The sequence below is a fragment of the Peromyscus eremicus genome, chromosome 19, assembly GCF_949786415.1.
Source record: "Peromyscus eremicus chromosome 19, PerEre_H2_v1, whole genome shotgun sequence".
NCBI classification, from domain to species: Eukaryota; Metazoa; Chordata; class Mammalia; order Rodentia; family Cricetidae; genus Peromyscus; species Peromyscus eremicus.
Window position 1 is genome coordinate 35,365,196 of NC_081435.1, and position 121,896 is coordinate 35,487,091.

At 42.7% G+C, this 121,896-nt stretch overlaps 1 protein-coding gene and 1 pseudogene across 1 annotated transcript; one reads left to right on the forward strand and one right to left on the reverse strand.

The window, feature by feature from the left end:
* The first annotated feature begins 57,690 nt into the window (after positions 1 to 57,690).
* Lvrn (laeverin) lies at positions 57,691 to 117,021 on the forward strand. The gene is made up of 20 exons (XM_059246489.1): positions 57,691 to 58,391; positions 69,501 to 69,643; positions 71,227 to 71,366; positions 77,103 to 77,229; positions 80,351 to 80,505; positions 81,718 to 81,831; positions 86,182 to 86,325; positions 90,285 to 90,350; positions 90,442 to 90,507; positions 91,196 to 91,368; positions 92,948 to 93,024; positions 93,387 to 93,526; positions 95,448 to 95,503; positions 97,759 to 97,912; positions 99,156 to 99,250; positions 101,824 to 101,931; positions 102,929 to 103,096; positions 103,296 to 103,433; positions 110,772 to 110,847; positions 116,603 to 117,021. The coding sequence occupies exons 1-20, from the start codon at positions 57,691 to 57,693 to the stop codon at positions 116,741 to 116,743; spliced, it is 2,982 nt and encodes a 993-aa protein (XP_059102472.1). The 3' UTR covers positions 116,744 to 117,021.
* A 2,864-nt stretch (positions 117,022 to 119,885) lies between these two features.
* On the reverse strand, positions 119,886 to 120,279 carry LOC131896110 (galectin-1-like; annotated as a pseudogene).
* Between the last annotated feature and the right edge of the window lie 1,617 nt (positions 120,280 to 121,896).

Genomic DNA, 121,896 nt, shown 5'->3' on the forward strand with positions numbered 1-121,896 from the left:
AGCAAAGGGAAGTGGGTACAAAGTCCCACCCCCTAACCAAGACGATATCTGCAGTTGATAACCCACTGTTAAAGGGAAAAGAAGTTCTGTCCAGTGGCGTGTCACTGGGAGTATCAGGCGCACTCCAGGGCAGGCCCTGTGCTGGGGCCATGCAGATGCAATGGATTCTTGTGTACTCCCTGAGCACCCAGTGGTATCAGAGATGGGAGAAGGTACTGTGTTGTGTTTGTGGGCATGCCCCAGTGGGAGAATCCCATTTAGGATTTTGTAACCATATCATGCAATTGACAGAGGGAAATGGCATGTCCTGTGGAAAACCATTCTTTGGGCATCTGGGCCCTGACTGGCAAGTACTGTGTATCCAGAACAGCTGGATTTTGTCAAGCTGACAGATCATGAAGATAGGCAGACCTGGCAATAGTCAGTAGTAAGATGGAAATGGTGCATGTGGGAAATGATGGGGCAGAGGGTTAAATCAATAGCTAAATCAGTAGCCATTATATGATCCCGTGTCCCCAGTAAGTAGACTGCACAGGTCCCAGGTACCACAGGGTAGAAGAATGAGTGGCCCCACTTCTACCCCAGTTAGAAGAATGAGTGGCTGACTTAACAGCTCATTGGTTAAGACTTCAAAGCCAGGCTTTAAGATCAGTCCCTCTCTCTCTCTTGAACAAGGATTGGGCATAAACCTGACGACATGTTGATGAGGAAGAGTAAAGGTGTCTACTAGGTTACTACCCATGTAACACCACAGGATTTAGGAGATAAATATTCTGTGTCAGAATTAGCTTCTATCACAGATGACACCGTAAGTTTGATAGAGTTCACATAAGTCAAAACCTCATTGATCTCTTCCGTTTCAACCACCCACCTTTCCACTCCCTTCACATTGTAAAGTGAGCCAAGGCAAAGCTCAAAAAGAACATGATGCACCTTGCCTCCTGAGGTATATGGTCTCAAGACTCAAATGCCCTACTGTGGTGATTTGAATAGGAATGGACCACACAGGCTCAGATTTGAATGCTTGGTCATTAGGGAGTGGTATCGGTGGTGTGGTCTTGTTGGAGTAGGTGTGACCTTGGAGGAAGTGTGTCACTGAGGGTGGGCTTTGGGGTTTCAAATGCTCAAGCCAGGCCCAGTGGCTCTCTCTTCCTGCTGCCAGCGGATTCAGATGTAGAACTCAGGCTAGTTCCCTAGTACCATGTCTGCCTGCATGCTGCCATGCCTTCCCATCATGACGACCATGGACTAAACCTCTGAACTGTAAGCCAGCCCCAATTAAATGCTTTGCTTTATAAGAGTTGCCGTAGTCATGGTGTCTCTTCACAGCAGTAGAACATTGTCTACTTTCTAATCCTAGCATGAGTCCTTTGTAAAACAATCCTCCTAAGCCTGGACTTTCTTGTCTGAAGTGAGAATGTCAGTGGTGTGTGTTTACCTCCATCACTGGGATGGCTGCACACACTAATCCACATAAAGTGCTCAGTGCAGTGCCAAGCATGTCAGCAGTGTACAGGGAAGTGGGGTTTTTGGTGATTCATTTTGTCTTTAAGGTGTGTACCGCTGCTTCAGCAATTCCATACAAGGGCTAGGAAAGACTATTTTTCATTTTGAAGGGTTTGTTCTGCCTGAAACATTCTCTTCAAATGCCTTCCTTACCTTACTAATAATGCTCCTGAATTTTTGAGGTTGCTAAGACCACTCTTTACCTCTTTCCAGCCCTCCACAAGGCTGGGGAGGGCTGCCTACCACCACACAGTAATTAAGATCACACTGTTTTCCCAGTAAAGCTATTTTTGTTTCAGGAGGCAGGGATTTAAGAGCTTATGTCTGAGGCCTTCTTCTTTGTAGTGCACCCTCCACTTCCTGGCGGTTTTTGTTGGTGCTTTCATGTTCACATGGAACTCTCCTTCCCAGACTTCAAAACAGTTGACTGAGGAATTATTAGTGATACATGTGAGACAGTTTCCCTAAGTGGAGGCTAAAGAATAGTGTTTCTATATTGGAGGCTTTGGCATCATCTGCCACCCCCCACCCCAACCCTCCACTCTTCACTCCACCCACCTCAGCTCCAAGGAACTGGCCCTATGCTCATGGCTGGGGCCTGCCCCTAGAAAGCTACCCACAGAGGCTCTCATTAGATGTCATTTCCTAAACATATGGTGTGTTTATACTGGTTTCTTGTAGAAACAGCAGTTGTCAGATACTCACCAATCCTTTCACCCCTAAGCACTGTCTAGTGCCCTAAACAAAGCATGGAAGGTTCAAGACGCAAAGTTATTTTTAGAGTGTAGACAGCCAGATTGCATTAGAAAGCAGAAGTCACTCTTAATTATATTTGCAGTGAGCCCACGCTGCCCGTGTCCTTTTCAGAAGATCAAGAATACATTACATCCGGTTGCAGTAGACTTGAAGCTCAAGCAGATTTGGAGATGGCAGGGATCTCCTGCTTTGCATTTTGTCAAGTTTGACACACGTAGCAGATGTGATTGTTTAGCCGAGACAGCAACAGTCTGGCATGGTTGTGGGTGGTGGGATCTCGTACATATCATCCCATCACCATTTCCAGAGTCACTTGAGAAATTCGTTTATTCATTGATTCATTTAGTTAGCTAGAGATAGGTTTCCCAAGTGGCCAGGTCGGCCTTGAGTGGCTAATTCTGCCTTCGCCTCCTAAATTCTCAGATCACAGGCATGCAGCCGCTCACACGGCTCAATTCCACTTTTAAAGTGCTGCTGTCGCTTGCTACAAGCTTAAAGATGAGCAGGATGATAAGAAGTCAAACAGGAATTTTGCTGTAGTCATTCCTAAGAGCTAAGTCACGGTAATCATGAGTGGTTCTTTGAAGATACAATGAGAAAACTGCAGGAACTGGAATCTGTTTGTCAAGGAAGCTGATGTTTGTCAAGGAAGCTGAATATTCAGTGCTTAGCCATGACCTATAAAGAAATAGAATAGACTCTCTGACATATTGCCAGAATTTTTGATCTAGCACAGTATGCTGGCTTTATCTACCCCATTTCTCTTAAAATTAATTTTACATGATTATGCAAACCTTAGAATGCTTTCCGAAGCTTGTCTGCCTCAAAGGTTCCTTTGTGACTTTCCAGTTTCAGTAAATACAAATGGAGTTCTTGATGTGAAACCTCGAAGTGTATTCATGGCTCACTGCTCCAAGCAAATGCTATTACATTTTCTGTTAAAATTTCTGAGGAGTGTACACACGGGTCCATTGCTCAATAAAGAATAACATTGTCGAATGAAAGTGGAGTGGTCTGTTATACTCTGTGGCTGCTTAGGTGAGGATGAAAATACTCTCGAAAGGGCGTTTGCTAACTCACAAGCCGTGCTGGCTGTCCACAGAATTAGCTCACAGAGCAAGAGCATGGGGAATACAAACTTCATGTGCAGGTTTGTAATCCCAGCACTTACTGGGTGGAGGCAGGAGGATCAGTAGTTCAAGAGTAGCTTTGGCTACCTAGACAGCTCAAGGGCAGCCTGAGCCTCTAAGACCCTGTCTCAAAAAAAGCAAAAATAAACAACAAAGTTGGGCATTCGGTTTCCATGCACAACACAAGCAGGATGCTGCCCTACTCATCTCTGGTCTGATAATCATTTTTCAACCCCGGAATCAGTATTTGCTGTCAAACAGAAACAGTTCGATAGTGGCTTTTATAAACAGCCATTTCCCCTGTTACAGATTTAGTTTTAGTTATTTTAAGTGTGTGTGTGTGTGTGTGTGTGTGTGTGTGTGTGTGTGTGTGTGTGTGTTCATAATGTATGCATTCAGGTGCCCTTGGGGGCTAGAAGAGTCAGATTCCCTGGAGCTTGATCTGCTCCCGTAGGAGGTTGTGAGCTGCCTGATATGGGTGCTGGGAACTGAGCTCGGGTCACCCGGAAGAGCAGAAAGCATTGGAACCACTGAGTCATCTTTCCATCCTCCATTCCCCTTGTTTAAGCCACTTTAATGAAGTGAAGTTTATATAATATCAAAAAGCAAAATCACCCACCTACTTCAAGGCTACACATACATTAGCTCACCTGGACAGAAGAGAGGAGATGGGTGAACAGGGCTATAGAGAGGGAGGGATAGGTAGAAGGTTGTAATGCAAACTAGACCCTGAAAAGGGGCCTGGTGTTGGGTGTTTTGAGCACAGGGACACTCTAATGCTGACTACTTGACAAACGACACTCCTCAGTGTTGAGTTGTCTGACTTTGCCAGTTTGTAGAAGGGGTCAGGGAAGAAAGACTTAGAAAGCCCTTGGCTGTTCCAGTGAAATATAATCCAATAAAGCATTTTATAGCACAGTCCTTAAAACTCCCAGAAATCTATATATCATAGAACAGAGAGACCCTGCTCCCTCCCTCCCCCCAAAAAAATCTGAAAAAAACAAAAACAAATAACCTTTCCATCTTCTGTAACATAAAGACGTGGCCAACAGCCCAGACTACAAACTCCAAAGGGTACTTGAAATACTGTGAAATCAAAGTTGGGAAAACGAAAGCTAACCCTGTTTTCTAAGATATTTGACAGCAAACATTTCTGTGAAACGAACTTTTACATTATGAAGAGGCCTATCTAGGAAGATTTCTGCTTATTGTGGTCAGTCCTAAGAACCTGGCTTGCGAAGGGGAGAAGCAGAGAATGTTCCTAGGCAAAGCTCCCCATTGTATAGGAAAGCGAAGCTGCCTGTGGGCTCTGCTGCCAGTCACCATCATCAGCTAGCCTAATGAGACCAGGGGAATCTGAGAGCTCTCCTCTTACCAAGAGCCCCTTAAACCCCAGCAACAGTAATCACCCCCTCATTTCCTTAGTCTTGATGCTATTAACCTGAAACAATGCTGAGGACTACTTTATGACCTCCCCACCCCTCTTAACCCATGACCGTGGCCGACAATAAAGGACTATTAGGATAGAGCAGAGAGCTTGTGGATTCTACCACCAAAGGGAAGAGAGCAGAGAAGAGCAAAATGCACTGAAAGACACACACACAAATGAACTCAGAAACTGCGAAAATTATCTATCTGTCATTTCAAAGGGAGTTTAAGATACGTTGATTTCTCTAAGAACTTAAAGAATTGACAGTGATAGTTAAACTGTAAGACAAAGGGATAAAAGGACCTGTAGAAAGAGATGAGTGAGAAAAACATACCATAGCAGAGCCACAAAAGAGAAGAGGGGAGGAGAAAGAAGGCAGGAAAGGGAAAAGAGAGGTGATGAGAAACCCGGAAAAATCTAGCCTTGAGAAGAATACAGCATGGGGCAGGAAGAAACAGAGCCTGAAAATTAATTCAAGAGCGTCTGATAGTGTCGTGAGATGGCTTAGCAGGCAAGGGCGCTCGCTGCCAAGCCTGACCACCTGAATTCAAATCTAGGGGTCCTGTAAGTGTCTCCTGACTTCCACACGTGTCCCAAGGCATGTGTCTCACCCCCGACACAATCAATCAATCAATCAATCAATCAATCAATCAATCAATGTAGAGGAGAAGGCAGGGAGTGGGGATGAGAATCAGTGATGGCTGATAGCTATGTTATAGGAGTTGCCTCTGCCTCAGCCCTGTCAGGCCCCTGAAAAGCAGGCTCAGTCACTCCCCTTATCTGAACAAGCAATAGTGAGAAGCAGGTAAAGGACATTATGTCAATGTCACCTCAGGAAGGGAACAAAGAAGTCTCTCCACTGCTCCGATTTTCCCGAGTCTATCTTTAGGCTCCTGACGTGCACTTTAAATAGAAGGCAAGAGTTCAACTGAGTGGGTCCTGGTCAAGGTGTGGCCCTGGCCACCATTACTTGGTTGCCCGTCCCTCCTGCAAGGTGACCTGAGCAGTTATAAACCACCTTCTGCACACAAGCTCTACTTTTGGCTGGCTCTAGGCTTCAACCTTTCCCTTCCAGTGTGTCATGTCTGGGGAAACTCGGACTTCCTGGAGTCCACTGTTCTGATGGTCTGTTGGTCAAAGGAAAGGATGCAGTGTCTCCTTAGAATATCTTTATTCCTGCCAGGATGGTCACAGCGACAGAAGACAGATAAAGGTTCTCTAAGGACCACATAATTGGTATGGCTATAGTAGATAACAATTTAAATGCAAAACATAGTTAAAAGTTTGATTTTAAAAGATGTTGGGGGCATAAACAGACAAGAGTTTACAAGTTGAAAGGGGAAGCTAGATGTCACAAAAATGTATGTGAGTATATAAATAAAAATTTATAAAAATAGAACTGATAATAAATAGTACAACTTGTTTTTTTTGGTTTTTTTTTTTGTTGTTGTTGTTGTTGTTTTTTGAGACAGGGTTTCTCTGTATAGCTTTGCGCCTTTCCTGGATCTCGCCCTGTAGACCAGGCTGGCCTCGAACTCACAAAGATCCACCTGCCTCTGCCTCCCGAGTGCTGGGATTAAAGGCATGCGCCACCACCGCCCGGCAGTACAACTTGTATTTCACTTAATATAGATACAGCCAGAACCAAGGAGATATTTTATAGATATGTGTGTATACACAAATTAGTATACACCCATGTATTTTACTCCATTGTCTCAGAAGGCTTAAAGGAAGAAAGTGCCACACCCCAGGGCCATGGGGCCATTCCACACTCAGTTTCTAAATCCCAGTAGCAAGTAAAAGGGTGGAGGGCTCCTTGGGGGAATGACAGACTCTAGGATTGGGACAGGGATATACAGGATGACCCTGGAGCATCTTCTGCTTCCAGAAAGTAAGGATATGCTCAGATTACAAAGCAATGGGTGTGTTTCTAAGGGACTCAAGTGCCAATGCCAAGAGCTCCCCTTGGCAGATATTGAAACAATAAAACAATAAAGCAGTAAAATAAATAATGAAGTATTGGACTCTACCCCAAAGTACGAAATTAATATTCTCAAGTCCATACTGACAAGTGACTCATAAATGAGAATTGGCAAATCTGTAAAAAGAATTCCATGTAGAATTGTGTAGATACTGCCCCGTCCCCTCCTCAAGTAAATGAAGCATTATTTTTCTGTCCCTTCAGTTCAGGCTGCATAATGTGACTTCCTTCCAAAGGACACACGTGGAGAAGGACATGAGTGGAAACATGTGACAAGCACTGCTCAGCTGTGTAGTCTAGACCAGGAGCTGCTCAGCTGTGTAGTCTAGGCCAGGAGCTGCTCAGCTGTGTAGTCTAGGTCAGGAGCTCAGGGGCTGTTGATGGCCAGGGCCCCGAGTATGATATGCTGATGAAGCGGTTGGTGGAGATTGTCTTCAGTCTCCAGGTAAGTTGTTGTCCCACCCTCCCCAAGAATGGAGTGCACAGAAAACAAAGACAAGACAGAAAGTTCTCTATTTGTCATTTCAGGATCAACCTTTCAACAAAACAACTTAAAACAGATTGCCATACAGGATCTAAACGAAACAGGTTTGAACTCTTTATTAGCAGTAGGGTGCTAGCCAGAGCCCTTAGCTCTGGGAAATATTGTAACTCAAAAGCTCTAGGAGAAAGCAAGGCATGGTGGCACATGTGTTTAATCCCAGCACTCCAGACACAGAGGCAGGCAGATCTCCTTGAGTTCAAGGCCAGGCTGGTCTACATATGAGTTGAAGGCCAGCTAGAGATACTGGTGAGAGTCAACAAACAAACAAACAACAAAACCCAACGAAAAGCAGCCTTTTGCAGAGCAGGTCTGAACCCCAAGCTTCCAAATCTTCAGGCCTGAAGTCTGCAGCCACGAGTCTCAGAGGCAGTGGAGGCCGGAAGTAGCTGCAGGGAAGGACTTGTTTCTGCAGCCCTGCCTAATGCACAATCTTAGAGACCAAAGCAGGAGTGAGTCCTCCCTGACAGCTACTGCTGGAATACTGAAGGCTGGCTCCAGTGAGCTCTCTGCCTGGTGCAGGAGCCCAGGGAGCAAGGACTTCCCATAAGTCTATACCCAGTAAGTCTTCCCTCTGCAGGCTTCCTTGTCCTTAAGCCTTCAGCCTGCCAGCTTTCAGAAAGCTTCATGTGGAGGTTCAGTTACCCCAACAATGAGATTAAGTTTTTCCTGTTATTCCTTCCAAAAACCTCAATCCCCCCAGTCCAATCATGAGGTGGGAAAGGGAAGCTCAATTTGAGAACATCCTACCTTGAACTCAAAATCTTGTCAAGACTATATATGACAAGGAAGATCAGAGAAGCAGCCACAGTCTAGTCTAAGGAGTCACAGTGGTTTAATGGGCTGTAGGGTCATACAGGGATCCTGGGTTAGTAAGAACATCTAGTCAAAATCAAACAAAATGTGGCCTTTCTAATGCGAGTGCACTGTAGTGTGTTTGTAATTTAGATGATTATAAAATACTATAATAGCAATAGGGGTAGCTGGGTGCTGGGTGCAAGAGACTATGTACTTCTGCAAAGCCACAGTTACCTTGAAATTTATGAATGTTTACAATTAACCTTTATGAGCCCGCTAAGGCATATATACTATGACTTTTCTTCCTTCCTTTGTTACCATTCATCTATAATTCCATCTCTCCTCTTTATTCTTCTCTATATATACCCAGAAACATGCCTGTAATGCTCCTTACCCCATTTTAATGTATCTGCAGAGGGCAATTTATAAAGATTCTCTGAATTTTTTAAAATTATTTTTAAACCAAAAAAAAAAAAAAAAAAAAAGCCGGGTGGCAGTGGTGGTGTACACCTTTAATCCCAGCACTTGAGAGGCAAAGCCAGGCGGATCTCTGTGAATTCGAGGCCAGCTTGGTCTACAGAGCAAGATACAGGACAGGCACTGAAACTACACTGAGAAAACTTGTCTCGAAAAAAAACAAAAATAAATAAATAAATAATAAAATAATCATGTGACTTCTATCCAAGTATTAAAGCCACGATGTTATTTAAATGAGGTGCTTGAGAGATGGAAATCACCAGAAACATAACAACAACCTAGCACTGTTCTGGTACCAGCATAGGAACCAGCAGACTGTTTGATCTTACAACGGTATGAGGATCCAAGAAATTACCATAATCCATCAGAGTATTTGAATGCAGCTGTGTTTTTATAAAGCCTATTTTAAATTGTTTATTTATTTATTTATTTATTTATTTATTTATTTATTTATTTATTTGCATGAGCCTGTGTGAGTTCATGCATACCATGTATGTGCCTGTGGAGGCCAGAAGAGGGAGTCAGATCCTTTGGAACTGGAATTACACAGTTGTGAGCCACTGTCTTAGTTAGAGTTTCTATTACTGTGAAGAGACACCATGACCATGGCAACTCTTATAAAGAAAAGCATTTAATTGGGTTCACTTACAATTCAGAGGTTTAGTCCATTATCACGACAGGAAGCAAGGCAGCATGCAGGCAGACATGGTGCTGGAGAGGAAGCTGAGAGTTCTTCCATCTTGACTCACAGGCGACAGGAAGTGGTCTGTCTCACTGGGTGTGGATTGAGCATATATGAGACCTCAAAGCCCACCTCTCCAGTGACACACTTCCTCCAATAAGACCACACCTACTCCAACAAGGTCACATCTCCTAATAGTGTCACTCCTTTTGGGGGCCATTTTCTTTCAAATCACCACAGTCACCATAACCATGTGGGTTCTGGGATCCAGACCCAGATCCACTGCAAGAGCAATAAATGCTCTTAACCGCTGAGCTCTCTCTCTAAGCCCAGGATGCAGTTGCTTTATAATGAAAAATAAAAACTAAAGAACTCAAGTATTTTCTCGCACGGAGTGCACTGATTTTGTGATTCTTCTGTTGAACACAGCATCTGTTTTACCATCAGCTCCCACAGGAGGGAGAGATACTCAAGTACCTTTGTCTTCAAACAGCAGAGTGCACTCAATTTATAGTAAAGAAGTAGACATATTTAAAAGCAAACAGCCAAGTGATTCCCAGTAGAGCTTTGCTTATGTGAGAGGTGAATTTGACTGGGTATAAATAATTGTTCCAGACTAATGCAGTCACTGTAGAGGGCTGGTTAGGAATAAACAAAGATGAAACCCAAGAAGAACCACTGTACTTCCTATGGTTGGGAGACTGGAATGTTCTACTTGAAGGTGCAGAGACTGTTGTGTTGGAAGGACTTAGGAAGCAGACACAGGAAAGCCTTTAGCCTGCTGTTGCCGCAGGGCACCCCCCAACAAGACCACAATGCCTGTGTGTCAGGAAATGGTGAAGAGTTGAACCACTCTGGAGATGGCTTCAGGGAGCAGGATCGGCTCTATCGCACGTGAGCAACCACTTATATAGTAGAAGCCCATGGACTGTGATTGCTTAGCACATCACCTCGGACTACACATCCCTTTTAAAAAAAAATTTTATTTTACGTACATTGATGTTCTGCCTGTGTGTATGTCCATGTGAGGATGGCTGTGTGAGAAAGTCAGATTCCCTGGAACTGGAGTTACAGACAGTTGTGAGCTGCCATGTGGTTGCTGGGAATTGAACCTGGGTTCTTTGGAAGAGCAGCCAGTGCTCTTAAGTGCTGAGCCATCTCTCCAGCATCAGCATATCATATCACCTTGGATTGGACAGTGAGCACACACCACCAGGGTCTCTAAGCACATAGAAGGAGATGTGAAAGAATGTCGACTCCTCAGCAGGCCAGCCACCAGCTACTTCAGAGTTCTGTGTTCTGACTCCTGGGAATATTCAGGAGCATGGTGAGCCATGCTTCTTATTTAGAAGTGCAGTGAACTGGGTAGGCTAGCCACTAGGTCATACCTGCATTTTCTCCTACATTAGTCTTCTATGTGATGGCCTGTAGTCAAGGGGCAGATTCACAAAAACAAAAGAGGCCTGGGCTACTTTCTACCATTTATCTGCCATTTATTCGCCTTCCCACAAATTACCACAACTAGAGATTCAAAATCTTTTGTCTTGTTTATTTTTTTTTTTAAAAAAAAAAGCCCTGTTCTCAATTGAAGACACTGTAAAAAGACAACTTCCTTTCATCTGTTTTTTTTCCCCTGCATGTTTTGCTTGCAAACAATGATATATAGGTTAATAATAAATCTATTTGCTTTCTGTTATCAGTCTGTCTTCTGATACAGGGGTCCAATGCATGCACATGAGAAACTTGAAGGCTGAAGAAAGCATTCTTTTCCCTCATCTGTACATCAAAGCAGAGACAGTGGCCGAATTTCAGGTACTAAAATCTAAGGTTAATTGACCTCGGCATCTTAGTCCTGGACTAAGCCTCTTCATGTATCAGGTAAGGAGTGGAGGAGGGCCTTCATACTCAGCTTTAAAGAAGCCTGACAAACCAGGCTCTAACTGCAAAACAAATAAATCAGGAAGTATTCCTTTTGGAGGATTGATTCCATACTGTATTCTTTTAAATGTGCTCTCCATATGTTTTCTTTGAAATGATGGCTTAGCTTATTAAAATTGAATTCACATGCAGCTTTTCAGAATTCATCTAAATTTAGCAAACACACATTCCTGAAATGCCTGTATACAGGGCTCTGTGCAGGACACCACTGAGCTTGCAAAAGTGGCCCCCAGCTCCACTGTCAGGTAACGACTGTATATAAAGTGTCACTAATCCTGCAAACTGAATCTCCTCAGTAAGCATAGGGTGCAACAGTATTTGGAAAACACTAGTCCACAGGAAACAGCAAAGGCCGTCGGGAGAGCCTAGTTCCTCCCTGTAGTCCCTTTACCCTCCTCCTCCTCCTCATTGCTTGTCTTGGGTACCAGTCTGGAAGCCCACAGACCACGGACTAGAACCAATCAAAAATCCTTAACAACCTAAACAGAAATCAGCTAGCAGGGGGAAAGTACTCAAATGCTTCTATATCCTTTGGATTTCATTTAGATTTCTGTTATTGGTGGGCATGTGTACCCATGTTATAATTGACCTATGTGACTGGCCCAAGTTTTCAGGAAATCGTGCCCTTGGGAATGAAATGAGACCTGCACCATTTGCCCTCTTCACAGAAGCCCACTGAGAACATTGAATTAGTAGGGGCAGCGTGAAAGCTCACCCGAGTCAGCACACTCCTTGGAAGGCTCCGCACTGAGGGCTGTTGTTTGTCATAGACAATCACAAACAGTCAAAATCCTTAGAGAAGTTGTAAAACTCCACTTCTAAGACTAGGAACGAAACAAGAAGGGAACATATATAGGTCTTAGTTTATGGAAGCAAAGCACCCGTCTGAAAGTCAAGGTCCCCAGCGTTGGTGAAGGACTTTGAGCTGAGGCTGAGGCAGAGGCAGAGGGCTGGAGCTGAGGTGGAGGGGATTAGCATTGCTCCCACCACATCAGTGGTACCTTGAGACACCCGTGGTCAGGGGAAGATCCTGGCCTTTTCACAACCAAGAAGGACTTTGAGAAACCAAGTGGGAAAAGGAGGAAGCGTCATCTCCATGAAATTCAAGTGTAGCCAGGTGTGGTGGCAGGCTGAGGTGCAAGGATTGGGTGTTTGAAGCCAACCTGGGCTAAGTAGGAGGTTCCAGGATAGTCTGGGCTATGAGGCGAGACTTCCTTCTGAAAAGAACCCTCATTTCTCCAACAGCAGACAGATACCCAGCAAAGCGAAAACACTGAATCTGGTCATAAATAACAACATAGCATCCCTATTTCTATTCCATACACCCCCAAACTCTGACATCCAGTCACAAGACTACAGTGTCAGCATTTTTCTTTGAAAGTACTTATCTAAATTCAAGCTTTAAAGTAATTAGGAAAAAAGCTCAAGTAGAAGGAAAACAAAACTCAGTAAGACAAACAACTGCCCCCTAGCCCTGGGCCAGGACACAGCAAGAGCAACAGCTCGCCGCCATGCCATGTGGCTGGCAGGGGCAGGACCCAACTAGGAGCCACCTGGGGACTCTAGCCCCGGGCTGTGACACAGCAATAGCTCCGTGCCATGTCATGCGGCAGGTGGGGGCAGGACACAACTAGGAGTGAGTGAATGCAGGAGAGAGAGAGAGAGAGACAGACAGACAGACAGACAGACAGACAGACAAAATGAGTCATGTGCATAGGAGAGAGGCAGATTTCAAGAGGCAAGGGAGGTGAGGAATTGGATGACACAGATCCCCTACTGCCACCCAGGGCCAATGTCTGGGTCTGGGCTGGTGCCAAGGGCCATGACTTGATCCTCGACCCTAATGAAGGCAGAGAGGATAGGGCCCCGCCCCTCACTGGCTGAAGCACTCAGGAGAGAGGGACCTACACCTCACCAGTATAATAGAGCTGACCCTGTTTGCAGGGACATAGGCGAGCTGGCCCCGAGGGGGTGAGAATGGGAGAGGAGGTCAGTCCCCTCTCCTCTGCCATGTGGTGGCATGGGTGAGGGAAAGATGCCCTCCTCCCTTCACCCCTCAACACCTGCAGCAGGTGGGAGCCCTGACCCAACCCCTCACCACCTGTAGCACTTGGGAGAACAGGCCCTCTGCCTCACCCAGCAGCACAGTAGAGTTGACCCTGTAGACAGGGGCACGGATGAGCCAGCCCTGAGGATGTGAGAGGGGCATAGCTGATACCGCCTCCCTCATCTGTGGTGTGGTGTGGTGTGGTGGGGATGAGGGAAAGATGCCCCCCGCCCCCGGCCCCTACCACCTCCAGCTGGCCAGGGAGCTGACCTTCGCCAGCTGCAATATTCAGGAAAGTGGGCTCTGCACCTTGTCTGGGCAGCACAGTGGAGCTGGCCCTGTTGAGAGGTGAGCCAACCCTGAGAATGTGAGAGTGGGAGACCTAGCCCCACCCCTCATCTGCCGTATGGCGGCACCCCAACCACCCCCAACAACACCTCAGGCAGGTGGGAGAGCTGACCCTTCCCCTCCACCAGCTGCAACGCTCGGGAGAACAGGTCCTGCACCTCACCTGGACAGCATAAGAGTCAACTCTGTTAGTGGAGGTGTGGGTGAGTGAGCCCCAAAGTTGTGAGCGTGGGAGAGCTGTCCCCATTACTCATCTGTCTTGTGGTGGCATGGGAGGGGGAGAGATTCCCTCCCCCCACCCCCTGCCCATCAACACTCGAGGCAGGTGGAAGAGCCGACCCTGAGGTCATAAGATCCGGAATGCTGTCCCTGCCTCTCATCCGCTGCAGTACTCAGGAGAGTGGCCCCTACACCTCACCTGGACAACACAGTAGAGCTGGCCCTGAAGGTGTAGATGTGGATAGGAGAGACGCTGAGGACAGGAAAGCCAGAGAACTGACCCTGTCCCTTGCTCCTGGCTACAAGGTGTGAACTAGCTGAGGCAATGCTGGAGAGCTCCCCCTGGTGGCCAAGACAGGGATAGCTGGCAGGCTGACCAACCCTGCAACTACCTAGGCCCAGAACCAGGGTTATGTGTTGGCCCACCCCAACATCCACCCCATCTGTAATCTGCTGGAGCATGGAGGTGGAGGGTGAGGGTGGGGTCCATCCTGTGAACCCAAGGCTGCAGGATCTCCACCATATGGGGCAGCAACAGGATATCCAGGGAGAATCCCAGTGAGGGCCCAGCATCGGGGTAGCAGAGACCAGGGGTCTTGAACCAGACCAATGATTCTTTACGATGAACACCTGCATGTAAAAATGTATGGCTAAAGGGATTTGCTGTGTGACCCACTCTGCCACACTCCAGCTTCCATGATGAGATCCCCCCCTTTCTTTTTTCACGTAAATTTTATTTTTATTTTATTCTGGGGGTGGGGGAGAGATGGGTGGGATCGGGAGGCATGATGTGAAAGGCACAAAGAACAAATAAAAAGAAAAACAACTTCCCAAAGGAGGACAGAATTCAAGGTGAATTTGGATTTGTACGATTCATGTAACTGGCTGGGAGAAGACCGATTCTTGGCCAGGTGGCTTGGCACAACTTCATTCTGGACCCAGGAACACATGCAACAGATGTCGGAGCTGCTTCCCAGAACTGCATGGCCATATTTCCATCCCTCAGGATTCCCCAGCTTAATCATCTGTGAGACTGGAACCTGTCCTGGCCCCTGGAGCCACGAACATTCTCACTCACAAGTGACCGTTTGGAGCATGCCTTCTCCTAAGGGGCTCAAAAGTGCATCATGTTCCTGGCAGGCCTCATGTCCCGATGTGTCCCTGTCAGATTCTGCTCCTTTGGGGAAGACCTGTTATTGCTATGTTTTAGTCTCACCCTTTCCTTCTCTTCCTATCAGTTAGACATGCTCTCCTCACCATGCAGAGTTCCCTTTGGATTTTTCTAGAAATGCACCACTAACATTTATGGGCCTGGTCTACATATATCCACATGCCCTCAGCAGGCAAGAAAACTCAGTGGGCTTCAGAGAGGTTAATGAAACATAGCCTGGCCACTCTAGTGTTCACAAACAAGTTCTTAATGAAACCAAATGGAAATGGGTAAAATTGTCAAGGTTGAGATCTTAAAAAGCACACGTGGGAAGGGGTGGGGCAAAATTCCAGTTCTTTGAGAAAGAATCAGTTCTCAGCTCACATCTGAAAACCATGCTCACTGCAGTTAGGCCATGGACTTGAACCTTTAGGCCAGATCCTAAAGTCACAGTCTGGGCAGCTCTCTCTGGGGCAGAGAGTTAAGAAGCCAGCTACGTTCCAACTTGAGAGTCTCGAGTATGATGCCTTGCTCTTCCAGGCTCTTCCAGACTCTTTCAGGCTCTTTGGCATGTAAGTACACTGAACTAAATCACTTGATATGAAACTCCCCACCACCCCTAAAAGGCTGTGAAAGTCAGATCCTCTTGTTGATGTTGCCATTGTTAAAGGGATGGGTCGAAGATTCCTCGGGAGGACTCCTGGAACATTGCTCTAAGGCTGGCCTTTAAAGGGTCTTTTCTGCTCTCCCCACCATCATGGCAACTCTCTCTCATTCTCACTTTTTTCTTAATCTTCAAATTTACATTTACTAAGACATTCAGCTATGTCTGTCAGTCTACATCCAAGGTTGCTGCTAAAAATAAAATGAAATCATATCCCATGATAGGGATACCAAATCTGAAAACCCCTGTGAGTCCAGCCTATTGTAGAAATAAATGATTGATTTCTTTTCGTATCAAAATTTTCATAAAAATTACATTCTTCCCTCTCCAGTTTTACCTGTAGAGATGATACATGTAAAAATTTAAATATGATACAGCCTTATCAAAGAAAAGGTGCATTGCAAAGTCTGTGAGCAGCTTTCAAAGTGGCATTTGCAGGGTGGGATCATACAGTTAGGTACTCATTCCCAATGTGCAAATGTTGCCATAATTTTTTTTTTTTTTTTTGAGACAGGGTTTCTCTGTGTGGTTTTGGTGCCTGTCCTGGATCTCGCACTGTAGACCAGGCTGGCCTTGAACTCACAGAGATCCACCTGGCTCTGCCTCCCGAGTGCTGGGATTAAAGGCGTGCGCCACCACCGCCTGGCCAAATGTTGCCATAATTTAACACTGCTTTTGATTCAGCTGCAAAAATTAAACATTATACAAGATTGAAAAGTACACCCAGGGCCTTTATCCATGTCCTTCTAATGTTAAAGTGGACTACAAAGTGTTCCTTAGAGTTTTAATTTACTTCACACAGTCAGCAAAGTAAACATCAAGAGAAGTTCCATGTACAACCTGATAATGAAGACTGTGTCATAAATTCTGAGAGTCCCAGGTGACATGAATCCTCCCGCAGGCCCCGGTGTTTACCACCCCCTTCTCCAACACACATATGACATATGTGTGCCTCCATCTTGAAACCCCAGGCTTCTACACCTTTGATTTCACTGTGGTTCTGTAGAGAACTCCAGGATCATCCGACAGTTCCAATCAAGTGAGGGGAAGGGAGCAGAGAAGAGGGCTGGTTGCTGCTCATACTTTATAACCAGAAGGATCCTGTCCTGGGAAAGGCACCTCTGTCTGCTTCTTCCCATGCCACTTCACTCTTTGTGATGCTCCTCTCCAGACTCTCAAAAGAACCGCTCCCTTTAAGGCCCCATTGTGTTTATCTCTCCATTTATTGTACTGTTTCTCTCTGCTGCTCTCCCCCAACCTTGAGGCCCCATGATTCCTTGAGTCCCTCATATCTGAGAGGAATTAAGTGAGCCTCCTTTCTAGACTGACTACTGCTGTTTATTTATTATGTTTATTTATTACATTTAACAACTCCCAAGCATTCTGAGCACTTGGGGCAACTAGTTGACAGAGGAGATGCAAACTGTTGGTCCCAGCATTTCAGGACCATGTGTCTTTGTTTGTTTGTTTGTTTGTTTGTTTTTCAAGACAGGGTTTCTCTGTGTAGCTTTGGAGCCTGTCCTGGATCTCACTCTGTAGCCCAGACTGGCCTCGAACTCACAGAGATCCGCCTGCCTCTGCCTCCTGAGTGCTGGGATTAAAGGCGTGCGCCACCACCGCCCGGCAGGACCATGTGTCTTACGGCAGAATTCCTGTACTGTTAGGAGCCTTTCCTTCAGGCCTAGTCATCTAAGCTGCTACTTAAATTTAATGACAGTAATAGTTTATATTTGGTTATCTTACCAAAGTTCTGGTTCCTTTATTTAATTGGTTTCTCTTCAAGTGACTCAATCTTATTCCAACAAACAATCTGTAAATTCCTCTAAATATAGTATTGGGTGTCTGTTCCCAATGTCATGGTCTAGGCTAGATAAGCAACTTGTAAGTGGTAGGTGTCCAATCAAACAGTATAGAACCCCAAATAAAATTCCTGTCCTCTGATCCCAGTTTAAGGTAGATGGAGTCTTTAACTCTATGGGGAGTGATTTCTTGCTTCCCTCCTTTTGTTTCCTTTTAAGTAAGAGGCTGTGACTTCCCTGTTATGGAATAATTTTTTAATTAATTTATTTTTATTTCATGTACATTCATGTTTTGCCTGCATGAAGCTGTTGGATCCCCTAAAACATACAGACGGTTATGTACTGCTATGTGGGTGCTGGGAATTGAACCCAGGTCCTCTGGAAGAGCAGCCAGTGCTCTTAACAACTGAGCCATCTCTCCAGCCCTGGAATAATCTTTTTGTACACTGTGAAGATATGCCTTTGCCAAGGTGCCTTCTGATTGGTTTAATAAAAGAGCTGACTGGCCAGTAGTTAGGCAGGAGGTATAGGCAGGGCAGCAAGACACAAAAGATGTTGGGAAGAGAAAGGGCAGAGTCTGAGGAGTCAAAAGCAGACACAGAGAGAAGCAAGATGAATGTACTATGTTGAAAGAAGGTACCAACATGTGGCAAAGGGTAGATAAAAAAATATGGGTTAATTTAAAATTTAAGAGTTAGCTAGTAACAAGCCTGAGCTATGGGCCAAGCATTTATAATTAATATTAAGTCCCTGTGAGTTTATTTAGGAGCAGCAGCTGGGAAATAGAGAAACTCTGCCTAAGCTTCCCCAGGATTCCCCCCTACTCCATACTTAATATACCATTTGTAAGAACTTGTATTGATGGTAAAAAAGATGGGTAAAAGTCTGAGTAGATTTATACTCACTGGTGCCATTCCAGCTACTAAGTGTTCTCCTCCCTGCTGGGTCCACCCCCAAACTGACTGCCCTCCTGGTTTGGTCACTAGAGACAAAGTAACAAAGTGCCACACACAAGCTGATTCAGCAATAGACATTGTCCTACAGTTCTGGAGAATACTTAGAAGCTCAGCATCCAATTACTGGCTGGGCCATACCCCCTGGTCCTGTTCTAGAACTCTCCATACTGTCTACTTGTTTGTTGGCTTGTGTATTCATTGCTCAATCCATTTTCAGGTTCATTTGGTGTTCTAGTCTATACTACCCCTTGAGGTACTGTATTTTAATATTTTTAAATTATGTATATGGTGGGAGGGGTCTGGAGATGGGTGGATGGGTTTGTGCATATGAAAGCAGTGCCTACTGTGGCCAGGAGAAGGCTTCAGAGCCTCTTGAGCTGGAGTTACAGGCAGTTCTGAGCTAGTCGAAGTGGGTGCTGGGAATTGAACTCAGGTCCTCTGGAAGAGCAGTAGATGCTCTAACCTGCTCAGCCTTCTCTCCAGCTCCATACTTCCCCTTTTTAATAAGTACCAGTTATGTTGGCTTGGGGGCCTACTTTACTCCAAGATGACCCCCTTTTAACTGATTACATCTGCAACAACCTTATTTCCAAATATAATTAAGTTGTGAGGTACTGGGGTTTGGGACTTCAAGCTTTTAGAGAGACGAAATGATGTCATCTCCCAATTACAACTGAACAGTTCATACAACAGGAGGCATCCAGGATTCACTCATAAACATTCTGATTTGCCAGTGTGCATGATATAGCTGTCTGTCAGTATTCTGTCATCTTGTTCCCAACAAGTTAATTCAGTGACTCTACATTGACTACTTCACAGAGGCATGTAGAAATCTTTTTGTTCCATAGTTGAATAATACCAGCAATGTTAACTGAGCTAGGCTCTGAGCCAGAGGCATGCTCAAAATTCTACTTTAATATATTACCAGCTAACAAGTCACAGAATACCAAACGGGTCTCACTACCATCCTTCCCAGGCCTTCAGTAGCTAACTGTGGTATACTGGAGGCCTCTGAACTCTTGCTCTGTTGTTGTGAGCTGAAGTAGATTGAAAGTGGCCTCACTAGGGTATGGAGACCCATCTTTTGTGGGCTTTCTGTAAGACCAGTACCCTGAATCCCACACTACTCTGTTTTTAACTCAACCAGTGATGTTTAATTCAAACAGAGCTATGTGAGAGTCTGTGGGAGACCAGCTCTGACCTGCTCTGACCTTTTGAAGGGTTCTTGGGTGGAGGAGAGAGGAATGAGGAAATATTAGGTAGAAAGATAGAAAGAGATGATAAGAAAGACAGAGATACAGGATAGCTTCAGGAGGGCCTTGGGTCAATACCCAGCCTTCCCTAGAGCTTTATTCAAAAGGGCTTTTTTATAATATGCCAAGGGAAAAGGCAAAAGACCTCCCCCTTGCAAGATCAAAGCACACTGTACAGCCAAGTGTAGACCCTTCCAAACACTTGGTAAACACGCCCATGGCAAAATCATCTCATTATGCAGCCCTGCTGGGTATTCTCTGACCCTGAGTAAGGTCTCACTAGATAGCCTCTGTGAGCCTCCACAGAGCTAGTTTTCTCGATTTCTTTCTTTCTGGTTAAGAAGAGACATCCTTTCAAAGGAAGGACTCTGTTCACAGAACCCTGAAAAGGAGCTATGGCTTCAGAAGGAGAAGAAATATGGTAAAGGAGACTTTGAATTGTAAACATCTGAACGGCTGTCTCGGGCCTGTGCCTTGGTATACCAACAGCCTGATGTTTTGATGAATGCTCTTGATCTCTTACTACTTCCTCTGTGCTGAAAACTTTAGTAAGGCTTCCATTTCTGTAACGTAGGAGTGGGAGGAACAAGAGAAAGAGACGAGAAAGTAACAGAGCCGAAAGCTTCCACAATATTCAGCAGCACTGTAAGACCTACCCACTGCCCCTTGGGTTTTGTTCATACATCAAGAATGGACTCCTCCCCTTATGGATGAGGGTAGTGGCAGATGCTAAATGATTTCCAGGGTCCAGTGACTCATGGATAATGATATTTCAGAGTGTTCCAGGAGTAACAACAATGGACATCAAAGAGTTATCCTGTTTTCCTGTTCAAATATGAGGCCCTGGTCCTGTTTCAAGGATAACTACCCCAGCACTTTCTTCTTCTGAGGGAAGGAAAGTACTCAGCCTCTGGCAGGTGAGCCAGACCCATAATGTGTTTGGGTGTAAAGCAATTGCAGTGCTGGGAGTGACATTTGAACACAGGCCTCATTGCAAAGGGCTCTGTGAGTGTGTCACATCGGTCTGGTAACAATCGACTTGTAAACTGCCACACTTGCTATAATAGATTCACTTAAGTTTCCTTCTGGCTCAGTGCCACTATGCCCCCAAAGCTCTATTCATAAAGCCACATCTGAAAGTGTTCTGGTAGGTGTTCAGAGGCCGGATGCTCGACTGCACAAATGTTTCCACAGCAGATACCAGATGCCAGATGAGGGTTCAAGGCTTCGAACCATTCCTTGCTCTGTCCCTTATGAGAAAAAAACGCAGACACACTTAACAGTCCCAGCATTGTGAGTTGGGAACAAAATGACCTGAGGACTCCCCTCCACTTTGAGTTTCTTGGTCTGAGTGAAAGGCAAGAGATAAATCCACGTGCTTTAAAGATCAGCTTCTAAGGGGAAGTGGCAAGATGCAAGATCAATCTAGATTTTTCCCTTTGAAGGGGGAGGGTTGGCTGAACAGATTCTGCCCACACAGCAAAGTCCCTGAGGTCCTAGCCCCACTACAACGTTTGGATATGACTGCTTGCTTTGTTCGGTGGGAACTTTTGTTCTTACTTAAGAAATCTTGAGTCTGGATTTCGCAGAGTGGACTCTTGGAAGGAGTTAGCGGAAGCCTTACTAGACAATGTAATCATGTTGTGTGACACTATTCATGGGGAGACATGAATGAAGGTCTACTCACCCCTAAAAGGGAACCGATGACAAACCAGAGCATGAAAACTACTGAAGTCCAATTTAGTGAATCAGTGAGTTTTATTGGGGTTACTTACAGAAATGTGGGTGAGGAGCTATAGGACTCAAATAGACTCAAATAGACAGCTGCATCACCAAATCCCACCCCAGCAGGGGTGACAGCTCACAAAAATTAGGAACCTGGAGCTCACTGTACAGCCTGCAGGCAACTCAATGGGCCAGAGTTTGCCTTTGGCAGGTGGTTCAGTTGACTTGAGCTTCTTCCAGGCAACTCAGCTGCTCTCTGCTTCTTTCAGCCGGCTTGGCTGACCTCTCTTGCTTTCAGGTGGCTTGGCTGGTCTGAACCAGCCAAGTGCAGAGTCCTTCAGCAAATCTGGGAGACGTGTGGTCCTTGGAGTCCAATGTTCTTATTGTGGGATTGGCCGTGACAGTGAAGCCAGAAGAGTACAATAGGCACCACAAGGGAATTCAAGGTTGGGAAGAGCTGGGACTTCAAGGTTGGGAAGAGCTGAGACTTAGGCCCATGTTCTGTATACAGCTGAAAATCTGCTTTTGGGCTCTGAGGCTGTTTCTTCAAATGTCACATGTAGAGGCTCTTTTTGTTGTTTGTTTTTTACTCTTTTGGGGGGTCTGCTACCCAGCTCCCAAATAAATCACACACAGAAGCTTATTCTTATTTATAAATGCCTGGCCTTAGCTTGGCTTGTTTCTTGCCAGTTTTCCTTAACTTTAACTTGTCTGTCCTTTGCCTCTGGGCTTTTCCTGTTCTCTTACTTCTGTAAATTTTACTCTTACTCTGTGGCTTGCTTTATAGCTAGGTAGCTGGCCTCTGGAGTCCTCCTCCTTCTCTGGCTACTTTTTCTTTTATATATTCTCCCTGCCTACAGTCCTGCCTATCCTTTCTCCTGCCTTGCTATTGGCCATTCAGTTCTTTATTAGACCATCAGGTGTTTTAGACAGGCACAGTAACACAGCTTCACAGAGTTAAACAAATGTAACATAAACAAAAGTAACACACCTTAAAATAATATCCTACAACAGGCTCTACTTCTAGGTACAGCAAAATCTCAGTCTGGGCTACAGGGGAAAGAATATAGAAAGCTGACTTGTCCACAGTCAAAGAATCCTGCTTTGATGTGACATATATTATGTATCATTCTATATGCTCATTTTGACTTTGAGTTGGAGAGGACTGAGAATTTTCTTATTTGTCACAAACATCTCAAAATAAAAACAAAATTTTATTAGCTTGAAAATAAACTAAATTATTTCTTAAATTATTGAAATGTAAATACATTCTACTATTAGTTATGGGAAGTAGAGAATATAATCTAAGTATGTATGAAATCCAACCGAGTAGGCATTCCCTTGGATAAAAGCTAAACTATATAAATCTTTGTATTGGTCATTTTTCTCATTTCTGTGACAGAATGCATAAAAGAAGCACCTGAAGAGAAGAATTTATTCTGGATTACAGTTCAAAGGTAACAATAACATGGTAACAAAGAGACCTTGGACCAGAAGCTGGGTTGGACTATGACTCTCAAGACCTGCCCTAGTCACTTACTTTCTCAGCTAGGCACTACTTCCTAAGGGCTCACAATCCCCTCCCCACCCCTGCAAAAAAAAAAAAAGTACCATAAGCTGGGGATCAACTGTTTAAACACATGACCCTGTGGGGAATGTTTCACATTCAAACTTTAACAGCTCTAACTAAATAATTATAATTAAAATTAAATTAATTGTAGAAGTAACAAAAAACACATGATGGACTTTACCTATGACCTCATGGGCCACAGAAGAGGACAACGTAGGTGAGCGTGAAACCACTGTCCCATTGACAAGTTCCATGATGGTTGGTGTTAGCATTCAGAATCACTTCTCAGAGTCCTGGCCAAAACCTAGTGTCCTGACATCATCTTACATAAAGCCCACTTTAAGAGAAAACTCCTCCTCCCCGCCTCTCTTTTCTCTCTATTCCCACGAGGTGTGCACCTCTTCTCTCTCTCTCTCTCTCTCTCTCTCTCTCTCTCTCTCTCTCTCTCTCTCTCTCCCTCTCTCCCTCCATTCCCAATAAACTTTCCATGTGGACATGCGTCTGCATGGTGGGAGTAACTTTCTGCCAAGCCCCTTCGTCGCCACCGGCATGGCATGTCTCCTCGGCTCAAACCCGCCAAGGCCAGTCACACACCATTTCACAACAGTTGGTATATCTTAAGGGAAACTCCTATCTCCGTCGAATGCTACTTCTAGTGAGCATGGACCGCATGACTCGATGAAGTACTGCTTGAGAAAGTTTCAGCATTTCAACATTGCAGTCCACAGTTCTCCAGCACCCTTTTACTTTCATTTTTAATGATTCTCACAAGTGTTATGGGAATTCCCTTATGCCTTGCCTTTGGGGAATTTTGTGTGGGCTTCAGTGGAGGCTGTGCATGTATACACCAGGAGCCTCTTCAAACAAAGTAATTCTTTGAGGAAAATCCCCACCACTGTGGAACCATAAAGCATGATAACTCTACCTGCTCCCACACAAGTGAGCACCATGTTGCTAGAAAATTTAGATAAGCAATGTATGCTTGATAAATAAGGTCTATTTGATAATCAGTATTTATAAATTCTGCTCAGGTAGGAGGCACTGGTCTTCACAGTAATATTTGTCTAGCTTCCTCTTCGCTCACTTTAAGCTTTAGCTATTTGGATAAATGAAGCCATACAAAGAAAACTGCAATATTCTATAAATGGAGTGTCTGGCCCCCTGAGAAACTCCTTTTCCCGAGGTCAGGCATTTAGACAAAAGCCCCCATTTCCCAGGGGCTTGAAGGAAGTTCCTGCTTGCTACAAAAAGAGTCCTTCTCCTTATCTCTGGCAAAAGGAACTTGTGGCCCTTCGTTAACTTGTGACTGTGATGCCTACTAACTTGTCAAGGTCAATGCTAGCTTCCTCAACCCCGATCACAAACCACACCCCAGTTAACAGGCCCGCTTTCTCCCATTCCATTTAATTCTTTGTGTAATTACGGAGTAGAAAAGGTGTAGCCTTTTTTCAGCAAAACAGCAGCCATCCTGGTAATGTCAGTCTCCTTCCCTCGCTGACTCCACACCTTCCCTTTGGGAGCTGAGCCCTGCTGGAGCTGGACTCCAGCACCTAGCCTCTTTCCTGAGAGTGTCCCCACAGGTCATTAGCCTCTCCTCTTAGTTTACCTCCACCCTGTTTTTCCAGATGATCACTTATTAGTACTTGCCAATTTCTTAACTATTATTGCTCCTTGAGGGCCTTTCATAATAAGGAGTAGGCCAAGTGAGCAGTTCAAGTCATATGAGTTTGAATTTTTCAGGTTGTGAACTTAAGCCATTTAGTGATTACTCTCATCCAAATGGTGCTTCTTTCCTTCATTGGAGAGCAGAGACTCCAGAGGGCTGGTGATGGTCCAGCAGCTAAAGGTATCTGCCACCAAGCCTGTCAGTGGAGTTCAATCCCCAGGTACCCACACAGTAGAAAGAGAGTACTTTAATTTTCTTTTTGAGTGCCATTAATTATCAGCTTTCCTTAGATTTGTGTCATAACTGAAAGCTGAGAGAAGGAAATTCCAGAAGAAAATTGTGATATTGATCCACAAATATAAATATCTTAGAATCAAAAAGAACAGTGTTATAAAGCATTTGAAACCCCCAAAAGGCAGTTTGGATGGGTGGCTAGACATACAGAGGGGTATGGACCAAGCTGTGTGTTAGCATTCAGACCCACTTCTTGGCGGCCAATAAGCAGGTAATACCCTGGCCCACCCAGGATCCTGATGATGTCATTCTATGTAAAGCCCCCTTTAAGAGGGAAACACCCCTTCCCCCTCTCTTCTCTCTCTGTCTATTCTCATGAGGTAGCACCTCCATGCTTCTCTCTCTATCTTTCTTCTTCTTCTTCTTCTTCTTCTTCTTCTTCTTCTTCTTCTTCTTCTTCTTCTTCTTCTTCTTCTTCTTCTTCTCCTTCCCTCCCTTCCCTTCTCCCTTCCTCCTTTACTAATAAAACTCACGTGAGTGACACCTGCATGATATGTCTTTCCTGAGGCTTCCACCTGCCGTGACCACCACACCCACCATGCCTGCATGGCATTTCTCCCTCACCCACTGTGGGGCTCCTGGGCTCCAATCCACCAAGGTCTCTCTTCCGCTGTTTTACACTGTGTCTAGTTGGGTTCATGTTGTGGATCTTCCTAGTATTTCAAACACTTGATAAATTAGTGAAAGAGAACATGTAAATTTGAAATCACTCTGAGAAGTATCAGGCAGAGCTGACAGGCAGGATAGTGAGTTTGAGTTAGCTGAAGTGGGTCGGGAGTGCAGACACTGTTAAGAGCCAGCCAGGACCACAGACAGAATTCCTGTGGGGTCAGGGACTTGGAGTAACGGCAATATGTCGTGAATGAACTGCCATCCAGCCTTCTAAGGAAAACGAAAACTTTTCTTCTGCTCTGAAGTTGGGTGGAATTGGCAGCCCCTTGGATCTGGTCCCAAAGTAGTTTTTCTGCCACTTTTCAAACAAACCACCGTTCACGCTGGCTGCCTGTGAGAAGGGCATTCTCATATTCCTTGTTACCTGGTCACTTCACTAATTCACATGGATTCTTCAGTGACAGCAGAGTCCACATGTGTGACAGCTGGTACACTATTTCAGCCAGCATCCTTTCCCTGGCTTCCTTCTCTGTCATTATACCGCCCTTTCCTGCTGACCCAGCAGATTGCCTTGGCATAGTCTTGGACCCATTCCTCCACTTCATCCCCCATTACAATAAGCTAGCACATTCTGTTGATTTAACAAACAACAAAAACACAACTTTATTTAGATAAACCTACTTAAGACGTACAATTTTAGGAACTGGGAAGATGGCTCAGTGGTTAAGCATGCTGATTGTTCTTCCAGAGGACCTGAGTTCAACTCCTAGCACTCACGTTGGGCAGCTATCTGTAACTCACAACTATCTGTACCTTGAGCTCCAGGGAATCTGACACTGTCTTCCGGCCTCCCTGGGAATTTGCACATGTGTCCACACTCCCACCCGTGTGTGTGTGTGTGTGTGTGTGTGTGTGTGTGTGTGTGTGTGTGTATACCTCATATATATCCCTCGTATATATAATATATATAATTAAGAATAAAATAAGTCTTTAAAAATATAATTTGATTTTTTTCTGTAAATTTACCAATATGTAGAACAGTCACCACTGTCAACTTTAAAATATTTTTGTCATCTTGAGGGTACATTCTGTACCCTTTAGTTCCATATTTTGTCACCCCCTACTCTACTCATCCCTAAGAACTACTGCTCTATGCTCTGGCTCTCTGTATTTGGCTATTATGGATTTTCATGTGAATATAATTATGCAATATGTGGCCTTTTGTGGCTGGTTTCTTATCTGGATGTTTTCCTTGTTGTAGCATGTAACAATACTTTATTCCTTTTTATGGCCAAGTAATATTTTGTGATATGGATATATCACATTTAAAAAAATACATCCACCCAATTGATGGACCTTTGATAATTTTATATAAATAATGTTTTCTAATTCGTAATGTTATGTAAACATTGACTTATTTTAATTTTTCTTGTACGTGTAGCTAGGTCATATGACAATTGAGAGGCTAATCATTTCAGGAATGCTAGACCACTTTCTAAAGCAGCAGCATGACTCTGCTTGACTCAGGGCTTCAAGTTCCCCACATCGTCTCCAACACTTGTGGTTGTCTGACATTCTGATTTTTACCTTACTAAAGTGTGAGGCACTATTTTCCTCTAACACATACTACTTCCCTTACCTAGACATTTTGCTCTTCTCTGGTGTAAATGTTAACATTCTGAACTGCCCCTTGGGGACCCACCCAGCATCCTGATGTCATCTTACGTAAAGTCCCCTTTAAGAAAAAACCCTTCTTTCTTCTTCCTCCTTCCTTCCTCCCTTTCACACCATGAGGTAGTGCACACCTCCGCTTTCCCTCTTTCCTTCTCTTTATCTCTCTCTCCCCCTTCTCTCTATTCCCTCTCCCCTACCCCTTTAATAATAAAACTTTCCGCTGGGCAGTGGTGGCGCACGCCTTTAATCTCAGCACTTGGGAGGCAGAGCCAGGTGGATCTCTGTGAGTTCGAGGCCAGCCTGGGCTACAGAGTGAGTTCCAGGAAAGGCTCAAAGCTACACAGAGAAACCCTGTCTCAAAAAAACAAAAAACAAACAAACAAACAAAAAAAACTTTCCACGTGGATGCCATGTCTGCATTGTTGTTGTTTGTTTTTTAGCTCTTTACTTTTTTTTTTTGGGGGGGGCTGCCACCCAGCTCCCAAATAAATCAAACATGGAGGCTTATTCTTTTTTTTTTTGGTTTTTTGAGACAGGGTTTCTCTGTGTAGCTTTGCGCCTTTCCTGGAACTCACTTGGTAGCCCAGGCTGGCCTCAAACTCACAGAGATCCGACTGGCTCTGCCTCCTGAGTGCTGGGATTAAAGGCGTGTGCTGCCACCGCCCGGCGAGGCTTATTCTTACTTCTGAATGCCCAGCCTTAGCTTGGCTTAGTTTCTAGCCAGCTTGCCTTAACTTTAAATTATCCCATCTACCTTTTGCCTCTGGGATTTTCCTGTTCTTTTACTTCTGTAAATCTTACTCTTACTCTGTAGCTTGCTTTATAGCTGGGTGGCTGGGTGGAGGCCCCCCAAAAGAGTAAAGAGCAAAAAACAACAACAACTTGGCATACCATCTTGGGGCTCAAATATCCATCTAGAGCCTGAGAAAGCTGAACAACAACAACAAAAAAGGGATACACCTCGTTTAAGAGTTTCGGCCAGACAGTTAAGATAAAGAAAGCTGGCAAGAAACAAGCCAAGCTAAGGCCGGACATTCATAAGTAAAAATAAGCCTTCATGTGTGATTTATTTGAGAGCTGGGTAGTGGGCCTCCTAAAAGAGCCAAAAAACAAAAAACAAAAACAAAAACAGCCCCCCAAACCAACAACACTATAAGGCTTGAGTAACTTTCCACTGCTCCATGCTGCTGCGTGCCTCTTCTGCCACAGGATACCTTGGCCCAAACCCACCAAGGCCTCTCACGTGCACTGTTTAACAATAGTAAGTGCCCCAGTCTAGTACTTCACCTCATGTTGAACTCTGGGTCCTAGCTGTTAGAATTCCTAGCCACTCCCCCAACTATATGACTGCACATGTGCTGTCCAGCAGCCAGGCAAGATGCTTAGTCATCCCAGGGCCTTACGTCCTATGTAATCCATGTGCTGCGTGATCAGGTAATCTTGGCGCAGCGTGGTCTATGTGCATGTGTGGCATTGCTACTTAAGCCCATATGCACATGTGCAGGGGGAACCTATAAAAGTGGGTTCCACCTATTCCTCCCCTCTCTTCCTGCATGGTCATTCCATAGACCTATGCATACCCCTTCTGTTCCCTTCCCTTAATAAACTCATATGGTGGGTTTTGTTGTACGTTGTGGCTTTTCTCGCATGGTAAACAGTGCTGCTTAATGAATAACATTGTGCCGCTTAATAAATAACACTAACCTGCTTTTTATTTTCAAGCCTCTCATTTTCTGCTGCTCCCCATGGACTAAGGTTGTAACCTAGGAAGAGTGCCATGGCTTCTAGGGGAAATCAGATGAATAAACCTGTCAGGACAGTAAGATCATTTTATATAGACTGTATTCGAGGTCTATTAAGTGCTATGTCAATAGGTCCTGTCTGTGACAGTGTAGGACCAGAGTCATTGCTTTTCTGACAGGGGCAAGTGCTGCAGTTTGACCCTTAAGTGCCCCTCCAAGCCCATTTGTTAATGATTTGCTTCCCGGGGGGGGGGGTGCTGCTGAGAGGCAGTGTCCTTCTTTAAGAGGTGGGCCCTAGTCAGAGGCCTTTAGGCCATGGGGTCATTCATTAGAAGGGGCTAAAGAAAGACCCCCTTCTGTCTTCCACTTCCTGGAGAGTGGTTTTGCTTGGTTATGTGTGGCACTTACGATGTACCACTACCCATGATATGCCAGAACCAGCCCAAGGCAATAGGACAAACCGGTCATGGGCTGAGACTATGAGCCCAGCTGGACCTTCCTTTGTTTATAAGTTTATCTTGGGTGTCACAGTGACAGACTCTGACTACACAGAAAGTCACATGGTTTCCCTGTCAGCATTCCCTTCTGTGATCTGAGGTCTTCATGATGTCTACTAGTGATAACTGTGATGCAGGTAGACCACGTCACACCGTGATGCAGGTAGACCACGTGATACTGTGATGCAGGTAGACCATGTGATACTGTGATGCAGGTAGACCATGTGACACTGTGATGCAGGTAGACCACGTGACACTGTGATGTAGGTAGACTATGTGACACTTTGTAGCATGTTTCTTGGCTTTTGGATTTGGGGCTGAGATAAAGGCGTGTTTGTTTGAGATGAGAGACTAGTTGATAGGAATTTTTTTTAAAAAAAATCTGTGTTCCTCGATTTGTTTCATTAAAGATTTATGAGGTAGGTGTGGCTTGTGTTAAGAAGCGGGATGGGGACTGAATGTAGGAAAAGCGTGCTTAGTAACTGTAAGTGAAGCGTCAGCTAAGACAGCCCTTATCCTTACTGTCATAGCGTGAACAGTCCAGTACATGAGGGTGGGGTTGAACACTGTTATCATATCAGATCAAAGAGCCCTTCCCAATGCTCTGGGGCAGGGATGATACCAGCCTGGCACGGGGCTGGGGAGTTAAAGGCACAGCAAAGAACTTTAGAAATAGATGTTGGAGGCCAGGCTGATAAAACTTGGCAATTGATCCAATATAAACAGTGAGAAGAGGGAGGCAACCGGGCTAACTCCTTTGCTTTTGGATTTGGGGCTGAGGTAAAGGTGTGTTTGTTTGAGATGAGAGACTAGTTGATATGAATTTTTTTAAAAAAAAAAATTAAATACGGGGTTTGAGCATTTGGGTGGAAACGGAGATGCTTTTTTCCAAGGTGGGGAACACTTGATACAGCAGCAGACACCCTGGGGCAAGAGGTCAGGAGAGAGAATCCACGCAGCTCAGGCTAAAGGGCCTGGGAGACAGTCAGGATGCTGAGGTGTAGGGTCCGCACGTGTGCGTGCGTGCGTGTGCGTGTGCGTGTGCGTGTGCGTGTATGTGTGTGTGTGTGTGTGTGTGTGTTTGGCTAGCAGGCCAAGTACAGATACCTGCAAAGAAACACCAGAGAGGAACAAAGGAACTAAGGGGAGCTGGGTCCAGAGGTCAAACAGAAAACAGCGGTCTGCTGTCGAGGAGGCTGCAGGGACACCAAGCAGCGTGAGGACTTGACTCAGAAGCACTCTGCCTCGTGGTTTTTTCAAGACGTGAGCTCTCAGCTGTTACTCTGAGTAACATGTCTCCCTGCCACGCTCCCCACCATGGTGGTCACGGACTCCACCCCTCTGGAACTGTGAGCTCCAAATTGAACCTTTTATTTTGTAAATTCGCCTTGGTCCTGGTGTTTTGTCAAAGCAATTAAAAAGTAACTAAGTGTTGTAATATGTGGTTGATTTTTTAAAGAAAGTTCCATAGACTGTTGAGAATAATGTGTATTCTATAGTGTGTAAGGGGGATGTCCTGCGGGCATTTGTTAGGTCCATTTGATTCAGGATATCGTTTAACTCCAGAGTTTCTCTGTTTGGTTTTGGCCCGCCTGTTGGTAAAAATAGGGTGTTGAAATCACCCCTATCATTGTATTGTGGTTAATCTGTGGCTTTCATGCTAAGTGAACTCAGAGTTCTTTGACTGAGAGGCCAAACTCTGGCTGGGTGTTTGAAAACAATGCATGGCATGGTTAAGAGGGCAGCTACTAAGTGAAGATCTAGGAAGCCATTTTTCAGAACTGCTAACATAAAACAAAAATCCTCAAACGTATTCCATTCCTATAAAAGCAGCTAACCCCGAACCCCGTATTCCTGAGCATCGGGGCATAACGAATGAGTCATCGAAAACAAAATATCGTCCTGTTTCTTGTTCCCCTGCCCGCCCCCATCCATTAAATTATTATGAAAATATGTCTGTGCAATACTTGTGGCTTTTCTCTTCCTCCCTTAGGATGTATTACTTAATTTCTCTGGTCAGTTAATACAAGTCTCTGTCAGTTCTATCCACAAAGAATTTATTTTGAACACTTTGGAGGACTGCTTGCTTTATCCTAGTTTGCCAAAGTAAACAAAATCTCTAGTTCTTCTAGAATGATTTAATCTACAAAAAAAAAAAAAAAAAGCAGTCATAACCTCATGTGACAAATTTGCAGGCAAAACTATCCTCTATATTAGTGGTTATTTTTTTTCAGTTGGAAGAGGGTGGTATTTTTAAAGTAAATAAATTTGTTCTTTGACAATTCCATCATGCTAATATAACGCATTCTAGTTATTTTCATCAACAACCCTTTCTTAGGTCCCTCCTACCCCTGCCAACCTCCCTCTTCTTCCCCACAAACTCCTTTCCCACATTCACATTTTTGTTTGCTTTGTTTTCTTTTGTGACCCATAGGCTTGGAGCTACCCATTAGAGCCTGGTGCCCCCACCAAGGGTACACAGCTAAAGATAATGAATCCCTCTAGTAGAGCCTGTCAGTAGCCAACAGTTCAGGAAGGAGGGAGAGGGCCATAGGAAGCCCTATCCCATCCATGATGGGCGTTGATAGAGCTGGTCCCGTGTAGGTCCAGTGCAGGTGACTCTTGCTGGTGTGAGTTCATGATAATAATGACCATACCATGCCCAGAGGAGAGCATGTCACAGCAACTTCCCCTTTTTTTCCTGCTCTTCCATTGTTTCCAGCCCCTTCTTTCTGTGATGTTCCACAAGTTAAAAGGGCACTATAGACGTGTTATTCAACAGTCACTTCTCTCCCCAGTTTAGGCAGCCATAAGTGTCTGTACCCACTGCCATTTCCTGCAGAGATGCTCTCTGAATCAGACTGAGAGTAGCAAGTTCCTGTGGATATCAGCATAGCTGTTTAGAAGACATTTTGATGCCGGGTCTATTTAACTAAATAACAGTAGTAAGTTCCTCTCAGGGCCTGTGGTTTCCCTAAACACGTATTTTTGGCTGGATTGGCAGTATTCCCTAAACATGTATTGAGACGTGGGTTCTCTCTGAGGAACAGCAGCCTTCAAATGCAGAACATAGCTGGTTACCCCCACAATAGGCATGCCACTCATGCGCAAGTTGGCTCATCATGCCTGGTGGGTTGCTATAGAAGTTCATATAGTTCACAGCTGTTTAGGAACGAACGGTGGTGCATTTTCCCCTTCAGCAGCCTGTGCAGCACATTCTGCAGCACCTTCTGGTAATATGAAAGCTCGCCGGCCAGCTGAAGTTTTCAGCTTAGTTCCAGCTTGACTTCTCTAAATCTTAAAAACAAGGTATGTGGTTTTTCACTCAGTTTTTTGTTTCTACTTAGCATGAAAAAAGCCGTTTAAATGCTCTGCTGACTCGGCTGAAATTTTGTTTTGTTTTGTTTGTTTTGTTTTGTTTTTCGAGACAGGGTTTCTCTGTAGTTTTGCGCCTTTCCTGGAACTCACAGATATCCGCCTGCCTCTGCCTCCCGAGTGCTGGGATTAAAGGCGTGCGCCACCACCGCCCGGCGAAACTTTTTCTTTTTAAGATCTCTTGGGACCTATATGGAAATTTGGGCCACATGCTAGGTGCCAAAATGTAGTTAGGTTTTTTTTAATTACTCTTTTGGGGGCCCTTCACCCAGCTGCCAAATAAATACACAGAAACATACTCTTACTTATGAATGTCTGACCTTAGATTGACTTCTTTCGAGCCAGCTTTTCTTAACTTGAATTATTGCGTTTCTCTTTAACTATGTTTTGCCTCTGGGAGATATATATATATCTATCTTCTTACTCCATGGCTGGCTGTGTGGCTGAGTGGCTGACTCCAGCATCCTCCTCTCCTTCTCCTTTTCTTGCTCCTCCTTTCTCTCTCTTCCCTAGATTTCTCCTCCTCTTTATCCTCTGCATTCCAGCCCTGCCTATTTCTCTCTCCTGCCTAGCTGTTGGCCATTCAGCTCTTTTAGACCAATCAGGTGTTTTAGGCAGGCAAAGTAACACAGCTTTACAGAGTTAAACAAATGCAACATAAAAGAATGCAACACATCTTTGCATCATTAAACAAGTATTCTGCAGCAAAAATGAATGTAACACATCTTAAACTAATATTCCACAACAATGTACTCTCTCTCTTTCCTGTTAAGTCTTTTCTCAAACGTCTGCTGGCCCTTGGTCTGAGCTTCCACCTGGTGTCTTTCGCTGCTGGGGGACACACAGAGATAAATTGTTCTTTTTGGAAACTGGGTCTTTATGACTCAATTGCTGGAGGTTTATTCCCTGTAGCCATTTGGTTTCTTGAGAAATTTCCTTTCCTCATGTTTCTATATGAGACAAACATGTCTAAAAGAATAGTCTAACCTTGCAGCTGTGTCCCGCCTGTGGCTCATGGGCTGAACACATCCCAGAATAGTTATGAATGCAGTCCAACACAAAATAATAAGCTTACTTAAAACATTATGAGATATTCCCCCCCCCAAAAAAAAATATTTTGGTAACTCAATTGCATGAACTTTGACAACATGGTGTTGCAACACCAAAGAGTTGAATACAATTAATTTGCAGGCTGAGATTGTTTGGTGGGGATGGGGGGATAGAAGTGGGGGAAAGAGGGTAGGCAGAGGACTGGGTAAAGTGGATAAGTGTATGTGGGGGGGCACTTTCTCTTTGAATACCTATGTGTTGACCTAACTACTAACCAGTCCCACCTCACTGAGCCTTAGCCTTCAGCTTTGCTCCTATGATTTTATTCCAGAAAGAAGCAGCTTGTTTAGTGTCCGTACACTAAACACCTAGCGTCCCGCACAGAGAGGACAGAACCAGCATCTGTTATTTGCTGTGCACCATTGTTAAGGCTTCTCTAGTGTTATCTTAATGATCCTATTTTCAAAGACCTTCGAGTTATGTTTTCTTTATGTCTCCACTTTATAGATGATGTCTCAGAGGCCCTGAGAGGCGGGCTTATCTGCACACTTAGCTAGAGAACTCTTGCCTGAGGGTTGGAATTCCAGTTGCCTGATTTCAGATCCTCCTTCATTACCTTGCAATACAGCCTCTTTGCTAGCCAACTAAAGCCTTGGATTCTTAGGAACAAATGTGCAATGGGGTGGAATGCAGTTACAAAAGAATTTGGTGGGTGTGAAAAAAACATCTTAAGCCTACCAATAAGGGTAAACACTACATAGTAAAACACTAGGAATAAAAAGGAGTGGTTTCTCCTCTTTCAATTAGAGAGATTTGCTACTTTTAAACAGTAATTCCCAGCACTGTTATGAATACAGATTGGTAGCCCAGTAAATTAGCATGATCAGTGAGGCATTCTGCTGGTGTGTCCTTGTGCTAGCTGCTGTCTACAAGCATCAGCTCTCACTGCCTGGTCCATACTAGGTGTTGGACATTTTTAATTCTATCCCTATTGGTAGGATGCTTGCCTACTGTGCTCAAGGCCCTCAGTTTGATTCCCAGTACCACAGTACACTTAAAAAATGCACATTTTCTTCATATTAGAATTGTTTCTATTGTTGGTTGGACTTTTTTTCCCCAATGGATAGCTAGAATGATAATTCAAAGGGAATTCCCAGTGTTCACAATTATTTATGCTAATGTATAATCTAGGTTCTCTAGAGCAGTGATTCTCAACCTTCCTAAAGTTGTGACCCTTTAATATAGTTCCTCATGTTGTAGTGATCTTCAACTACAAAATTATTTTTTTGCTGCATCATATCTGTAATTTTGCTACTGTTAAACATTGTAATGTAAATATCTGATATGCAACCCTGTGAAAGGTTAGTTTGACCTGTAAGATAAATCTTAAAAGGTCTTATTAAGTAAAAAACTCAGAGCCAGATGTTGGGGTTAAAACCTGAGAGGTCAGAGGCATAGGAAAAGCCACAAGCCAACCTCACCTTACTGACCCTCATCTTCCAAAGTGACCTACTTTCTGTACACCCACATCTATATGCCTTTCTCTTCTGCTATTTCATTTGCTTCTTCTGTCCAGCTACATCACTTCCTCTTCCTGCCCAGTTCTGTCACTTCCTGTCTGTCTGTCCAGACCTCCAGACCTTTATGGTTAACTAGTGCTGGAATTTAAGGCATGTACCACCATGCCTGGCTCTGTTCCCAGTGTGGCCTTGAACTCACAGAGATTCAGACAGATCCCTGCTTTCTGAATGATAGGATTAAAGGCATGTGCTACCACTGCCTGACTTCTACATTTAATGTAATGGCTGGCTTTTTCTTCTGATCCTTAGATAAACTTTATTGTGTTGCACAAATAAAATACCATCACACTGACCCCCAAAGGGTTGCAACACACAGGTTGAGAACTGCTTCTCTAGAGTAACAGAGTTTATAGAATGAATTGCTGTTTGTATATAGAAAGGGGACTTATTAAAATGACTTACAAGATATGGTCCAGCTAATCCAACAAGGGCTGCCTATGAATGGAAGGTCCAAGAATCTAATAGTTGTTCAGTCCACAAGGCTGGAAGTCTGAGCTCATCTTCAGTATATGCCATAATCCCAAAGAAGTGGGCTCTAATGCCAGTGAAGGAATGGACTTTGCTAGAGAGGTGAAAGCAAGCAGGCAAACAGCAAAAGCTTTTTTCTTTCATATCCTTATGTAGGCTTCCAGCAGAAAGTGTGGCCCAGATTAAAAGTGTGTCTTCCCACCTCAAAAGGTCTGGATTAAAGGTGTGTCTTCCTACCTCAAAGATACAGATTAGAATTGGTTCTTTCTACTTCAAATTAAGCAAAACTCCCTCACAGGAGTACCCCTCCATTTTGGGTGTTTTAGTTAATTCTAGATACAGTTAAGTTGATAACCAAGAATAACCATTGCAGTTAATATTATAAATGTATTTTTATGTTTTTTGTTTGGATATATTTTTAAAGATTTATTTATTTTAAAGAGATTTTAAACTTAATTAAGTATAATTACATTATTTCCTCTGCCTTCATGAACTCTTCCCGTGCCTCTCCCCCTATCTTACTCCCTTTAAAATTCATGGTCTCTTATTTTTTGTTATATATGCAAATAAATGTATAAATGCAACTACTGAATCTGTTTAGTGTTGCTCACATGTATATGTGTTTAGGGCTAATCACTTGGGATTTGAGTAATCATTTAGCAGACTCATTCCTGCTAGTCTCTCTCTCTCTTTCTCTCTCTCTCTCTCATAGCAGTATTTAATGGCCTATAGCTCTTCATCTAAGGGCAGGCACTACACACACACACACTCACACAAACACACACACACACACACACACACACACACACACACACACACATCTGTGTAATTTCCCCATCCACATTGGGATGTCAACTGGTGCTATCATTGTTCAGGTCCCCTTTAAGCAGACATATTGTTGAGATTTCATGGGTGTAGGTTCTCTGTTATATCTAAAAGACACAATCTTGCAACAGATTTCTTGGCCCTCTGGCACTGACAATCAAAATGTATTTATTTTTATTTTATGTGTATGAGTACTTTCTCTGCATGTATATAAATGCACTACATGTGTACCTGGTACCATTGGAGGCCAGAAGAGGGGACTGCTCTCACAGAGGACCTGGGTTTGGTTTCCAGCACCCACATGGCAGCTCACATTGTCTATAACTCCAGTTCCAGGAGATCCAACAGCCTCTTCTGGCCTCTGAGGGCACCAAGTACTAATTTGGTGCACAGACATACATGACAGCAAACATGCATAAAGTAAAAAATGGAAAGACGCCATCGTAGAGATAGACAGTACACACAAGGACTGCTTCTTACCCGAAGGTCCATATGACAGTGTCAGAGATAGACTGCTCTTCTATTTCTAGTCAGGTTGGAGCCTCTTCATCTATCTTCCTTTATTTCAAATTTTCATAAAAAAGTGGCTAGAGGTAGGGTCATTTGAAGCAGAGTTTTAAAAACCAAGGATAAATTCTAGCAGAGTTATGTTCTTTAGGGATGGAAGACAGTTTGAGAGCGGCAGATAGAAGAAATATTTATTGTGGAAGCAGGGGAGGAGTTCTGTCTTCAGACAGGCCTTAACTGGGAGAGGAGAGGTTCAAGGCCAGACTGTGAACATCCTTTTTACACCGTCTTGCCTTCCCTCCCTGCCCTGCTGGAAAATAGAACGGTTTCAAATCAGGTGCATCTGTGCTTTCTGTCCACACGGTGAGCTTCCATAAGTGCTTTTAGGGCTGAGGCCATTCAAAGAGAATTTTAGAAAAGGCTTAGCAGTACCCTAGCAGAGAGTCTCATTAATTTATGAGGATGTAAATGGGGCTGTTGGCCCTGTTTGATGCTTGTTACCTTGAAGAGCCTTCATCTAACTTAGCTGAGCCAGAATATCAGGGTGTTTAATGCTGAGATGGAAAGGTCAGTAGTTTCAAAGAAAATTAAGCTGTGGGCAAGTGGTTTAATCGATAAGAGTTTGTCCTGTTGTAATATTTCCTTCAATTCTCAGAAAAGTCTATCTGTGACGTAGTATTGAGCTACTTCAATATCATTTGCAAATACTGCTGCACAGCATGAAGTAACTGCCATGGCTGAGGGCAATATTGCTTTTCCAATAGAAATATTTAAATTCCCAGTTTCTAAATGAGGTCAGCCCATTGACTTTAGCATTTGAACAAACTCTGAAAGCCTCTTCAATGAAACCCCTGCCACAATATCTACCTTTGAACTTACTGTCTGAACTATGCCAGGATCTACAATCTTGCTGTTGCTCCCAACAATCTGTAGTTAGGCATGACAGTCCTCTAACTTAGGAACAAAGATGAGAATTTGACCTTCAGGTCACAGGGATACAAATAGGAAAGAAGTGAAAGTATCCTTATTTGAAGATGATATGATTCTATGAATAAAAGACTCTAAAGAGTCCATCAGGAACCTCATACAGCTGATAAACACATTCAGAAAAGTAGCAGGATATAAAATAAATGCACAAAAAATAGTAGCTTTCTAATATGCAAACAATCAACACACTAAGAAAAAATCATGGAGATAATATCCTCAAAAAAACTTGGAATAAATCAGACCAAGGAAGTAAAAGACTTGTAAAATGAAAATTTAAAGGCATTTAAAAAGAAATTAAATAACATACCAGAAAATGGAAAGATGTTGCTGTGGAACAATCCTTTTCTACACTATGAGTATGTATTACTCTTATTGGTTAGTAAAAAGCTGACAAGCTGGTAGCTGGGCAAGAATTTAGGTGGGAAAGCCAAACTGAGGATGATGGGAAGAAGGAGGGTGGAGTCAGGAGAGATCCCAGACAGCCACTGAGCAAGCAGGATGTATAAAAATGAGGTAACAAGCCATGGGACACGTGGCAACGCATAAATAGAAATATGTGTTAATTTAAGTGTAAGAGCTAGCTAGTAACAAGCCTGAGCTATGAGGAAAGCATTTATAATTCATATTCAGCCTTTGAGTTGGTTATTTGGGACTGAGCGGTTGGGACAGGAAACATCCAACTACAAAATATCGCATGCTCATGGATTATATGATTACTATTGTTGAAGTGGCTGTCATACCAACAGCAACCTACAGATTCAGTGCAATCCCCATCAAAATTCCAACACAATTCTTCAAAGATATTGAAAAAGTCTTAGATTTCACAAGGAAAATTCAGAAAACCCAGGATAGCCAAAACATACTGAACAATAAAAACAAAACACAAGAAAACTGCCATAGGATCACCACCCCACATTTGAAGTTCTTCTACAGCACTATTTTTAGTAAAAATAGCATGGTGCTGGCATAGAAAACAAAACAAAACCAGGCATGGTGATCAATGGGATAGACTTGAAGAACCTGTACAGAAGTCCACTCACTAGCATTTGTGGTGTTGGAAGGTACTTTGCACATAACTGGAGGAGAAATATAGACACTGATGCCATCCAGATACAGTTTCTGCAAGCTACACCAGCTGTCCGACTCCAAGATACACTGACACAATGGTGGCACAAATGTTATGGAATTAATCAACCACCTTTTAAAAATTGTATTTAAGGCCCACTCCATGCGATGGGACCATGTCTGACATGGCTAACGTGGCCAAGAACCTGAGACTGGATAGGTCATAGGCCCTAGGGAAAACCTACTACTGTTATCTGCTGAAGGAACATAAACAGAACAGGACTCCTAATAACATATTGCTCTACCCACAGATCAGTGCATCACTCAACGGTCATCAGAGAAGCTTCTTCTTCCAGTAGACAGTAATTAATACAGGGATTCACAACAGGACAATGTGAAGAGAGTGAGAGATGATGGAACACTGAGCCTTCAATGGGATGTCCCTAGACGACACCCCTCCCCCACAACTCAGAGATCTGTGTGGAAGAGAAGGTGGAAAAATTAAAAGGGCCAGAAGTGATGGATGACTAAAATACAGAATCTTCCAGACACAACAGGATCGATACACATAACACATATAAATTCAAAGAAATGGTGAAACCTTGACCAGGACCTGTACAAGTTCAAACCAGACAAAATCCTAACAGAGAAGAGGAAGTAGCCATAAAGTCCCATGTCTAGCCAATAAGCTGTTTCAATTGATACCTACTGGGAAAGGTAAAATCTGTTTTCTCCAATGAGTGTCACTGGGTGTATCAATCACATTCCATGGCAGGCCCCATTCAACACAAAATAGAATCCATGGCTGTTGTTTTTGTTGTTGGTGGTATGTATGTGTGTGTGTTTTGTTTTAGTATTTTTTGTCTTACTGGTTTTTGCTTTTTTAATATTGTTTTGTTTTGATTTTGACTTTTTGTTTTTGTTTTGAGAGAGAAAAAGAGAGGAAGAATATGAAGTTTGGTAGGGAGGGAGATGGGGAGGATCTTTGAGGAGCTGGGGGAAAGAAAAAATATGATCAAAATATACTGCATGAAAAGATACCTTTAAGTCTACTGACCTATAGCCACCTGGGTTTTTTTTTTTTTTTTTTTTTTAACAAAGAAACCAATAATACAAAACAAAATAATAAAATAATACAAAAAAGCACCTTCAACAATTGGTGCTGGTCAAACAGGAAAGCAACATGCAGGAAACTAAAACCATGTAACTCTTCCTCATCCTGAACAAAACTCAAAGGAACTCAATATAAGACTTCACACCCTGAATCTAATGGAGGACAAAGTATGGCAGTCTTTCACAGGGAAAGGACTTTTTGAACATGGCCCCAGTGGCATAGGCATTAAGACCAAAATTGTCAAATGTGATCACAGGAAACTAAAAGACTTCTGTGTAGCAAAAGACACCATCAAAAGAGACAGCTTACAGAATGGGGAAAATGCTTATCAGCTATACATACGACACAAAGTGAGTAGACTATACAAAGACCAAGAACAACAAACCCCCAAAAAATCTAGGCATCAAGAAAACAAACAAATGAACTTTAAAATGGAATAAGAAACTAAACAGAGTTCTCAAAAAGATGAATGTAAATGAATAATAAATGTTTTTTTAATGTCCAGCATTCTTAGTCAAGAGGGACATGCCAACCAAAACTACTTTGAGTTTTCATTTTACCCTAGTCAAAACGGCTAAGATCAAAACAATAGCTGATAACAAATTCTGGTGTGGATGTGGGGAGAGGGGAATACTCCTCCACTGCTGGTGGGAGTACAAACTGGAGTACAAAGCTACTATTGAAATCAGTGTGAATGTTTTAAAACAATCTAGAAACAAATCTTTAACATGGTCCAGCTACACCACTCCTGGGCAAACAACCAAAAGATTCTGTGGTACCACAGAGATACTTGCTTACCCATGTTCATTACTACTCTACTCACAATCGCCAGGAAATGAAAAAAGCCTAGATGTCCCTCAACTAATGAATGGATAATGAAAACGTAGTAACTTATACTCTTGAGTATTATTTAGTTGTTAATAAAAATGAAATTCACAGGTAAGTTGATAGAAAAATGTAGTTGGACTTTCTTTGGGCTACCAGCTCCCAAATGGAGATTTCTTATTGAGTATGAAAGCTTGGTCTTAAGTTAGACGTATTTCCAACTAGCTCTTATAACTTAAATTAACCTGTTTATATTACTCTGTGTTCTGCCACGTGGCTTGTTACCTTTCCTTCATACTGTATGTCCAACTTCTTCCACATCTGGCTGCCAAATCCCCTGCTTCTCAAATTCCTCCCAGAGAGGAATTCCCAGAATTCCCACCTATTCTATTCTGCCTAGACATTGGCCATTCAGCTCCTTATTAAATCAACCAGAAGGTGCCTTAGGCAGGTGAGGAAGGACCACATCTTCAGACAGTGTGATCAAATATTCTACAACAGAAAGAATCATCCTGCGTGAGATAACCCAGATCCAGAAAGACAAATGTTGCATGTTTTATCTCATTTGAAAATGCTATCTTTGATCTTTAGATACATATGTTTCATTTAGGACACACATTGAGATCAGGAAACTAGTAAGGGTCCATGGAGGGGGGACTTCAGGGGAAGGAAGATAAAATGTAGTGATATAAAGGGGGAAAGGGAAGAAGGAAACAGAAAGGGAGTTAAGTAGGAGGAAGGAACGAGAGGGTGGAGTAGAGGAGGGAGTATAGTGAGGGATAACTTATACTAAAGACCTTTTGAAAAACCTCATCTGGAAATGTACTACTGAAGAGGCTTCCTAAGATATATACATAAATATATATAAAGAGTTTAAATGGAGTTACCCAATAATGCCGGGGGTAGGGGGTGGGGGTGGGGGAGGGGACGGGGGTGGGGACACTCCCCTAGTAGAAAGCACAGACTAGCAAATAAAAAGCCCAGTGCCAGTCAAATCACAAGCTTTGAGCCGCCATTGCCCTAGCCTATCTTGCTAGCAGAACTCTATTGTAGATCAAAGGGTTTGTGGCTAGGTTGATGTATACGTTTCTCCATTGGTAGCATGAAGAGTACCTTCCTATACCAAAGACACTAGCACATAGGGGTGAAGGCTCTGTGTAGTCACCAGCTCAACTTCTCCATGTTCAATGAGTTGTGGAGGTGTTGTCTTTAGCAATGGGCACTTACCATCAGTTTGTGGAGGGCAGCCTATCAGTCTCAGCAACCGTCTGGGTTGTTTGGGAATTCCCAATATCTGATTTGATTTAAGGTCCACTCTATGAGATGGAACTCACACCCAACACTGCTTGGATGGCCAAGAACCTGAGACTAGAAAGCTTATAAACATAGATTAAAACCAAATATAAAACAAACAAACAAAACAAACAAAAAAGATAGCAGTAAAATGACTTCTAATGACATTCTGCTATGTGTTGGACCCCAAAGTTTAGGGTCTCAAGTGGGTGCCCCAAGAACCCAGACTCCAGCCTAGTTGATGTAACAGCACGAGGATTTATTAAGCTTCTATATAGAAGGGCTCCTCTGCTCCCAAGAGCAAGAGTCGCAACTTACTGCAGCCCCATAAGGGCTTTTAAAGGAAAACCCCACAAAACTCACAAGATTACAATTCCCATACAATGTCATTTCGATTGATTTATGTCTAGAAGCTAATTTCATAAAATCATTGTCTGGTTACAGAGTAATCACAGAGTGGGTACAGTCACGTCCGCATGCACATTTTTCTTGAAACCTCAAGGGGGTTATCAGGACGGAAGTGGAGCTTACACAAAGGTCACAGTGGTCCTTCCTGGAACACCTGCAACTAAACCAGTCACAGTTGAACACATCTCTTAACAGAAATCTTTTTACATTGTTATATTGTTACAGGGGTGAATGAGTAGTGGCTGAGTCAGGTGGCCCTTGGAACTAGATTTTTAGTTTCTCATTTCCTGGTGCTTGAAGTTCCTCTCTTCCTGAGGCTTGGGGGTGTAAGCCTGAAGGGCTAGGGTCTTTCACTATGTTCATAGATCAATGCCTTTCTCGCCATTATCAGAGAAGCTTCCTCCTGCAGAGACCCAGAGCCAGACATAATGTAGAGTGAGACCTTGGGACACTCATCCCTAAATGGAATGTCTCCATCACGTCCTTCTCCTCAGGGCTCAAAACCCTTTGGAAGAGGAGAAAGAAAGAGAGTAAGAGTTGGAGGGGGTGGAGGACACCAAGGAGACAAGGCCCTCTAAATCCACAGGATCGATGCACACGTGACCTCACAGAGACAGAGGCAGCATGCAGCAGACGGGGTCCTAGAGGTGAAAGAGAAGTGGACATACACTCCCATTGCTAACCCAGAAGCTATCTCCAATTGATAACAACTTGCAAATGAAAATTTAGTTTCACCAGGGAGTCTCATAGGGGAAACACACTACTCTTAATGGTGGGCTCATGCCCAGCGGTAGATGGCCAACAGAGATCACACTCAATGGCGTCTTTGGAGGTTCCTTGTCTCATAATGTCATCTCAGGGCTTTCCCTTTGTTTTTTGTTTGTTTTGTTTTTTGTTTTTTTAATTTATATTTTACTTTATTTTTTAATTTTAATTTAATTTTATTTATATTTTTTCTCTAGTTTTACCCTACAGGTCCTTTGTGTATGTATTATGGCTTCCAGTTCAGTGTTTTTATGGAATTCCTGAGTGTAAACGTATGGGTCTCTGCATCTGTTTCTTGTGCCTTTTCTTGGGTTCTATTTCTTCATTTTGTTTGTTTTGTCCGATTCTGCTGTGTTAGTTTTTGTTTCATCTTACTATATTTTATTTTATTATTATCCTTAGAAATCCATTTGTTTTCTAATGAGAGACAGAAAGGGGCTGGATCCAAATGGGACAAGAGGTGGAGAGGAGCTGGGAGAAGTAGAAAGAGGAGAAACTATAATCAGGATATATTATGTGAGAAAAAAATATCTATTTGAAAAACAGGAAAAAAAATCAAAAAGGAAATAATGAAAACCCCAAATGAACAGTACTACTGACTGAGTCAAGGGATGTAATTTCCCATACCAAAAGCACAGCAGAAAGGAAGGAACGTTCCCTGTGGGCATAAATACTGTATTCCACAACACCTACTGCCTTGTCACACTCCACGTTTGCCATTCTATCAAAAACTATGAGATTGGGGGGGGGGGAAAGACCATATCAAGAGACATGATCACAGACCCAGTCGCAGCCGTGACACAAGCGTCGCAATTCTGTCTTCAACTGTGGTTAATATGTTGAGGTACTCAGTCAAGTCAGAGAACAGGCACGAAGAACCTTGCCCTGTTAGCAGAAATGGCAAATGCAGAAGAGAGCCAAGTAACGTTACTAAAGATGCTAAGAAAGCTAACACTGTCAGAGATACGAGCTTCTGCAATGGGGAGTAGTGTGGCAGTAAAACAGAGGGGAAAGCCAGTGAATCCAAACATATGTCAGCAGAAACTACTGGAAAACTCCAAAAGGAAAAGTATACCTGCCTTCTCTCCTTCCTTCCTTTACTCGAGGCCAGATTTACAGCGAATTTTGATGGCTTTCCCCTTTTTTCCCCCAGCTCTGCACCTATTCCCCCCACCACAGTCATTTCCTTTAATAAAATTCTTGTGTGTTTAATCTCCTCATGGTGTTACTCCTGGGAGAATTCACCTTTACACAGGGCTGTGACTTCTCTCAGGCAGACAAGTAGCGTCTTTGTGAATCAGCTTGGCACTTTGGGATACATTTCTAGTAGGCCAGGTCTAAAATTCCCTTTAAGGTTTGTTCAGCCATGAAACTGAAGTCTTATTCTCCCATGGCTCTTCCTCTGTGTCCTGAGGTTTATGACGCTTCACTCTGGCTGGCTGGAATTCACTTTTACCTCTCAGCTGTCTCTGGGTTCTGTTGCCAGCTTCCTAGCTGGGCCTGGCTGGATTTGTGGCATTTTATGCTATGTGTGAGAAGCTAAGTATGCAGTAATTGAATCAGTGGACCTATGCATGTTTCTCTGTGTATTCTGCTCTTCTCTGATAACTGTAAATTCCAGGCACAGCCATCTTTTCACATTCTAGTCCAGAAGCCAAAGGGATCATAAATATTGCTTCATTTACATTTGTCACTGTTATTAAGCAACACTGTTTACTGTGCGAGAAAAGCCACAAGGTACAACAAAGCCCACTCTAAGACTTTATTAAGGGAAGAGAATAGAGGGGGGTGCTTAGGCCTAAGGAAAGATCATGCAGGAAGAGAAGGCAGAGGGATGAGTGGGACTCGCTTTTATAGATTCTCCCGCACATGCGCATATGGGCTTACGTAGCTACATCACTTGTGTGCATGGATTGCATGATCACACTGCGTGCAAATTGCGTGATTACGCAGCACATGGATTATGTAGGATGTAAGGCCCTGGGATGACTAAGCATCTTGCTTGGCTACTGGACAGCGCATGTGCGGTCATGTAGCTGGGGGAGTGACTAGGAATTCTAACAGTCACAGTCCTGTATCAACTATTGTTTAATATCTGAAAACAATTATTGCTTACATTTTTTTCTATTCATATGGTTGATTACCTTAAGAGGAAAAGTTTGGCTCCAGTTGCTTTATCATGTCTAGAAGCAGAATTCCAGGGCCGGCCGGTGGAATTTTTATATGTGGGCCAGCTTGTATCTCAGTGGGATGTCCTTCAGAACATCTTTTTTATTTTTTTATTTTTTTATTTTTTTTGGTTTTTTGAGACAGGGTTTCTCTGTGTAGCTTTGCGCCTTTCCTGGAACTCGCTTTGGAGACCAGGCTGGCCTTGAACTCACAGAGATCCGCCTGGCTCTGCCTCCCGAGTGCTGGGATTAAAGGCGTGCGCCACCACCGCCCGGCCAGAACATCTTTTTTAAAATTTTCAAGTCCCCTCTGTCTTTGATAGCTGATATCATTTGGAGAACTAGGTTCATTTTGTTGGGGTGTCCCAAGTCTGACTGAGGCCACATGCTCTCTCTCCCTAACCTTTGTGCTGCGTGTGGGCTCACTCGGATGTCAAAATGGCACTGCACCAGGAGTGTGGCTTAGTTGCCTCCTGTGGTGGATATGGTGTTTCTTCTACACATTGATGTGAGGTTGCACTTCCTGGAAGATGCTAACATGCTGATTTAATGTAATACTCACATGAGACACCCTGTTCTCTGATCTCTCATTGCTCTACATCAACACACCTCCTTCTGCAGGCATAGAGCCTGGGTATGAATGTTCACACTCGTACTCCCAATTGTTCTACAATGTCAAAGCCCCGAGTCAGAGTGGTGGGGCAGATCCTTTATGTGGAGGGCGCCCAGAGCTCTGCTCATCCCCTCCACAGGCTCTGTTCCTACAAAAGAGGCCTGTTTCAGGAGGAACAGAGCTGTGTCCACTGGTAAAGAATGCTCAGGAGAATATGATGGTTTAAAGTTCTCATCTTTGTCTGTGTGGAGCATCCCCTGTCCCAGTGTCCCAATCCTTCTGAAGCACCCTTTGCCTCAGCATTGAAGGCCTGCTTAGTCTCACATTTACTTTGTACTGCAACTCTAGGCCTAATCCATACTGTTTTGCCTTGGAACTTCAGTAAGGTGACCACACCAATTTCCTGACTGTTCACTTGTACTCCAAGTTAAGAGTTGAAATCCTTGAGTTTGGCTTTTTCTTTCTAGACTCTCTCCATACTAATCAAAAGTCATGATGCTTTACAATTTAATAATCACCATATGTACCATGATAGCCAAATTCTACAACCACCCAACCTTCCAGTGTTGCCTTTATATCTGTTGTTCATCCTCTGCCACCATTTGGTGAGAATTTGAGCAAGCACCCACGGCCTCACAGAGGAGTTTATAAACTCTTAAAATGGTTGAGATATCTGAGTGACAATAAGGACATGACCACTCCGAGGTATGGTTGAGCAGAAAGTTTTATTGTGCATATGAGGGAGAGAACAGCCAGAGGCATCTGCAAGAGTCCAGACAGCATGATCAGCAGTCTGAACTGGGCCATGAGAGGAGAGAGATGGGGAGAGCAAGAGAAGAAGAGAAGAGAGAGGGAGACAAAAGAATACCAAGAGGACAAAGAAAAACAAGAGAGAACCAAGAACCAAGAGAGCATGCAGCCAAAATGGCTGGGTTTCATAGAAAAGAGAAGCTGGGGAAGGAAGGGAAGCTCAGGGGCTAGAGACGGTTAGGGTAGGGGCAGGGCAGGGATGAGAAGAACCACGACTCTAACAGGTATCTCCAGATAGCCTGGCCAGTTAAATGATATGTCAAATAGGCACCTAGGTCAGCCATTTGTCCCGGGTTTCTTGGAGACCTAACGCTATCCACACCCATAGTCATATCTCAGAGTCTATTTCCTGGAACTATATCTGATGAAACTACTGTGTCAGGTCCCAACAAAAAGATGAACGACAGAGTCGTGGCTTAATTGAGGAAAATTTAATAAACGGACTAATCCTGAAAGTATGACCAGAATTAAGGGAACAGGAAGAAAACATTACACAAGAAGGGACTAGCAGCATTGAGAAATCATTGTCACACTCAGACCTTAAGGAGCAAGAAGAAACAGGATTGCCAGAGCCTGGAGGAGGCTGCAGAAGTCCGCTGCTCAGTCGGGGCTGCAGCCACAGGAGGGTGCTGCATTCATAGACTCACAGTGGGGGACCTCCAGGAGCCAGGAAGAGGGCTTCAGTTGGCTTCTCCTCGGCCCTTTGTGGTCTCACAATGGTACCTTCTACCAGCCAAATCCAACTGGAGGCCAAGTTCTCACAGCCTAGCTAGAGCCTTTTGAATTTCTCAGGTTCAGCCTCCCAGCTGGAGAGTAAGAGTGGGGTTCAGGGGAGATTTGGTGGGGAACACAAAGAAGAGAATGGATTAAGTGGTTAGGATGGGAGCTAGAATAATTAGCCCAACTCCCAAAAAAGGTGCTTGGAGCAGGCAGGAAAACCTACCTGAAGCCACTGGTTTTTTGCTTTGTTTTGTTTTGTTTTTAGCTTGTATCTATTTACGGCAGCTGGTGGGATGCCAGGGATTATGAGAATTAAAATACAAAAACACTAGAACAACCCTTTTTCATTATTCTTGATCTTGTGTTGATTCTCTTAAGTCACAGAAAAGCTCATTAGTGAAGGAATAATAAAACCACATCCACTTCTTGGCCAGCCTTTCCATTCTGTACTTGGATGTGAGAATCTTCCACTTTTATTTTTTGCATTGTTGTCTTGATTTACAGAAATATTGAAATGTCCCTTGATGTAGACTAAAGACATCTGGACTATAGGCAGACTGGGTGTGGTGCCACCCACCTTAAACTATTGGGAGCTGGGTTGAGTGGTGACCTCAGAGCAAGAGCTGAAAGTGCACCCGGCAATATGGTACATATCCTGTGTGGCAAATGATAATGGCCGAGTCTCCTCTCTCTCTCTCTCTCTCTCTCTCTCTCTCTCTCTCTCTCTCTCTCTCTCTCTCTCTCTGTCTCTGTCTCTTTCTCTCTCTCTGTCTCTCTGTGTCTCTCTCTCTCTCTGTCTCTCTCTCTGTCTCTCTCTTTCTAATTCCAAGACAAGCAGGATGGTATCACTATTCCTTCAAGGATGGCAAAGAGTATAATTTCTTCCGGTGCCCACCTTTTCCTTTCTTCATTCACTGACATGCCTTCCACCCACCACTGGAGATATGTAGGCATGCAGCTTTCCCCAGGGTTTCCTTAGAGCCACAGTTCCTTACCTTTGGAATAGGAGCAAGAAGGACTTGTGCAATAACGTCACTTCCCGAATGGTTCCCTAATGGAGAATATGCACCCCACACTTTCTTTTTCTTCCTTTTCTGGGACCAAGTTGCAGGTGTGACACTGGTGTGTGCAGGTTGAGCATGATAGCTTGATAATGGCTATGGAAGGGCCTGCCTACTCATCTTACATATACTACCTACCTCTGGATTGTTGTTTAAAAAATGTTCTGTCTAGTTTGAGCCATTGCTTACTAGGGTTCTTTATGACTAAACTTTAACCACAAGTCAAGATTCATTTGGCAGCAAGAGCAGATCAAGCAGTTTTGTCTGAGGTGTTCTCCTGCTGCACTAATCTTCCATCTAAATAATCAGGTGGTCACACGAGATATTAATTGAAAATAAAATTTTACTTGATCTTATATAGTAACATGGACAGCTAAAAGAAATGAGTGCATATTTAATATGTGACTCATTGGTTAGTATTGTTACCTAAGATGTTTACTTTTTCATGTGTTTTCTTTTTCTGGTTTTAGAGGGTTTTTCATATTTGTGGTTATCATACCAGATTGTGTGCAAGATGTTGCAGAGAAGAAAACAATCATGATTGTGTCCTCTTTTTGGAAATAGTTTTATTTTAATTGTATTTGAGTTTCCAAAGCCAGACTGTATATTTTCCAGTTTAGTAAACAGTATTGATTTACACAGAGTCCATCTTCACTTTAAGTATATTAATTGAGTAATACTAATTAAAATATCATATCCATGTTATGTTGTGGGAGAAGTAAGCTCCTCGATCACTTGAATTCCACTGTTCTTTCTGTGAATAGTTATTCGACTTGTTTTGCTGCTGTAGTGTTGTTATGTATGGTGCTGTGTCAACACTCAGGCCGTGGTTTCTGTGATAAATGCCTTTAAATACGGAAGAGAAGATGAACTGTATGCATGTTCTGTGAAACACCTTTAAATATGGAAGAGAAGATGAACTGTATGCATGTTCTGTGAAACCCAAGACCTTCAAGTACAACTTCCTTCAGTTAGTCACTGAAATATCAAATCAGCTTAGGAAAAAATAAAAATAATACCACCAGGAGCCGGGGAAGATGGGTCTGTGAGTAAATTCATTTTCTATAAAAGCCTGATGCTACCACAGCCAGATGTGGTAGCACACATCTGTAATCCCAACACTTATGGTGAGATGGGAAGAGTAGACAAGAGAATCACTCAAAAGCTAATGGGCCAGTTAGAGTAGAGTTTGAAACAAAGAGATTAAATAAGGGAGATCCTACCTCAAAACAAATTAAAGTCAAGAACCAACTTTCCAAATCTGATCTCCACATTCACATACATCTGCTGGAGGCCCTGCTGGTCAGAGGTTGCTGTCTACCATGCCCTGACAGCTCACTCAGAGCTAGAGGCAATATGGAGGACTCCATCCCCCACAGTGAAGGCTTCCTGCTCTCTACCTAACCTTATTTGGAGAATGTCTCTAAGCCCGGATGCCTGACTTACCTTGTGGGGTCCTTGATATAGTTCCCTGCAGAAGCTTGCCCCTGCTGCCCGTATGGTAATCATACATTGTGGTAGGAGCCTTAGGATAGGACCATGTTGTCACATATGATAACTAGACATTGTACTAGGAGCTTTATGATAGGAGCGTGCTGCCTAATGCAAGTTAGGTGATGCCCCAGCTACTGTTCCTGTCCTATATATCTCCCTCACTCTGGAGTCAAGGTGAGCTGTAACACTGAAGCAATCTCCTAGAAGGCTATTCCTATCACTCTCACAGGCCAGACTAAGCCCTGCTTGCTGCTTCTGCCCCTTCTGTCCGTGTGGTCCAGTGGCCAACAGATCACAGAGAAGGAAGAAAGAGATGATCAAAATTTATAACATCAGAGATGAAAAGTGAGAAATCACAGGAGACATTTAGGAAAAAAACTCAACTCCAAATGGATCAAGGACCTCAACCTAAGATCAGACACCCTGAATCTGATAGGCTTGAACTCACTAGCACAGGAAAGGACTTTCTGAACAGGATCCCTATAGTGCAGGCATTAAGAACAACAATTAGTAACAATTAATAAAATAATAAAATGGGACCTCATGAAACTAAAAAGCTTCCCCTTCCTTCTCTCCTTCCAGTCACATCCCCCCTCCACTCCTCTGTTTCTGTTCAGAAAAGTGCAGGCCTCCCATGATTATCAACGAAACATGGCATATCAAGTTGCAGTAAGACTAAGCACCTCCCTCATATTAAGGCTGAACAAGGCAACCTCGTCTGAGGAATAGGGTCCCAAAAGCTGGTAAAAGAGTCAGAGACACCCCCGCTCCCACTGTTAGGAGTCTCACAAGAAGACCAAGCTACACAACTGTAACATATGTGCAGAGGGCTTATGTCAGTCCCATGCAGGCTCCCTGGTTGTTGGTTCAGTCTCTGTGATTCCCTATTATCCCAGGATGGTCGATTCTGTGGGTTTTATTGTAGTATTCTTGATTCCTCTGGCTCCTCTCCTCTTCTGCCTAATGTTTGGCTGTGGTTTTCTGCATCTGTTTCCTTCGGTTGCTGGATGAAGCCTCTCTGATAACAAATGGGCTAGGTACCAAGCTATGAGTATAGCAGAATATTGTTAGGCATCATTACATTGACTTTTTCCCCCAGTCGTGTTTGGTTCTATCCTAGGTCTCTGGGCCATCTAGCCTCTGGTTCCTGGTACTCCAGATAGTGTCAGAGTGAGCTCTGTTTTGTGGCACGGCTCTTAGGTTGGCCACTCCCAGAATTTCTGTGTTACCTTTACCCCAGCACATCTTGTAGGCTAGACAAATTGTAGGTGGAAGGTTATGTAGCTGGGTGAAAAACATTTTAAAATGTTTTCTTTTAAAGGTTTCTTCTAGTCTTTTATTCCAATGTATTTCTTTCAGAAAGTTCATTATTTTTCCTTAGTATTTCAAATGTTATTTTCCAAAGCCCCAGATACAGTTACCCATAGACATTCCTGAGACTAAACAATGTGAGTCTAATGTAACCTGAAGCCTATGTGTCTGTATATCCTTGGGCCTTAGTAAGTAATGGTTCCTGAGATTAAAGTCCTTTTTGTGGGGAAGTGAGACTCGATTATTCCAGTCATTGCTAGGTGAACAATTTGGTGCCATTAAATATATCCATGCTCCTGTGGATCCAAAATCTGCCCCTAAAACTTCTCATCATCTCTGTGAAAACTTCTGTATATGTTAACAGTAGAGGTCCCTTTCTGCTCCTTCAAGTCCCTGGTAATTTCTATTCTACACTTTGCCTGTGTGAGACTGCCTTCTCAAATTTATGTAATTATAACTAGTACTTGTGTCTGGCCTTTTTTTTTTTTTTTTTTTTTTTTTTTTACATCTGATTATTTTATTGTGGTATATAGAACAGGTCTTTTTCTTTTATCCCTATTCCCACCTCTCCAACCGAATCCTGTTTAACTCGTTCTTTCTTTATGACTTAGGGAGTTTAGTCTGGATCCCTGGCATGAGCAGGGGTGGAGTTGTGAGGGCATGTATAATGTGCCAGAGGCTACATCACTGAAGAAAGACGTGTCCTTCTTCCTCAGCAGCCACTAACTGCCCACAGCTCCACAGAGATAGTGGGGCCTCAGGAGTCTTTGTCCTGAGGTTTTGTGCAGGTAATCACAGCTACTTTTGAATTCAGGAGTGCAATGGCCACACCATGTCAAAAGACAGCATCTACAGAACTCCTTCCCATTCTGCATTTCTCGTATTCTTCCTGTCCCCTCTTCTGCAATATTCTCTGAGTCGCACGTGTGCATGCGTGTGCATGTGCGTGTGCGTGTGCGTGTGTGTGTGTGTTTGTGTGTGTTTGTAAGAGAGAGGAGGGAGGTGAGGGAGGGAGGGAGGGAGGGAGGGAGGGAGGGAGAGAGGGAGAGAGAGAGAGAGAGAGAGAGAGAGAGAGAGAGAGAGAGAGAACCTGTTTGGGGCTGAGCGCTCAGCAGTCACTGTCATCATTTTGATGTGTCTCTGTATTAATCACGGCCCCCACTGCAAAAAGAATTTACTTCGGCAAAGATTGAGAGCAGCGTGTATCTGGGTATAAACATAAATATTTAGAAATGATCTTGACAATATGTCCATTTAGCAAATAACAATAGTAAATTCCTCCCTAGGGCTTATGAATTCCCCACTCATGGATGTTTTGATTAGGCTTGCAGTCCAGGTTCCCTCCTGTGGAGCAAGCCTCAAATCCAACCATAAAGACGTTGGTTACCCACATAACAGCCGTTCGAGTACTGCACCAGCGGCCACACCTTGCCTGGTAGATCTGTATTGTAGCATGCAAGGTCCACCACTGTGTAAGACTGCTGATGATGTTTCTCCCCCAGCGGTCTTCATGGCACCTCCAGGCTCTATGAAAGATACCTGAGTCCCAGCTCAATTTCTCTATGTCCTGTAAAGTGCATGATATTTTCTGCAGTGGGATCTTACCATCGAGTTCTGACGGGCAAACCTAGAGCAAAGGTAATAGCCTGTATTGTTTTGGGGGGAGTTTCTGGAATTCCCTTGCCCAATAATTCACAAGGAGGAACAGCAGATTCTTTTTAAAGTATCTAATATCCCCAATAGAGTCTTTAAGGAACTCTCAAACTTCCCTCTGGAAACTTCACAAGCCAACCTCCATCATCTGCACTGCTTTCAGCATTAATTTTCCAAGTTTCCACAGTCATCCCCCAAACGTGGGTAGGCAATATCCCACAGCAATACCCCACAAATCTGGTACCAGTATCTGTCTTAGGGTTTCTATCACTCTGATAAACACCATGACAAAAAGCAACTTGGAGAGGGAAGGGTTTATTTCATCTTATAACCCTCTGGTCACTCTTTATCACCGAGGGAAGCCATGGCTGGAACTCCAGCGGGAACCTGATGGCAGGAATTGAAGCAGAAGCCATGGAGGGGTGCTGCTTATTGGTTTGCTCCCCATGGCTTGCTCAGCATGCTTTTTTATAGTACCCGGGCCCAGCTGCCCAAGGGTGACTCCATCCACAGTGAGCTGGATTTTCCCATATCATCATCAGTCCAGAAGGTGCCCGCCCACAGGTCGATCTGGTGGGGAAGTCTCCTCAGTTGAGGTTCCTTTCCCCCACATGACTCTGGCTGTGTCAGGTTGACAGAAACGAACCAAGACAGATGGGTAACTAGCCATTTCTCTCTCCCATTCTTTAGGTTGTTTCTTTACTCAACAGCATCCCCTGCCATAATAGAAGAGTGGCAATTTCCTGAAGTCCCATTTGTTGATTATTGGTCTTGTTTGCTGAGCAACCTGAGTCCTGTTTAGAGAGTCCTTGTTTATACCTGTGTGCTGAAATGTACTCTTTACTTTTTCCTAAAGTGGTTTCAAATCTTCAGATCCTCTACTGAAGTTCTTAATCTATTTTGAGTAGATTTCTGTCCAGTGTGAGAGAGAAGGGTGGAGTTTCATTGTTGTGCACACAGATATTCATTTCCCCCCAGAACAATTTGTTGAGGTGGCTATTTTTTTTTTCAATGTATATTGTTGGCATCTGTGTCAAAACCTCAGATGACTTTAGTTGTGTGGTCGCATGTCTCAGTCCTCTGTTCAACTCTCTCCATCTACATGTCTGTTTTTGTTCCAGTACAATGCTGTTTTTATTGCTACGGTTGATAGTAGAACTTGAAGTTGGGTATGGTGACATTCTTTTTGCGCAAGATTGCTTTATCTACCCAGATTTTTTGTGTTTCAGGATTGATTTTCAGATTTTTCTATTTCTTTGAAGAATTTTCTTTACAATTACATTGAATCTGTATCTTGAGTCCACTTACATGATTTGTAACATTTATTGATCTATACATATCTGACTTTCTTCGAACCTCTGAAATAGAGCGAACTTGATCATGGTCAATGTTCTTTTTATGTGTTCTTGAGTTCAGATTGTGAATATTTCGTTGAGAACTTTTGCGTCTACGTTGGTCAGGGAGGTTGGACTGCAATTAACTTTCTCTTGTTGCTGTCCTTTTGTCTGGTTTTGGTGCCGGGGTAACTAACTTCACAAAAGGGTTCTGGGAATGTTCTTCCTTTTCTTAAGTTATAGGGTAGTTTGAGATAGTCTGCTGTTAGTTCTTCTTTGAGATTCTGGTCAAATCCCCCAGTGAATCCATATGGAACAGAACATTTTCAGTTAGGAGATTTTAAAAGATTGCTTCAATTTCACTGATTTTTTATGAAATTTTGAATTATTTTACACCCATAAAGGTGCACTCTATGACATTAATAGAAGGGGCAGGCAGATCTAACTAGGACCAGAATCTTTGTAGTCTCTGAATTTAAGTTAATATAAGTTGAAAACATTGATATCAGTTAGAAACATCAAATAAATGTCCATAATCACCTCAAAGAAAATATCTGTAAAATACACGTATACTCACGAGAACTGACCATTGTGTCTATGTCTGTAATCCCAGGATTCTCTCTCTCTCTCTCTCTCTCTCTCTCTCTCTCTCTCTCTCTCTCTCTGTGTGTGTGTGTGTCTCTGTGTCTCTGTCTCTGTCTCTGTCTCTGTCTCTGTCTCTCTCTCTCTCTTTCTTAGGTATCTATCTATATATCTATCTATCTATCTTACCTATCTATCCATCCATCCATCCATCTATCTACCATATCTATCTATCTATCTATCTATCTATCTATCTATCTATCTGTCTGTCTATCTATCTATCTATCATCTACCTATCTATTTAAACAACTTCTCAAACTTTACCCAGGCACTTGGCATTTTTGCCTTAGCTACCACATTAAGCAGAAGTGCCTTGAGATCAGTCACAAGTGAGAGCTCAGGGCACACCCGTGTGTCACAGCTCCACACATTTGAGTGTCCCAGGAACACACATTTTCCAGTGGTTTTCTACACACACAATTGGAGGGGGCTCCCTCCGCTGTTTTTGACTCCTCCCCTTACCTTTTTTCTTTTACCTTTCCTTGGGGAGTCTGGACTCCCGACAAAATATCCTGGGGGTGTAGCTCAGTGGTGTAGTCCTCGTGTTCAACCCAGGAGTCGGGGTGGGAGAGAGAAATGGGGAAGGTAATGCCGGTGTAATTAATTAATTAGCTTAGTCACAATTTCCGTCTGGTGACTTAAACCCAGAAAGCCTGCTGTGACCTCAGATCCCAATCCCAGCAGCATAACTGTGACGGTATAGGGGATCTTTCTCCTCATCATCACCCAGGGTCTTCTGAGACTCAAGCACGTGGTGGCAATTATTTTTAAACACGACTTTTCCTTTTGCTGAAGAAGCAAACCCAACCAAGGACAGGGAGCCTGGTCCACAGATGACAGGTCATCCCTCTGAGCTCCCTGTCAAACTGGCTTCCACCTCCCTCATTTAGAGGTGTTGATGTGATTGATTTCCATCGGAGAGAGGAAACACACATTTCCCCCTAGGTTCACCCTCGTCCACCCTCGGCTGAAAGGATTTCATCACTGGAAGAATTAAGGGCAAGACAGGAATGCTAATCCCCTCTTACAGCTACCAGGCAAAAGATCCCCCAACGTCTCTGGATGGGTAAAGAAGACTTTAAAAACTGGATGCTCTGAAATGAATCTTCAGCCTTCCACAGATCTTAATCGTGGTTTTTTGTTTGTTTGTTTTTTTCTTTTTCTTCCAATTCTCCCACCAGCTTTGTGCTCGCGTGCCTGCAGACCCAGGACAGGACACCGCAGAGAGGCGGAGAACCCGCCCAGGCACTCAGGCTAAATAGCGAACAGATGCCTGGCGTGCCAAAGAACTCACTAGTCTGGGCACCGCCAGTAAACAGCTCAGCCCCTTGGTTTCTAGATGGAGAGACCGCTTTATCTTCTTTGCTTGAAATGATCGGATTTTATAAGCAGGAGTTCCTTTTCCCTTGTGCGGAAGTGGAGAGCCAAATCCTGTTCCAAAGTTGCGGACCTAAGCGGACACTATCGTCCACTACTCTTCCTCCTTTCCACACTCTAGCTATCGCTCCCTGCTCCCTAGTTTTGTTTGTTTGATTTGCTTTGATTTTGGTCCCCCGATCCAGCAAAACTTCCAAGCTTACGCTTGCTGTCTGAGCCGGGCGCGTGCGTTGCTGAAGCTAGTAGCGACTTGGGGACATCAGCCTTGGTTCAGATGACGGCGTGGTCGCTCTTCGCAGTTTAGAGAATGTCATCAAAACCCCCGACAACCCCCTCACTCAGAACCTGATTTTTTCCTTCACCTGCTAGTCACAGCTCACACATACTCCAGCCTGTTCCCTAATCAAAAAAAAAAAAAAAAAAAAAAAACAAAACAAAAAACAAAAAAAAAACAACAAAAAAAAAACCCCCACAACCCATCGATGACGTCCAGATGGGTTGGTTTGATGGTGCCTCCCCGCAAGGACCAAAGGGGGGCGCGCCCTGGGGTGAGGGGTCCGCCCTTCCTCCTCGTCTCTGGTGAGGCGGGGGTAGGTAGGCAGGGATCTGGATCTGGTTAGGGGAGGGGAAAATCATGGTCCCAGATGCCTTCTTCCCAGGCTCCTGGAGGAGGAGAGACAGTACAAGAGAGGAGGGACTGGGCAGGGGTCCCACCGCTACGCATCCCGTCCTGGGTTTGACCCGCTTCCACGGTCTCTAGTCTCCCATCTCGCCCACCCCAGACTCCTACCATGAGCTCCCCTTCTATCTCCGGCATCTATGTGAGCCGCAGGGTGGCCCTCCTGCTGGCCGGGCTGACGGCCGCGCTCTTGATGGTGCTGGTGGCTCTGGCTGCCCTGTATGGCAACTGCGCGCGCGTCCAGCCTTCAGAGCAGCATAGCCCGGGGGTGAAGGGCACCGCGTTATCCCTTCCTGGCGGACAGGAGCAGGGGCCACCAACCCGGACACCAGAGACTGCACCTGAGCCAGCGTTGGCCACCACCTCGCAAGACTGGCGCCCCCCGTCGGGGCCCTGGGACCATCTGCGCCTGCCGCCCTGGCTTGTCCCGCTTCACTATGATCTGGAGCTGTGGCCCCGGCTACGGCCGGATGACCTGTCCACGCCGAGTTTGACCTTCACGGGTCGCGTGAACATCACTGTACGCTGCACAGTGGCTACCTCGAGATTACTGCTGCACAGCTTCTTTCTGAATTACAAGCAAGTGGAAGTCTGGGGTCCCCTGGCCCTGGACACTAGGAACGCCACTGTAGGCCGTGTGCCAGTGGACAATGTGTGGTTCGCGCTGGACATGCACTACATGGTGCTGGATCTGGGCCAGGCCTTGCATCCAGGTAGCAGATATGAGCTGAACCTCGGCTTCTCTGGCCAAGTGCTTCAGGACACCTCAGAGGGGCTCTTCCTGAACTTCTACACCGACCAGGGTGAGCACAGGTAAGGGCTTGTAGCCCAGTCCGCATGCATCCCCACCCAGCAGTGTTCATCTGTGTGATGCATCTTCTGCCCCAAAGAAAGACATTTTCTCCTCTCTTAGAGCCAAAGGCGAAGGCTTCCTTCTTTCCCCTCCTCTGGAACTCTGCTAGGAGGAAAGATGTTGAGATCCAGGTTCCTCCTCTTGTTACTTTTCAGCCCTACTTCTGCCCATCCAACTTGTCCGCTTTGAGGTTGTTTTCACCTCCCGAGTTTATCGTTTTTTCTTGTTGTTTTAAAAGAGCCTTTCTCTACTCAGAAAATTCCAGCTCACTAAACAAATTCTTCTCTTCTTCAGGATTAGTATTTTGACCAACAACAACTGCTAATACTTAAGAACTCCCTAGAAACACAGCTGCTTGAACCCACGCCCCACCGAAGGGATCAGAACCTGCCAGTGCTTCTGGCCTTAGAGCTGAAGAAGCTAGAAGCATCCTTCTTTGGTCTAAGATTCTCTGCTTGCAGAGAGCTGGGCGCTAAGCTCTGCTCTGCCTTGCTCCATCTAACCAGGATAGCTGTGGCTCCACAAATAGAGACAGCAGGGATATTTGTTCCCATATCCTTTTCTGTTTGTTTGCTTGTTGTTGTTTTACTAAGGTTTTGTAAAAAAACAAAACAAAACAAAACAAAACAAAACAAGACAAAAAAAAACCCTTCAGAATAGCAATTCATTTATCTGCCCCACTGCTACCATCTCCTTTTTGCTGGCAATCTGTGGCATCTGGCACGTTCTGCCGAGCTTCGGAGCCTGGCACTTCTGGAATTCTTCTGCTGGGATTTGTGAGCCACATAACTGTCCATATGTTCTTCTTACACTTGCTTGCGACAACGTCTCTGACAGGGGGCGTTGTCTCCACTCCTCAAGAATCTTCTCTCACGGTGCTTTGAGGTCACACTCCTGAAACCCTGCCAATGTTGTGAACACTGGATGATAACTTCCTCCATCAATCCATTGGAGGATCACTTGCAACACAACTTTGTGCACTTTGCCCATTACTAGAGAAAATGTTCTTAGATGGTGGGGGCGGGAACTATGCCAAAGTACCTCCTCTCACACTTTTCCCCCCAAAGTTTCAAAGGTCGTAAATAAGTTTAATGAGTTGCCTCAGTGGATATGCGGTTTTAACTTTGAAAGGGAGATGTGTTTGGTTTTCCATTTTCAGTGCATTAATTCTTGAAAAATGACTTGAAATTGTCTCTTAAGAATGATGTGTGAACTAAGCTCTACTGGACTGAAAACGGCTTGACACAACTATGCCTTAGTCCTGCAGAGGAAAGAGGTGAACCGCAGGGCACACCTGGCAGAGGTTTCTACTGTCCACAAATCTTGGCTTGTGTCCCGGCTCCTTCTCTGTCCTGTGGGGCTATGTCCAGATAAGCTAACCTGGAAGACAAGAGTCCCTGCCCATTTTCCTATTGAACCAGTCAAGGGGAGCCAGGTTTTCAGAACATCAAAGCCCAGAAAGAGTTCTAGAATCGGGGTTTCTGAAGAGCTATCACCAACAAGTTGTTCTTCTTCTGCTTCTAGACAAAAAGATGCTTAAAGTCAGGGTCACAAAGAACCTGGAAACAGTGATGGCTGGTGGCACACAGTGAACTGTGGGAGCTGACCAGGCCCTGGGGTTGAAAACGAGCTGTGTTGACGGAGCAGGTCACTGCACCTCCCTGAGTCTGTTCCTCGATTCCTGGAATAGACACAATTAGCAGTCAGCTTTAGAACATTGTGACTATGAGAGGTGACAGGCGAGACCTGTCAGTGATTGGCATATAACATGAGCTGTGGTGCCTGCTGGAAGTGGGTCAGCTCAATCCTTTTTAGGGGTAGGCGCCTTGTGATCCAGACATGGAAACTGCCAAGTTCTGCTACATAGGAGTCTAGGATGGCTGCCGGGTAGGAGAACACAAGAGCTGGAGAGCGGGGAGTTTTCAGGGAGTAGGGGTGGAGTTTTAGTTTCACCAGATGGTATAGATACTTATATAAGTTATTAAGTTGAGGACATTCGGTTCTGTTCCGATTTTTGTGTGATAATTTTTTGTATGAATGGTTGTTGAATTTTTGAAATGCTTTTTCTACTTAATTTTTTGTGATCATATGATTTTTCTTCTTTAGCCTTTTAATATATCATATTATATTGGTTGATTTTGAATAATGATCCAGCCTTAATGTCTTAACTTTTGTGTTAAGAGGTTACTGAACAGTGAGGTTGGTGAGTGCCTTTACTGTAGGGAGGAAGGCTTGGAGCCTTGATTATTGTGAAGGAATGGAACACACATCACACCGGTCCAGAAAATCCAGTCACATCAATCTGGTCAGTATGAGAACTCTTCTCTTGTGGAGAATTCTCCTCTTTCTTCTCCTTTTCCACCATGACATCTGGGAGCAGAAAGATGCAGCTTAGATTTCTTATCCTAAAGGACTGGTAAGTCCTTGAAAAGAAGTTTGGGTTTGGGGTTGACTTTTCCCCGGAACAAGATTGATTTACACAGTAACAACGAAGATCTAATTGATGAGCTTGCACTCCCCCCCCCCCCCCCCCCCCCCCGTGTCTCGAGTGAAAATATAGATTCAATTGGTTTCAGACAGTTTGTTTTACAACTGAGTTCTGGAAAGTAAATTTTGGTGACAGCCTACCAGCATCTCACCACCCAGCACAAACGACTGAGTTACAGCATTCTGTTTCATCATAGCTTATAAGCAGTTATTGAGAACTCCATAAAACAACCGTGCTCCCAACTCTGCCTTGTCCACGTGCTGCTGACCTTCAGAACCCATCACAGAGGACCTCTATTATGTTCCTGTATGCAAGGACATTGGTTCAGTTGGCAATGGTTGCTTCATCATAAAAAGTCTGTTTTTTTTTTTGTTTGTTTTTGTTTGGTATGTACTACATGAGTCAACCAAACATTCTAACCTACAGAATAGGTACAACTTGACTCTGGCCATTTAAAGAAGTAAAACGCTTTATGACGTAAGTTTCTGCAGGTTAAGTTAGTCCCTCTAGTAGAATAGCACTGGGAATCCATTTCTGCTCCTTGAAGATGACATTGCCCCACCCTCTAAACCCTTATTTGTATCACTAACCCCTCCTGTAGTGTAGCTAGAGTTTTCCTGCCCGGCCCACAGTCAGGATAAATCTCTCACCTGCCAGTCCCACAACCACTCAGACCCGATCAAGTAAACACAGAAACTTATATTGGTTACAAACTGTATGGCCGTGGCAGGCTTCTTACTAACTGTTCTTACAGCTTAAATTAATCCATTTCCATTAATCTATACCTTGCCACATGGCTCGTGGCTTACCGGCATCTTCACATGCTGTTTGTCATCATGGCGGCTGGCAGTGTCTCTCTGACTCAGCCTTCCACTTCCCAGCTTTATTCTCCTCCTTGTCCCACCTATACTTCCTGCCTAGCCAATGGCCAATCAGTGTTTTATTGACCAATCAGCAACACATTTGCCATACAGAACATCCCACAGCACTGTAGATAAGCAGAAGCCCCTGAAGTAACTTCAGTAGGGGGATACTGTGACAATATTTGTTATGACAGTCTTTGTAGCTACGTCTGCATTGACCGTTTGCAAGATCCGTGTAAGGCAAGGATGGATGCCAAAAGGTCATGTCTAACTGTGAAATATACATATATTTCTAGTTTTGTTTTGAGACAGGCTCTTGCTGTCCAATCCAGGCTGGCCTCCAAATCACTATCCTCCCGCATCACCTTTCTAAGCGCTGGGATTACAGGCACGCACCGAGGAAAATAGTGTTTAAAACAATACCAACTGCTTGTGGTCACCTCCTTCTGTTGCAGCATAAACAACAGAAATGTCCGCTCTGCTTTTAATCCCAACACTCAGGAGGCAAAGGCAGGTGGATCTCTGTGAGTTAGAGGCTAGCCTGGTCTACAAAGCAAGTTCCAGGATAGCCAGAGTTGTTACACAGAGAAACTCTGTCTTGAAAAACAAACAAACACACAAACGAACATGTCAGCACCTTCTTGAACTGCCCACAGCAGTGTCTGAAAGTCTGTCCAGGGCAGGGCACATTCTACACCAGTCTTCTCCAGTTCATCCTACCCCAACTTTACAATGCCTGATGTTTCCACGATGTATTTTTACTGTCCTTTTACTTTTAACCTGCATATCATAATATTAAAAAACGAGTTTCCATTTGTTCTCAAACACACTTATAGTTGCATTATTTCCAGTGTGTGGCTATTATAAAGAAATCTTCCAGAAATATCCACATACAAATCTTTATGTAAGTTCACTTCTTCTGAGTAAATACTATATCAAGGGTAGAATGGCTGGATTACATGGTAGGCGGATGTTTGAAGAATCTAAGAAGTTATTATCCAAGGCATTTGAAAACTTGCCATTTTCATCAATAGTATCCGAGAATTCTAGTGTTCCATATCTTTGCCAACACTTGGTATTGGCAGGCCTTTCTCTCTTAGCTGTTCAAATAGGGGTGCTGGCTTTTTGCTGTATTTATCTCACTCAGATAGACCTTGGAGTTACTTTATGGTCCCTCTGGACTTCTTGAGCCTTGTTTTTAAGCTGGCTGAGATCAACTCTACAACTTTTTTTACACTAGGGCCCCTTTAGTTCACTACCCAGACACTGTCTTCCTAAATGTTCCATTTATTTAAGCCTTCCTCAATTAGCTTTCAGAGCTAGGTATGATGGTACATCCTTTAATCCCAGCACTCGGGAGGCCTAGAGGCAGGCAGATCTCGGTGGTTTTGAGGCCAGCCAGGGCTACATAATAAGACCCTGTCCCAAAAAAATTAATTGCCTTTAGAAATGTTTTATTCATAAACATTCTTTACTATACTTAGTCCCAATTATTTCTTATTTTTAGAATATGGAAGCAGAATTATCAATTCTGGTGTCACTTAACTTGTTTCAAGTTCCCAGAGAACGAGAGTCATATCTGTAAATTAAGATGTCTGGCTTTTGCTAGTTCTTTTGTACTTTAAAGCTGTTTAAAGTTTTAAAAAATTACATTTATCTACTCCATGCATGTGATTGTGTGTATGATGCTCAGGAGACAACTTTTGGGAGTTGGCTTTCTCCTTCCACGTATGGGTCCTGGGGACCAAACGAACATCATTTGGCTCGGCAGCCGGTGTCTTAACCTACAGAGCCACCTCCCTGGCCCCCAATTTTTAATTTAATTAGAACAAACATACAACCATACTCTGGAATTCTTAGGAATAGTATTGATTTGGATCGTGGTATTCACCTGATAAAAGATAAGAAGTAGCTGGGAGGAAATTAGAGAGAGGAAATGAGAAAGCTCCAGGGAAGGAAGTACAGAGGAGTCACAGAAAATTCCGATCTTTATTGAGAACAAATAAAGGAGACAGGTATCATGATCAGAATCAGGCAGCGGAAACAGGGTTTTAGAAAACTTCCTTGAAGCTGCTTTTTTACACTAAGAAATTTGACACAGTATGACACACCCTCAAAATAGAAAACCAAGCAATGGTGGGAAAGAATTTGCATGTCCCAAAACAAGGTCAGTGGCCTGTAATGCCAGGCACATGGTGTTGATGTGGAGGGAAGAGGTAATTTCATTGCTGGGGTGTTGAACTCATATTTTGTGTGACAAACGGTTTCTCTGGGAGGTGATTTTGCTATATATCCCATATCCTTTGAAAAGAAATGTGACAAGCATATCATGAACACATACCTCCATGCAGTAAAAACAGCTTTGATTTCTCCACTGTTCTTTACAGTCTAACGTGTGGAGTTACGTTTCTAACTTTTCCCCTCATGAAGCTCATATAGTTCTGTTTATTCTTTTTTAAATTATTTATTCTTTTCTCATATATTGCATCCTGACTGCAGTTCCCCCCCCAACCTCCTTTCTCCTCCATATCCACTCTCACTTCATTTCCCTTCAGAAAAGAGCAGTCATCCCAGGGATATCAACCAAATACGGCATGATAAGTTACAATAAATCTAGGCACAAACCCTCATATCAAGGCTGGATGAGGCAACCTCGTAGGAGGAAGAGGGTCCCAAGGGTAGGCAGAGTCATAGACACCCCCACTTTCACTATTAGGAGTCCCATAAGAACACCAAGCTACACAACCATAATGTATATGCAGAGGACCTAGCTCAGACCCATACAGGTACCGTGATTGTCACTTCAGTCTCTGTGAGCCCCTGTGAGCCTGAGTTAGTCGATTCTCTGGGCCCTGTCCTTGTGGTATCCTCCACCCCTCTGGCTCCAAGTGGCAGATGATTGACAATCACTAAGTCATAAATATAATGAGAGGCAAAACCAAGAAAACCTTACTACAATAATAAACATATTTGCTGTTGATGCTCCCCTCTGACCCTGCATCCTTCCTCCCAGCTCCAGGACCTGATTCGTGGTTGATGCCTGCAGTAGGGCAGGTGCAATTGTCATCTCTTGATTTTACGCTTCCATTCCTCCTTGCCCATCTCAATAGCTGCTGGCCCAACGTCACAGGGCTCTGGTGAGACAGGCACCGGAAGAAGAGGTCACATAGTATGTGCTGTGAATATCGCTCTATATGCTGTGAATGTGTTGCTCTGATTGGTTAATAAATAAAGTGCTGATTGGCCAGTAGCCAGGCAGGAAGTATAGGCGGGACAAGCAGAGATGAGAATTCTAGGAAGAGTAAGGAGTCGCCAGCCAGACACACAGAAAGCAAGATGTAAAGGCAGAACTGAAAAAAGGTAACAAGCCACGTGGCTAAACATAAATAAGAATTATGGTTTAATTTAAGTGTAAGAGCTAGTCAGTGGTAGGCCTGAGCTAATGGCCGAGCAGTTTTAATTAATATAAGCCTCTGTGTGTTTACTTGGGTCCAAGCATCTGCAGGGCTGCAGGAGCTGGGCAGGACCAGGAAAACTTCAGCTACAAGTATGTACATCTTACTGGAATTAGTCTTCTTGTTGTTCGCTCACTCTAGCCTAACAGATGCCTCATTTTCCTAGCACATGTGTCTCCTTTGACACTTCCTAGATTTCTTGTCATTTGTCTTTCTCCTATCCATCCCTTGGCTCAGCCAGAGGCTACCCGATTGCTCTGCTTGAGCGATCACTTCACTGGTTCCTCGGTCCAGGAATCGAGTAATGTGTCTTTAAGCTGCTTTATCCTTTTCCAGGTGGCTCTCCTGGGCAGGATCCGAGGAAGTACCCTCTATGGTTCACAGTGTCTTGGGCTCCGAAGTTCTACTGAGGGCACTCATCCTTCCCTTGCCTAGGATTGCCATGGATCTGGAGGCAGCAGCGTTCTTCCAGCTCTGCCTCCAAAGCCGGCAGCTGTGCAGTCGCCTCTTAGGTCCCCAGTGGGTAGGAGCAGAGCCCAGGCTCTGGGTCAGTTTCAGCTACATTCAGGGTGAATGAGCATCAGTCTTTCAGCTTTAAGGAATATTCATGCTGCTTTCTGAGACTCTCCTCTCCCCTAGCCCAACAGTAGAGCCAGGTGCCTCCTTCTAGTTCCCCTAACAGCAAATGAGGCTTGGTTAAAAAAAAAAAAAAAAAAACCACCCACTGCCTGCTAAGACTTCTCTTCTCTGTCTTGTCTTTACTCCCTGGCTCTCCTGAGCCCTCTTACATCTGAGCTGCCCAGAGAGGAGCCTTCTGAATCCCAAGGCCATTTGCTTTGAAGAACTTCCTAACCTAATTTGGAATCTTTCTTTGGAATTTTGCAGCTATTATATTTTGTTGCCTGGTAAAAACTATAGTTTTCAGATCCCCTTACAACAAGTAATAAACAAACATGATTCATGGGACAATCCTTGAACCACAGTCCAGTGGTTGAACATCTGGCTCTACTAAACATTTTGATTTCTGGGTGTGTGTTGTATGAAAATATTTAAGGAGTAGAGTATCATAACTCTTGAAGAATTTTACTTAACCTCTGACCAGCTCTGTTATTTAGCACTTATTAAAGGAGATGTAGACATATGGAGTTTATAAAATAATTTGGAATGAAATGATTTAGAGTGCATGTAATTGGTATCTTTTCAATGGAAATAGACTTACTCCCCAATGCATGATGTGGGTCTTGGCCATGAAGATCCCTTCTAGTTCCAGAGAGTGGTGAGGCCATGATTCTAGAACAAGACAAGAGGATGATGGGGAAGACATTCTACAGTACTGAACCACTAGGAGGCAAATTCCCTTATAGTGATTCCTTCACCAGCTGATGTAAACGGACACCATAATAGCATGTTCCAGTGAAACTTGAAAGAAAGAGAGAATGGTAGATCATCCTGTGTTCAGAAGGCTAGACAGCTTCTCTCTCTACAGGCAGAGTGAGAAGGCAAAGACACTTGCTGTGAGATTCCCAGATGTGGCATAGCAATATCGTGTGGCTGCTGCTTGCCTCTGGCCTTTGCAGCCAAGCTAAAGAGCCAAAAAGGCTGGGGGTTGTAGCGACTTTTCCCCGGGTAGGGAAATAGTTACAGAAAACACGGGACAAGACCTTTTCTTTCACTTCTCAGGAGACTTGAATCATCGACTTGGAAGCGTTTACTGTGTTTGGTTTGCTAAAGTGGTGATGTTCTTCCTGTTGCCCATCTTGCAGCCAACTTGAGATTCATAAATTTTGTGAAGTTATGTCAGAGGGAGGAGATGCTGTCAAACTTCTCTTTCTGTGGTTTGTGTTCAGCATTTGGCTCCCTGGGTATCTGAAGATGTTCTCTGTAGTGAGATGTGCCCTTTCACTTTATAGCATGCTCTTTGGTAGTACTAAGTCACCATATGTTCAGAGTGTTCTGCAGTTTCAGGGGGTATGGACTTCCCAAGCGGCATGGATGAACCCTTGAGGGGTTGCCTCCTACCAACTCCAGGTGACTTAATCAGGGCCCCCTCATAGGCTTTGTCTACATTTTGCTAAGTGTGTTTAGCCCTCTTTTTTACCCCCTCACTCAGAATCATGGTTTTAGAGGTCTCAGTGGCCATTCAGATCATCTCACTCCGTCCACACATTCTACAGAAAAAGGTGTCTAAAGACATTAAACACCTTTCTTAAAGTTACATGACTTTAATTTTTTTAAAAACTCTGCTCATCTTAGTGGAGAACTCAGGTGACTGAAAACGAACATGCAATATTGGTTTATTGTGTCTCCTCTCAGACACAGCGACCCCAGTCATAAAACAGGCCATTTTGACTGACTGTAATGCACACTGCATATATACATATATATATACACATATATATGTACATGTATATGTATATCACTAATACATTGTATATATTAGTAAAGCTGCCTATACTTTATAGCAGCCCCAATGCTGAACAAATGCTTATTCAACTGCTGCGAAGACGTGTTCTATTGTAAATGACCATAAATAAAATGAAGAAAAAAACTAGCTGCTGGTAGTTTGTAATTGGGGAAAGATGATTTTGTATTCATTTGTGGTCAGGTGTAATTTTGGCAACTTTGGAACTGAGTTTACCACTAATGATGATCAACCCACCTGTTAACTCACCTATTAATGTGTTGTCTGTTGATGATGATCAACCCACCTGTTAACTTAGGACTCCTGGGTCTCTCCTAAGCTTCGTTAGGATTGCGCGTGGCTGGTCAGGTTGGAAGAGGTAGGGCTCACGGGTGATTTGTCATTTAGTTGTTCACTAACAACACATGAAAGACTGTGTGTGTGCTCAAGTAGCAACACAGAGAAGAGTGTCACGTTTTCCACACGGAGAACGGAAGCTCAGACTGTGACTTTTCCAGAATGGCTCAGTTGGTAGCAGAATAACCAGGTCTTGTAGCCGAATTGGCTACTGTGGGACCACAGGCTTCCTTCCAGCCTGCACAAGCGAGGCGATAATAGAATGAGGGAAATGAGCAAAACAGGCTGGTGGCAAATTACAGCTTTGTCACAGCAAAGTTTGGACACCTCCGACGGGCTGTCTGAGAGACGGCTCTTTCTTATTTTTCGCAAGAGGTTTCTGAATGTCTCAACTACTTGAGTGTCCCTCCTAGAGATGAGCAATTTTTTTTTTTTTAATGTAGGCAAAGGGGCCCTTTCGCAGTGTAAGGGATTTGCAGAGGTGAAAAAACAGGTGTGACAGGTCCTCTCAAGATGTTTGTGTTGGTTTTGATTTTATTCATCCATGAATTGGGCCTGAAGCAAGAGTCAACAGATGACGGACGGTAAGCCCAGGACCTCAGTGGAAAGAGAAGTTCACACTCACTATTGTCCTCTGCAGCCAGGTTCCCAGGTCACCTCGTGTTGGCAAATGGAATGACAAGATTAAGTAGAAAGCTGGTGGCTGAAAGTCATGCTCTTCAGGACACTCAGGCAGGATGTGCTGGGGCTGGGGGTGGGGACCCGATGTCATGGGGTTTGTCCCTAAGCTTTCGCTATAAATCTCCAGCACATGGTGGCAGTGTGTTAGTCTGTGTGTTTTTCCACGGAAGCAGGAGAAGCCGCAGCAGGGATGTGGCGAATCTATCCGTAACTGAAGGACGTCATGTTCAGTTGGCATGTACCCATACGGTTTACCCGCAGCGGGGTCCAAAATAGAGCTGTAAGTTTTCAATTAGAAAGAAGAGGAAACATTTGAGAAAGAGGGGGAAAAAAGAAAAAACAAAACAAAACAGACATTCTTCAGACTGGCGCGCCCTTTGGTGTCGGTGAAAGCAGCAGACGATTCTCAAAGAAGCCATCCCCTGTTTCCAAAGACTGGCGTTCTGACATTCCGTGTTTATGTTTGTTCCTGTTCGGCTTATAAATGGTTTAAAGGTTTATGATGCAATGAGACAAAAATTATTTTGTGGTTGAAAGTTAAAGAGACCTTTTTCATTTTAGGTCTTACAGGAACCCTAAGATGCTGTAGGAATTGCACTGTGTGTGTGTGTGTGTGTGTGTGTGTGTGTGTGTGTGTGTGTGTTTTAGAGAGGGCAGTGAGAAAGACAATACAGTGTAAGCTCTTTCACATACCAGGCTTAGTTATACCCCACCCCTCTTCTCTCTCTCTCTCTCTCTCTCTCTCTCTCTCTCTCTCTCTCTCTCTCTCTCTGTGTATTTGTTTCCATTGATCTAAGAAAAAAATTCCCCCAAATGTATTTCAGAGCCCTGATTGCATCCCAAATGGAACCAACATTTGCCAGGAACGTTTTCCCCTGTTTTGATGAGCCAGCTCTGAAGGCAACTTTTAATATTACAATTATTCACCATCCTGGGTATGTGGCTCTTTCCAATATGCCCCAGCTAGGTAAGTGATGCTTCCTGCCATTGTATAAACATGAAAATATTAGCTCTCATGTCTGCTTCTCTAGGCAGTGTGTTAGTAGCCTTGGTCTGTTGTAACTGTGGAGAGCAGTCACATGAGACTAGTATCGGCCCTCACACTTACCCTGTTCTTTCTGTATGGGGATCTGAGGACACAGACTGTCAGCTCTACACACTGACAGTCTGCCTGCCTGTTAGTGCTTCAGCTATGGGCGGGCCCTTACTGATAACAGTTGGATGCAGCTGGTCTCAGCTGACACGGAGATGTGTTTTTTCACCTTGGGGGACTTTCTTATCTTGACTGCATTGGTTTCTAACTTTTAAAGGTCTAGAGATATCAAATAAAAACCTAGATTTTTTTTGTTCCCTCAGTAACTCTAACCTTCAATTAACACCGGACCTACAGCATGTCTATGACTTTAGTAAATGGAAGCTGAGAATGGGTAGCCTCTTTAGGGTAACCTGAGCCACCGTAAACCGCCTCAGTCCCCCTGTTCCTGTGTCCTACCCCATGTCAGATGTCCAGCCCTCAGCAACATTTGAGTTTGTGGTCTCAGCTTCAGGCTCCGGACTGCGGCTGCTGCTGAAGAGTCCTCTGAAACCCACTAAAGGTGGACTTGCCGTTTCTGATTCTCTTTGGACTCGGGCCGCTCTAGAGCAAATGCTGTGCTAAACTAGGAAATGGAAGTAGGTGGAAAGAGAGGGTATCGGTTGGGGAGAAAACTCACAGTGCCCATGGGTTTGACGTTCAGTTAATCCCCCGTCACTGAGGATGCTGATTCAGGCCTAAGATCCCATTATCGGGTCCTTCAGATGTACTTTTTATTCATTTAAAAATCATCATAACAATTGTATAGATCTGTGGGATAAAGTGTGATGATTTTATACATAGATGTAGTAGGTAACGATAATAGCAGAATAGTTATCATTATAATAGAAAATACTATAAAATAGTTCTGGGGACTGGGGAAATGGCCTGGTCAGTAAATGCTTGCCACACAAGCAGTGGGATTTGAGTTGGATCTCTGGCGCCCATGTGAAAAGCCAGGCATGGTGGAGTACAGCTGTAATCTCAGGACTGGGGAGACAGAGGCAGGGGGTTCCCTGGGGTCTTGCTGGCCAGCCAGTCTAGCTGAACTGGGGAGCTCCAGGTTTAGAGTCTCTATCTCAAAAGACAAGATGGAGAACAATTGAGCAAGATGTTCAGTGCTGACCTCTGTCAACATGCACACACATACACACACATACACACACACACTCAACATGTACACACATGAATACTTTTGAACAGCATACTAATTTTGTATGTTTTTGAGTTATAGTGTGATATTTCAGAGTAATTAACATTTTTTTATCTCCTTATTGCTAACTTTGTGTTTGGATCCTGGATGACAATGGTTCGTAGCAATCTGATCTAGCGTTGATGGCTTACATAGAGGAACCCAATCTCCTAGACCACAGGAAGTACGTAGGAAGGAGTGACTGGTGGGCATCCGTCTTGACAAATTGTTTTGAGGTTGCACATTATCTAGGTTTATAGTGATTTGGACTAAAATATTCCTTCAGGTCAGTCTGAAAGAATCGATGTGAATGGGAGCAGATGGACGGTCACCACCTTCCATACCACACCCCGCATGCCAACGTACCTGGTCGCACTTGCTATATGTGATTTTGACCATGTCAGCAGAACTGAGAGAGGCAAGGAGGTGAGTAGGGAAGAGCCTGCAGATAAGGAGCAATGTGCTGGCTGCATGTTGTTCACCTACCGTACCTGTATAACCCACTGTCGCTTCCTCTTCCCCCTGCCAAGTCCCATGGAAATGTAGCTTTGCAGAATGTGATGTAACCATCCGGATGTTGTAGCATACACTTGTAATCCCAGCACCTAAGAGATCACGGATCATGGGTTTGAGGCCATCCTGGGCTACATAGTGAGATCCTGTTTCTGCACATTAAGCCCAGCCCTCAAGGCAGGTTCTAGGCACCCACTTCCTGTTTCTGCTTTCCGAGAGGGCAGGAGACTACAGACCATGGCTAAACTAGCCCTGGGAGATATGTTGCTTACTGGATCAGATTCAAAGTGTTTAGCAACCAGGATGGTCCCAGTCCTGAACAATAAAAGCAGACACTAGCCAGCAGCACCTGTAAGTCACTGGAGAGGCATGTGCAGGCTGACATTCCGATTAAGGGGCTAGGCCCTGTGGGTGTCCCATAGCTCTGGGTGTACAAGACTCTTGCAGAGTCATATAAAGGGAGATGAGCAGGCTTTGTCCTGAAATTCTTAGCTTTCATCTAGTGTATTCTCATAACAGCATAAGATTTTCAGAAAGTATCATGGTTGTTGTACAGTGTTTTCCACACTTGCTTATTCCCTATTATGGAATACAGAGTTAACTAAGGCCAGTGCCGCATGCCCAGTTCCTTCTGATTTTCTTGGCTTCATGGGGTGAGAAAGGTCAAGCTGTGCAGCTAAGCTGAGCATCCCTGGAGCTGGCCTGAGATCTTCCAGGCTCCTACTCCTGACGTATGGAGACAGGAAGGCTGGTGGTGAGCCAAACTCATCACTACTCCAGTCCTCCCAGGCTAATGAGTCACTCTCACAGTATTGGATGCAAGCAGCAGCTTATCATCCTCCTGAGCGGCTGACTTCTAGCCCTGTTCCTCTTGCTGAATAATTACCAGGAGGTCTTCGACTTTCACGGATATAACACTGGCCTAGTCAGAAATCGTGGCATAGATCAGTGAATCTGCATAGGCATGGTTTAGAAGCATGGTTTGAGCCTGGCAAGAAGTAGCAGATCTCTCATATCCCATAGCTAATGAGAGACCCAGGGGTGGTCCCTCACACCCACACCCAACAGCTTGCGGTCAGTCCTCTTCTCAATCAGCAATTCTTGCCAAAGGATAAAATCAGTCTCTTCCCCAAAGATCGCTCTACTATAAAGAACGCCAGCTGCCGTAGAAACAAAAAGGAACAAGAGAAAGTTAATGTTCTTGGCCAGAGAGGGAGACTTGGGTTGAGCTTATCAGCGGGATGCTGTGCTTGGCCATGGCTGAGCACTACAAAGTGAGTCAATTTACTGTGTGTTCAGTGAGGTAAACCAAATGCAAGCCTGGAATAGTGTTCGGCTTATCTCAGAGTTCCACAGTCAGTAAGAGAGGGTGGTTATGTAAAGCATGAGGATAAACAGAGAACACGCTGTAGGGGTGGAAATGGCTAACCTGGTAGACTTGGGCAGCATGGGTATTTGTAAAACAATACTCTCTGAAGTCTAGATCTGCCATGTCCAGTGAGGGCTATCAGAACTCACAGGTGGGGCAGGTGTGATTTTGAAGAACTCTATAGCTACATCTAAAATGGCCCTTACTAACCTGGGTTTCTTGCTTCCTCCTAAGGGCTACACACCCTCCCAGTCCAATATGAAATTCCCATCATTTGTCTTGCTTTGGGTGTGCAGAATGGTCATTTGTGGGAGGGATTCATAAACTGAAAATTAATGAGCAAGTATTCATTGATGATGCTGTTACTTTACAATAGACTACAGCTAAAACACAGATTTTATCCACTATCTCCATCTGCAGAATGGTTTTTCCGAAACTAGTGGGCTTCCCAACTTTGGTCTCAGAAGTCATAAATTTAGTGGAAAAGCAGATCCCAGGCCTGAAGGCATCTTTCTAGACTAGATGAGGCCTCTGTAGTACACAGGAGGAAGACATCCGTGGAGGCTGGAGTCTCAAAACAGGTGGTTGCATTTGGTGAACAAGGAACATTCCCAAACTCTCACATAATTAAAAAAAAAAACAACTCATATAATTCAAGACAAACTTTCCAGAGAAATAAAAGCATAGAGAGATGAATCTGTTCCTGGAAAGCATGTGCCTGTGTTATGCTGTTTTTCATTTTTCTTAGCCTTTTTGGATAAGGTTCTGCAGAGAGAATTTTTCTTTTTTAAAGTTAACAGAACTCACGTAAGGACACACTTTGTAATTCCCATACTTCTAACTTTAGTCCTTAAGACTTCCATTTTCATATGTCATCATTGGCATCAGCACTGACAATTCCCAATTCTATTAAAAATTACTTACAGAGAAAAGCATTGTAGAGCATAAGGCGATTCTGCATGACTATAGCCCTGCAGGTTGAGAAAAAAGCCACACGGATTCATTCTCAGGTACCAAACAACAGCGTGTTTGTATGAACAGAGTATTAAATGGCAGAAGTGCCTTTTACCAGCAAACATGGAAACATGATTACAAAAGAGTGGAGCCTATAACTCGCTAGCTTCAACGGGTTTAAAATCAGAAGACTTCTCAAGGGCTTTTTAAAATATGGGGACTTAGTCTGATTTTCAATTTTGAAAATGCAATAGGACTAATAATTCTTTCATTATTAAACCATTCTAATTTTGCAAGGTTCAAATTTGGTTTTACAATATGTCATCACTCTTAACAACACAATTCTGTTTTGGATCATTGGAATGATTTGAGAAGGGAAGGAAGGATTTGAGGTATTCTTTTACATGGAATCTACAACGATTATTCTGCAATTACAGAATTAACACATTTTTAAAGATTTATTTTTATTATCTTTTATTATTTAAGTTCTTTTCATACAATATATTTTGACTATATTTTTTCTCCTCTCCCAACTCTTTCTAAATCCTCCCCACCTCCCTATCTACCCAAACTTCATGTTCCTTCTCTCTCTCTCAAACACACCAACCAACCGTGGAAACAAAACAAAACAAAAACCAAAAAGGCAAAAAACCCTACCAAACCACAACAAAAGAAAACCACACATAAAAATGTGGAATCCCATTTGTATTGGTCACCTATTCTTGAGCATGAGACCTACCCTAGAGTGTGATTGATATTCCTACTCTCACTGTTGTGAAAACTGACTTTCCCTCTCCCTGCAGGTATCAGTTGAAATTAGCTTCTTGTTTAGGGGTGGGACTTTGTGCTGGGAGTTTGTCTGGCTTGAACCTGTGCAGGTTTGTGTGACTGTCACAGTTTTCTGTGAGTGCATGGATGACCCTCCCCATTTCCACATAGAGCCCTAAGCCTTCCATAGAGGAGTGTGATGTAGACATCTCACTCAAGGTTGATTACTCTAAGTCTCTCACTATCTGCATGTTATCCAGTTGTCTGTCTCTGTGATAATTACCATCTACTGGAGAAAGAAGCTTCTCTCATAAGAGTTCAGTGATACATTGATCTATGGGCATAACAATATGTGTTAGCAGTTGTTTTAGTGCTATGGTCCTTCAGCAGAATAATAGTAGAAGGTTTTCCCATAGGGTCCATGACTGATCTAGTCCCAGGTTCCATCAATAGTGACAGGTATGGGTTCCTGACATGGAGCAGACCTTAAAGCCAACCAAAAGGTGGTTGGTTACTTCCATAACATTTGTACCACTGTTGCGTTAATGTAGCTTACTGGGTTCATAACTGGGTGAGATTGATGACTACTTTTCTCCTCTGATAGTCTAGTCTGTACAGTAACTTCCAGAACTGTGAACATTAGTCAATAGGGGTGAAACTTCTAGTTGGGCATTAGCTCGAGTTCTTTATGTTCAATGACATAAGCATGCATTGTTCTGAGCAATAAAGTTTTACTTTATTGGCTTATAGGTTATGGAGGGTAACCAATACAATTAGCAATAGCATGTAATGTTTGAGGGTAATCTATGGGACCCTCTTGACTAGCAACTCAAAGATGTAGCTGATTCCTGGAGGTCTTTCAAAAGGCCTTTACTTTGAGTTGTCTGTCCTCATATCTCTCCTTTGCCCTGTTCTTCCAGTACCCTTTCCATTTAGTCCTCCTATTCTAGTTTCTTCTTTATCTGTTTATAACACTGTATTCTATTTCTCCTTCTTTGGAGGATCCCCTCCACTCCCTGGTCACTTACTAGCTACCTAATCTCTGTGAATATTCTGAATAAAACACACATCTGAATTTTAAAAGCTAACACCCACATGTAAGAAAAACTGGGCAACGTTTGTCTTTTGGGGTCTGTGTTACCTTACTTAGGATGGTTGACTCTAGCTCTACCCATTTACCTGCAAATTTCATTTTTCTTAACAGTTGAATAATATTTCATTGTGTAAATGTATTACATTTTCATTATCTATTCATTAGTTGATGGACATATACGCTAATTCCAGCTTCTGGCTTTATGAACATGTCTGAGCAAGGATCTCTGAAGTAAGATACAGAGTCCTTTTAGTGTAGTGTCAAGAATGGTATAGCTGGATCTTGTAGATCTATTTTTATCTTTTTGAGTAAACTCTATGCTGATTTCCATAGCGATTTACAAGTTTGCACTCCCGCCAGCAATGAAGTAATCTCCTTCCCCCACATCCTCATCATCATGTGCTGTCATTTGTCTTATTGACCTTGTTCATTCTGACTGGGGTAAGATGAAATCTCAAAGTAGTTTTTATTTGAATTTTCCTTGGACTGAAGATATTAAACATTAAAAAAATATTTCCCAGACAAAATGTGTTTCATCTTTTGAGAACTTTCTTATTCTATACCCCATTCTAAAATTGGGTTCTTTGTTTTCTTGATGCTCAGTTTTCTCAGTTCTTTGCATAGTGTAGATACTAACTCCATGTTAGATGTATAATTGGAAAATATTTTGCCTATTATGTATGCTGATGCTTTGTTCAAAGGGAATGATTATGTCCTTTTCTAATCAGAAGCTTTATGAGGTCCTGTTTTTTAAGTATTGGTCTCAATGTCTATGCTGTTAGTGTTCTGTTCAGAAGTCTCTTCCTGTGCCAATAAGTTCAAACATATTCTTTACTTTCTTTACAATCAGAGTCATGGTGTCTGGTCTCATGTTGATCTCTTTGATCCATTTGGAATTGAGTTTTGTGCAGGGTTATGGATAGGGGCCTTATTTTCATTCTTCTACATGCAGCTTCCAGTTTGACCAGCAATTATAGATTTTTAAAGTAAGAGTTAATGTGACATGCCTCTGGAGGGATCGTTGTAAGTGCTTTGCCTTCTGGGATATTCACAGCATGTATATTAGCTTAAATATTATAAGCACTGTCTTAGTTGTTTTCTTTTACTGTGGAAAAACACCATAACCAATAGAACAGCTGGAGGTTCACATCTTGATCCATACGCAGGAGGCAGAGAGAATACTGGGCATGTTGCAAGTCGGTTGACACATTGAAGTCCATCCCACAGTGACACACCTCAACAAGTCACACCTCCTAATCCTTCCTAAACAGTTCTACCAACTGGGGACCAAGTATTCAAATATAGGAGACTGTAGAGACCATTTTCAAACCACCACAGGCATATTGCTTCTTCTGAAGTTATAATACTTCAGTTCCAAAGTAGCAGGGTGTTGAAATGGGCAAGGCAACAGTTTTCAAAGACTAATACCTCTCTACCTAATTATTGTTTAATTGTTCTAATTTAGATACGTGTCTGGGCCCGGAAAGATGACATTGCAGATGGAAATGTAGACTTTGCTGTGAACATCACAGGTCCCATCTTTTCGTTTCTGGAGGATTTGTTTAATATCAGTTATCCACTTCCAAAAACAGGTGAAACATTTAAAAAATTTCAGTGCGCAACGTTTCTGTTCTGCAGGCCCTGATTCAAGATCACATGATCTGTCAATGAACCTTCAAGGGTGTATTGCAACCATTTAGCTTTTATCTTGGAGTTAGCCTCATGACCATTCACCGTGGCATTTGATACCTTCCAAAACACACAGAGATCTGACTGTGCTTTCTCTGTCTGGTGCTATGTGTCTAGTGGGTCAAGATCATTTTTATTTCAGCTCCCTTGTGAGTATCTGGTGGCTCCTTCTCTAGATGGGGCTTTCAAAACTCTCTTACACTTACATATAGCACTGTGCAGTGCTGGGATCTGGCTTCTTTCAGCTAGTGAGCTTGCAAGATTTTAGATATTCTTTAGCTATGACTCAGTGGCTTAGTGCTTGCTGTTATCTATAGATGTCATCATAAAAATTAGAATCATGTGTGACTATAATATGATCCTCGAGGATTTGTGTAAATATTTTATCTTTCATAGATCTGTATGGTATGCCTGTAAAGTTTTGCGAGCCGCTCAGTTTGGAAAGTTGCTCAATATGTTTTTTTTCCTGTGTTTAAATTATGTGTGTTGTGTAAATTTATTTTGTTCCTCCATGTTTCTGAAGTCTTGGGAACATGATGCCCTGCCTACACAGGCAGATGGCAGGAGAGGGTGGGGAGAAAATATTTGGGATGTGAGGCTCTGCAGAGACTCTGCTGCTCAGGCATTTTAGTTTAGGGGGAATAAAGGGTGAAGGGGTGAGGAGCAGCTTGAACCTGGTCAGAAACCCCAGCTTGCATGTCACATAAAGAACTGGTGATAGCAGGCATCTGTGCTTGCAAACCAAGTTCTTCCATGCTAGAGGAGTTCAAGGTAGCTAGTCCTTGCCAGCAAAACAATACAACAAAACAATGCTCAGTAAGTAAGACTCCAGAGAAACTCTTATTCTTGCATGGCATCCTGTCTGTTCAACGAGACACTTTATTTTTTCTCCCATCCCCCAAGCTGCTTACTGCCTTCCTACTCCTACTTGCTGCTAGTATACATCACCATCATTTCTAGCAGACCAGTCTTTATGTGATGTCATCCTTCAACCCATCCTCCTATGTGAAACCGGAATCTTTGCAGAGAAATTGTAGGCAGACTTTTCTTCCACCCCCAACCAGTTCCCAAATAACCACATGGAGAATTTAATTATAAATTCTCAGCCAATAGCTCAGGCCTATTACTAGCTAACTCTTACATTTTAAATTGAGCCATATTTCTTATCTGTGCTCTGCCACATGGCTTGGTGCCTTTTCTCAGTAAGGCAAGTTCATCTCTTTTCTCTGTGTCTCCTTATGACTCCCAAGATTCCTCCTCCTTCCTTTGCCTGCCAGTCCCACCTAACCTCTACCTGTCCAGCTATTGGCCGGTCAGCTTCTTTCTTAAACCAACCCCAGTGACATATATTCACACAGTGCAAAGGAATATTCCACAAGAAATAACTGATCATGTTAAAGTCCTCTTTAAAAATCTATCTGCAGCTTCCCATTATCACAAGGATGAAGTTTGAACCCCAACCATGTCTTTACAATGGTGGACCAACCTATTCCAGGTGGACCAACCTATTCCATGAGTTGGGCAATGCCCAACTATGATTGGTACCCTTGCACAGTTTCTACACTCTCCTGGGTCCTCAAGTCTCTTCATACTACATACAATTTGTGCATTCTGGAATGTCTTTTACTTCACTGGATAATTCATCTTTCCTACTTGTTAACTCAGACAAAAAAAGGTCTTTGTTAGAAGGAGTGATGAATAGTGAGGCATGCACACAATAGAAGACTAGACAGCAATGGAAATGAAGCACCTTTTCTAAAGTTTAAAACACAGAAGTGATTCTACATAATGAAGTAAAATAGAATATACAATCTATTTAAAGCAAGGGAAGAGTAAACACAAAATGTGACAGAAAACAGTGTATAAAGTTGAAAATTTTATCATCTGGCCTTGTATAGAAAAAGTTGGCCAACCCCAGTCAGTTCTAAAGGGTGAAGTGTTAGACCCATGACTGCTTCTATTGTTATTTTGAAATAATTAGTTAAATGTTTGTATAAAATAATACAGGATCATATGGGAATCAATGGTGATAATTTATTTTTAAAAAACTCAATGATTTTGCTTAATTAAATTATATTCATTTGAAATTTTAAAATGTGTAAAAAATAGTCATTAGAAAGGGCCTAGCAAGGTGGCTCAGTGAGTAAAGGCACTTGCTGCCAAGCTTGACAACCGAGGTTCAGTCTTAGGGATCGACAGTGTGAAGGAGAGAAATGACTCCCATATGTGTGCCATGACACTGCACACACACACACACACACACACACACACACACACACACACACCATGTACTCACGTATACACACATACATTCGCACACACATATGCATGCAATTACACAGACACCCACCCAGACACGCACCCAGACACATGTGCATGCATGTAAAAAGATGCAATTTCAGGAAATTTTAAAAGTAGTCAACCAGTATCTATAAGAAATGATTTCTTTTAGCTGTCAGGGCCAGACTCCAAGAGCTGATCACATTCCCTCCTTTGAGTAGAGGGTTTCCTGGCATAGCAACCAGGATTAGTTAGCAGAGGAAATCTAGGGTCAACAAAAGGAACTGAGTGGGCAGGACAGCATAGTCTTTTGCAAGGGAAGTATATGGGTTTGAGATGGAAGGAGGGTTTGTGGGGGGAGGAGTTTAGAGGGATGGGCAATGTCACTAAGTCTGATGCATGTTCTGAGGCACATTGACCTATGGGCCTGGGAGAGGACCAGGATTTAGCCCATCTTGTCTTCTTATTGTTGAGTTTGGAGATCTTTGTAGATTTGGAGTATGAGTCTCTTAACATAAGTATTTGCTCTTTATATGATTTTCATATAGCTGTGATAACTTATTTTCTGTTTTCTATCTTCAGTGTTAGGTTTTTTAAAAACAACCTTCTCTTTACTAAGGTTACAATTTCCTCTGGTCTTTATTTTTCTGTAACCTTATGACTTTATTTGGACATAATTTATAGCTAAACAACACTTTATTAGAAAAGATGATTTAATTTTTTTCCTTACTTAAACCCACTTAGATATAATTGCCTTGCCTAATTTTGACAATCGTGCAATGGAAAATTGGGGACTGTTGATATTTGACGAAGTATCCTTGTTGCTGGAACCAGATGATGAACTGACCGAGAAAAGGGCTATGATCTTGGCCGTCATCTCCCACGAGGTTGGGCACCAGGTACATGGTGAAATGTTTTCTTATTTCACAGGGAGGTATTTTCTAGCTGTTTTCCTCAAAGCAGCAAAACCAAGAAATACCAGCCACATACCCAATTTGGGGCAGCAGGGAGTACTTCTTGAAATGTAAAACTGTGAAGGAAACAAAGAAGGGTCTATGTGCTGTCAGTCAAGCTGAGTCCGACCCATTGGGGTATTGTGAACCTGTTTAATTTTATTCTGGGAAGATGTTCAGTGGAGGCAGCCAGTGTTAGCGAGGGGCATACGAGGGCTCAAGCTGAATCCACAAAGGGTGTAACCAGGATGCACATCATCAGCTCTGTGTGCCTCATATTGGGATCTTAAAAGTCTAGGCACTTGACCTGATGGAGAGTCTCACACCTACATTCTAGTCTCTATTCCATTAACACAAATGTGTCAAGCAAGAAACAACCGTGTGTATGACAGTGGCATTTTCTTACTTGTATGACTGCACAAATTTTAGAAAAGACCAAATAACACCCTGGTTATACAGTTCACATACACCCATGAATTTTGATCAGTTGACCCAAGTGTTATTTCTTATTGTCACCTGAGTGACATTTTCAAAAAGAAACATAAGCTGCTAACAAATGCTGTAAGAATTTGGTTAGATACCAGGGTTTGAGGAGTTTCATTTTTCTTTCCAAAGACATTTATACTTTTTCCTGCCTGGTTCAGCTTGAATAGAAAATAACAGCAGCTGTAACACATTGCAAAGTATACACGTGCTTGAGTGACTCATGTGCTGTGTGGATGAAATCACAATCTGAAACACAAATCACAATCTAAATAGTATCTACTTGCAGCGAAGTCCTAGTTACACTATAAGGTGTGAGAATAGCAGGGGTAAGTGAGAGCCTAGGACTTCAACTTCATTGAACTAAACACAACTCGTGGGCAAAGCCAACTGTTTATATTCAGCCAGCCAGCCTAGTGCTTACATATCATTTTAAAGCAAAGACTGCTTCCAGTGACCCGAACTAACGCAGTCATTTCTGAGAGATGCAGATGCATGGCTGATATCTCCTCGTGTGAATACATCAAGGCATGTTTGGGAGTCCTGTTCTCAGGCTTTGTTACTGATGACAAATGACATGTATGTCTTTTTGGCATCATACCTCCTTAGTGTGTATTCATAGTAAGGAGAGCTTAAATTTCAGAAATACCTTCTTCTCTCTCACACCTGCAAAAGTGGTTCGGGAACCTGGTGACCATGAGTTGGTGGAGCAATATCTGGCTCAACGAGGGCTTTGCATCTTATTTCGAACTTGGAATAATTAGCTACTTCTATCCTAAGCTTCCGAGGGTAAGTAATTTAAATGTTTACCCCCATTATAAAAATAATGTGTATCACTGTTGAAAAGTCTGTAAAACACAGACAAATCCAGTAACTATTAAGTTACTAAAACTCTTATCAAAGGTGAGTTATGCTGCCTTTTTATGTTTTCTTTTTTCTTACAAGCTTTTTACTTATTAATTTGTTTAAGTGACACTCATACTGAGACTTCTTTTGGCTTAAAAATTTTGATATTTAGCCGGGTGGTAGTGGTGCATGCCTTTAATCCCAGCACTTGGGAGGCAGAGGCAGGCAGATCTCTCTGTGAGTTCGAGGCCAGCTTGGTCTACAGAGCTAGTCCCAGGACAGCCAGGGCTAGACAAAGAAATCCTGTCTCATAAAACGGAAGAAAAATTTTAATGTTTATTTACTTATTATTGTGTGCAGCAGGCTGCCTGTGCCATAGCATACATGAGGAGGTCAGAGGACAATTAGTGCAAGTCCATTCTCTCTGTCCAACATGTGGTGTGAGGGGTCAAACTCTGGCTGTTAGGTTTGGGGGCAAGTGTCCTTCCCCGCTGAACCATCCCATCAGCCTTCAGAGAGTTCTAGTGCTGGTGTGGTAGGGTGGCTCAGTGGGTAAAGCCACTTGTTGTGAAAATCTGACAACCTAGTTTTGATTCTCGGAACCTATGTAAAGGTGGAAGAAAAGACCCAATTCTGTGCACTCCCATATACATTGTGCACAATAGAATAATTTTTAAAAGTTTCTTATGTGTCTTCACTCCATATACCATCATGAACACTTCTATATATCATTAAATCCACTTGGAGATTTTTTTTTCTGTGATGTGAACCCACAGTGTCTGGGAAGTGCTGAGATGGAGCACTCACTTAACACCCCAGTCCCACACCACCCCCTCTGCTCTCCCCAGATCACCTAGATCATCCTCCCTTCCATCGCCTGTCACTCTGCAGTGTCTCCCCCTTCCTTCCCTGCACTGAGCACAGGGCCTGTTGTCCTGGAAGGGAGTCTGGACATCATTCTATAGATCAGGAGAATGAAGTGTTAAAAGCTTTAGTGATTTACCTGAGATAATTTCCTGTCTGGGACAGAGTTGGCTTTGAAACGTAGTTGTCTAGTGCTAGTCTGATGGCCAAGATGATGATGATGGAGACTGCTGGATTTGCCATTCACCACCTCTTCAAGACCCAGGGTCTCGAGGACTCCCTATCTCCCGTTCTGGTATTTGTTACCCAGTGACTTCTCTGTCTTTCTTCTCCCGCCTTGTTCAGAAAAGTAGCAGGCTAGTTGATGGACCAGACAGCAACCTTCTTGTGTGTAAGCATGGTTCTGACCCTAACCCTGGGCCTCACGCATGTCAGTCAAGGACTCCACCGCCCAGCAGGACCTCTGTATCCTCCTTCTGCCTTTCTTACCACCGTAAGCTGAGATGCACAGTTGAACAACTGAGCTAAGAGGAGTTTCCTGTAGTCATTGAACAGGGCTGCTGAACATCGGTCACATACCATGCAACAACTGTCATCAAATATACACTCATGTGCAGACAGAGTATCACAGACTTCATTTGTTCAGTCCTAGGAACCATAAATGATGATGATAAATAGCCTAAAGTGGTTAACTCCTACGGAGCAGGTTATAGTTATAGGGCATTTTGCTGGAAACTATAAATTAATTTAGTCTTTAAAACGACTAAGTGAGGACAATGTTGTTTCCCGTAAAATGAATGTAAGAGATAGAAATGGTGACTTATATGAGTAAAAGAACTGTTAAGAGAGTAAGAAAAAAGAATGATCGATGGTCCATTGTCTTGACAACTGCCTATTCATTTATTGTAACACTTTGCTTTTCATAAAAGTTTTATCTGTTATACGTGGAAAAGAAGAATTCCATCTGGGGCTTGACCAAACTAAGTTTGGCTTTGGTTCCTTCCAGTTTATCTTTCTGTTCATTTGTAATATAACAGTTGTCTTAGGGGATGGTTATGAAGACCAAATAACAAAAACTCAAAATGTTGGTAAGTAAAATAGTGCCACTATGGGAATACATACATGAGAAGCATTAGGAAGGATTATACTAAAGCCAAAATTGTGGTAGTGATTATCTTAGGGCATGAATTATGGAGTTTCAAAAATTTTCCCTTGTGTCTATGGCATGTTGATCAAAACAAGACACTCTCAAGAACACTAACAAAACCTACACTTAATGAATAGGCTCAAACCTGTTCAGGGACTTCTAAGTACTTGCTACATGGAGTATGATTACTGAACTAGCAATAGGAGAGCTTTAGAATTCTACATTCTGTAGTTACTAGAGCACAGCATACCAGCCAGACCAACATAATTTCAACACAATTGCCAAATGATCCATTTTCCATTAAAATTTCAGACATAGCCAGGCATGGTAACTTACATCTACCATCTCAGCTATTTAAGAAGCTAAGGCAGGAGGATTTAAAATTAAAAAACAACCTGGGTTATACAGCGAGGCATCATCTCAAACAACAAAGTTGTTGATACATTACTGTATGTTATAGGCCTCCCATTTCTAGAAGAGCAGATTTTGGCAACAACCTTGAGGCAGTTAATACTTATTATTAAATTGACAAAGTCTAGAATCACCTAATAGCCAGTCTTCTGGGTAAGCATATATAAGATTATATATAAGCATATATAAGCTACACAAAGAAACCCTGTCTCAAAAAACCAAAAAAAAAAAAAAATAGCCTTTGGATGTGCCTATTATCTAGATTAGGATATTATATTATTATTATTATCTAGATTAGATTATCTAGAGTGGGTTAACTAAGGTGGAAAGACCCACCTTAACTATGTGCAATACCATGGACCAGGGGTCTGATTAAGTTATAAAGAGAAAGTGAACTGAACACTAAGACCCATTTCTCTCTGCTTCCTGACTGTTCATGAAATGTAACCAGCTGCCTTGAGCTCCTACTGTCATGACTTTTCAGCCACAATGAACTGCATTCTCTGTCAGGGACCAGTCCTGACCTTCGAAGGGTTCTTGAGTGGAGGAGTGAGGAATTGAGAAATAATAGGAAGAAATATAGATGTAGATGAAGAAAAAGATAGAGACACAGCAAAGCTTCAGGAGGGCCCTGGGTCAATACCCAGTGGCCCTGAGTTTATTCATGATGGGCTTTTTACACATCAGCAAGGGAAGAGGCAAAAGACCTCCCCCTTTCAAGGCTGAGGTATAAAATACCAACAAGTGTAGACCCTTCAAAACACCTGGTAACCACGCCTTTGGCCTAATCATACTATTATGCAGCCTTGTTGGGAAAGCAAGTTCAGACTTTCTGACCTTGAGTAAGGCCTCACTAGGGAACCTCTGTGGGCCCCCACAACTCTCGAACCATAAACCAAAATAAACCCATTCTTCCTTAGTTTACTTTTGGCAGTATGGTATATTTTGTCACAGTAACAAGTCAAGTAACTAATATAAGCCTAATTGATGGTATTGCTAATCAAAACTTAAGTGAGGAATACAGAAGAGTTGATCAGAATGTTAACAAATGAAAGTAGATAAGAATAGGAATGTTTACCTGATACTGATGTGGTATGCAGCATGAGAAGTCAGTTCGGAATTTCAATTGGTAGGGATTTTAGGCTTTACCTGAGTATCAGGGGCTAACTCACTCACCAAGGTGCAGATAACTCATCTGTGCAACATCTCTCCCAATCTCTGTTCTGTTTTTTCATTTTTAATCCCAAATTCCTCTTTGGCTGTAAATTAGTTTTCTTTCTAGTTTCGCATCAGAGAGAAATTGTTCTTGCCATGTGCCCATGTGCCAGTGTCTTGAACAGTCCTGTGGCTCCCAATACAGTATAATGAACTGCTGTTTCAGAATACATGAACTGCAAACACTTGTATCTAGTCTGTAGATTCCTTTCCAGTTGTAAGTTACTATGTCAGCATCATTGTCAATTTATATGTCTAGTGTTTTTTTTTTTTTTTTTGCTTTGTGACTATGCATGGAAAAACAACAATCAGTTTTAATGAGCCATGGATTCAATCGACAATACAATCTAGTGGATTGGAACTACATAGAGACAGTGCTGGGAACCTATCTTGATGAGAAATACATGACTCTTAGGAATCACACTCTTTTGTAATTAGCTTCTTAAAAATCAAAATAAAAGATAGAAATAGGAAGGAAGATGGCCTATCATTTTGTTACTCAAGGAATTCTAATGTTTGGGGCATATTGTGATTCAGATATTTTTCAATTATTCTTTCCCCATTCAATATGGGTTTTGGAAGTTATATTAGGAATGTTGGATTTTGTATTTCTGTAACTCTCAGAAGTTAATGTGGCTCAATCTTTTCCTTTATAGAATGAGATCTTTTTTTTTAACGTTTTACATGGTGTCCTTAGAGAAGATCATGCCCTGGAGTCTAGAGCTGTGTCCACTGAGGTGGAAAATTTCACAGAAACAAGTGAAATAAATGAACTCTTTGACATATATACTTACAACAAGGTAAAAACACATTTACGTTTTTTTCTGTTCTCATGCAGAGTTGTGTGGAGTGGATTCTAAGGACTATAAAATGCTAAAACTTTGGGTTAAAGTAACTTTAATCTTATTGCCTAATCAATGTCAGAAAATACTTTAAAGTCAGGCTGCACTTAGCAAATATTATTAGTGAGGTAATATTAGATATTGGGCATATCTATTATTATAAACAGACTTATATACCTTGATGCTTTAAAAGCAAACTTTTCCGAGTCTCCCTCCCTCCCTCCCTCCCTCTCTCTCTCTCTCTCTCTCTCTCTCTCTCTCTCTCTCTCTCTCTCTGTGTATGTGTGTGTGGAACAATCATAGCAATACTCCTGCTCTTTAGGGCTGCTAGGCCTCCTAGTAAAGGAGTAGAGGATGATAAAGATGGAATGGCCTTTTGGAATGGGTCTAAGATGATTACAGCAGTCTTAGCTGCACCAAGCCCCCTTTTTTTAAATCAACAAACTCTTGATACAATTGCATCAAATAAATCAGTAAACTCCTGATGCAACTGCATCAAATCTAAGGACTCCTCAGCATCACCATTAACATTAACATGTTAACATCATAATTCTAGTATGAATATTACTATACACAATTACAACTCTCACAAACTTACATCCAAAAGCAAATTCTCAAAAGAACTATTTACACTTTACAAATTTTAGCAAACATATAAGAGCAATCCCTTAATAGAACTTTACAAAACATAGGGTACATTAACACAGGCAAACATTAATCCATTCAAGGGACAAGAAATTTTTTTAATTTTAAAGAGACTGAGGAATATTAACTCCCCCTTTTCTTTATAATTTTTAAGCTGCATCTTGAACCTGGATAGATTTCCTCATTTCTACATAAACAGTTTCATTTTTCACACAAAACAGTTCCATAAATAGTTCCATTCCTACACCAGTTTATGAGTCACCACAGTTAATAAAAATATATATATGCACACACAAAACAATTCATAAGTCATCACATTTGATAGAGCCTATGTGCATAATTAAAGTCAAAATTGTACCATTGCAATTGAATCACTCCTGTCCGTACCGTTTCATAGGTCTGAAAAGTTAAAAAAGACAGTTCTGGTACCAGTCTTAAAAGTTCCTCTGAGTGCTCAAAATCAGGGCCTGGCTTGTCAGCTACCCTGAAGTCCCTGTATAGCAGTCCAAGTCATAATGACTCTAAAGCAAACAGCTCCAAATATGAGGAGTCCCATAACCAAAACTTTTGCAGTTTCCCTTGCATGAAACCCAGTTCAAGCAAGTGTCTCTGAAACCTCCCTCTGAGCTACAGAGGCACTTTGTGTTAGCTTTTCCCTAGGCAAAAACTGCTCCAGGGCAAAAGCTGCTAGCTGAGTTGGTGCAGAGTCATCTCTGAGAAATCACTCCTTGCATCCGGCATGAACCACAAAGCTGTCTCTCAAAGGAGCCATGCAAACTGCCAGCAAACAGAAACTGCATAGCCCTATCTGCTGACTCTATTCAGCTTTTATAGTCCCCATCTGTCTGTGCCTCCAGTAACTGGATCGTCCTCCCAGGACCCCTGTGTTCTGACATCCCGAGGGTACTCTTATGCCTTGCACTGAATGGATGAATGGTGCATGCTGCTACATGCTCTCAAGCATCACCTCAGGTCCAGGAAGAAAACCAGCCATGGCAAGTTGTGGCTGCTGCACCCTGGCTCCCATTTCCAGATTTGCTGCCTTGCTTACAAGGCCAAAGACTGCCTCAGCCCCCCCCCCCCACACACACACACATTCTGCCACTGGGAGCTAGGGCTGCATCAGTCTCAGCAGTTCCCACAGAGCTCGTTCTAACTGTTCAGCCTGGAGCATGGTTCTGCCTCTGCCTCACCTCCACAGCTCCCTGGGCTCCAGCACATCTCAGCTGCTCCTCCAGCTGCTTCTGCTCATGTGGCTGATGTTGCTTTTTTGCCTGGAGCAGTAGTCTCTCTGCAGGGTTTCTGCTGCTCAGCACTGCTCTCTGTTAGCCTCTCCAGAGATGATTTGCTGGACTCTGGCTGCCAGGAACTCTGGCTCCAGGTGACAGACCTGCTCTCGCCGCTGGGGTCCAAAGTCTCTGCTACACTCCTAGCCTCCATGTGCCACCATTTGCCTCTCTCACTGTGTGGTGTCTCTGCTTGGCTTGTCAAGGTTGCACCTTGGTAACCTCAAGCCATGTCCTTCTGCTGGCTAATTGTGTTCTCCTCACCTCGACTCAGCCATGGCAGAAGGCGTGCAGAACCCTGCAGTTTGTACTGGCTCTCAGTGTCCTTGGCAGCTTCTGGAACTTCTAAAGCCACTGGGACTGCTAAATTCACAGTGGCTGCTAGGTCCCATCCATGCTTTGGTGAGGGCAAAAGCTGCTATGCTAAATTACTTTATATTAAACCTTCACCATATTCCTACACCTAAAGCCTATATTCTCCACCTTCACCAAGACTTTTTTACTACTTTAAACCTAACTTAGTAAATAGATAAAAACACGGAGAGATACTTGCTGCAGCGTAACTCTGCTTCATACTTACAATTTTACTCCCGAAGATTAGAATATTACCACCTCCTTTAATTAACTACTAGGCATGCCCCCTGCTCCGCAGAGTTCCTTCTTTCTATCCTCTGTACCTAAGTCCCATGTTCAGGGTGCCATCTGTGGGAGTCTGTGGGAGTCCAGCTCCAACCTGCTCCCACCTTTGAAGGGTTCTTAGGTGGAGGAGAGAGGAATGAGGAGATGTCAGAGAGAAAGAGAGACCTAGACGATGAGACGAAAGACAGAAACACAGGATAGCTTCGGGAAGGTCTGGATCAATACCCAACTGTAGCTAGAGTTTTCCTGCCTGGCCCACAGTCAGGACAAATCTCTCTCACCTGCCAGTCCCACAGCCGCTCAGACCCGACCAAGTAAACACAGAGACTTATATTGCTTACAAACTGTATGGCCATGGCAGGCTTCTTGCTAGCTGTTCTTACAGCTTAAATTAATCCATTTCTATAAATCTATACCTTGCCGCATGGCTCATGGCTTACTGGCATCTTCACATGCTGTTTGTCATGGTGGTGGCTGGCAGTGTCTCTCTGCCTCAGCCTTCCACTTCCCAGTTTTATTCTCCTTCTTGTCCCACCTATACTTCCTGCCTGGCCACTGGCCAATCAGTGATTTATTTATTGACCAATCAGCAACACATGACATACAGACCATCCCACAGCACCCAACAGCCTTGAGGTTTATTCAAAAGGGTTTTTTATAATATGCCAAGGGGAGAGGCAAAAGACTTCCCCCTTGTAAGATCAAAGTACACCATACAGCCAAGTGTAGACCCTCCCAAACACCAGGTAAGCATGCCCATGGTCAAATCATCCCATTATGCAGCCCTGCTGGGTAAGGCAAGCTCAGATTCTCTGACCCTGAGTAAGTTCTCATTAGGAAGCCTCTGTGGGCTCCCACAGGTCTCTCACTGGCCTGGGGCTTGCTGATTTGGTTAAGCAGGGTAGTCATCCAGCACCAGGGATTCCCCTGTTTTTGTCTCCCCAGTTCTAGGATTACAAGCACATAAGCTTGGCTTTTGTACATGTGTCCTAAGGGGAGAGCTTAGGTCCTCCTGCTTGCTTGCCCAGTGAGTGCTTCGCTGGCTGAGCCATCTCCCCAGCTCCAAACTTCTGTTTTGTAGAATTTTATTCTTACATGCAAATATTGTAATTTAAACATCTTTGTGTACCCCAACTCTTTATATGTAGGACATTTGCTTACTCTTTACTCACTACTCAGTGACAATCTGCTGTTTTACTTACATGTTTGAGGGTAATTTGAACAGGGAATTCAATCAGAATTGCAATCAGAAGCATAGCATGGAACAGTGTTCATAAAAAGGGAATGCGTCTGTGTGTAAATACTGACTTTTGTCCAGTTCATGAATGGCTTTGTGTGTCCCCTTAGGGAGCATGTATGGCCCGGATGCTTGATGGTTTCCTGAACCAGCATGTGTTTATCAACGCACTTAAGGTGAGTTGATAAGAGTGTTACCCAACTAGCAGCAAACATAAATGGCTTTGGCATCCTATTGCCTTAACCCCCAATTCCTCTGTTTTCACAGTCGTATTTGGAGACTTTTTCTTACTCAAATGCTGAGCAAGATGATCTGTGGAGACATTTTCAGATGGTAATTGTCCTTCTTTAAGACACTTTCTTGCTGAGTAACATCGTCTGATACAGTACAAGAGCAGGAGGCCATGAATGAACAGGAACATGACTTTTCCCTATTTCTAAAACCCTCTTCCCTGTACTTCTATGCCCTAGAAAGTGACCTACTAGGTCCCTAAATATGTATGTGTTCAATGAATAAATGGATGAATGAATAAGTAATCATTCATGTTGCCAGTCCTCTGTGTCTGTGGTTCCATATCTGTATATTCAGCCAATCCAAGATGAGAAATAGAAAAAGTTCTGTTTGTACTGAACATATACGGACTTTTCTGAGGCCATTAGTCCCCAAACAATACAATGTAATAACTATTATGTTCACATACCATTTGCACTGTGAAGGTATTACAAGTCGCCTGTAGATGACTTGCAGTACCTACTTACGTAGAAACACTGCTCTATTTTACATAAGGGCATCAGCATCCATGGATTCTGTTCCCATGAGTGTCCTGGGAAAAAATCCCCTCCCAGATATCAGAGGGAAAGCCATGTATGGATAAACAGTTCTGAATATCAACCACTGAGGATTATTATATAATGAAGTAATATGATAGGATGGTTGTTTCATTTCTTTGGGGGAGATTGCTGCTTCACAAGGTCTTGCTGATAAACCATGTCTGTCTTTTGTTATGATTTTTCAAAATCAGGCCATAGATGAGCAGAATATAACCCATTTGCCAACAACCGTGAAAAGCATAATGGACAGCTGGACATACCAAGGTGGTTTTCCAGTCGTCACGTTAAACGTGTCTACAGGTGTCATGAAACAAGAGCCATTTTATCTCGAAAAGGCTGAAAATCGAACTCTTGCAAACCACAAGTAGGTTATTTTATTCCTCTATCATCACCAGGCTTGGGGTTGAGCAACGTTGGGATGGAAACCAACCAGCAGTGTGGAAGTGTAACACCTGCTGGGCACATGCCCTGCTGCTGGGTGACTCCCTGAAGGGATGGCACTGTGTACGAACTAGGGTGAGGCAGATCCCTAAATACCAAGCAAGGCCAGAAGCCTGCAACTAGGGATCAATGTGTGCCCTTACCTGGGACTTAGTCACGTGAGTGACCAGACCATTAGAATTCTACTTGTTCCTCATTGTCTGTCAGACAGATGTAATGAATTACTCGGGATTTGGGTGAGAGACAAGAAGATATCACCAGTGGCACAACTTTTCAGAAAAAAAGAGGGTCCTGTTGCAATCTTTCCCCTAGACATAGAACCAAGAGGTCGCTGCCTCCTTGAGGACAGTGCTGTGCATGTGTGCTCGCGTTGTGAGATGCGAGTGTGTGTGTGTGTGTGTGTGTGTGTGTGTGTGTGTGTGTATTTAAAGCCATATCTCCAACTTTAAAATGATAGCCTTTAGACCTGATTCAAACACTGGCTTCCACAAAAGTCAGACTGTATGTAGGTCTTATTTAAGTCCTCTGAGCTCCAGTTGCATTGTCTGCAACATAAATAGAACTGGGAGGCATGTAAAAATGCAGCGGTGAGTGCTAGCATGCCACTCACCACCTTCTTCCTTCCTGCCTTCTGTTTCTTCTCTGATTTGTTAAATTGCAACTGTTTAAAATAATTTTGACCCTCACGTCTTGTTGTAGCAGATATCAGCGTGCACACACGCACTAACAATAATAACAACAAATCAAACAGTCCTACTCTTTCTTCAGAACCCCAGGGGAGAGAAACCGAAGGCCAGTAGACTGCACTATAACGTTCTGAGTCTTTGGAGAAGTAGGTGGAGTCTTAGGTGTGTAGATAAACGCAGACTCACAGCTAAATGACTAAGATGCCAGGTGTGAGAGTTGGAAGAAGACTGGAAACAATTGCCTGAACTGTGTGTCTTTCTTAATGACCAATGCAGTCCTTGTGGTCAGCTGATTCATCCAGTTCACAGACACCAGCGCAGGAGGAAAACGTAGACATTCAGTTAATACAAATGTTGCGGCTGATGCCTGTGGACATGTTTCAGGTGGAGAGAAAGTTCAAGGCTCAGAAGGGTTTTGAAATGTTGGCAAGCTTTTCCTTTTTAAGCTACCCTTCACCTCTCTGGGCATGGACAGATTTGGGTCTGCCTGAAGCATTTGAATAGCCCAGAGTGAGGTCAGATGGCTATGATTTAGTAAAATCAGCCCTTCCACATTTCAGACAGAAGGCAGTCACAGCAACTGTCTATGTTCTAAGAGGTAAGTCTGTAAGAGACAGCAAGAGGGAGAAGTGATAAACAGTCAAAGCAACATTGGCTGACAGAAACAGCAGCGAGTAACCCCAAGAGCAAAGCCCAAGTGCCTGCCGGGATTGACCATGGACTTGGAGGCCTGCTATTTTGGCGTCCCTTTAATTTGGGCTGAGTGTATATTCTTGTGTGTGAAAATAGCTAATTCTTTTCTTTTTTCCCAAAAAGTAACACATGGATTGTCCCTATTTTTTGGATGAAAAATGGAACCACACAACCTTTAGTCTGGCTAGACAAGAGCAGCAGTAAGTAAATGTGTGTGTGTGTGTGTGTGTGTGTGTGTGTGCGCGTGTGTGTGTGTGTGTGTGTATTATATATACATATATATACATCTTCATATATACACACATATAAAAACAGAGATAGACATTATGTTAAGATGTTGAGTTTTTGAAAACCTGATTGCTGAACGCAGAGCTTTAAAGACACACTCCAAATTAAAAGTAATTATACATGAAAATGTAGCTATATGGCAGACCAATATATACTTAAGAGCTATCTTAACTTTTATTTTATTGGCTAATTGTTTAGAAGTATGGATGTATTATATATATATTTTTTAATGTGCTGAAATTTTTTTTTTAAGAACCTTTCTTTTTTTTGGTAGTGGTATTCCCTGAGATGCAACTTTCAGACTCTGACAGTGACTGGGTGATTTTAAACTTCAACGTGACTGGATATTACAGAGTTAATTATGATGAGTTAGGTTGGAAGAAATTAAATCAACAGCTTGAAAAAGATCCTAAGGTAGGGGCTGGTTTGGGTGTTTTAACTAAGCATCATCCACTGTCCATTTGGAGGATGCGCTTTCTGATGGAAAGCCCCTTCTCTACCATCAATGATGGAGACAGTTTTATTTTCATTTTTAGGAAGGACTGATTTTGGGTGAATGTATATTTTTGAACATTCTTTTTGTTTTTCCAAAATAAGTTTACCTTTTGAAATGAGAATCAGAGTATATTTTCCTAAGTTGCTTCAATGCTTGATTCTATTTTTCACAATGAAAATATCATTTGTTGAATTCATCATGAGTGTTAGAGACCGTGTAGGTAAAGCTGTACGTAAGGTTTCTAAGCTTACAATTGGCACATAGTATATGCTAAAAATTACTGACTTATATTCTTAAAAATATTCTTCTCACTCAGAGGAGCGAGTTTAATTTCTGAAACATCAATAGTTCACTATCACTTTAAGTTATTTTTAAAAGCTTATGAATTATGATTAAATCTATACATGGTAAATGGTTGGCCAGGTCACACCAGTCAGTCTTCAGTTGATTGACCTAAGCAAAGCTTAACCAATGAAGAACAGGGTTCGAAGCATGAGTAGGCAGGGATGCTGGCTTTGGAGTCTACATGAATTCATGTGGAACTTTGGACAGTCCACTTAGCTGAAGTAAAATCTGTCCTGAGTTTCTCTGTTGGGGACACAGCAGCCTCCACAGCGGAGTACAATGTACAGCACACTGGCCCAGAGTTTGGGCTATGGGTCAAGAGATGTCCGCTCACAGTTTTGTATTGCTTGCCTAAGGTGTGATATTGGGCTGGCATTTGACTAGTGTTTGAATTTCCTCATCTATATAGTGGTTTTAATAGACTAATCTTACTCTAAGATGTAAGGCTAACCTGAAAGTGTCCCTGTGAAGATGAGGAAAGATGGTGCATTATGTTTAATGGAGGCCAGACACAACTCAGGCGCTCAGAATATGTTCAGTAACTTAAGAAAATGTTATTGATATTTGAAATAAAGCTATAAAAGCCACCTATAATATTTCTTCTTAAAACCTCTTTCAGATGAGCTAAATTCTTAGTGGCTTCTTATGGTACACTACTTTGGAAACACAATTGGTTGGTTATTTGGTCACAATTGGTCACAATTTGGTCACAATTGGTGACCAAATAAGACAGACTTAGTGTGACTCAAATGTATCTAGCAAATGCAAACGTTGCAACTCCCACAACGAAATGAGACTATTAGCAAAGAGAGAATTAGGATTGGTGTACTCAAATGCTTGGGAGTGCTGGGAGGATAAGTTCCCTTGGACCAAATGAAAGTGCTGGGAGGCATTGGAGGAATGACCAGAGACTTTGGGAGCCTCAGAGGACCTAAACTGAGGTTGCAGTTTGTAAGCTATTGGTGTTGAGATGATCAGAGAAAAGTCTATAGACTTAGGGTGGTTACTGGCCTCTGCCTCTCCGTGAATATGGGGGCACTGGGTCATGTCAGTGAAGTCTTTAGAGTGCAGATACCATTTAAAATTATCTCTCAGTGCTACAAAAATAGTGCTAAGTAACATTTATTTACGATCTGCTGTGCCAAAACTTTCCTGAAAATAAGAAAGACATTGTAATAGCATTCAATATATACACTCTCTTTTGGAGAAGTTTTTGAATGTCAGTTTCGGAGTTTGTTTTTTTTAACACAGTATGTTTTAGGGGAGTATTTTGGTAACATTTCTGCCAGGTTTAATCATTATAATTGATATCAGAAGGATTTCATCAAAACCACATACATAATCAGCAAATTATGGGCTGATCTTCGTAGTCACTATTTCTCGATCTATGAGACAATTTCTCAGGAAGGGATTTTTAGGCACTGATGGTCTTGAACTTGCTGTTTGGAAAATATTTTTCTCCTTTCTTGACCATGTTTGGGTTTCTTCCTGCAGGCCATTCCTGTCATTCACAGGTTGCAGCTGGTGAGCGATGCCTTTGCCTTGTCTAAGTAAGTGTCTTTTCCGCTCTCACTGGTAAAGGGCATAGCTTGAAAACTTCACAAAAATAATAGCCTTGTGACTATGAAATGGTTCTTTAGTATGCGGAGGCCTTAACCAATGAAGAACAGAGTCCAAAGCAGGACATGGTTGCTCCAACCTATGACTCAGCTCCTGGGAGACTGATGCAGGAGGATTGCTATGAGACAGCAAAACACAAATAAAAATAAAACCAAACAAATAAATTTAAGATTAGGCCAAATTCCATGTTCTCAATGGACTTTTATAGCATAAATTGTTGTTGGCTATAAATAGACTAACAACTGATATTTTGAAGTTACTCAAAGGTGATGTCTGATGTCTATAATGGTGGTGATATCTGGGATATATTGATATACTACAGAATCATAAGTTTCATATGTATGTACTAGATTTGTTTAGGGTAAGCCATGCCACTGTTTAACCAGAAATATATCCAAGATTTAAATTTTCAATCTATCTATATTTTAATTTATATATTCTTTAATACATATATTTATCATATAATAAATTACCTAGTGTGTCCTCCTTTATGCCTGTCATATGTGATGAGTATTTGCCATTTCTTTACTGATTATTCCCTCTGATACCTGTTGCTCAATGCTTGGCTGAAACACCTCTCTAGAGTCACTCTGGCTTGGACACCGCTGGCCACATCCTCCAAGAATCATCCTTTTGGCTTCTTGATACTTGGATGAGAACCCTTGACTTTCTGACTTCACTTCTTCCTATCACTGTGAGCATCCTTAAAGCACAATTATGTCGCCTTCCTTCTTTCCGTGAGATGACTCGTTTGGTTTGATAACTTAAGTGGTTGTTTTATTAGGTACAAGGCTCAGTAAGATGCTCAGATGCTGGAACATAGGATGCTCGACTCTGTTCTAAAGGGACGTCTCTCCCTCTTTCCTCCCTTGTCTTGTGTTCATCCTGCAGCCATTTCAATCCATTACCTTAACCACTGAAGGCTATTTTCGTCTCTAAGTTGTCTCTGCTATTTATTATTCTTTCTCTCCCTCTCTCTCTTTCTTTCTCTCCCCTGTTTGTGTGTGTGTGTGTGTGTGTGTGTGTGTGTGTGTGTGTGTGTGTCACGTACCATTCTCCCCATTGCCTAAACTTAAAACCTCAGAGACACCCTGCTGTCGCCTTTCCCATGTCTCACGCTCAGTCACTCAGCATGTCATATCTATCCCCTCCTGGTGACGCCTTCTGAGTTCTCACCTTACTACTTCTACCACTTAAATAGTCAGCCGTTTCCATCATCTTCCTTCCGGTCTCTCTCCTTAGCTTTCAGCCTCTCGTTCCTTTGAGCTCCCTTGTGGCTTTCGGTACTGCCACAGTAGGAGTTCTAGGCATCAATTCTACCACATTACTTTGGTTACTTAAAAAACCTAGATTTCCTTACCAAGGAATCTTACCTCTTTATCCTGATTTTCAATGGTCTCCTCCGATTCGAACCACCTGATCTGTTTCTTTGTCTCTCATTAGACACAGAATGACCTGATCCACTTGCTTTACCTCTCACTAGACACAGAACGTCCTGCCTACTGTCTTTGCCAGCCCACCACGGTGCTCCCCACTGCTTCTCCTTTGTCCCGGGCTGCCCTCTCTGCCTTTTTCAATTATACGTGGCCTTCGGTGCTCTTCTCGAGTGTTTCTTTCTTGAGGCCTTCTCTGACTCCCTCCACCCCCCGGGTGTTTCCGTGAGTATGCTCTTGCTTTGGAACTTTATTCTCAGTACTCAGCACCTTTTTGGAGATCCCTCTTTGACTTCCTAGCTACCAGCTGAACTCCTCAGTGATGCTCTTAGCTGCAGGCAACTGCAGGGTCCTATGCTGGCTTCTCTGCCCACCAGCCGATGGCAGAGCATTCATCTGAGAATGCTTATGATTGATAACTATTGACTGGAATGTATATTGTCGTAAGAACACATAATGAATACTCAATATTCCATAGCTCAACAGTTGGCCTGGGTTCTCTACAGCTTCTAATGTGGGTGTTTGGATGAACTGAGCGGATACAAAGGCCTGACACCATTTGTTGAGTTCTATGTTATGATATCATCATACCCATAAAAGAAAGTCCCATTGGACTTTCTCCGCCCTTCTACTTGGTTGGTTTACACGTATTGTTGAAGTTAGATGTTGAAAAAATGGAGCAGATATGGGAAGAGAGAAGATCTTTTAGCAGGTCAAGGTTTTTTGAGTGTGTGTTTTTTTAAACCAAACAGAAACAATTATATTGAAATTGAGACAGCACTTGATTTAACCAAGTACCTTGCTGAAGAAGATGAAATCCTAGTGTGGTTTGAAGTCTTGGTAAACTTGATAAACAGGAATGTTATTTCTGATGTGAACAACTATGCTATATACCCATTATTGAAGGTAATTTCATGCTTTGTTATGTGGCTTTTAAATCAACCTTCTTTGCCTCTGTGTTCTGGCCAGCATCTGTGGGTCAGGCCTTTCCAAAAGCAATGCTCTATTTATTCCAGATGTTTGGTGATTTATTTCTTTTTAGCTACAACTGATTATTCTTAGAAGAAAAATCTATTAGCCATAGACTTCACCTTAGAGATGAGTGAGGAAGAAGCTTGGCAGGGTTTTTCATTTTTGATGAAGTGAGGGTGTATCGAGAGAGAGAGAGAGAGAGAGAGAGAGAGAGAGAGAGAGAGAGAGAGAGAGAGAGAGAATAAAGGAAGGAAGGAAGAAAGGCCCAGAAGTGGTAGAAATTATATATCTTCTTCTTAGAGAAAAATAGTATATATTAGGAACAATTTCCCAAAGAAATTTATAGGCAAACAAATAGTTTCTTATCAAACCCTGTTCTCATAACCCTAACTTGTGTCTTAAGGATTCAGCAATTCCAACTTACAAAATATATTCCAGAAAAAATAAATAAGAGTTTCAAAGTCTCTGTCGATATTAGGAAGAGAAAGATGGAAATCAGCACTTATGAATAAAACAATGGCATGCTGCCATCAAGAGGGGTTAGGAAAACGGAAAAGTCCCACCAGTAGCTCTTCAATAGGATCTGGAAGAAAGACGTCAAGACTGAGATCAGAGTAGACACTTAGAAGCAACCCTCTGGACAGTCAAAGTCCACAAGCGAACCAGAGACTGGTGATGGCAAGTGAGTGTCTGGGTCATTCTGAGGGTGATGTTGTAAACACCTCAGGTTCCAGGTGCTCCTTTTTCTCATCTCCAAAGGAATATCAGGAGCTTAACTGAGTGTAGGCAGGGTGATGACAGGAGGGTTGCTGGCCTCTGATGACAGGTTTTGGCCAAATCAGTACAAACTGAGTGTTGCACTGCCTCCAAGAGTTTTGGTGGCTCGATATAGCATCTAGTTGTTTCTCAGTGATGTTAATGACTGCCTGACTTTTGTAGCCTCGTGTTTACCAGCTGACAGCGTTTGGGCTGATAGCAAATGACTCTCCCTGTGGTTTTCTGTGTGAAGCAACCGAACCCGCAGAAGTATAAAAATAAATCAGTATATTTAGTAACAAAGATCATTTCTGAAAAAGCCTGTTGTTTCTTTATTAATATATTTCAGATAAATAATAATACACTGGGAATTCAGTGTTGTGTGCCAGAAATAATGGTAACTTTTCTTTGTGATTTATAGAAGTATTTACTAAAGAGACTTAACTCAATATGGAATACTTATTCAGCTATAATTCGAGAAAATGTGGCCACATTACAAGACAATTATTTAGCTCTGTAAGTATTTTTACATGGTCATAACTGAATAAAATGACTTATCTTAATAGGTGGGCTTCCAGATTTGCAAAAGAGAATTTTTTTTTAATAACTAAAACCTTAGTATCTATTACTGAGAGAGTCTGTATGCTATTTGAGAATTGTAACTCCAGACCTGGTGAACTATGTGTGTCCTCAGAGGAAGCAATAACTTGAGTTCTTAATTGACCTGCAATGCACATGTGTGTGCACATAGAAGTTTAAACCCTATATTTTCAAAAGTTAAATTACTGATTAAAATTTTAAGTATATCTGCTACAGATGAAGGATTGTGCTAAGGATTTCTACTCTCCATAAGCAAACCACAGGCCATGGGAAAGCCACCAGGGGAAAAATGGACTTGATGTTAGGATTTTGCTCTGGACACTTCTCAGCTCCCCTGTCAGACAAGACAGACAGGACTCAGTGTAGAAGACAGAGTTCCTTGCAGAGTAAAGTGGAGGAACCTTAAGTAATTAAAGTAGACAATGTTGAGAGAGTTGTGCCAACCTACATGATAGCACATGTTTTAAACTAAAGCTTATCTGAGGGGCCATTTCCTTATGGCCAGCCTGTTTGGACTAACACTCAAGAGAAGAGCTAGTGATTCATCTATGTTCTTTACCAGAAAGTCTCCTGCTAGATAGGATTTTTTTTTTTCCTGGCAATTCATAAAGTCACATCTCTACATGGTGCCAGAGACGTAACTCTTACCTACTCTTTTGACTAAAACTTATATAGCAGAGCAGATAAAAAAAGAACTAAAGAAAAAAATCTATAAAAATACACATTTTAGGAGGAAGAAACAACCTTCTTAATGGGTGGCCCTCCACAAAGCTCTGCTACCTCCATCTTCCTCCCCTTCATATACATATTTTAAATCTTACTGAGAGACACTCGTGATACTTCCCCTTCCTTTATCCATTACTGAAAAACTGATGTGTTACTAGGGACACAGGGGGTGAGGGCTTAGAACTGATTAGAGATGGGGTTCATCCTCAATGTCCTTCCAGCCCGCTAGTTTCTAACTAGTTACCTCTCATTTCTCTGTATTATTGTTAGCAAGAGTTGTACCCTGACACACATATGAACTAGGTGGACAGTAAGTACTTAAGGGTCACTTGTATATGATCATGCTTAACTACTGGAAATGACTGTCCTATGGGGAGTCAGTACATTTTCATGATGCTTTAGGAAGGAGCTGAAAGGCAACCTGAGACTGGGGTACCTCTGTTTCGTTTGTGTGCGTGTGTTGGAATTCTAGACTTGAAGGTGGGTGGTAGCCAACAACTATAGCTACAGCTTCTAGAAACATCAAACTTAAATCAATCAGACCAAACAAGAAATAAAACTACACAAAAATATGATCATTTTTACTCAGGAGTATCCTGCTGAGGAAGTAGAAATTAGTGCCATAGGCTACAGCTAGAAGTCCATAGAATTGGATAGCTAAGTATGTAGATGGTGTGTGTGTGTGTGTGTGTGTGTGTGTGTGTGTGTGTGTGTGTGTGTGTCGGGGGAAAATTGTGTGAACGAACAGGAAGGCACAGATGCACCCAACCGTGCAGCACATGTGTTAACCAGACACAGTCTAGGCTCTTGTAAAGCAGACTGGAGTAGCTTACATTTGGTAGCATCCCGGGCTAGTGTTTCTCCTCCAGCAACTTCTGGGAAAGGCTGATTTTTACAGAATCCCATCTTGTTGCAGCTAGCCCAAGTTTGGGCAGGGTGGGGAGAGGGAGTGAACACATAAACACATTTCTAAGAGTATCTGTCAGGGGACCTCTACTCATGCACACCCCAAACTGCTTATCACAACATCGGATCAGGCTGAGTTGAGATGGAGGGTGGGACAAAACGGCACTGGCTTCTTTATTTTCGGTCTGGCCTCTTTTGCCCAAACCCCAAACTTAACAACTGTAGCAAGACACACAACAAAGCATGGCTTCCATGTGTTCATTCTTGTTCATGGCCCTTCTTCGAACTCATTTTGAGCAGTAATGCAGATCCATGCTTAGCTGTAAGAATAAAACAAACTCCTCTCTTTCTCTTTGGACGTACACACAGTAATTGACAGGAGGAAGAACCAGATGCTTAGCGAGGAAAGCAAATTGTATTTGGGGAGAAAGGAACTTTTCTTGAGTAGAGAAAGCATTTTATTTTTTAGCATATTAGATCGGATACGCTAAGGATATTTTTAATCCACAAAGGGATTATTGAAGAAGAGGGGGAGAGTAAATTGACAACAGATGCGTGTGCACACCCATGTGTCTTCAAGGGAGATAAGTGATGGTAATCATTTAATTCTAATTTCGGAAAAATACTATTTGTTAGGAGCTTTTCTGGTGTCCCTGAAAAAAAAAACTCTCTGAAAATATTTTTCTGAATCTTTAATAAACTCGTCATCAGAAAAGCTATTTTTTAAAAAGCAACTCGATGTTGCTAGAGGATATTTTAAAGTTCTCACTGTCATGTGAAGCACACATTCTTAGAAGCAGACAAAAATGAAGGTGATAATTCAACATTAACAGCTTCTCTTTGGCTTTTTCTTCAAGGCTGTCACTGGAAAAATTTGTTGAAACTGCCTGTTGGTTGGGTCTTGAAGACTGTCTCCAGCTGTCCAAAGAGCTTTTCAGAAAATGGATGGCCAATCCAGAGACTGCGTAAGAGACACAGTGTAGGCCCCTTGCTCAGCTCCTATATCAACACCCTTGGTTTCTCTACCCTGGTGGTGTGCTTATGGTTGGGAGGGATCATTTTTTTGCTTTCACTTGGTTGGGTTTCTTAATTCCTTTTCAGTCACCCTTTCCTGAAAAAACAGATTATCTTTTTTTGTTTTGTTTTTTGAGACAGGGTTTGTCTGTGTAACAGCCCTAGCTGCGCTGGAACTCGCTCTGCAGATCAGGCTGGCCTCAAACTCATAGAGATCCACCTACCTCTACTTCCCAAGATTAAGCTAGGTGGTGGTAGCACACTCGGGAGGCAGAGGTAGGCAGCTCTCTGAGTTCGAGGCCAGCCTGGTCTACAAAGTGAGTTCCAGGACAGCAAGAACTAAACAGAGAAATCCTGTCTTGAAAAGCAAACAAACAAACAAAATGATTATCTAAATTAACAGATTAGGACTCATTCAGTAATGAGTTGAGATCCATGGCTTTTGGCTGCTGGTGTATTATTCTCCCACTAAGTGCTTACAGATGGGCAGGTTTGGGCTTGTTTTACATCTTAATAGGTTGCTCTTTGGGTTGTTTGGTAATGTTGTATCTGTGAACATATTGGAGTTCTGCCCTGCCCCCCATCTGAGTTTGCAGTCTCGTTAAGAAGTGAGACTCTGGTGTTTGGGACTTCATTGTCTTTTGTTTATCACCTCAGATGGACTCTAAGGAAATGTGATAACGAGACCCAAGACCAAACTAACTTATTGATGTATGTTGAGTTATTGTAATTTACTTCTTTGAAAACTCAACCGATCTGCTAAATGAATGTTCTTTTCTTATCATAATGCTAATAGCAGTTCCCTCTTTAGCTCTTTAGATCTTCAATCTTTATGGCTCAGATATAAAATAATTTCACTAAATTCCTACTTCCGAATATATGACTAACTTGGATAACTGTGTTCCTGAGCTACTGTGGGGAATGCCTTCTCCTGTTCATGCCTTTCAGAATACCTTATCCGATTCAAAGAGTCGTTTTATGCAATGGCATTGCTTTGGGAAGTGATAAGGAGTGGGACTTTCTGTTAAGTTTCTACATCAATACAACTGAGGAAGAGGAAGGGATCCATCTTCTTCAGGCATTGAGCTGCAGTAAAGAACCATGGCTACTCAACAGGTGAGATGATCAACTTACCTCACACATGCTTGCCAGAGAAACACAATCCAAATCCCAAAACAGAGCAAAAAAGAAACAAACATATTTGTGCATTACTAACTTAGAACCATGAGCTTGTAAAAAAAAAAAAAACAACATGAAAATGAACTTTTTATTGGGGTTTAAAGCTTGCTTATATTTTACAACTGGACTCTTGTAGATTTATGGAGTATGCCATCACTGTGTCTCCGTCCCCTTTTAATGACACAAATATAATAGAAGTTGTGGCAGCATCTGAAGTTGGCCGGTACGTGGCAAAGGACTTTCTAATCAACAATTGGCTGGCTGTGAGTCAGAGGTAAGAAGGAACCCGAGACCTCAATTTTATTTACGTCATTAATTGTTATTTTTTCCTATTTGGATTGAAGAATATAATTTGGATTTTTTTTTTATTGCTTGATAATTTCAAACGTGTGTAGAGATGTGTGTTGATCAAATCCATTCCCTATCCCCTCGCCTTTGAGTCTTCCTCTACCCACCCCCATTATTCCCCCCCATTATTCCCTCCCATTATTCGCCCCCCCCACCTCACTTCACATGCTCTTTTTTAATCCACTGCCAGTGTGTACACGGATGTAGGCCTTTCTGTAAAGGGGAAACAATGCTCCTTCCAGACACCATAGGCTAGCAAATAAAAGGCCCAGGGCCAGGTATGGGTTAGCTCTTTTAAAGTGTTGGTCAGTGGGGTCCCATGAACACCCCAAACATTACAGGCTGTTCCCCTTGCTCATGGTACCCTCAGTCATTGACTATGGAGATGTTCACCTTCAGTCTTGCTGGTCACTGAGGTTCTTTCACTCACTAAAAAAGTGATGGTTTTTCCTGTATCTTGTTTCACCACAAACTAGAAAACATAAAGGATCATTTACCCTCAGTTTCGGCTTTCTGTGTGAAAATGGATTTGCATATGTTATTATCTATTTCAGTTTCCCCATTATACCCATTAAAAATTTTCTCTTAAGAAACACTAATTTGAGTAATTCATATTTTTGATATGAGCATACACCATCCATTCATGTATTTCGTGAAACCTACCACACAGCTTTAAGAAACAGTATTACATTAACCTGAATGCTGCGGTTAGATTTTCCTTATCTGGATTCTGTATTATTAAGTTTTTACATTTTTTACCCTTTAGAATTAGATCTGCTTGCTTCCTAGGTCTTCGTCTGTTCAGTAAAATATATATTAGCATGTAATAATCAGAAAACATGTCCTTGATGGCTGCTTCTTCTAGAACATTATTGCCATATATTTTTAGAAGATAAAAATGAATAATCCCTGCATGTGTTTAGACACTATAGATTTAGCAGATAAAACATAGGTAAGGCCCAAGCACCTGAAAAGTTAGAAGACAGCTTTTGCAAAAAGTTTATTCCTTCAGAATAAATATATATTTAGGCTATAAATTTTTGTTTGTTTTTGAAACAGGGTCTTATGTAAGCCCAGGCCCTTGAATTCACTATGTAGCTGAAAACTTTCAAGTCTTCAGCCTCACGTGTAACTTCCAAAATACTAGAATTACAGCCATGTGACCATGTGCCCACCATGCCCAGGTGGCTAGAATATAAATACCAAAGGCCATAGATGTGTGACTAACTCATAGAACAAAGTAATGGATGTTTTGTAAATACTTATTGAGCACCTTTAGAACATGAAAAGGGATGAGGTTTTCTGCATTAGAAAATTTAAAGTTATTAGATGAAAACTCATTTATACTGCACTATTTCTCTAGCTCATCATAGAAACATACATATTATACTTACATTGTGAATATATTTTTCCTGTCTTTTGTTTAAGGTTATCTAACTCTTGCTTTATTCTGTTAGCAGACCTCGTGAATTTTCTACTTATATTTTCTGAGATTCCTCAGATCGGGGAATGAGTTATATTTTCTATTTTTAATCATTAAAGATAATCCCCTTCTTACTTAGCAACACCCTACTGGGAATGTAAAAGTTGAATTTTAAGTTGGGATTTCACACACACATCTCCTTTTTGTATATAGTTTCAGAGATCAAGCCTCATGAGCCTGTCTGTTATTCCTTGGTCTCTCTTCCTTGAGCTTGTAAGAAAAGCTTGCTGTCCTCAGCCTCCCCTCCCCACCCCAGATCTCACCAATCTGACTCTTCCTTGTCTGTGAACCCATTGTCGGCCTTGCTCAGCTTGCTTAAGTCACTTAACGCAGCTCGTCCTTAGCTTTCCTTCCACAACTTCCTTCTAACTCCTCTAGTGGCCATTAAAGATGACACCAATGGACATGCCAAAGTGGACAAAGAAAAGCCCGTGAGGCCTCAATGCTACACAAAGATAGGCAACTGAGAAAAAGTGGGAGCAGGAGAGGTGGTCCTCCCAGGGAAAAACACACCAGTTGGTTGTCCAGTGCCAAACGGTCAGTCCTGAAAACATGCCTACAAGTAACATTATCTGGACTGAACTGTTTTTATGTAGGAATATATATCTATGAGACGAATCTTCATCTAGGGGCTGTGCCCTTAGACTAACAAGCTTGACAGAGTCTATGTGATCCTGAACAAAGCATGCAATGGATTATAGTGAGTTATTAAATTATTAATTTAACTGAGTTTATTCTAGTCTATTGCATAGAGTCCAATAAGGAGGATCAAAAGGAACAAACAACACAATGAGTCCAGCTAGAGAAGTCAATACACTGGTCAACTATGGTGACGAATTGCCTTTGGATTGTAAACTCTATTCCTGAGTCTGGGCCTGTTTGATAGTGTCGGAGACCCCAAGTGCACCCTCTCTTTCAAAAGTTTTCAAGGTGGAACTTATCCCATGTTTTTAGGGTTATAGTTATGGGGTTATAATGGCCAGGTGCTTTGCATGTCTTATTGGCCTCCAGGCAGTAGAGAGGTAAGGGTCTCTCTCTCCTCCCCATCTCGGAGCCCATGTTTTGCAACTCTAGTGATGAATATATACATGAATTCCTAATAGGAACACACACACACACACACACACACACACACACACACACACACACACACACGTCTGAATTTAGCTCAGTGGTAGAACACTTGCCCAGCACACATGAGCCTCTAGGTTCAGTCACCACAACCAACCAAATCAATAAATAATTAAATAAACAATAAGTACAAACAAAACCACCAAGGACAAGTCATGGTTTGCCTGAGGATGCACGTTGTCATCACCATATGCGTCATGGTCTGCATTCCTTCTGACACACAGCTGTGTGCTGAAGAAGGCAAAGGGTCACAGATTCCTCCCAGCCTCCGTGTGAAACCGTGTCTGGTTCCTGTGCGCTTATACCACTTACAGATGTTAAGGACACGGATTCACTGTCACGGCTCATTGAGGTTGTGCCTCTCACCCCTGGTATCATCCACATGGACAAATGAGCTTGGGGAAGTGACTCTCAGACTTGGCTGCACTTCTGAGCCACACAGAGTGGCTAACACTCACGCGAGCTCCCAAACCCACCTGCCCCTTGAAAACTGGGATAGGATAGAAAGACTCTACCTTCTACTAGTTTCCCAAATGACTCAAGCAAAGTTTAACATGGGCCCAGTCGATACTATCTCAAAAACTGTATAGAGCTGAATTGAGTGGGGTGTCTCAGCACTTGGGAGGTTGAGGCAGGAGGATTGACTTCAGAGCAAAGCTGAGCTACATAATGAATTCCAAGTCAGTCTGGGCTACAATGTAAGCCCCTAACAAATAAACAAGCAAACAAATAAGGCTGCCTTGCTCAATCTCATAGCCACTAGCTAACATGTAGATATTTAAATTTACATTAATTAACATTTTAAAAAATTAAAGTTCAGTGTCCGTTCTATTATCCCTGTTTGAAGTGTCCAGTGTGACTAGAGGCGACCGTATTGGACAGCCCAGACAAAGAACATCTCTATCATGGTAGAGAAGTCAGTGGGCAACACTGATGAGTCTAAACCAACCCCTTGACTAGTTTGTTTCACGCAAAGCTCAGGTGCAAATTAAAACTTCAAATGGCATTAAACGACTCACTAAGTCCAGACATAAATATATGGTGTCACCTGGGTCATGGAGAGAGCTCTCGACCTGCTGTGATGTAGCCCTTACATTGGCGCTTCTTTATCCATTGAAGTCGCTAGACTGGAAAATAAACCAGGAGAGCTTGTTTCTAGCTGAACAGATTTCTCACTTCAAAATTAAAGGATGGTTGGCGCAGTCATTCTGACACACGTGTCATAGTAATGTTAAGTGTAGGAGAAACTGGGTGCAGGGTAAATGCATACAATGATGCTTTTCTGATGTTGTGCAATTTATTTCTGCACTGAATCTGTGTCCTACCTCAAGGTCACAGATTAATAATGGGAAAGGCTGCTTTTAGTTGATGTGGATTCACATTTAATTTTTATTCCTCACAAGAATTTTTCTTGCCTTTAGAGAGCAGGAAAATGTTGGCAATTTCCTACTAAGGCTTAAATTCTGCTCTCCAAAGAATTGATTATCTCACAATTGATTTAATTGACCTATATAAGCATATTAAATACAACCATATAAGGAATCCCTTAAAAAAACTTCTAAATGTTTCTTATTATCTTCATAAAGTTTGTAGGATTATTAGTGCATGAACTTTTAACTGTGGCTTCATTACTTTTATATTTTATTCCAGAGAACACCAGATTCATAGAAGATGCTAAATTTATGGTAAATGGAATTTAGTTCACTCCTTTTACACATTCTACTACAGAGGGTATTTTATATATTCAATTAAATTTGCTTTACATATTGGATACACTTATTTTATGGTTTAATTTATATTAGAAGGCTTGTTCAATTTTGCTAATAGTTTTGTCTGAATAAACAGTAACATTTGTGAGTTGTTGAATGCAGAAGTTCAAATTAAAAAACATATATACTTAAATGACATAGGAATGTTTACTTAGCTCTTTACATATCAGAATATCTATGGCTTGTTGAAGTTATAGTATGCACTGAGAATGAATGTATCACCAACCTTCATGACAAAGCAGATTCAAAAGGCACAGTTTTGAAAGTTTTTATAATCCATTACTTTATTTTTATAAACTTATCATTTATTTTAGCATCATAAAGTTTCCAAGAAAGAAACCCAGAGTTTTCTACCATTTTAGCTACCTAGTATCTTAGAGGCACAGCCCTTCTGAGCCTCATCATAAATATACCAATGCCAGTAAAGTATACATTCGCTAGTAGACCAGTTGTCCCAGGGGAAAGAGAGCTCTGAGAGACAATGGTTTCCAGCTGTCATCTCAAACTGTGAATGAAACATCACGGGTCTATTGTCTGTCTACTAATTGACATTTAGGGTTTGGCTTTGTCCTCTGTGAAATGACAGCTATTGTGTCTGATAAAGCCTAAGGTTTCCCTACTAATCTGAAAGTGCAGTTGGTTTGAATGTGTTAAGGACAGACTCAGAGTTACCAATAACACATCAGTGTTGTGTTAAGGAAAGAAATCAAAGCCCTTCCTCTTGGTGTCATTTAACCAAGAGTGAGGCCGCATTTGATTCCTCTGCTTCCCTATTTGTATCTTTTATCCTCTTAATCTGTGCCTGCCTGAATGCTGTCTTGTGAATCTGTCCATGTGTCTGCTTCTGCCCCAGTGTGTCTGTCTGTCTGAGTGTGTCTGTGTCTATCCCTAACAAAGGGCTTTTGTCTACGTTTATTGAGCAGTACAGAAGGCATCACAAGGAGGAAAGGAATGAGGGATATTGTACAGAAATCTTCAACAGAGTTTTACAAGGGATTAAGTCACTGGCCCCAACAGACTCAGATAACAAACAGTATTACAAACATCTTCGTTTATCAAGCAATAGCTATACGTTGCTTTCAACATTTATGGTGGATATTCGTTTTATAATACCACTGTCAGCCTATATTTTCTGTTTTTAGCAAATGATTATCAAAACATATACAAACATGCATACATTACTCTTGAGTCAGGGCATGGAAAGGTCCAGGATATGTTCCTTCAATGTCTCAAGCACTCATGAACACATGTTAACTCAGTGTTCCTAATTTTTTTTTTTTAAGGATAACTAGCTGGGCATGGTAGCACACACCTTTTAATCCCAGCACTTGGGAGGCAGAGGCAGGCATATATCTGTGCATTTGAAGCCAGTCTGGTCTACACAGCAATTTCTAGCACAGTCAGGGCTACATAGTGAGACCCTGTCTCAAAAAGAGTAAATACATAAAGAAGATTGACATGCATTGACTTTTGTCTTCACAACAATTAGAATATGTTGGAAACTTGTAAGGACAGACCATTTATAGTGTATATGTTTTGACCAGCAATATTGCAAGAGAATATTCTCTCAAGCATGAACAATAAACCATGTGTTTTTCAAAAAGAGTTCCTGAAGTTGGGCACTAACGAGTGAGATGGGCTAGGTATTCCAGTGCCTGCTCCCGGGTATCTCCCCAAATCCTCAGTGATGCTCAGGTCATGCTTCCATGTTAGTTTCATTTTACAATTGATCAGTTGCTCAAGGTAAACTCTGAAACTCACTCCTGCCTCAGGATGTCAGCTTTCTCCCATGTCTGGTAGAGAAGTCACATCTTTAGCTCAGGAGACAGACTTCCAGTTTGGAACTTGGGTGGTTTTTTTTTTTTGTTGTTTGTATGTTTTTGTTTTGTTTGGAAACTTGTTTCCCATGTTATCTCACAAGTTTTCCCTCTACTTGGCTAATTAAATGGAGAGCCAAGAGCTGTTCTCCCAGCCCACGGTCCCAGCTTTGCTCACCTGAGCTGCACACAGGGTCCTGTTCACTCAGGTAGCTTCAGCTTTCCATTACATCTGGGACTTGAAGAGGTAAAGGCTAGTTTCCCCTCACTCGGATTTCTATAGATAACTAACTCTTACAATAACCCTTACCATTTGAAAAGTCACAATTACAGTTTTTGAAGTAAATCAATTACACATATTAACTACCAAAGCAACTTGACCATTTCTTGTTCTGTAGACTATAATAATCTTATTTCAATTTCATTTTCATTTTTAATGAGTCCAAAATTCCTTTTTTTTTCATGCTACAGCAGTGCTTTGTGGCGGTATGTATCTCTTCTTTCTTTACAACATTTGACAATTTTTGTTTCCTAAATGGAGTTAGAGCAATTATGGTACTGGGACATCTTGAGACTCAGAAGACAGAAATGAACACTCCAAAAAAAACCAAAAAACCCCACAATATAACTTTAAATACACTGCAGGGCATTTTAGTTCATGGGTTTTGAAATTTATTGCATATTACCTATCATTTCTGAAGGGACATTATTTACTTATTTATTTACACCCTTATAAAGTTTCTTGCTTTGAGACACTGGATATGAATTCTAACTGTCTGTAGAATAGATGTATACAATTGTTGCTTTAAATAAATGTAATAATATTTAAATAAAACTGAAAACTTTGTTGCACAAAACTATATATATATATATTCCTTTAGTGTTACTAGTTCTCTGCATAACAGATTTCCGACTTAAGGCTGAACAAGTTCATGCATGGTTTCCCTGGGATTTGTGAGGGTGGGCTCAATGGGGCTGCTTACGTCCTATTGATCTGCTGCTGAAGCGGGCAGCGTTATTGCCAGGTACTGTTGTCCTCTGACCAGAACCTTGCTGCTTTGCAGGTATGGACCCGAGTCACTAGATGGTTTAGTGTGGGTCCTAGGGAGGACTGTAAGCACAGATCTTCAGGTTATGGAGGTAAGTCCTGAAAGTATTGTGGAGTACAATGGTATTTGGGAATCGCTTTTGATGTAATTTGACTCGCTGAAATGGAAAATTATACACTGACTTGAATCATCTCACTCTATGCTTTGTTAGTGCGATTGGTGGCGTATTAGCCTGGTTTCTCTAAAGGAAGAGAACTGATAGAATTTTACATTCTCTCTCTCTCTCTCTCTCTCTCTCTCTCTCTCTCTCTCTCTCTCTCTCTCACACACACACACACACACACACACACACACACACACACACACACACACACAAAGGGAACTTATCAGAGTGGCTTACAAGATGTAGTCCAAGTAGTCCATCCATGGCTGTGTGGCTGTCTCCCGATGGAACGGCCAAGGATCCCATAGTTGTTAGGTCCACAAAACTGGATGTCTCAGCAGTCCCAGTCTAGTGCTGGAGTCCCAAGAAAGCCCTAAACAGCTGCCAGTTTCAGTCGGTGTTGGAATCCTGAAGAAGCAGGTTCTAGCACCAGGGGAGGAGTGCCTCAGGAACAGGACGATGGACTTGCCGACCAGAGTGAGGGCAAGTAAGCAAAAAGCAAAGTCTCCCTTCTCTGTGTCCTTTTCTGTGGCTGGCCACCAGGAGGTGTGGCCCACGTTTAGGGTGGATCTTTCCACCTCAAATAATTCAGCCATGAAAAATCCTTCATGAGGAGTGCCCAGCTGCTTGGGGTTTAGTTAATTCCTGATGTAGTTGGCTTGACAACCAAGATTAGCCATTACGAGTTCAGGTTTTGTCAACTGGACACACAGTATCTCCTTTGTCATGCTTAATTTCTATCTTTCTTTTTTAATGTTTTGTTTTTTTGAGACAGGGTTTCTCCATGTAGTTTTGGTTCCTGTCCTGGAACTCTCTCTGTACACCAGGCTGGCCTCGAACTCGCAGAGATCCACCTGCCTCTGCCTCCCGAGTGCTGGGATTAAAGGTGTGCGCCACCACCGCCCAGCTTGTCATGCTTAATTTCTAAGTAAAAGCAATAGTCAAGTCATAATTGTGCCTAATATGATATAACTATCCCATGTACAGCCACATGTATTATATATTTGAGAATAGGTGGCAATGTCACTTGGGGGACATTCTTTTAATATCTTATAACTTAAATATGATAACCACTGATATTACCTCAATTGATATTACATTACATGATAAAAATATAGAGGAAAGAAAAACATTATATATGTGTATGTACACACACACACATAACACATTCTTGCCAAAATAGGACAGAAATACTCAAGTCAATTATAATTTGTTGTTTCTGCAACTGGTCACATGGTCTTAACTGGAATTTATAACTACCTCCCTCTACCACCCATTCTGTATTTCATCCACCCTCAGCAGGTCTTGGCTATCTTCCTGGAGGAGTGGTCCATACCTTCATTCCTGGATTGCTTTACTATAGTTTTCCTTTGACTTTAGTCATAAGATGATAACATCAAGAGATGCCCTAAAGTAGCAGTTCTCAATCTGTGGGTTGAGACATTTTGGGGGCCACATGTCAGATAACCTTCATATCGGGCATTTATATTATGATTCATAACAGTAGCAAAAGACAGTTATAAAGTAGCAATGAAATAATTTTATTGTTGGGGATCCCCACATGTCTTAGGGTTTCTATTGCTGGGATGAAAACACCATGGCCAAAAGACAAGTAGGGGAGGAGAGGGTTTATTGGGCTTACATTTTCATCATTGCCATCACTGAAGAAAGTCAGGACAGGAACTGAAACAGGGCAGGATCCCGGAGGCAGGAGCTGATATAGAGGCCATGGAGGTGACTTCCTTACTGTCTTGCTCCTCGTGGCTTGCTCTGCCCACCTTCTTATAGAACCCAGGACCAGTAGCCCAGGGGTGGTACCATCCACCACGGGCTGGGCCCTCTCCCATTGATCACTAAATGAGAAAATGCCTTACAGCTGGATCTCAAGGAGACATTTCCTCAGCTGAGACTCTTTCCTTTGATGACCATAGCTTGTGTCAAGTTGACACACAAAACCACCCAGGACACCACAACATAGGTGTATTAAAGGGTCGCAGCATTAGGAAGGTTGAGAACCACTACCCTAAAAGGATCTCTCACACTCCAGACTTCCTCACCTCCACTGTGCAGAATCCAATTTCCTCGCCTCCACTGTGCAGAATCCAATTTCCACTTAATAGTCTGGGTCAATTACGCCTAACGCCTAACACTGTCATTCCTTCCTTAGCCTGATGGCTTTAGGGCACCAGAAGCCCGAAGTGGTGAAGTCTAAGCTTCCAGTTCAATGGAATGTTTATTGTATCTCCAGGCAGGAGTGAGGGCTCTTCCATCTGGAACCAAGACTTCTAGGCCAGCAGAATGTAAGGAAAAATTCCCCTAGTGGGGCAGGAGGGTGATAGGGAACAAAACTAGTCCCTTTACTACTCCTTGGTTTCTGGACCCATGAATATTGGCGATGGGAGAAATCAGAACATATATTGGATGTGGATTCAAAGCATATACCACCTTCTGCAGAATCTTACCCCAGCCCTCCCGGATACTGCCACCTAATTTGTGCTGTAACTGTGTCTTCAAAAGGCCATTCCATGTTCTATTAGACCAGCTCCTTCAGGATGATGGGAAATGTGGGAAGACGGGTGAATTCTGTGAATGTAGACCCACTGCCACCCTCCTCTGATTGTGAAATGAGTTCCTTGGTCAGAAGTCATGTTATGTGGAATACCACAATGGTGGATAAGGCATTCTGTAAAGTCCATGGATGATTGTTTTGGCAGAAGCAGTATGTACAGTAAAGGCAAATCCATAACCAGAATAGGTATTTATTTCCAGAATGCCAAAGCTCTTTAGTGGTGTAGTGTACCTTCTCATGGACTACACTTTCTATCTCCCCCTCTAGGAGCTTGCTCAGCCTGAAGTCTGGTTATAGGTATAGAGGCAACTATTGAGGGCCCTGAGAGACGTCAGAATTATCTTGTCTGGCATCTCCTTCAGGGAAGATTACTCCTGGTTGGGCATACAATAAAGATTATTTTCCTCAGGCAAAGGCAGAGAGGTCAATATTACAGGACAAGGGAATGGAGATGTATCCTCTGCTAAGGGTGGAGAGATTACTTCCTTGGGTGAGACAAACCCTTCAGAATCTGAGGTTCAAAGTCCTCACCTCAATACATTCTTCTCCCATGTCTCCATCCCACACTACAGGATCCATCCCTTACCAATCAACACCCTGACTTTAACTGTTGATACCTTCCGAGGTTGAGACTTGAATTTTTGTTGTGATTCAGCCAATCTTAGAAGGAGGGTTTTGGTTTGATTTTCTGCAACTTGAGTTCTGTGGCTGCTGGAGAGAAAATTCTCTTCCAGGGCACACTTAGAAATGTTTAGACTGGTTCTGTGCATCTGGAGCCAGTCAATTGTATCACTCAGTTCATCCTTTTCTTGCCACTGTATCCAGAATTGCTATAAGTTGGTTAATTTTACCACAGAGTTCATTCTTTTCCTTTATCATGGTATCCTGAGACACAAGAATTTGGTTAATTTTTATCATAAAACTCATTCTTTCCTCTGTCCATTTATCCAGAGATGCTAGGAGCAACAAGCCAGTATTATTATTTTCCTTATTTTTCTACAAATTGTCAAAAGTTATATGTACAGTCACTAAATTCCCTTTTTCCTAACAATGGTCTTTCAGTGCTCTCCATATTACTAAGGGAGTCTGTAGTTGGAAGATTTCCTGTGTCCCTCCTGGCTAGCTAGCTGGTAGTCTAAACAAATATCTCCCACTAGTGTCCCCCAAGCAAACAGAATTCCCAGAATTCTCCTCTTTGCTTGCCCCCGCCTATACCTCCTGCCTGGCTACTGGCCAATCAGCGTTTTATTTATCAACCAGTCAGAGCAACACATATTCACAGCGTACAGAACGACATCCCACAGCAGGAGTTTTCAATAACTATAGATGTTGGTGAATTCTGAGGTCTGTTCCAGAAACTTAACAAATCCACCCTTACAATTCTGTCTCTCTAGAGCCACTTCCTTTGTTAATTCTGTCTTAGTTACTTCTCTGTTGCCGCGATAAGACATCATGACCAAGACAACCTATAGAAGACTTTATTGGGAGCTTGCTTACAGAGAGTTAGAGTCCATGACCATCATGGCAGGTAGCATGACAGTAGGTAGGCAGGCATGGCAGTGGAGCAGTAGCTGAGAGTTTACATCTCAATTCACGAGCACAAGGCAGAGAGAGAGCCAACAGGAAATGGCATGAGCTTTTGAAATCTCAAATCCCACCCCCAGTGACACACCTTCTCCAACAAGGCCACACTACCTAATCCTTTCCAAACAGTTCCATCAACTGGGGACCAAACATTCAAACTTATGAGCCTATGAGGGCTGTTCTCACCTGAACTACCACATTCCACTTCCTGGTTCCTATAGGCTTGTGGTCATATCATAATATAAAATACATTTAGTTCAACTTCAGAAGTCCCCATTGATGTTCAGTCTCAACACCGTTTAAAAGTCCAAAGTTTAAAGTCTCTTCTGAGACTGAAGGCATTCTCTTAATTGTAATGTTCTGTAAAATCAAGAAGCAAATTACATGATTCTGACACACAATGGCACAGAATATACAGTACCGTTACAGAAGGGAGGAGTTAGGACATAGTGAAGAGATAGTGGACCAAAGGAAAACAGTAACCTAACAGGACAGACTCCAAATCCTGTAGCTCTATAGTGTCCAGTGTCAAATAGGTTAGATGGCTTTGCCATTCAAGCTTTGCTGCCTACAACATACTTCTTTCTTAGGCTAGTTCCACTCCATGTCTGAAGGTCTCTTTGGCTTTGGCACCTTTAGGGGTCTTGAAGGCAATCTAGGCTTTACTTCCACAGCTTCACACAATGGCCTCCCAGTGTCTTTTGCCTTCTTGGAGCCTTCATGAGGGGACTGCCCAGCCACACATTGCTTTACCTCAGTGGCCTTCCTCAACCACGTAGGAAGATTCCATAAACCCATGCACGTGTATCCTTCATGACTCTAAACCAAGATCCACGTGGATAACATTGCCAAGTTCAGCAGCTGGCTTGGGACAGAGCCTGGCCCCTTGAATCACATCTACAAGCATGCTACCATGCTCCAATTAAACTCAGATTCTTGTGCTTACATGGCAAGCATTTTGCCAACTGAGCTATTTTTCTAGCCCATCAGTACTGGTGTTTGCATATTAATTTTCTGAAACTTTACTGAATTGTTTATTCATTCAGATAAATAAAAGATGTTGCTATCTATGAACAGTGCCAATTTGAGTAAAACATGCAGAAATGAAGGGCAACATCTGTAAAGACAGATGTAAGATGCATCAAGATTGACCTCTGGAAGCTGCCAAGTTCCTTTGAAATACAAAAGGGTCTCTCTGTCTTTGGTCACAAATCTTGTGCAATATCCAATATGTATTCTGTAACTATTTGTTGAGAGCTATGATATACTTTGGAAATAAAGAAATTAATAAGATCAAGTTCTTACTTCATGGACATTGCAGCTGACATTTCATCCTTCTGGGTCAGTTTGGTGTTAATCACACTGTCTCAGTCACAGCCTCCTCAGGGACACATGATGGAGGTCTACACATTGCTACTCCTTGAAGCATCATTGCCTCTTTGCAAAGGCGTTTTGCTTTTTTCCATGAACTGGTTTCTTTTGTGTCAGTGAAAGTTTAGTGTTGCTGATCAATTATCTGCATCCTTCTAGCTGCAGTGGTTCCTGGGAAATGTGTTGGAGGAGCACCAGAGGATTGCGGCTCATGCCAAATTACAGGCAATGAAGACGGAGAATCTGAAAAACAAGAAGAGGATTGCCAGGATGGCTGAGTGGCTTCGGAAAAACACATAATCTGTGGCCACTTGTGGCATGCTTCCTGCGTTTTATAATCGTGTTTGCTCACAGTTCTGTCTTCCATATTTAGTGACTCTGGAAAGCTGCATGACTTCTTTTATTTTGGTTATGTGTTTTTTCTACTTAGTCATGGCCTTCCTGTTTTCACACCTTACCGCAAGGATCAGTGATTGCTGAGGATTTTGTCAACACTGCCATGTATCTGGGCAAACCTTCACTTCCCATTGAGCAATAAAGTCACCAAATTTAAGTGCCTTGCAAAAACAAAAAACAAAAAAAAAAAACAAAAAAACAAAAAAACAAAACCAGATTGACCTGAAAAAGTCTCACTTATTTTGATGTGAAGGCTAGTGGAGCATTAAATCAGTGGCATTAACGTAGTGCAGATTCTATTCAGATGGAAATCCAGACTTGGAATAACTCTATGCTTTATTTAGTTTAAAAATGAAGGAATGATGGGAACACAACATTGCAGTGTAAAGAAAGAGGAGCCAGAAATAAATGAGATCACTAGGAGACAGCGCAACCAAAGAAAGCAGAGTCTAGTCAAGGCTGAAAAGGAGGCATGGACAATTTCAGGAGTCATATCAAATGCCCCAAAAGCAAAGCAAAAAAAAGAAAAAAAAAAACAGAAAAAAGAAAAGTCTTCTCCCCAAAGTCAAGCCGGAGCACAGTGATCGCCATTTCGTACTCAGGAGAACAAATTCATTTGGCCAAGTTGAACCTACTTGGAATGAGGAGCAATCAACTTTCAAGAGTCACTGACTAACACATGGAAAGAGCTTAGTTTTGTTATACACAGGATGAAAACAGGACAGTGAAGCACACTGCTCCTGCTTCAGATGCTGGGTATCTCATCCAGTCCTTTTTCCTTTACACTTTGTTGTTTTTTAGAATGAGAGTCAAAATCACTTATCTCCTATCTACCTCACAGTAGTATTGTAAAGATTAATGAATATGCTATCAATGCAAAGACTTTAGAACTTCCAGACAAGACTAGAAGCTTAGAAGATTGTTTCCTGTGACTTTACTAGTGAGGAGTCATGGGAAAGACTATATATTCCAGAGACAGAAAGAAAGGAGAGCATCAGGAATCATGAAGACGGCAGGACTGGAAACCAGCACAAAGAAACAGACCAAGAAGGGAAAGAAGAACTAGGCCATGGTGTGCCACTCCATCCATGGGCATGTCACCGAGCACACACATATTCAAAATTAACACTACATAAATAGAAACATAAGTCATTATACATTCAAATGCTTATTTGAAATTTGTAGCATCTCACATTACTAAAATTTAAAATATCTCTACGTTTTCTAGAGAAAGCTTTGCATCTATACACATGGTGAATGGAACATAAAGTCACCGTGCTCATGTCTCAACTTCCTCTACTCCATAGTAATGCCCAAGTAGCACACTGCTAACTCATACAACCAATGAGGAACAGTCATAAACCCAGAAGATTGAATTATACCACACCTTGCATATGGCTGTGTGTTTGTGACTAGTGCGACATAATGGATGCAAATAAAAACTTCTGTGTTGGATATCCATCTCCAGTTTCCAGTTTGTTTTCAATTTTTAAGTGTGTGTGTGTGTGTGTGTGTGTGTGTGTGTGTGTGTCGTGAGTGCAGTGCCCACGCAGACCAGGAGAGGCGTCAGGTCTCCTGGATGTGGAGTTACAGGGGTTTGTGAACGCTTGGTGTGTGTGCTGAGAATTGAATTGGATCCTTTACTCTCTTAACCACTGAGCCATCTCTCCAGCCCCATAACCTGATTTCTGTGATTTTGAAATTCTAAATGAAGTCTAAAGACACAGACTGAAAAATACAGAGAGATATTTGTGTTGTGTTATAAGTGGATACCCTGGGATCTGGATTTTCAAAATAACAAATTGTAAGTTTTTAAATTAGATTTCCCTACACAAGCTTATTTTTAAAAAATGTTTCCTTTTGTAAAAAAGCATACTTTGTGGGAAAGGCTATTTCTGTAGGTGTATTCGTGTATAACACACAACACAGTTCTCTCTCTCTCTCTCTCTCTCTCTCTCTCTCTCTCTTTCTCTCGTGTGTGTGTGTGTGTGTGTGTGTGTGTATGTGTAACCTTCCCGTCTTGGGCTGAACTACACTCTAATTCATTTGATTTCCATGGAAAAGCACTATCAGAGATGAAGGTCTCCTCTCATTCTTTCCTTGCACTCTCACATAAGCGAGCAGATGAGATACAGCTATCAGGTCTACTGAGCCTGAAGAAAGTGGCCATTCTGGATCTGAAAGGCCATAAGTACATGCCAGAGGAGTGAAGCGAAGCCTCTAACTATGGGATATGTAGGACATCTGGGGTGTCTACCCTGTGCAGTGATCACACTATCATTCGGAAATGGTTCCTTAATTTTAGCATAGCTCACTTGAGATAAACACAGCTGTTGACGCCGCTCCTCAGGAGCAGGAATAATCCTGTTGATAAATCTCCAGCTTCATTTAGAAGATCATCGGAGGAATGCTCTATAATAGAGAACAGACAGCTCTGCTCTCTTCAAAAGGTGATATTCTCTTTCATCCCCACCAGCCAAACCCTAGACTTTAGAGAAAATATGTTCATTTTAGAAAGTAACTGATGGAGAAGTCATGACCTAACTAATTACAAGTGGCATAATGCATCTGGCAAGTGATGTAATAGGAAGGAAAGACTACACGTTCTGTTTCCTGTAGGATACACTGAGCATGCGCTGTACAGGATTACCACTTCAGCACATCACTGCTAGCCAGTATCCATCCCTGTCGATCAGAAAAACAAATTGGACTAATAGTCTGTTCATTTGCTTTAACAAAGAGATTTAAAATTCTAGAGCTTGTTAGACAAATGCTGAGGACATGAAAAGAAAAAGAAAGAAAAAAAAACCTGGACACAGCTCAAGGGTGGATTCTTATTCCAAGTCTCAGAATCTCTCCATTTCTCAACTGATGCCTTAATTCTCATACTGGGGACTTGACAGAGCTGTGAATTTAACTTGCACTGTAATGCTACATGCTACAGAATCCCATAGAGCAGCTACAAAAATGCAGGACATATCTTGTGGGGCTCATGGGGAGCAGAGGCAGCTGCCTTTCTTGGGGGCTGTGGGCTAGCTGGCTGGCTTCACTCATAGGCAACACACTCGATCCTGAAGTGGCTGTCTGCTTCCATGTTGTTGATGGCCTCCATGTTGAGGTAGTTGGGGAACTTGATGTCCATCTGGCAGCTTGATGGTCAGGTCATAATGGCTGAAAGTGACGCATCCATTCATGACACTCCCCGGCCGGAAGGGAAAGCCGGATTCCTCAGTCCTCCGGGCTCTACCACGCTTGCTGTTGCCCACAATGGCACTGGTGTCCTCCTGGGCATTGAGAAGGGTTGATGTGTAAGCTCAGGGTGTTGCTGTCTTTGCCAAGGTTCAGCACAAAGCTCTTGGCTTTGGAGGTCACCTTGCCCCAAACTCTGAGGCACTCCCTAGGTTTGGGATTCGGTTGCTGGTGACCAGACTACAAGTCATGACTAACAAAAGCTTCTGGATCCACTGTACCGGCAGTCTGAATACTTTGCCTGATAACTCAGGGATTCTTTATGACTAAACACCTTAGAAGTCATCTGGTTCTCTGATCATGTCTTAGTCTATTTCATGTTGCTACAACATGTCCAAAACTCAGTATTTTTTATAAAGAAGTGAGGTTTATTTAATTCACAATTTTTTTAAGACACCAAATTCATCATTGGGAGAGTTGAGGTCAGGGTGTTCCTGCCATAAATTTCTCTATATTATATAAAACTGTGATCCCCCCACACACACACACACCAGGCTGTCTCTTACTCTGGGAGATTCTATTTTACAAGCAACACCTGTAGATAATTTAAATAATAAAGAAAGAGGTGCATAGGTCATATGAGAATACTATGCCATTCTACACAATGGACTTAAGCATGTGAAGAATTTGGTGTTTGTGGGGGCCTGGAACCAACTCCCCACAAATACTACAGATGGTTGTAGATCTCTGTCACTCACTGCATCAGCAAACATCATGTTGAATGGTTGAAGATGATGATGTTAACTGAGGAATCTGGGGTCCTGTCATGTGTTCTCAGTTTCATTGAAAAAGACTCAGAAGGAATCTTGAATATCATTTTTATTAGATTTTGAGAGAAAAATATCAGGGTAAGCAAGCTGTAAATCTCAGCAGCTGATGAGAGAGAGAGAGAGAGAGAGAGAGAGAGAGAGAGAGAGAGAGAGAGAGAGAGAGAGAGAAGAGACATGCTTCTTGAGGTAGGGTCCATGAAAGCAGGCAGGTTCAGTGATGGAAGGAGAAAGGGATGGCACTGTCTTTAGAGAAAGAATGAGGACATTCAGACGTCAGGGCAAGCATACTTAGGATTTGGGCAGGTATTGAAGAAAGAGGTAAAGAGGTGGGGATGAAAAGCTGTGCTTTTTCAGTTAGAACTCAGAAAAGTGGGCAGGCTTGACAGTAAAGATCTGCGAGCAACTAAATTAGGGAGGGGCTTCTGGGATAGAGAAGTATATGGTCTCACTTAAGAATAAGGGACAATTATTCTTCCCATCTCCTTAGCTTGTCTTCAGGCAAATCCATTTTCTCAAGGACAGGTCTCCTGTCCAGGTGACTGACAGGCCATGTTAGACAACTTTTAAGAGAAAGTAGAAGTATATGTACTGTTTCAGGGAGTTCATCTCCAGGGTCATCCCAGGTCAGAGGAAGAACTCAGATTCCATTCTGTTGACCAGGAGGATGGAGCTTTCCCTTAATGGACTCAACAAAGCCCTGACACTTTACACTTTCCTATGGTATTGTAAATCTGAAGAAAGGGCAATTACGATGCTGCTCTTAAAATTGATGTGCTACCAGGTTAGTGGTGGTGGAATTCAAAGCTGATTGTCAAGGTCCATCCTTACGGCCTCCAAGTCTTTTGTTCTTATCTAAACACCTAATAGTGACACTAGGTGGCAGAGCTATGCTCCACACGAAAGCCCCAGTCCAGCCTAAGTGCAAAGTCTTTTCCTGAGACTCATATATCAGCAAGGGTCCAATGAGAAACTCAGAAGCCTGCTGCTCTTGACTGAGAGAGCTCAGTGTAAGGGATTAGTAATGGAGAGCTGAAATGG

Coding starts and splice junctions, on each gene's coding strand:
- Lvrn (XM_059246489.1), top strand. CDS start 57,691: ATGAGCTCCCCTTCTATCTCCGGCATCTATGTGAGCCGCAGGGTGGCC. Junction 90,508..91,195: donor TGTGGAGACATTTTCAGATG/GTAATTGTCCTT, acceptor TTTCAAAATCAG/GCCATAGATGAGCAGAATAT. Junction 93,527..95,447: donor AGCTTGAAAAAGATCCTAAG/GTAGGGGCTGGT, acceptor TTCTTCCTGCAG/GCCATTCCTGTCATTCACAG.